This window comes from Periplaneta americana, chromosome 17, assembly GCF_040183065.1.
Source record: "Periplaneta americana isolate PAMFEO1 chromosome 17, P.americana_PAMFEO1_priV1, whole genome shotgun sequence".
NCBI lineage: Eukaryota > Metazoa > Arthropoda > Insecta > Blattodea > Blattidae > Periplaneta > Periplaneta americana.
This window is the reverse complement of record NC_091133.1, coordinates 105,252,337-105,360,781: the sequence shown is the minus strand read 5'-3', so window position 1 is coordinate 105,360,781 and position 108,445 is coordinate 105,252,337. Positions and strand designations below refer to the sequence as shown.

The following is a 108,445-nucleotide window of genomic DNA, read 5'->3' as shown; positions in this document are numbered from 1 at the left end:
ACATTTTTGAAAAATAAAGAGACTGTGATCACCACTCAGGGACTCATTTCGACATTGGACGTCACGCTAGGAATACAATTTTGTGCGAGATTTGCTTGTTTTCCGCACAGAACCAATACACTGTAAGTGTGAAATACCATATTCAGTATTCCCAACGTAACACACATAACAATTTCCCTCTTCTTACCGCTTAAGCGCGACATTCATTTTACTGCTTTAGGCTTTTAACATATTATTTTTAGAGACGTTTAACATAGTAATAATTATAAATTGGAAACTTACCACTGCAATTTCACCTAAATTGCACTGTTAATTATTGTTTTTAAATATTTGCAAAAATTAAGTAAAGTCTACTACTCCACGAAACTTATTGCAAGTAACATTAAGGAAGCTGTGAAAAAATCAAGAAGATTCCAGATGCCGATGTTATTCCTGCAATATGTTATATAAATAATATTGTTAAAATATTAAAATGAAAAATAAATCATTACATAACCTTACCCTTTATAATTCGCATATATAGACTGGGGGAAAAAAAAGACAGGCTTATATCACAGCCTGCTGGAGTATAGTAAACACAGAAAACATTTTATAGCAACAATGTTGAAGAAAGATATTTTGGTTTTCCGAAGTTGCCGTCATTAAACAGAAACCAACATGGAGATTTCATTACAACTAATTATAAATTCGTCTTTCAAGTATGTAATAAACGATCTTCGCACAAAATAATGTAAGATACACGAGCGGTATGTTTGTTTTCATGTTCTCGGAAATTAAAAAAGCTCAACTACGTTTCGCTTTTTCAATCTTTTCCTCGACCATGAAAACGTCAACATACCGCTCTTGTAACGTATATTACTATTGCGGTGGGTGGCTTCATTTCGTACCACAGGTTCAATATTAAAGAAGGAATCACCTGGACGAACACAGAGCGCATGTACACCTGCAAATGTGGAGACAGACAGTAGGTTGTCCGGCCACCTCAACGATCAGCCCGCAAACATGCTGTTGCACTAAAATTGTCCGAGGTTGCGGTAAGATCTCGCGCCCTGCGAGTTCTTTCTTTGGGACCATTTGAAGGCGTAAGTAACCACATATACTGGACGAACTGAAGACGGCGATTCATGAAGAAATCGCGGCAATCCCACTAACTATGACTGTGAAAGCAACGGCGAACTTCAGAAAACGCCTCGATGCCTGTATCAAAAGCCAAGGACATCATATGGATGATGTTGTATACCATAAATAAACTGCATGTATTGGTGAATATGTTGATAACAATAAATTTTTGATTTGATGAATCCTTACAATTTTCTTGCCCTGTGAAATCCATCCGTTCTTTCTGACGCACCCTATTAGGTGATAATAACAGTTAAGTCTACATTCATAGTTTTAAACACAATTTTTAAAATGATTCAGGAGCAAACGACTTACATCTTCTAATAAGCTAATTATTCACTAAGTAATAACACATCTGTATTTCAAAATATAATAAGTCAATTACATTTATCCGTAACAAATGCAGCAAAGCTCAAGTGTATGGCTAGTACATAAAAATAAACAGTGAAGTGGAAATACGAGAAAAGGCGGACATACAATCAGTATTGGAATGTAAGAAACAAACTTTGACATTCAAAAATATTTATTTGTTATATTGTAGTATAGATAAATTTTAAAAGTTGTACAGGTGATTGTAGATGTGCAGGTGGACAGAGGGCACTTTGTGCAGCACACACAATTAAGTACACATAGTTGATCACGTCAATACTAAGTACCCGGAATGTATTAAGTATAAACTTCATCTTGCGCTGGGATTCACACCCAACAACTTAACCTACGAGGCCCTTGAATTACAATACATAACCGACATTTTCAATTATTCAGCCTTTTAGAACTCCAAAAGGGAGCTATGCAAAATACACTTCCCAGATCCATCTGTTAATGAGTTTACAGATAAAGGCTTTGTTTTAAGTCTCAACCTTTCTTTTCACTCAAACTGTCGAAGTCATGGGATCGTATTTTGCAGATATCCCTTACAAACAGTTCCTTTCTTTCACTTAAGGATATAAATGAGAGGTGATCAGAAACCTCACATACATGAATTTGATATATTACTCGAGACATCACGAGAAGTTCTACATCTTGTTCTATCTGAAAATTATTCCCTGCTGAAGACAAGATTTTGTAAAAATAAGTACAGCACAACCGTAATAAGCATCACATGTACCTGAAAAAGAAATCTAAACACACCCATAATCCTCTCCAGTTCATGTTAAAGTAATGTTCTGCCTGCAGGAAGAGTAAAACCTTGTTAATCCGGACCCCAATATGGCAGATTTCGCTTAATCCGGACAGGCAAAAAAAAAAAAGTTTGAAAAAATTAAAGAATCTTGTTTTAAAACTTATTTTGATATACTAAAACTATGGAATTACATTAATTACAATATTACACCTATAGTATTAAAAATAGAGAAAATCCATCAAGTTTACATTAAAGTAATTAAAATAAACAAACAAAAGCACTATGCCCTTTAAATACACCATAATAAACATGTTTTATTGCTATAAACAGAGTTTTAATGCACTTTCTTCTGTTCTTTTAGGTTATTTCAGTTAATCCGGACTTTTTTTAAACGGGCAAACTTATCCCAATTAGTCCGGATTAACGAGGTTTTACTGTATCACTAAACCCGTGTTCACGATCCTTTACCTGTGCAGAGAGGTTTAAAGAACGAAAAAGTTCAGAGAGACGCCAGTTCAAGTTTAATTTATAATCCATTATTTCAGTTATTTATTTTTTTTTTAATTTAATAGAATATTCTATTTATTACATGAGACAAGCAGTGACGAAACATTGACTAACAGCAGATTCCACTTTATGTTGGATCATCCTGTATCTTCTGAAAGAAAAAATGAAAAACGTCAACTAAAATTTACACATCACAGGGATTTGAATATTCTACAAGAATCACTAGGAAGCAAATGTTATTTAAAAGAAAATCCCAATCTGCCATTAGCAAGGGAGGAAGAGGAAGGAATTAATAGCCATACTGATTCTGTCTGATGTGGCAGTAGTTAATCATGAACTGAAGAGGATTATAATTGTTACTCATCCTAAGCAGTAACAAACGCTACGAAAGAATTGGCAATTAAACTTTCAGGTACGAGTTGTCATTCTAAAATGATCCAGAAAACTTTCATGTCTTTGTGCACTGTTTTTATGAGAGTCGAGTGAAAAGTAATGACAACTTTTGTAATACAAATAAAGTTTTATTTTGACATGAAATTAGTATTACTGTCCCTCAATATATCCGCCAGACAAATGAATAACTTTTCGTAAAATCTGTTGGAGATAGCAGATGCAGTCAATGAATCTGTTTGCATTTAAAGATGTTATGGTGCTCTATGGTGTTGAGTACCTCCGTTAGACCAAGAAACTGTTCTGCTTCTCACATTTTAGGAAACAAATCATAGTCACAAGGAGTTATGTCTGGGTTGTAAGGTGGATGTTCCAGGTTTTTCCAATTTCACATCGCCAAAAGTTCAGTGCAGGTTCAGCTCTGTACTTTTGTATAATTTTCTAACAATAAATAATTTTTTCATTTTTAGGTGACAGATTTGCTGTTATAGTACATGGTCTCTCCGTCACTGGCAGTACATGGCGCATAGATATAATAGCTTTCAAGGAATCTACAAGATCTGGATTCATAATTGATCCAACTGTGCGTTTCGAAACAATTGAGGAACAGCCAGCAGAAGCGGATAAGGAAAAAAACAATATCTACAATCCTACCATTCCCTATTACCTACAAAAATACCAGTTAAAAGAGCTTGAAGTAATCGGACTTCTGGTTGGAGCAAGAGGTACCGCTACTCTCTTCACGAAAGATGTATTTAAGAGGCTTGGAATACCTACATCTATTATTCCGATTGTAACTTTAGCGGCATTGAAAGGATCAATTGCTCTCCTGAAGAATCACCTATATTCGAAATCAAACTAAGTTCAGTAGCATTCTTTACTTTTTTGTAACACTTACCTCTCTAAAAATAGGTATATTTCCACTAATCTCAAAAAAAATTATTTGGAGCTATGTACTTGTAGGAATTTTATTGTCAAAACAAAATCAATGGTTCAATGAACTTGTCAAAATTTCTGTGGTTAAGTACTCTTTGACCCTTGTGGCAGCTCACGAATGGTGAGCATAGCAGTAATAGCTATTCTAGAATCACTGTATATAACCTTTTGGAATTGTGCTCTCGTAAAAACAGTGTTACCATTACTTTTCACTCAGGTCTTGTAGTCATAGTTAAAACACAAAATAGTAAATGCAAAATAGTTGTACAAATGCTGCTGGCTCACTGAATGAACTCTTTTCATTAAAATATATACAATATAAAACAAAATTAATATACTCACAAAAATAACTCGAAAACTCGAAAAAATCCAGTCCAATTCGACTGGTATTTTCTTCAAAAGAAATATGAACAAATTACTCTTTGAATAACTTGGTGTCTGTCATGGCACACCAACATGGCTCTTAGGAAAATTGTCCGCAATGAGGACAACTGTATGAAAGACAAAATATAGAGAACAGAAATCAGATCTGTGCTAGTTAAGTTATGTCTCATCTTAGTGCACGGACACGTTAACACTAAGGTTAGTAATGCATTCTTACATAAATATTACACAGAAGAGACTCATTCACTCAAGACTCATTTTAAAATGCAAATTGTACCCCGTCAATAGCGTTAATGACAATGAGGTATCGATTGATTCATGAAAATAAGAGAATTCGAAAACAACCAATTAATATGTACTATTCCTTATCTGAACGAGAATTTAAGCAGCACATTTATCAAGACTAAAGTAAGATTGTAATAGAATAATGAATACATAGCCTATACAACTTGAGATTCTTTATACAAACAATAAAAATAAAGATAAAAACATTGAACTGGTACAATTAAGTGCATGTACATATTAAGAGTGCATAAAAATTCACAAGATCTTTTTTGTTATTTTCGTATGAAATTTTTTTGATTATAGTACTTCACAAGAGTGAATAATATTTAATGAAAATTCATAAATCAAAGGATGTCAAAGCAGCAACGTCAACTAACTCGCTCTTTTTTTTTTTATCACAATAATGAGGAATCCCGATTACCCTACACAGCACCGATTATGTCTAAAAGTAGCATTAACAGTATAATAAACTTTACAAAACAAAATGAACAAAAGGTCACACAGCCAAAACAACAACATTATGACAGAGCCGAAAGGCTCAACTAAATCTTTAAATACTGTTGGATTGTTGGAGATGTAAGCTTCCCAGAGACAGTTTGAGAAAATCATGAATCTAGGCCTTAACAGGGACTTCAACCTTACACAGCAGCAGTAACCACTTTTATGAGTGAATATAATAGCAGTAAATCTGAGCGAAATTATGTGGCGTTATATTTCCTGAAATTTCACACTGACATACAACAATAAAGTAATAAAATAAATTATATTTACAAGTTAAAAATAAATAAGAGTAGAATTAATACATTTTCGTTATTTCATTTTTGTATCATTTTATTCGGCGAGGCATTCTTTTACATATTCCAACCTCTCATCTTTTCTTTGAGGGTCCAGTGGTAATATTACATACCAAGGCCACTTTATTTAGCTGAAAAATAACATTTTGTTGTCCTGCACCATAGTGGTGTGACCTAAGGCATTATGTCTGAACTCGGGTTATGGAATGAGTACTAGTTTGAATCCTTATGGGGGAACAAATTTTCTCATGAAATTTCAGCTGGTGTATGATACTAGTGCCCACACAGCATCGTGATAAATTTGGAGAGCTATAACTTTGCATACTTTCACTCTGTAATGAGTTTTGGAATAATATTCTGGGGAAATTCCACAGATAGTAACAGTATATTCCTAATACAAAAAGAGCAGTTAGAATAATAGTAGGTGCCAAATTTAGGGAATCTTGTAGGACTATTTTCAAAAAACTACAAATAATGCCCATGGCTTGTCAGTATATCTTTCCATTAATAATCTTCCTCTTATGTAATCGTGAAAACTTTGTAACTAATTCAACAGTTCACAGCATAAATATACGTCAAAAAATGACTTTCATACTCCATTGGCAAGTCTATTATGCTATCAAAAAGGAGTGCCTTATATGGCAGTAAAAATTTTTAATAGCCCCCCTATCGATATAAAAAATGAAACTCAAAACATAAGATTATTTAGGGGCAAATTAAAGAAGTACCTAATTTCTCACGCCTTCTATTCTGTAGGTGAATTCATGACATTCAATAACGCTTCATGAAATTGATACTAAAACTTTGTATTGTACTAGTAGACTATATTGTAAATCTCTTCTGTATATATTTCATCTAGACTGACTTTATAATAGTATTAAGTTTTTTGACTTGTTCCATATTCTAGCTGTGAAGCAATGTATGAATACCATGGAATGTTAATAAATACAATACAATACAGCTATAACCCATAGGGAAGGATTATCGTTCACCTCTGCTGAGGCATGTGGACTTGAGGCCAGCAGTTGGCTGGTCAGTCTTGGTCCTCTAACACCCAGAATTATTTATTCGTTCCCCATGCCATCATTTCACAAATTTATCAAGAAAAAATTTGTTTCTTGTCTGATTACCAATGTCGAAACATAGGTATATTCTTGAACTCTATTAGTTTAGTAGTCAGTAAAGCAGAATGCCGACTTTTATTTTTAAGATGGAGTCTCAGGAAAGTGAAAATTATTATTCTGGTAAAAGGATGAACTGAAATTCGATGTGTGCCAGAAATTTACAACACGAAACTTGTGTTCTACATCCCTTTCGAAGGAAGTCATGTAAGAATTTTTACAGTCCTTAATCCATCGGCCTCGACTGGGTATGGACTCGGCAACTTTTGACTACTCCAACTATTTTGATCAGTGAAGTAGAAGAAAATTAGAGCTTACAAAATAAGTTGGTGAGCTGAAGTGCATAAAAAAACGTATAAATCTCAAATATACGATCTTATACAACAATTTTAAGAAGTTAATAGAGGTATGAAGGAAACAATTCAAACAAAGCTGCCTATTGTTGTCTTGTTAAGTCATATGGTTGCTTTGTCTGCTGTTCAAATGGTAACAATACTGTACAGATCTTTTATTTTGTCTCTGTCTCTGTGAAACATCACAGTTTGTGGTGACGGAGAAGAAAGATGACAAAAGATGTAATGCTTTTTAATACTCTGATGCCTACGACTAAGATAAGCCATGTAAGGATTATTAATTTTTTGGTTCTACAGAATTATTTGTTATGATTAATATTTGAGGGGTTCACAACCAGAGTGGACCAACTTCTTCTGGAATAATTTTGAGAAATAGAGTCTTAAAGTTCCTGGCTCATGCTTAGCAACCTTCATCTTCCATAGGAAATGCTGCTCTCTATGGAGTAACAAATGAGTTATGGACTTGGTTTGTTATGTAAATGAATAAATCTAAGTTCTCTTCATCCGAAATTGCATTAATCCACAAATTGACCACTGGTGGACTTGGTCCACTCTGGTTGTGAGCCCCTCATTTGTTAATTGTTAATTATGGAGAAAATTTCGCTCTGGCACCGAGGATCGAACTTGAAACTTTGAAGTCCCGGCTACACAAGTCACTCATATGAGTGCGCTCTTTGTATGATGACATAATATATGTCGAACATGGAATAAGATCACGAAGGAAAAAACCAAAGGAAAGAGATTTGATCCGATGCTGTGGATTAAGCTTCGGCATAGCTCAGTGGTAGAGCATCTAATGCATAGAAGTGGGGGTCCCGGTTTCGATCCTCTGTGCCAGAGCGAATTTTTCTCCGTCATTAACAAATATTAAGCATAATAGATAAGATAAGCCACTTGAAATTTAACGGTCAATGATCGGCAGAGATATAATGAAACATCTGTACTATCTAAGCCTTGTTCATTTTAACTACAGTAAATAAACAAGCCATGAAATGGGTAAATTCAAAGATAAGAAGAGAATCTCCTGAGAGTGTGACGTAAGTACAAGAGAGACATGAGAGAGAAAGAATTATTATGGCAATACTTGAACACATTTGTAAATTTCCAAATGTCTGTTGAGCTTTCAACTTTCTGCATTCAAGTTTACTGGCATTCAAGTTTACTGGCATCCAAGTGCGTAACATATAAAGGGCCGGATTTAGGCCTAGTGCCGGCCTTAGGCAGTACTAAAATTTGCCATCCCCCAACTCTACAAACAGTCTTATGAGCTGTTATTGGGGAGGTCATGTTTAGTTTAAATTAATTTTAAATGAAATGTTACAATTAAAAAACAATAAATTACAGGACTCAAAATACATGCATCTTATTTGTGAATTATAAAGATTTTCTTCACACTTTATTCACAGAGAAAGCATTGATGATGTCATCGAAGTCGATCTGATGAAGCACATAGACTTGATGCAAAGAAATATATTCAAACTTATTCATTGTTGAAACAAAATTGATTTGTGAAAGGCAAGCTTTGGTTTATTTTTAAGCATTGATTTTGTTGGTAGTATAATTATTACGAGTATTTCTTACTTCGATAGGAAGTATAAAGTAAATTGAAAAATAAACTCCAACTCTTTGCAGAATAAACCTTTCATATCGAATTATATAGTTCACATGCTGGAAAGCGATTAAATAGTATTGTTGACAATATTTTATATTGGAAATGTAACTGAGAGTTGTGTTTACTATTCATAACGATAATATAATAAACACACATCCAATTTGATTTTCAACAATGCATTCTTGTTTATACAAGCAGTTAAATTTAAGCACTTTCATAGTATAATAACGTGATACCAGCATTATAATGTAACTATGCAGCTGTACACTTTCCTTTTACTCTCGCCACGACCACGACAATGTGATACCAAAACAATATTCGACTTCCACAAGGTGTTCAAGGATAAACTTCAGAAAAGATTTACCAAGTGTTTTAAAAACAAATTTGACTGTAAAATGAAAATGAAAAAAAAAATAAAATAAAATAAAATAGAATAAAATAAAGAGGAAGAGAAAGAGAGAGAGAGAAAATTCCGCCTCCCTGGAAATTGCCGCCCTACGCAACTGCCTCAGTTGCCTGGGCCTAAATCCGGCACTGAACATATAGTGATCTGCACTTGATGCAATTACTTTCTCTGTGTAGACAGAAGTCAGCTATTAAGTTTACTTCATGACAAGCACTTGATGCCAATAAATTAGACCAGGCTTAAGACTTTAGGACAGAAGTGTGTTACTGCTACTGGTTCCTGGATTTCTACTATGATACATCACGACAGCACCATAAAAATGACAATAGAACTCGTGGCTCAGACAATCGACCAGGTTCTGAAGTGACACTAAACTGAATGGGTCATCACACAAAATACAGTGAAAGATTATATGTACAAACTCAAGAGGAACTAAAAATACAATTAAGACCAATGGGATGTTATCATTATTTTAAATAATTCTAATTTAATGCATCTTAAAATGCAACACTCATTCTCAAATCTCTGCAAAACTTCAATCCACCAGATGAGACAAAAAAACTTCCGCTTAAAAATCACTAACCTATTTCTATTTTTTTAAAATAGTATATCTCTTGAAAAGGTAAATTCAAAATGTATTTTCTTCCTTCACTTCTTCTTTGTTAAATGCTTCCAGCCTCATGAAGTGCTGATTACACAATGTCTTCGAAAATATAATTTTAAAGGAAATAATTTTAATTTCAAATATTTATATCCCCTGCATAGGTACATGCATATTGTCAGTTTACAAGCAAAACACATTAAGTCAAAATTATTTCTTCTGACAAAACTGAATCCTCAAAATATTATTTTTTAGCAAATTGTTTCTCTTTATGTGTATTTAATTTTCCAATTCTAAGTTTATACACATATATTATGTACATTATATATGCCTTTTTCTCAGAAGTATTATTCTTTACTTAATGTGTTTTGCTTGTAAACCGATAATATTTTATATAATATGTTTCTGTTAACATTAGACAAATAATGAGTGAACAATTAAGTGTTTTAACGAAATACAGCAATTATTCAAGAGTGTTTTAGCACAAACAGCTATGTTAACATCAAGGTCATCAAGCTGGAATCCTGTTCAATTTGTTATTCCTTGTGTGTTGTATTATTATTCTACTGTACTTACAAAAGACAAAATGAACAGTTGAGGTATTCCATCTGCTTTCAGCTACCATATGACAGTTCTAAGAAGATTTAAAGAAAAATTCTCTACTAACACAACTACCAGTATTCATGAAATGGTGAATACAGTACATTTCGTAACATATGGAGACTTTAAAACGAAACCCAGATGTCAGCACTGAGTTATCATCACAGAATGTTTGGGTAATATTACTTATCACCTAGATATTTTCACAAGATAATTTTATTTTTTTGGCGAGTTTTTCAGCAAACTGAAATTCTTATGGTTTTTACTCGAAGCTGCAAATTGATTAAAAACGCAAAATTGCCAAGGCCTATTGGGTGTCGATTTTATAAGCGTTCTAAGATGCATGACGGAGAAATTGACACTTATGTTATCGTTTTCAGATGAGATTTGGTTTCAACAATGTGGTTATTACGTTGTTTAAAAAGGTGCCAAAATATTTTTGGTGGTAGTTTCAGTATCTCCTTGGATTAATAATTTTTTTAATGCTTAGTGTCAGTAAATCAGTACGTGAAATTTTTGGTGTTTTGTTTGCGTTAGACACAACTGCAGCATGATAGCGGACAAAACAAAATCTGGCTAATGGCAAATCACTCAGCTGTTCACTCCGTACAATAATTGAGAATGAGTTGTCTAATTTCAGACAATTCGCAATGAAGTTATTTTTGCTCTTACATTTTCAATATTTTTCGAAGAGGTTCTTTGGTTATTAAGAAACAGGTGTTTAGTGAAGTACCGGTATTCCTGATCCATTTCTTCATTCAGTTCATATAAGCAGCATATTAGTGACTAGAAAACTCCAATTCTCTGCAGATGCTTTGCCATATAATCATGATCTACACGGTGAGCATAAATGATTGCCCTAGTTTGGGGATTTTTTTATAGAAAAACCGTGAATGATACAACAATGGTACTGATATTACCAAATAAGGTATCTGTCAAAGTTTTATTTGAATTTATCCGAGTGGCGTAATTCCACTTCTTACCAGTAGAGGACCTGAGTTTACAGAAATGGCGACTGGTGTTGAGCGTGCATTTGTAGCGTTGGAATTTCATTCCACAAGATCAGTCATAACAGTGCAGCGAAATTTTCGAACAAGATTCCATAAAGATCCACCAGACCCCAAGACCATTAGACGATGGTACAATCAATTAGTGACCATAGGATGTCTGTGTAAAGGAAAATCTCCTGGTCGGCCACGCATCCCACAAGAAACAGTTGAACGAGTGCGGGCATGCTTCCAGCGTAGTCCACAGAAATTTTCGAACAAGATTCCATAAAGATCCACCAGACCCCAAGACCATTAGACGATGGTACAATCAATTAGTGACCATAGGATGTCTGTGTAAAGGAAAATCTCCTGGTCGGCCATGTATAAGAAACAGTTGAACGAGTGCGGGCATGCTTCCAGCGTAGTCCACAGAAATCTCTACGAAGTCCGGCAATTCCTGAACAACAGATTGCCCAACAGATGGATTGGTCGTGCGAGCAGAGACGATATGCAGCTATTGTCCTGGCCTCCACGTTCCCCTGACATAACACCCTGTGATTTTTACCTGTGGGGATATGTTAAAGGCTCTGTTTTTGTACCTCCATTACCGGCAAATCTGCCAGAGTTACGCGACCACATCATCAACGCCATCGCTGCAATCGACATGGATACACTTCATCGTGTATGGGACGAATTGGACTACCGGCTTGATGTCTGCAGGGTCACAAGGGCAGCACACATCGAGCATCTATAAGGTATATTAAAAAAACTTGGAGAGTTTCTCTATCTACTTCTATATCTAAATATTTTCTATGTTAAATCGTTAGTCCACAAATAATTTTCGTAACTAGGGCAATCATTTATGCTCACCATGTATAATTAACCTTAAAATTGCCACAGTTAACTTCATTGGTAAGACAGGGACTATATTTGAAATATTGCACATATGTTCCTATTTCTTTTTTAGGATGGCTTGAAATATACAATGGGGTGTTGCCATTTTCTTACTGATTGAAATAAAATAATTAATTTAAGACAATTTACTTCCATTTCTTTTACCAAAAGAAGTTTTTTTAGATCTGTAAGACTCTTAACTTGTGCATATTTTGTCGTATTGTACTATAAAGCAAGCAAACCCAGCCTGCAACTTAGTTTAAGAAGTGCTACACATTTTGTTCGGATGTAACACTAAAGGAAATATATGCTAAGATTGTGGATGTCCTAGCAGCCATAGTGTCACTCCAGGACGAAAGAATATGTACAACTGCAACACTCAAGCTAAGACACACTAACTGAATACACAAGAGAAACAAATGAGATGCGCACACACTTAACCCTATGCGAGCTGCCAGAAGGGCACAATTTCAACTGATGTTTGGAGTTAGCAATCAAGGTATTTAATAATAATAATTTTGAAGATCAGAAGAATTTTTAACAGGCTCTAGTTTTGAAACGGAAAGAGAATGCTTACTTTAAAATCATTGTTATTTATTTTCGGTGCCGGGTGGCTCAGTTGATAGAGCAGCTGGCTATGGACTGGAAGGTCCAGGGTTCGATCCCGAGTGGTGACGGGATTTTTCTCGTTGCCAAACTTTCAGAACGGCCCCGAGGTTCACTCAGCCTCCTATACAATTGAGTACCGGGTCTTTCCCGGGGGTAAAAGGCAGTCAGAGCGTGGTGCCGACCACACCATCTTATTCTAGTGCCGAGGTCATGGAAAGCATTGGGCTTTACCTCCATGCCCCCCAAGTATCTTCATGGAGTGTGACGGGGATACCTTTTATTTACTTTCAATGCAGAGTACTTGGCAAGTTCTCCAATTAGTCTCAGCTTAAGTGACACTTATTTTCAATTTGTATATTGACTAGTATTTTTACAAATCGAAGGCTGGGACAAGCGAGATTTCGAATCGACATGTTCTCACTATTTTTCTACAGATGCTTTTGTTATCGAGAATTGAAAATGGTAGGTATGAACATAGAATTTTTCCTATATTTATTTTTACTCGTAAATAAAGGAACTTTTATGGATGCAGTAGAACTAGTTAATGGGGTTAAAAGCTTCCATATCCCACGGAAGTCTCGTTCAAAATTTTTTCCATATACATTGTGATCTAAAGCATCATGTCTGGATTTGTGTTATGGACTGAGCGGTAGTTTCAGTTGTCATGAGAGAAGAAATTTTCTCATGAAATTTCAGTCAGGAATGGGGCTGGTGCCCACACAGCATCGTGATGAATATGGGGAGCTACAATCCGGTTTCGAAAACCAGATATAACAATTGGAGGATCATCGTGCTGATCAGAAGTTATCCTCGTATTGATTGGATGATCGTTCACCTCTGCTGAGGCATGTGAACATGAGGCCAGCAGTCGGCCTTGGCCCTTCATGGGCTATTGTGCCACAGATAATAAATCATGAACCTGCGATACTAAAATTTTGCCCTTATTTTTTTACTCAAAGACACAAATAAAAAGCTTACTTATCCCATGGAAGTTTTATTCAGAATTTTTCCCCATCTAAAAACTCACGAGTCCCATACTGTAACATCGTGGTCTAAGGCGTCATGCCTGGACTTGTGTTACGGACTGAGTGCTGGTTCTATCCTCATGAGGGAAGAAATTTTCTCACGAAATTTCAGACAGTGTATGAGACTGTGCCCACCCAGCATCGTGATGAATTTTGGGAACTATAATAGATAGCGAAATCCGGTTTCGAAAACCAGTTATAATAGTTTGAGGATCATCACTCATTGCACCCCTACTGATTGGATGATCGTTCACCTCTGCTAAGGCCAGCAACAGGCTGGTTGGCCTTGGCCTTTCATAGACTGTTGTACCATGAATAGCAAGATCAAGAATCTGAGATATTAGAGTGCAGAAGCAAGCATCGAAGTCACCAAGGATGACTCCTTTATTCTGGTGTCACAGCAAACATGGTCGTCTTCCAGTACCCAGCTGCCATGACAGCCTCTTTTTCCAATCTCCTTGTCCAAGATTCCTTTGGGCCATAATCTTCATGGTTTCTTACTTCACAACTCCTTTATAAAAGTTTTAAAAACGGAAAAATATAAATCAGGTTGGTTGCTAGAAGTGTGTCTCGCAAGAGTCATCAATGTAGGGACAAGTACTGCTACAGTCCTAGATCATATATATACTCAGATAGGTCGGCCTTATAGGCACTGAGGTTAACAACTACTGTCAGGTTTACAACGCTGCCATCTAGTTGTTACATAAGAAGTCACGTCATAATTCCCATTTGAATTGCATTAGCGACTGTACTGCCATCTCGTGTTCGTTTATGGCAGACAGGTGGCGATCCTGGCGGTTGTTCTCTTCAAAGTGCTGCCGATTTTAACATAGTGATGAGTTATCTGTTACATATATGATCTAGGCTACAGATAAATTTTTCTGAAGACATTAAACCCATGGGGAAAGTGTGTGTGCATCTCTGAGGTTTCCATGTCAGGGAAGACGGAAGAGTTGGGGCACAGACGCGAGACTCTGAGCCCCAGCCCGAAGCTTGTGCTGGTTCGTCAGTTACAGGATGGCTGCAACAAGAGGGGCGAAGTCTGTGTGATGGAAACCATCCTGTGGCGCGATCACAATTCACAGCGAGCTGGCATCCTCTGGAATGTTGTTCAGGTGGCTGGACCAGTTGTAGAACGGGGATCCCTCAGTGAAGCAGTACTTCTTCTGCAGGGGCGAATCCCTCTCCACATAGTACATCAGGTAGAAGTTACACATCTCGTCATCATTAGTAGGCCTGTGGTAAATCAAAACTCCCTATAAGATTTATTTGGAGATTTTACAACCACGCACGCACGCACGCACGCACGCACGCGCACGCACGCACACACACACACACTCATATGAATAGAGCCCGGATGTTTGGCAAAATGCCTTTTTTTACTGGGTGGAAGTAAATCATTATTTGCATAGATATAAATATTGTTTGGAGTAAATCAAAATGATAGGGCCAATTTTTATTTTGCCTATTTTTCCTTTTAAGGTGTTTCTTACGAATAAATGCCTTTTTTGTCATATTAAAGGAATATTTCTTGTTGATTTGCAATTTTCTAATTAATCGTAATATAATGTGTATGAAATTTAAATATTTGAAACAATGGCTAACTTAATTCGAAATTTTTTCGGGCTTCCAGCCAGGTCATGAGTTGGTGATCCACCGACGTTTCGAGGATGTTCATCTTCCTCATCTTCAGGGTTAAATGATATCTAGGGGTACCCAGCTCCTTAATTTATAGTGCCAGAGGGAGGGGGCAGCCGAGGAGCTGTGCGCTGATTGGCTCTTATTGGTGCGGACCGCCCATCAGTGCACAGCTCCTCGGCTGCCCCCTCCCTCTGGCACTATAAATTAAGGAGTTGGGTACCCCTAGATAGGTATGTGGTACCTAAGAGATTACATCCATTTTCGGTTTTCCCCTTCAAAATTTTCTAGAGCTCCTTCAGTGGAGCAGCGTAACCCGGAGTGAGACTAGTGGCCAACAGGCTTGGAGCTCACATATTTAATTTCTTACAGCCCCCAACCCCTTGCAAGGACGCGTTTTGCGTACCTTTTAAATTTGTCCTCCCAATTCTCCTCTCTTTTTCGCTTTTTTTTTTCGCCCCTAGATATCATTTAACCCTGAAGATGAGGAAGATGAACATCCTCGAAACGTCGGTGGATCACCAACTCATGACCTGGCTGGAAGCCCGAGAAAATTTCGAATTATCACGTCGCCAGGAAAGCTTCAGTAGTTATTTCAAATGGCTAACTTTACTAACAATAGTAAACAAAAGTAATATATTTCGGTGCTTAACCTGCTAATAATCGTGCTTTAATACTATTGGTGTAATACGAATAATGATCGACAATCCACAGTTACAAATATAATATTGTCATGTCTTCACGGTACCAACAATCAGCTTTATAATTTTAAATATTAAGCTCGTTCTCACAGAAGTTGTCACGTAACATTTCCAATTGTTTGTTTTCATATTTTCAAATCTTACTGTTACAATTTTGTGCTACAGGTGTTTATTATTGTAGGAGAAAGAAATTTGAGTGAGGAATAGTCAGTTATTGTCGGGTGACAGTAGGTATAAGATCGGTTAGCTAGAATGCCTAAATTAAGTAAACCATTGAAAAGTAAACTTCATGCTTACGTTAGTGAATTTGGTGCCCATGTGTTTTCACTGATGGAACAGTTTTGTTATGCAAGGTTTGTGAAAAGACAGTTAATCACGAAAAAAAGTAATTTATAAGTCAACATGTGCCACCTACGAAGTAAATATGTGAGTTATGTTGATCTAATTTAAATTTATTGCTAAAATATATTATGCCTTTTCAAAATTTATAATACCTTTTTCAAAGATTATTGTGCCTTATTTTTACGTTTTATTGCCTTTTTTTTTTGCCTGCCCATTTTAATTGTTATAAATGCCTGAACATTCGGGCTCTACATATGAATAATATGGAACATTGTCAATTAATAGTACCGTAAATACTTGGAAGCAATTTTTTGGTACAAATTTTGTATATGTTTTCATATGGTAATCTGCGTCGCTGAGTGGAATCCTGATATCATAGGCAGAATATTTTGAATTAAAGTTTTACATTTCCTGTATAAATCAGGTGAAACGAGCGTTGAGCGGATTCCGCCGATTTTGGAATAGACACCGACGTACTTGAACTGCCAACATAGAAAGCAAAAAATCACACTCAATCGCTTTCACCTTCATCTTGCCGGGATAATAAAAGCCTAAACTAACCTAACCTAACCTAAGTGCGTCGGTGTATATTCCAAAATCGGTGGAATCCGCTCAACGCTCGTTTAACCTAAATTGGAGCCTATATTATACATTTCTTGTAATTTTATTAATTGGTAACACACAATCCTATAGCACAAATAACAAAGTCCTATGTTTTAGGAAACAGCCCACTTTAATATTATTATGTTCCAAACACTTTTATATGCGAGGTTCTGTTACAAGTATGGATGTATTTGCAATGGAGAACTTCTTTTAATTCAAGTTTGCTCCTTCTCCTTCCATCATCATCATCATCATCATCATCACTGCTGCTGCTACTGGAGAAAATCAGACAAAAAAACGAGACTACTTTTACTTGGTCTTTCACTTTCAGGGATCTGAACCTTAAACATCTAACATTGGGTGACCAACCTTCCCTTACTTGAGGTAATATTTTTTATCCTCCCGGCTTCTGTATTGGTTTCCTAATCCTCCTGTATTTTTCTTTATCAATCATGATGCCAATTTTTTAATGCAATCTAATAATATTAATCGCCAAATACATCTAGATAAAAAATATATTTATCGATAGTTTAGCAGGTACCAATCACTATAATTCAGTTCCAGTGATCTTCTTATCTTTGGTATTACTGTATGTACATAGTTATGATTGTAAGGAGTTTTTTTTTCCAATTTGCATATCAGGATAAAAAAAAATAAATGTTCTGCATCATCTTTCTGACAAATATAAGTAGGCCTATGTTAAAACTGGGAAACACTGTATTTTTAAATATTATTGTACTCAATATTGTGACCTAAACCGTATGTGTTTTAGTTAAATTGATAGTCTTATATTAAAAATATAAATCATTTCATCAATGAATTCAGGCTTCACACCCCAAAAAATTGCGCTAAAATTTGTCGTGACCAAGTCTCCCGTATTTTTGTGATCAGAAGTTGGTCACCCTAGTTTAACATGAAAAGTAAACTCCAACCAAGAAGGATAGCCCTTTTGACTCCAACGAGTTAGTTAATCTCTCTCTTCTAACTCTCTGATAAACTCCCTATGTGCTTAGCTAAGGGTACAGCATATGTGATTAAACTGAAATAACAACAACAACAACAACAACAACAACAACAACAACAACAACAACAACAACAACAACAACAACAATAATAATAATAATAATAATAATAATAATAATAATAATAATAATACCTATCACCTTTACTTTTTAACTTCGCTCTAGAATATGCCATTAGGAAAGTTCAGGATAACAGGCAGGGTTTGGAATTGAACAGGTTACATCAGCTTCTTGTCTATGCGGATGACGTGAATATGTTAGGAGAAAATACACAAATGATTAGGGAAAACACGGAAATTTTACTTGAAGCAAGCAAAGCGATCGGTTTGGAAGTAAATCCCGAAAAGACAAAGTATATGATTATGTCTCGTGACCAGAATATTGTACGAAATGGAAATATAAAAATTGGAGATTTATCCTTCGAAGAGGTGGAAAAATTCAAATATCTTGGAGCAACAGTAACAAATATAAATGACACTCGGGAGGAAATTAAACGCAGAATAAATATGGGAAATGCGTGTTATTATTCGGTTGAGACGCTCTTATCATCCAGTCTGCTGTCCAAAAATCTGAAAGTTAGAATTTATAAAACAGTTATATTACCGGTTCTTCTATATGGCTGTGAAACTTTGACTCTCACTTTGAGAGAGGAACATAGGTTAAGGGTGTTTGAAAATAAGGTGCTTAGGAAATTATTTGGGGCTAAGCGGGATGAAGTTACAGGAGAATGGAGAAAGTTACACAACACAGAACTGCACGCATTGTATTCTTCACCTGACATAATTAGGAACATTAAATCCAGACGTTTGAGATGGGCAGGGCATGTAGCACGTATGGGCGAATCCAGAAATGCATATAGAGTGTTAATTGGGAGACCGGAGGGAAAAAGACCTTTAGGGAGGCCGAGACGTAGATGGGAGGATAATATTAAAAGGATTTGAGGGAGGTGGGGTATGATGATAGAGACTGGATTAATCTTGCACAGGATAGGGACCGATGGCGGGCTTATGTGAGGGCGGCAATGGACCTTCGGGTTCCTTAAAAGCAATTTGTAAGTAAGTAAGTAAGTAATAATAATACATGTCCATCTCCTTTCCTCGTCGTCATCATCATAATCATACATTATGAGCTATGAAAATTCTAGATGGTTGAGTTCATAATTTTGTTCTAAGTAAATTTGTCTTCATAAATTCTTTTCCAATCATGAATTCTGCAGCTACGTATTTCCTAAATTCTTGCTACATCTCAGCATGACTTTCTTCAGCAGATTCTTCAAATTTTTCTCTTTCTTCCACCATCCTGGCAACAAGATCAAGCAGACTGCACTTGCTTTAATTCTGGCAGCTACCTATATTAGCTTCCCGATATATGTCCCTTCATTGCCTAGTTTTATCCATTGTATTAAGGAAAACAAAATAAGTTTAAGACATTAAGAGAGTATGGCGTCTTCTGTTGAAAACAGTTCCATTTTTACAAAATAGTGTGCATGTATGAAGTACTATAACATGAAATCTAAGTATTTTCCATTACGAATCTGATGTTTCTTTATTGCGAATTTAATGTTCAATTGAAAAACCCACACTCTACACGTTGAGTTACGTTCATTCTGTACGACAGGTGGAGAAAGAAGGTGGACTCACCCAATCTGAGTTGTGCGATTCCGGTTACTCTGCATGGTGCAGCGTGCCGCCTGCAACACAACACAAAGGATATAGAAATTACAAAAACATATTTTTTTACAACATTTGAAATACATGATGAATTAAATACTATTATAGTCACAATCATGCTATGGTATGAAAGAAAAATTCCACAACCTCGAGCGGGAATCGAACCTGTGACTTCCTGGTCTCCGGTCAGGCGTTCTACCACTGAGCTATCAACGGACGTATATACGTCACCCAAACATCGTAAGATGAAGATTACATTTGAAATACAGTTTTGCATAAATGAAATCTGCTGAGAGTAATGAACTTTTTATTATCCAAGAAGAAGTGTAGGTCTAAATGCGGTACCAAGAATCCTAAGACATGATAAATATACTACAAAACAGATGTAATGGTTGCAATAATATAAATTTAATAAAAAGAAAAAAAGTCAGTTAACAACATCTGGTTTATTTTGTTTAGTTAATACAGTAAAACCTCGATAAGACGCTCCCGCTTATTATGCTATCCCGTGTAATACACTTTTTTTGTCCGGTCCCTGCACATTTCATATGTAACGCCTTTATAAAATACCCCATTTGTTGTGCTCAAGTCCCGCATAATACGCTGTTTTTGTGAAATATTTTCGATGTAATTTTCAGCAATGTACTGTAACAGCATTGAAACATCTTGGTCATTGAGCTCACTGGTGCCATTAACCTGAAAAGTATTGGTATTCGACCCTTTACCTGCACATTTAAACCTTCATACTTCACATACTTCATACCTTAGTATACCCCACCCTCTTGTTATGCTCTCTTATTCGACTCCTTACCTGCGTGGTTAAAGCCTACATACAGTTACAATACCCCACCCTCTTGCTAACCCTCTCTCTCAAACAACATTCCTCACTCGGCCATAATAAAATTCTGGAAATTTCTGCTGGGCAGTTTGTTGTCCTATAGTGTATTGAAGTGGTTGTGAATGTGATTACAATGAGTGTTTAACGAAAAGCCCTTTCTGTGTCGGAAAAATTGAAAATCTTATGAAACTACGATGAGATCAGTACTCTTACTCAGAAACAACTCTCTGATGCATTAGGAATCCCATCATCGACATTAAGAACGGTAATAAAAAATCGCGACTCAATCACTACAGCTGCGACGTCAGGAGGATGTAAGCGCAGAAAGTGAAGTGTGGTAAACATGAGGACTTGGAGTACACACACACGGCAAACAACTATAAATGTTTTTTTTTTTCGAAAGAATTAAGTACAGTATATAATGTAAATGTCTTTGACGTAGAGTAACTTACAGTAATTACATAATGGAGTAATACTGTATTACCTTTCATGAACTATGTATTTCAACAAAGAAAAATGCTAATAGATACTAGGCTATATATAAGTCAAAATTAGTATACCCACCTAATATGCGGTCCCGGTTAATACGCATTTTACACCCGGTCCCTTGAACAGCGTCTTATCAGGGTTTTACTGTACTTCTTATAAGTATTCAGATAGACGAAGTTTATTAATTAACTAGCCGTACCCGTGCGCTCCGCTGCACCCGTTAGAAATAAATATAAAGTAATTACATAATTAAAATAGGACATTTGATCCAGGGAACATTCGTGTTTGATAGAAGGATAAATCGTTTAATATGTTACTTAATTTAAATTGCATCCAAATAATTAAAATGCGATCATTTTGGTCCAGAGACCACTCATTGGTGCAATGACAATTCCTTTAGCACGTTTCTAGTTTTTATTACATGCAACCATAGTTTAATGAACATTGACATCATTTAGATTTAATGTGTATACTTTATTTTACTTGTTATAGGTTTCCATTGAATTATGGTAATAATTGTTTTCTACGTATTCAGTAAATGGCGTTTGGCCCACTATGGTTTGAACCCTTCAAATAACTTAAATTATATTATATTATATTACATTACATATATTATATTATATTATATTATATTACATTACATTATATTATATCAGAAGTTACTGTAATAACATTATAGCATTATGTCCATCTAGAGGAACTACACTTTCCAATGGTGAAATAATAATTAATTATACAAATCGGTTAATTTAGCTTCCGATATTACTTCATACAAACATAGAAACATTCTCTGTAGGCTATCTTTCATAGCTTTCGATTGTTGCTGTCCAAGGCCCCTTATAGACGAAGTCATTTGTTTTTTATTTCATTATATGGCCTTAGATGGCAGTTATTTTAATTTCAAAACTCATTTATCTCATTAAATATCAGTCCTATCAAAATTTTTCAAGGAATAAATCTTATCGCAAATTATTTTTAAAGAAACTTTTGTTATGTAACATTTTTCAAAAAAATCAATAATAAGAGAGATATTTCGATTTATTTAATTCAGGCCCCCTTATAACCCCCCTTTTAAATGTATTTTGAATGCCATACAGCCTAAAATCTAAGTTACAACGAACATAATTTATATTCCAATTTTCATCGAAATCCGTTCATCCATTATCGCGTGAAAAGGTAACAAACATACAGACAGACAGACATACATACATACAAACAAAAATTTCAAAAAAGCGATTTTCGGTTTCAGGGTGGTTAATTATATATGTTAGGACCAATTATTTTTGGAAAATCGAAAATTACCAGAAAAATTTCGGCTACAGATTTATTATTAGTATAGATAAGGCTTTAATGGGATTTATACCTAGAATCACTATGGCGATTCTTATTAACAATTTATACTGTTACTCACCAAAGTGTCCCCTTGCGTAATGGGTTGCTGGTTCACCACCGGGTAGAACATCTGAGGGGTGAGAGGGTCACGCTTGCCAAGCAGTACCCATTGGTCTGCTCCAGTGCGGTCCCTGGTCACCTTGTAACCAGACACAACTCTGCCTGCAACACACAGCCAACATACGAGTATTTAGCTCACATCTCACTTCAAGAGCAACAGAAAGTATTGGCACTGGCATCAACCAAGTGGGACACAAACGTCCATATGTAGGCCCTACTATATATAGTCCAAGTAGGCCTTTTGTGTACCCATTATGCAATGAGTTGCGTGCCAATTGTAATGCTTGCCTAAGCCAACTCCACCATTAGCCATACCATGCATTCCACTCCAGCTCACAAGTCCTAATGGTATACTTCTGGTGACGGTCTGCTATACCTCAAGAGATCCACCTGAGTCGTCAAGTTACCTCCAGGGAAGAATATTGTGCCCTGGTCTGCGGTGGTGAAGCTCTTAAGAGAAGTCTGTACTTCCATATCTTACAATTTTGGGTAAGTTTTTCTTAGCAGTTATAAAAGATACAAATGTAGAAAAAAATTAGGGCATATGTAACATACCTTTATGTACGGGTATACAACCGGTTAAATAAATTTAAAATTCCACGGAGCGGTTGGCAAAAAAAAAAATTCATTTATAACATTTTTTGCATTAAAAATGACTGCAAATTATTTTTTATTTTTGCTAAAGATAGCAATTAACTTAATTTTTTTAACCTACAGTGTAAAACGCCATCACATTGATATTGTATATCAATGTCAGCCTTTTGGGTACAATACTTTCTGAGAAAGTGCAGAAAAATGGTGTCAAAGTTTTTCCTTACCTTGCAATGTTAAATTCCTCAATTTTGGGTGCAGTTTTCTCAGAAGTGATAAAAGATACAAATGTAGAAAAAAATAGGTCATATGTAACATACTTTTATGTATACAACCGGCTAAATAAATTAAAAATTCCACTGAGCGGTTGGGAAGAAAAATTTTTTCATTGATAACATTTTTTGCATTAAGAATTACTATAACATTTTTGCTGAAGATAGAGCTAAAAGCTGACAATTAGAAGAAATAAAATCATATTATCATTTTACACATATTAAACTACCGAAAAAAGATAAAAACCAAAATTTCAATTTTTTGTCAAAATTCAGTGTACAAACTCCCCATAAATCTCAGAAACTTATACCACTATTGCACGCAAATGTCTAACTCTTAACCAGGGGTTCGTATACCTGCATAATCGGGTAAATTCGTGTTGGGTTCATTAGCCGAGCGGTTTAAGGCGCACAAGGTATGTCCGGGCAACATATCGTGCCTAAGATCGCAGGTTCGCATCCCGGCCACTGCAGTCAATTGAGCCTGTGGTAAAGGATGGGGAGGGCCCATGTAAAGCAAATTATAGATAAATGGATAATGGTACTTAAATGATTTTAGATATAAATCGATGGTTGGATATATGAACGGATGGATGGATGGATGGATTAAAGAAAAAGTCAATCTAATTATCAAATAAATAAAATAAAATAAATAAATAAAATTAAAATAAATAAATAAATAAAATAAGTTAAATAAATAAAATAAATAAATAAATAAAATAAAATAAATAAATAAATGAAATAAATAAATAAAATAAATAATAAAATAAAATAAATAAATTAATTAATTAAATAAATAAAATAAATAAATAAAATAAATAATAAATAAAATAAATAAATAAAATAAATAAAATGAATAAATAAAATAGATAAATAAATAAGTAAATAAGTGAGTAAATAAATGAGTGAATGAATGAATGAATGAATATGTAAATAAATAAATACACATTTATTTCCCTTTAATATTGAATCTTAATATCACTCAGCAATTCCTTACCCAAGCTGTGTGTGTGCGTCCGATATGCAAAAGGATGCATCACTTTCTTCTCATGTATTGTACAAGATGTTTCCATCTTCTCCACAGTCATGGGCCGAATAAAGCCTCCTGTACCCAACAGGATCACACCAGCCTCCTTTTCGAGCCTGCCAAGAAACAACTCATCTCAGTGTGTCTAAGCTTGTGCAATACAGTAATATTAATAGCAGTACAATGAAACTCTGAGAGTAAACAGAAAAATGGTCCACATGCGTCAGTAGCATAAACAATATGTCTACATAAAGATACACAAGAATTCTACGCAAAACAAAAATAAATTGTATTATAGATACACTCGCACTAGAATACGTTACCCAAGTTCGGGAATGAAACTACAGTTGTATTGAATATTTTATTTTTGTTCCTGTTTACAAATGGAGAGTATGGTCTATGATAAGAGAATCAATGAAGGGTATTCAGTAAATTTTCTCTCTATTTTTTTTAATTGATTATTTAACGACGCTGTATCAACTGCGGGATTATTTAGCGTCAATGTAATTGGTGATAGCGAGATGATATTCGACGAGATGAGGTCGAGGATTCGCTATAATTTACCTGATATTTGCTTTGCGGTTGGAGATAACCTCGGAAAAACCCAACCAGGTAATCAACCAAGCGAGAATCGAACTCGCGCCTGAGCACAACTCTGAATCGGCAGATAAGTGCCTTAGCCAACTGAACTACGCCGGTGGCTATTTTTTTTTTTCTGTTCATATGAAGCGACATTCTGAAATCAGTGTCAGCTTACAAGAAAAATAAAGAAGATAAATTTGCGAATTTTAAACGAGGTAGTAGAGCAAGTGGACAGCTTCAAATACTTGGGGTGTACTATAAGCAGTAACATGAGCTGCTGCTAGGAAGTCAAGAGGAGGATAGCAATGGGAAAGGAAGCTTTTAATAGAAAAAGGGGCATCTTCTGCGGACCTCTGGAAAAAGAATTAAGGAAGAGACAAGTGAAGTGCTTTGTATGGAATGTGGCATTGCATGAGGCAGAACTATGGACATTACGACGAAGTGAAGAAAAGCGAATAGAAGCATTTGAAATGTGGATATGAAGAAGAATGGAACATGTGAAGTGGACAGACAGAATAAGAAATGAAGCTGTATTGGAAAGAGTCGGTGAAGAAAGAATGATGCTGAAACTGATCAGGAAGAAAAAAAGGAATAGGTTGGATCACTGACTGAGAAAAAACTGCCTACTGAAGGATGCACTGGAAGGAATGGTGAACGGGAGAAGAGCTCGAAGATATCAAATGATATACGACATTAAGATATAGGGATCATATGAGGAGACAAAGAGGAAGGCAAAAAATAGGAAAGATTGGAGAATGCTGGGTTTGCAGTGAAAGACCTGTCCTTGGGCAGAACACTGAATGAATGATCAATGAACGTCTGCAGGATCTAACAACAGTAATCTCATTGAGAGTCGCAAAAGAAGGAAACAAAACTTCAAGAGTTCTTGTCACACATTTTAAAAGAAAAATAATTTATTTTATATCATTTTTCTAGTCATTTCAGTACGAGACCTTGGACATCTTATTCCATGATAATGAGATTTGTTCCGTAAATTTACATCTCTGCAGTCCGGTTTATCGTCATTTAAGGTATGACTATACAAAAGGTAATTGTACTAAAATATAGAAACGCATTAGGACAGGGATGTCAATCAGAGCGTATATGTGCTACAGAGAACGCTTGCACCACTGGAGCACGTAGAACGCGCAGCTACGAATGCGTGTTTCAGTGAGGGTTGTGCAATGTACAGTTGGCATTAATCATGCACCCAGCGAACTAAACTAGAACTTTTCTATCGATATCTTGCTGCAAACATAGAAACTGTACCACTAGAATTTCAGCTAGAAATAATTATTGATATTGAGAATACAACGTTATTAAAACATCCATATAATGATCAGAACTCCTTACCTTTTACAAATGTTTGAGCCCTGAACTGTATCCTATGGTCCGTAAGTTTGCAACTCAAATTATGACAATTTTCGGTAGCACATAATGTATGTGAACAATTTCTTTCATTGATGAACCTAACAAAGCCATGACTAAGGGCCAAATTATCTGATAATATGCGTGCTACGCTTCGATTTGCTACTTCAAATAACATAGTATCAAACATTACAAGGCTGGTATCGAACAGAAATCGTAGGAACGATTCTGGTGAAACTTCACTTTGAAATGTTAATTTTCCCTATTTTCGCCATTACAAAAGATAGTTATTCTAATAACCGAAAATATTCAGAAATCATTATATATGTTAAGTTATTAGTAAAGCAGTATTCGGCTATAACAGTCTACAAAACTAACCTTGGCTGACTATCCTGGTTAAACTTCATTTTCCAATGTTCATTCCCTATGTTCGCTATTACTGAAGACAGTAATATTGTAAAAACCAAGAATATTCAGAAATCATTCTATCTGTTATGATATTTTAAGTTACTAAAGCAGTATTAGGCTATAATATTCTACAAAACTAAACTTGGCTGACTATTGCAAAGCATATATAAATTATTCAGCTATCAGATAATTGAATTTAATAAAAATGTATAAACAAATGTGTAACGAATTATTATATCTCGACTCCAGATCATTTTAAAATTGTCCGCCCCTATGTCTTGCTCGTTTCTGTGGTTACGGCAGCCGTGGCGAAAATGTGATCGTGCGCCGAGCCACTGTGTAACCTGCAACGTGCATAGCACCTATGGAGGGAGGCGGACACCCAAAGGGGAAGTGAAGCAACTGTCTGACTTAATAACGCATTTTCCATTTTCCTTATGTCAAACACTTAAATATAATTTTATACAGTACAAGGTTACAAACTAATGTTTAGTACGTGTAACGAAGAAAGAAATGAACAAGAAAACATAGGACACATTATCACAACCTAAAATTAACTGTCTTCAGAATATCTCTGCGACAAAGTTTCAAAATCAGGAATTATGTCACTTACTGCCAGTCGTAGTTGATCACGAAGGTATTTGTCTGTCAGTCGTGATCTAAATTTGGTTTTTACTATTTTCATTGTTGAAAATAATTCTTCACAAAAATAAGTTGTAGCGAACATGGTTTCAACAGAGCAAGCGAAAGAACGAAGCTTCGGATATTTATTTTTTGGCAACGATTTGAAAAGTTCAACATTTGTCAAGTCCTTACATCTAGCTTTCATTTAACATCACATTGTAAATCTGCGCGTTTAAATTGAAGGTCTAACCGCATTATTCGTACATCTCCTGAAAAAGGATCGACGTACAGAGATAATAATAATAATAATAATAATAATAATAATAATAATAATAATAATAATAATAATAATAATAATAATAATAACAACACAACCTTTTAATGTTTCATGAGTGACATGTATATAATGTCGTTTTATGTTATACAACCGTTTTCCTCGTCATACTGAGTGAACAAATCATACATTTAATATTCTCATCATATTGGCAGCAAAAAAAAAAAATGCGTCCTCCCATCCTACTTGGAACTTTCGTTTTTGTAGAGGTACATGGTTTCGAGAGAGACATTGCGACGATACGCCACTCGCAGGTCAGAGACAAATACAAATGGAACGGAGTTTGACTCCAGTGAGTGAGAGGGTGGGAGTTGGGGGAGGTAGGAAGCAAACATAGCTATCATTGCGAGCCACAATGTGCTCGTGAGTCATATTTTCGCCACGGCTGGTTTACGGAATTCCACTCCAGCACGCTAAGGAATCGAACGTCGTTCATGCGCTTATTCTTTGACATCACTGCACTAGGGGCTTGGTTCTAAAGGATAAAGAATGAACATCACAAAGTTTGGTGTCAATCTGTGTAGTACTCACGGTCGCTCAGTGTAATGAAGGTGTATTCCCGAGTCGTCGGTCTTTCCACCTTCGAAGGGCTTTATCGTGGCATAATGCACCTGCAGCACGAGGTACTGTATAGGGGACTTGCCCCCTACTTTGAAGCCTACTCCTTCTGGCAGTTCCAGCTTGGGAGCGTCTCGAGCCCAAGCATAGATCACCTGCAAAATTGACCCTCAGTAACAATCCGCAACAAGATTTCAAGTGTATACAGCTTTTATGCCATTATGGCAATTTAATTATTCATAAAACAACTTTAATTTTAATTAGGCATAAATACAGTTATTATTAACAAATATTTTCATTCTATAAGACATGTATAACATCATTTTAGATCCATGTTGAATCTTTCGTACACCACTTTTAACACTTAAATATAAATAATTGACTAAATGGCAATCTTACTCGTGTTAATTATGTAAGCATGTGCGGCTTACAGCTGTTTCGGTGCTACTTCACACCATCCTCAGAGCCTTCTGTGTTTCGGCGTCCTACACATACAACCCAAAATCCAAAAACTCAACACACTAGAACAATATGAAATATACAGACACAATAAAACACACCCTAATCAAATACTCAACACACAGATCAATTTCAGAACACACACACTATTTGACACAACTCTTCATCACACGAACGCACCCACACAACAGGCAGCGAAGTTGAGACGACGCCCAGACACAGAAGGCTCTGAGGATGGTGTGAAGTAGCACCGAAACAGCTGTAAGCCACACATGCTTACATAATTAACACGAGTAAGATCGCCATTTAATCAATTATTTATCATTTTAGAATGCTAGATAACAGTAACATACCTGGGATCCCATTCCGCACGGACTGGCCATTTCTATTGTTTCGTCTTTGGCAGCCATTTCCCCACAGTTCCTAAAATACAATTAAAAGTAAAATATATTTTCTATTCATGTGACAGTTTCGACGTGGTGTCCGTCATTCTCCTAAATTTATTAACGTAATAGCAATAAATTTAGAAGAATCTGATGATAAGCTCAGTGATGAACCGCATATTGGCAGTGGCAATGACGGTAATGACAATAGCGAAGCCAAAAACGAGCCACAAGATTAAAATATCAGCTAATTAACACACTTTACTTAACATTATGATTAGGGTAACTTAGTAAATTATTTTTGTAACACGAACGTGTTACCACAGTCTAGTATATACAGTCGCGAAGCTCAATACGTAGTAAATATGCAAACATTTGATAGTTGCTCACCACTAGGATCGCTAATATTGCCTCATTACAGGCAATGCAAAATAGTACCGTCACAGTCTATTGTTTCTAGCACCCTCAAAACTCAAGCTTCGTGACTGTATATAGTAGACTGTGGTGTTACTGTGTTTGTCATCGATGCGAACGTGAGTACACGTAGCGTCAGCGCTGTGCAAGTATTTTGTGTTTCATTAGTTGTTACGGAAATCAGTTTGCATGTGAAAAGGAATGTATTTATATAATGTAATATCTGTGTGCACGCTCATGAAATATGGCAGGAAATGGAATACTCTGGAAAAAAAAAACAATTACTGGTACACTATTTTTGTTCCTACACTTTTCACTTTCAGGCACTGAAATATGAATCTGAATCCATCTTGAATCTTGCGTACACTAACACTTAAATATAAATGGTTGATTAAATGGCAAACTTACTAGTGTTAATTATATAAGCACGTGCTTGTAATTAACACTAGTAAGTTTGCCATTGAATCAATCATTTTGAATCTGAATCTCTATCGTGGAAAATCCACACCCTAAACGTTTGCATAACGGTACACCGTAAGTAAAAATAATTGTATTGAACAATTTCCTACCACTTTATTTAACAACTGGGATTTTCAATAAATAAAAATATATTACTCAGATCGACATGATTAAATAAGCCTTTAGAACTGCATCTGTTTATATTCTGCATTCTCAAAGATAACTGGAGCGTGTAGAATATAGCAATAAATCTTATGCAGTGAGGATATGATACAAGAAAGGTTCAGAATCGTACGTGACCTTGAACTAGGAAGCAAGTGGTCCATTCAGACACATACAAGCTTCGTTTCTTTAATGAACTTTTTATTTACTTCATTTGCTTGTTTATGACCCTGCAAAGACTATCACAAGGCGTAAATTAATGCGTACAAACATTCTCTCTTTTACAGAAATTATAAACAAGTTGAGGAGAATCACATCAAGTAGACTAGGCTACTTGAAGAGGGCAGATTTGAACATTACTTCCATCTAACGGTAATGTATTTTTCAGCTGAATTTCATCACATGCTTTAATTTATAAGATGATGAATGACATGTGTATGTGAGCATACTTCTTTCCTGAGAACTTGAGGACTGTAAGTGATGAGCAGGGGCAGGGGCGGATGCAAGGGGGGGGATTAAGGGGATATAGCCCCTCCCGAAATTTTGAGAAAAATACGAAACCAGAAACAAAAATAATATTAATTTTAATTCGTGAATGTACATAGGAATTAGAGAGTTTTCCACGTAAATTCTCTTTGCTAAAATGTTAAATTCCAAGAACTGCAGGAAGACAAACACAGCGTTCTTACTTCAAGACAGAGAGTCATGAAGAGTATTTTAGGCTTTTAATTTTACTTCTCTTCTTAGACTATTTCATTAGTCAGCTCAAGGACAGATTTTTAAATCATAAGGGAATCCTAAAGTCCATACAAACTTTTCTGCCTAAAAACATAGTGCGAGCATCACATGAAGATTTAGAAACTGCTGTTCAGGCTATAGTAAATCAGTGGCCCAATGATGTTGATGCATCACCAGTCTTTCTTCAATGAATTGAAGATGTAGAGAAGAAATTTCCTTGATCAGAAAAATCTTCACCTATTACCTACTGATTTTATATCATCTTTGAACAGGTGCAATGAAATTATTTTTCCCTGCACTCGCAAGACACTGAAACTTTTCTGCACGTTGCCTGTAACTACAGCAACACCAGAACAGTCGTTCTCAACATTGCGGTATTTGAAGACTTACTTGAGCAGTCAGATTAAATGCACTGGCCTTAATGTATATACATAAAAATGTAGAAGTAAAAGCTCATGAAGTACTGGATGAAATGTCTAAGAAGCCTCATCGCCTTCTTCTGTAAATGTCATTGTTTTTGTATTGCAGTCATTGTAAATGTTAAAATAAAAAAATTATGGTTTATTTAACAACGCTCGCAATTGCCGAGGTTATATCAGCGTCGCCGGTGTGCCAGAATTTTTTCCCTCATGCCAATAAATCAACTGATACGAGGCCTGTCGCATTTAAACACACTTAAGGGGAGACTCCACTGAAAATCATGAAAAATTTCCAAAATATTTTTATTGACTCTTTCACTTCTTTAGAATGTATATTTTTATACCCCAAATGGTTTTATTTCAATTCTGATTACAAATACGTTCAACATTGTTTTTAATTAAAGCTGTGGGGGGACGTGGCATTTAAAGAGCTGTCAAAAACAAATTTCTGATTACAAATGTAGTAACTTTTTGTTCTAAAGTTGGCTCCCTGGAGTTACTACATGAATGTAGCGGAGGAAATTTTAATAGGTATGTGTTATTTAAATATTCATTTTACTTTCAAATACATTTTTCCGTAAGTTTATTTTTCTTGATTCAATACCAACTCTTTTACGCCAAATATTACTCAATCTGGATGAAATTTTTACTGCAAGTATTTATGAGGTAGCTGCATGTTTCTATGCATTTAGTTCGTAAGAAATGCTGCTTGTTTACTTTATTAATATATTGTTTTCATTAATTATAGAAAAAATAACATTTTCAAAACCTCAAAACAATTTTTGAAAATGAATAAATGAGATATTTCATAAAATAAATGCATATAAATGTTTTTGTATGTCTTGTAAATGTAACCAAAGGAAATAAAGCTTAAAAATTGAGATCTTCTATTAAAAACTTGGGTTTGAAAAATACTTATAAAGATATTTAAACAATCAAAAGCCAAAAACATTTGTGAGTTCAAAATTTACATTTTGTCAGTCCTTTACCTAGTAAATATGCTCTCAAAATTTGTTTGAAAAAAAAAATTGTTCTTAAAAAACTTGTCACTTTCAGTGGAGTGTCCCCTTAAATGCCATCGAGCTGGGTTGGGGTAGAACCCGCAACTTCGAGCACAGAAGGCTATACCGACTACGCTACTCAGGCCAACTTGTAAATGTTTGTGACTCGGAAACAAATTGTGAGTATATAAACTTATTTCTCATTACTCCATTTTTACTATCTCCTAAAATCCCTCCCCGAAAAAAAATCCTGCGTCCGCCCCTGAGGGAGAGCGATTTCACCAAGACGTTAAAATCATTTTCTTTGTTGCATCGGAATACTTTCTGAGGACGTAGAAACCTTGTTATACCATGGCACAAGACTTATGAGGCAGTGACTCACCAGACAGCGCTCCTGCTCCCTGGCTTACTGCATCCATACAGCAGCATGTGGTGTGCAGTCTGCATAGTTGCGTTTGGCTCGAACCCAACTGCAAACAAGTAAGTAACCTCTTCAGTCCCAAGATAAATTTAAAGTAAAAAAAAAAAAAAAAAATTAAAATATTATTTATTGGGTAATTGGCGATACAAAGACAAACACTAACCAATCAAAATTTTTATCATGACCTCAATTCTCGTTTTAAGCTAGGTATCATATTATGTGATACCTTGGGTTTCTATGGGGACTTAATTTGGTATCAATTCAGTTTTATTTATTTTACAAAAATGCATACAATTGCTTATAAATAATGAAATGAAAGTATATGTATTCCAGCAGCAACACTACGCGTAGAAATCATGGCAAATATAATACCACAGTCTACTATATACAGTCACGAAGCTTGAGTTTTGAAGGTGCTAGAAACAATAGACTGTGACGGTACTATTTTGCATTGCCTGTAATGAGGCGATATTAGCGATCCTAGTGGTGAGCAACTATCTAATGTTTGCATATTTACTACGTATTGAGCTTCCGACTGTATATACTAGAATGTGATAATACTCTCGTTAGATATATACATTATATAGAAAATATATTTCCTTCGTGGAAAAAAAAAAAGATGTTCTGTACCAGGAACTACACTACCGGTAAAAAAAGAAAAAAAATCTGAAGTATAATAACAACAGAATAACAGCAACAACGTTGCAAAATGTTCCCTGTGGCTATACAGACGAACCCCGTCCTAAACCAACACCTATACCGTTTCAAGCTACCTAACACACACTTCTCATTCCAGCCATTGACTTATATGAATTGGTTCTGCCCACAATTTTTTACTAAACTGTCCATCTATTGGAGTATTATACAATACACGGGTATAGTGATCAAATCTGATTGGCAGTTTCACACAGTCTCTATTAAAAGCATTGACTTAGTATACGAATTGTTTCTGCCCACAATTTTTTAATAAACTGTCCATCTATTGGAGTATTATACAATACACGGGTATAGTGATCAAATCTGATTGGCAGTTTCACACAGTCTCTATTAAAAGCATTGACTTAGTATACGAATTGTTTCTGCCCACAATTTTTTAATAAACTGTCCATCTATTGGAGTATTATACAATACACGGGTATAGTGATCAAATCTGATTGGCAGTTTCACACAGTCTCTATTAAAAGCATTGACTTAGTATACGAATTGTTTCTGCCCACAATTTTTTACTAAACTGTCCATCTATTGGAGTATTATACAATACACGGGTATAGTGATCACATCTGATTGGCAGTTTCACACAGTCTCTATTAAAAGCATTGACTTAGTATACGAATTGTTTCTGCCCACAATGTTTTACTAATCTGTCCATCTATTGGAGTATTATGCAATACACGGGCACAATATCATTTTATTGACCAGCACTTACAGTCTTCTACTAGTTCCACAACGAATTCAGTCGATGACATAAAAATGGACGTATTGTCAAACTAGTTTAGTACAGCTAGTTTGTCGTCATTTCTCACCACTTTCTCGTAACTACCTCTATCTTTATTCTTCATATCAGTGTCACTTTTTAGTGAAGCGTATTATATTGTAAAGATTATTTTGATTATATGAAAATGATGCGAGCATGAAATAACAGCTATCAGGTTTATACAGTATCATGTATTCTACTTATTACACAAAACTATAGTAATGTGATTTATGAAAAGTCATGCTTGAGACCAAAGGTATCGCCAATGATACCTCTTAAAAAGTAGTGTATGAGAACCCAATTTCTGTTATTATTAGGCCTACGTGAATAGGTAATGTGTAAGAATGCATCAAAGTTAATATTATTTCATTTAACATGACAAATCGGCAATTATATTTGCTTTTCTAGACGGAAGGACAAATTTAATCAACTGGAGGCATCTAGTGACAAGTAATTAGAAAAAATTGGAATGATAACCAGAAAGCGCAAATGTTATAGAATAAGATACCTCAGCCCACGGACCTATATAAGCGCATAATAAATGTCATGAATAAATTTCTAAGCTCTCATATATGATACCGAATGACAGAGAGGTTAATATACATCTTTTTGAACCTTAACATTTTTGTCTAATTACTTACCAAGGAAGGGCATCACTCTTTACATAATTATTAATCTATTTATCAAAATGCAAATTTGTATTTGTTGAACTACAAATAGTTGCATTTATTATGTTCTAAACAGATTTGTTTTATGTTTTGGCCAGTCTATAATATTTTTCAACATTTGTTGAACTATAAATAATTGCAAAATTGTTCTGAACAGGAACGCTTAACATTTATTTGAACTATAAATAATTGCAATTCTTATATTCTAAACTGGTTTGTTTTATATTTCGGTGCATCTATAATTAATCAATATGCAAATGTTTATTTGTTGAACTACAAATCATTGGAATTATTATGTTCTAAATTGATTTGTTTTATATTTCGGCGAGTCTATAATTAATCAATATGCAAATGTTTATTTGTTGAACTACAAATCGTTGGAATTATGTTCTAAATTGATTTGTTTTATATTTTGGCGAGTCTATAATTAATCAACATGCAAATGTTCATTTGTTGAACTACAAATCATTGGAATTATTATGTTCTAAATTCATTTGTTTTATATTTCGGCGAGTCTATAATTAATCAAGATGCAAATTTTTATTTGTTGAACTACAAATAATTGGAATTATTACATTCTAAATTGATTTGTTTTATATTTTGGCGAGTCTATAATTAATCAACATGCAAATGTTCATTTGTTGAACTACAAATCATTGGAATTATTATGTTCTAAATTGATTTGTTTTATATTTCGGCGAGTCTATAATTAATCAATATGCAAATGTTTATTTGTTGAACTACAAATCATTGGAATTATTATGTTCTAAATTGATTTGTTTTATATTTCGGCGAGTCTATAATTAATCAATATGCAAATGTTTATTTGTTGAACTACAAATCATTGGAATTATTATGTTCTAAATTGATTTGTTTTATATTTCGGCGAGTCTATAATTAATCAACATGCAAATGTTTATTTGTTGAACTACAAATCATTGGAATTATTATGTTGTAAATTGATTTGTTTTATATTTCGGCGAGTCTATAATTAATCAACATGCAAATGTTCATTTGTTGAACTACAAATCATTGGAATTATTATGTTGTAAATTGATTTGTTTTATATTTCGGCGAGTCTATAATTAATCAACATGCAAATGTTCATTTGTTGAACTACAAATCATTGGAATTATTATGTTGTAAATTGATTTGTTTTATATTTCGGCGAGTCTATAATTAATCAACATGCAAATGTTCATTTGTTGAACTACAAATCATTGGAATTATTATGTTCTAAATTGATTTGTTTTATATTTCGGCGAGTCTATAATTAATCAACATGCAAATGTTTATTTGTTGAACTACAAATTATTGGAATTATTATGTTGTAAATTGATTTGTTTTATATTTCGGCGAGTCTATAATTAATCAACATGCAAATGTTTATTTGTTGAATTACAAATTATTGGAATTATTATATTCTAAATCGATTTGTTTTATATTTCGGTGAGTCTATAATTAATCAACATGCAAATGTTTATTTGTTGAACTACAAATAATTGGAATTATTACATTCTAAATTTATTTGTTTTTTATTTCGGCGAGTCTATAAATTAATCAGCATGCAAATGTTTATTTGTTGAACTACAAATAATTGGAATTATTATGTTTTGGCGAGTCTGTTATTTATCAACATTAAATGTTTCATTGTTGAACTACAAATAGTTGTAATAATTACGTTCCAAGTAGGTACATTTATTTTATATGTTGGTGAGCCTTTATCAACATGCGTATGTTTACTTGTTGATCTACAAATAATTGTAATTATTATAATTGTTCTAAAGAGATCTGTCATATTTGTTTTATATTTTTGTGAGTCTATATACTATAGTTTACTAACATGCGAGTTGCAATTGAAGTGTCCTCTGAAATATCAACTTGACATATTAACGTCGCTTTCCGTTTCCAGCATATATTGAAACCTATTAACACATCTCGTTCAACACAGCGCACTCTAGAAACATTTGATATTTCTGCACAAAGCTGTTATTCCATGTAAAATGTTTGATGCTCTGCATCTCAAATGCAAGATTCTGCAGTTAAGTTCTTGTTCGAGAGAAAGTCTCAATTATTATATTATCAACACGACAATGTTTATTTGTTGAACTATAAATAATTGCAATAATTATTATGTTCTCAAAGCTTTATTTTATATTTTATCGAGTCTCTTAATTTATCAACAGGCAAATGTTTATTTATCGAACTACAATAAATAGAAATTCCTCAAAATTTAGTCACATTTAAATCCGAAGTATTTTATAACGCTGATGCAGCATTAGACATCGTGGGCCGTATTCATAGACATTTTTAGCGCGGGTTTCCGGTGGATCATCAGCGTTTTTCGTATTCATAAACCAGCGTTAGCAATAGGATATGATTTGAATTCTGTACAAGTAACCAGTGGATAGCCGGGACTAGCTTAGTACGCTCGTAGCGCGTGCTGCGAAATGTCTATGAATAGCACCCCGTAAGACTTAGAGTCAAATATTGAAGCCGAAACAGACATAATTCTTGAAACTGATCATCGTCAGTACAAGTACTAAATTTTTAATTGTACTGAAGTCAGGAAGATATGTATTTAGAGAAATCTGACCCAAAGTTATTCTGACCACACATCACAGTATCTAACAGGGATCGAACCTATATTCTTCTGGTGAGAAGCCTTAAAATGACAGCTACAGCTGCAGAATTAATGCCGGAAGCAATATTTGAAAGCTTTGCGGATTCTATAAGCTACGATCAGCAGGAGCCGTGTGAGAAAATTGCTCTGTGGAAGTCCATTACGTGCTATGACGTATTTCCAAGTTAATCCATGGATTTTCAACTTTGACACATTTATCTTAAGTGTGTGATTAGAACTGAACTATCCGGTATGACTGTGCGTTCTTTCACAACGGAAGCCCATATCAAGTAGTGTGGTGAAAGATAAAATGGACACGTAGGAGCAATTAGTCGATATCTGAATTACACCATATGGAGATTCCTGATTGTTCACAAACAAAATAATAATTATTAAACGCCTCCAGTATTTGGAAGATGCAAACAGAAAACTCATATAGGCAGACTAGTCCACTCACTTATATAGTAGCTCTTGCTGTAGTCCACCTTCACAGGCGTGCACAGGTACAATTCCGGCTGAAACAAAAGAATAATATTTCTCGTCATTTTCACAAACTCAGATATTCAAGCATCAATACGTAAAATTAAAACAAAAATTTTGCACAATAGAAAAATGAATATGATAAAGATGACGCATATACTCGCTTCTCATTATACGTTTTTACTTGTGAAATAATTCAATTCCAGTGGTGTAGCATGAAATTTTGAGCAGGGGAATCTAACTCAAGTTGTCTTTCATGCAATATAAGAAAACGTATTACAAAAATACAGTCTTAAAATAAATAGTAGCCAATTTCAAGTCAGCAGTCGAAGATTGGTTGGAACATCGTAAGTAACACCAATAAGGCATGACCTCAAATGATACGTAGTAAAATATGATTTCACGGTTTACACATATCTCTAACAAATAGACACGTATATGTATAACATTAGCTCAATCCCTGTCATACTTAGAGAAATCACAGTATTAGTATCATTACGTAAGTATGCGTCTGTCTTTTGGTTGTGTCCTTCATGGACAGCAAGGGAGTCGGTCATTTGTTTTTTAAATCACACTTTTGTTCGTAAGTCAGTATTGATAATACAATTGTCCTAAAAAAATTCAAGTAAATTAGTGTCAGGAACTGTTATTTCGCTCATTATTTATTATATCAGCCACAATGCACACTAACACTCCAACTGAACACAACTGACGAAAAGGGATAACTCGGAAACTACTTATTTTCAATGTCAAAGCTAGCTTCTTGCGAGCCTTGCGACTAGGGTAGTTTAGTTAGAAAGGGATGGAAAATCTGCGGGGTGGATTACACAGAAGAAACCAGTCTGCTTGAAAGCTGGTGTGTGCAGGCTTCTTGTTTACTGCTGCATCACAAATCATCCTGAGCTGCCGCATCACAATATTTAACGCGTAAATATAAATTCTATTAAAATTAATAAATAATTTTCTCCATAAACTGCAGGTCTATTATGAAATTATTATTATTAACTGGGGAAGCTAAGCTTTTTAGCTGACATTGACGCTACGCCACTGTTCAATTCCTTTCTCATGTTATGAATTATTGTTCATAGTCAATTTCTTGGAACTACTATTCAAAATATTTCAATATTAATCACTTAATCTACATTAAAATTAGAAGATGACCTTCCTCTGTATTAAACACAAACTACATTCCCTATATATAAAAATTAAAATTTTTGCCGTCATATGTAAATTGCACGGTTTAAGTAGATATATAATTATATACCGGTAATTAATTTTTAACAAATTTACAGGATTTATATATTTACCAAAATCAGTATTTGAAGATACAGATTTAAAATCTAGCTGGTCTCTAACTTCGCATCAGGAAGTGAAGCCAGAAGCCGTCAATTTCAAAGAGGACAAGAATCTCTGTTATGTCTACAGATTTATGTTATAATTTTATGCCTTATAGAATTGCAGTATACCTACATATCGGGTGTGACTATCACTAAAATGCCGATGTCATGTACCGCTTTTGAATGCACAAAGTACTGATTTGAAACCTATCGAAATCTCTAACTTTGAATCAGAAAGTGAGATCAAAAGCCTCCATTTTTAAAGCGGGCAAGAACCTGTTTTTGCTACACAGATTTCTATTATATGCTACACAAATGTGTAATATAGGCCTACGTACTGAATGTGACGTTATCACAAAATATCGATATTATGTGTCGCTTTACGGTGCACAAACCATTGATTTCAAACCTACCAAGATCTCTAACTTCGCATCGGGAAGTATAGTCCGGATCAGCTTACTTAATACCCTAGGGGTGAAACCTAATAATTTCTCCCCCCATTCCTACATATGCTAGTGGATTATGGTGATTTTATAGCTTGCAGGTTGAATTTTCTTTTGCCAACTTCGTTTCGAATTTCGGTAGAGAGAAATACTGATTTTCTAACTGTTATGTGGACAACAGTGACAGCAATTGTTGGTAGTGAAAATTCTGAAAATTCAAATTGTTCTAGATTTCTGAGCCGATTACTGAAAGCTAGTAAAATTTGAACATACTAATAATTAATTAATATCAGTATTAATATATATTTTTAGTAGGTTATTTTACGACGCTTTATCAAAATCTTAAGTTATTTAGAGTCTGAGTGAGATGAAGGTGATAATGCCGGCGAAATGAGTCCGGGGTCCAGCACCGAAAGTTACCCAGCATTTGCTCATATTGGGTTGAAGAAAAACCCCGGAAAAAACGTCAACTAGGTAACTTTCCCCAACCGGGAATCGAACCCGGGCCATCTGGTTTCGCGGCCAGACGCGCTAACCGTTACTCCACAGGAGTGGACTATATTAATATTAGCCTAAATACATAATAGTTATTTTATGTGTTTCGTTGTGGTTACAATTCAAGATTATAGTCGGGTAATTGTAAATAAATATATCATACTCGGTGTGATACATGCCTTTGGGTAATCGATAGAAGTACCAGTACCATTTCACATTTTAATGAATTTCTTTCGTGTTTAGACTTCTATTACAATAATGTCAAAGAGAGAAAATAGCATGGCAGTGACTCCTCCAAGAAAGAAAGCGTGTGCCATTCAGAGTACGCGAGTCGGCCTGGATAGCGCAGTCGGTATAGCGCTGGCCTTCTGTACTCGAGGTTGCGGGTTCGATCCCGGCCCAGGTCGATGAAATTTAAGTGCGCTTAAATGCGACAGGCTCATGTCAGTAGATTTACTGGCAAGTAAAATAACTCCTGCGGAACAAAATTCCTGCACACCGACGAAGCTAATATAACCTCGGCAGTTGCGAGCGTCGTTAAATAAACCATTAGGAGGAGAATCTGTTAAATAATTGAATTGAATTTAACGGAGGGGTGCACTATGGCCCAGCACTGCGACCTTCTAAGGTCTGTTGCGCTAACCCTCTGGTGACGCATTCCCAAACCTACACCGGCTGACCACGCTAGGGTTCTCTGTGTGCCCAGGTTTCGAGCAGGCAACCCCGCTCGTTCCTAGGCCAGCACCCTCCATGCGTCCCCAGCCGGGTTTCGAGGAATGCTACAGAATGATAACGAAATGGAGAAATGGTAACTGAATGATGTAAATGCCTAATTTGGGGAAAAACCGCAACTGCGATCTTGTCCGTCACAAGTGTCACTATGGATTTTTTCAATGAATCAATGACCGGGAATCGAACCCGAGCCGCCTGCGTGACAGTCTGAAGGTCTGTCCATTCAGCCACCGCAGAGGGTGTCTGTTAAATAAACTTATACAGTTATATATATAGACTTGAAAAGGATAAATTAAAACGTGAATAAAAGAAGTTAAAATCTTAAGTAAAGGACTTAGGATACTTTTGAGTCCACCTCTTCAATTCACAAAGGAATGAAGGCAGATGGTAAAACTTCGGAGGGGACTTCTGTTGTATTATGTGAAACACACGCATTTCACATCAGTGGTTTGAAACGAATCCGTGTTATGCTTTCCATATTTTGTAACTAATTTATCAGGTTCGGTTCTATAGGAATAACTGTGCATTTTCTTTCATTTACGAGGCGCGTCCATAAAGTAACTTTCCCACTCGTCCCACAGCTAGCAAACCATATGTTGCGCGAAGCGACTGCGTGTACGCGATAGAGTAAGGTCCCGGCATGGCGCATGCGCCAGCGGAACTTCCCGAGTGCTCTCAGTAGCTTCGTTGCATCGGTTGAAGATGGGCGTTCCTATTCCAGCTCCCGCCGCTTGAAGTGCGGTCAGTGATAAAGTTTTTGAATGCACAGGGCATAGCGCCGATTGAAATTGATCGTCAGCTGTGCCAGGTCTATGGGCAAGCAGATGGTGCGTTGCTGCTGTAGACAATTTTCAGCAGGACGCCAAAATGTGCATGACGAGGAGTGCAGTGGGAGGCCAACCATCATCACAGACGACCTTGTGGAGCAACGCACCATCTGCTTGCTCATGACGTTAGGCCCAGCTGACAGCTGACGATCAATTTCAATCGGCGCTATGCCCTGTGCATTCAAAAACTTTATCACTGACCGCACTTCACGCGGCGGGAGCTGGAATAGGAACGTCCATTTTCAACCAATGCAACGAAGCTACTGAGAGCACTCGGGAAGTTCCGCTAGAGCATGCGCCATGCCAGGACATTACCCTAGATCATATATACCCAGATAGGTCGGCCTTATAGGCTCTGAGGTTAACAACTTTTGTCAGGTTGTTATATAAGGAGTCACGTCATAATTCCTATTTGAATTGTATTAACAATTGTACTGCCATCTCGTGTTCGTTTACGGCGGACGGGCGGCGATCCTGGCGGTTTTTCTCTTCAGAGTGCTGCCGATTTTAACATAGCGATGAGTTATCTGTTACATATATGATCTAGGACATTACTCTATCACGTACACGCAGTTGCTTCGCGCAACAAATGGTTTGCTAGCTTTGGGACGAGTGGGAAAGTTACTTTATAGACGCGCCTCGTACTTAATTATAACCTTTTGATTTATGCTTATTTCCTGCATTTGATCATTCACAAAATTTCTAATGAATTTCACAAATTCTGTTACAGGCCTACAAGCTGACATGATCAACACATCTTAATAGAGTGAAGTGTGGTGGTGGCGAATGTGTTTCGTAAGCAATTTGCGCAGATGGCATTTCTCTCGCAACAGGAACCAGGGAACTCACACAACATTTGTGCGTCATCGCAGATACTAACAAAGTTCTTAGCATGTATATTTGCACAACTGTGTATTCATACTGATTCACGTCACATTAAACACCATTTCTGGGCCAAACATATCATATAAAAGAATTTTTCTGTAGAGAAAATATAAATTTCAAAGAGAATCCTAAATGGCAGGACGTGATCTGAAACAATATTTATCTTGTACGTCTACATTGCAAGAATTAATTTACGTCGGTGTCAGAATCTATAATATTTCTTCATAAAAATCCTGAATAACAGAAACATAACATCATACGCGATTAAACAGCACTAAGAAAGTCTATTCCACGGACCATAGCACGGAATAGAGGAGGTCGAATTTTCAATAGTACGTTTCGACTTATTATAAAAATTGGAAATATATCCTTTGAAAAGGTGGAAAAATTCAAGTACCTTGAAGCAACAGTAACAAATATAAATAACACTCGACGGGAAATTAAACGCAGAACAAATATAGAAAATACCTGTTATTTTTCGGTTGAAAAGCTTTCGACATCCAGTCTTACTTAGTCCCTACTTATGGTTCTTAGAGAACCCGGAAGTTCATTGCCGCCTTGACATAAGCTCGTCATCGGTCCCTATCCTGAGCAAGATTAATCCAATCTCTACCATCATATCCCACCTCCTTCAAATCCATTTTAATATCATCCTCCCATCTACGTCTCGGCCTCCCTAAAGGTCCCTTTTCCTCCGGCCTCCCAATTAACACTCTATATGCATTTCTGGATCTCACCCATACGTGCTACATGCCCTGCCCATCTCAAACGTCTGGATTTAATGTTCCTAATTATGTCAGGTGAAGCAACAGTAACAAATATAAATGATACTCTGTAGGAAATTAAACACAGAATAAATATGGGAAATGCCTGTTATTATTCGGTTGCGAAGCTTCTATCATCCAGTCTCCTGTCAAAAAATCTGAAAATTAGAATTTATAAAACAGTTATATTACCGGTTGTTCTTTATGGTTGTGAAACTTGGACTCTCACTTTGAGAGAGGAACATAGGTTAAGAGTGTTTGAGAATAAGGTGCTTAGGAAAATATTTGGGGCTAAGAGGGATGAAGTTACAGGAGAATGGAGAAAATTACACAACACAGAACTGCACGCACTGTATTCTTCACCTGACATAATTAGGAACATTAAATCCAGACGTTTGAGATGGGCAGGGCATGTAGCACGTATGGACCAATCCAGAAATGCATATAGAGTGTTAGTTGGGAGGCCGGAGGGAAAAAGACCTTTAGGGAGGCCGAGACGTAGATGGGAAGATAATATTAAAATAGATTTGAGGGAAGTGGGATATGATGGTAGAAACTGGATTAATCTTGCTCACGATAGGGACCAATGGCGGGCTTATGTGAGGGCGGCAATGAACCTCCGGGTTCTTTAAAAGCCAGTAAGTAAGTAATTATGTCAGGTGAAGAATACAATGCGTGCAGTTCTGCGTTGTGTAACTTTCTCCATTCTACTGTAAATTCATGTCTCTTAGTCCAAAATATTTTCCTAAACACCTTATTCTCAAATACATTTAACCTCTGTTCCTCTCTCAAAGTGAGAGTCCAAGTTTCACAACGAAAACAGAACAAAATTATCCGCCATAAATTCCAGTTCGAGTCCCTTGTATTTGAACTCGTGGAAAGCAGTCAACAAAGATAAAGAAGGCCGGGATATCACTGTAGGAGACGGTTTGAAGGTTATTGTATTGTGATAACATTTCAAGTCAATTTATCGAAAGCACAAATATGGTTATCACATCGCTGACCTTTTGTGCATGTAAATTTTAACATTGTATTACCCAATGCATAAGAATAAGAAAGAACAATAGTCGTGTTCAACTTAACAATTACAATTTTAATTTCCTACTAAACATGCACTCGTAGTAATGAATTTCTCGCATGGATCATGTAGGTCTACTCGTAGATGTCAACAAAATTCCAAATGAAATGCAGTATGACAAGCAGTGGCGTAGCGTCAATGTAAGCTAAAAAGCTTAGCTTCCCCAGTTAATAATAATTTCATAATAAACCTGCAGTTTATGGACAAAATTATTTATTAATTTTAATAGAATTTATATTTACGCGTTAAATATTGTGATGCGGCAGCTCAGGATGATTTGTAATGCAGCAGTAAACAAGAAGCCTGCACACACCAGCTTCCAAGCAGACTGGTTTCTTCTGTGTAATCCACCCCGCAGATTTTCCATCCCTTTCTAACTAAACTACCCTAGTCGCAAGGCTTGCAAGAAGCTAGCTTTAACATTTAAAATAAGTAGTTTCCGAGTTATCCCTTTTCGTCAGTTGTGTTCAGTTGAAGTGTCAGTGTGCATTGTGGCTGATATAATAAATAATGAGCGAAATAACAGTTCCTGACACTAATTTACTTGAATTTTTTTTAGGACAATTGTATTATCAAGACTGACTTACGAACAAAAGTGTGATTTAAAAAACAAATGACCGACTCCCTTGCTGTCAATGAAGGACATACTCAAAATATAGACGCATACTTACGTAATGATAGTAATACTGTATCTATTGATCGTTAATATTGTGATTTCTCTAAGTGTGACAGGGAGTGAGCTAATGTTATACGTATACGTGTCTATTTGTTAGAGATATGTGTAAACCGTGAAATCATATTTTACTACGTATCATTTGAGGTCATGCCTTATTGGTGTTACTTACGATGTTCCAACCAATCTTCGACTGCTGACTTGACATTGACTACTATTTATTTTAAGACTGTATTTTTGTAATACGTTTTCTCATATTGCATGAAAGACAACTTGAGTTCGCTTCCCCTGCTCAAAATTTCATGCTCAGCCACTGATGACAAGGTAACAGGATAGTGCTAAATGAATCGGAGACCACAGTGCTTGCCACGGAAGCAAATTATGGATCAAATTCGGATGAGAAAGATGGATTTTTAGACGTATATAAAGTAGTAAAGTTGCAGTAGATTACAATGGAATACGAAATGGCAGTGTACAATAAGGTAGTTTTCGCAGCATTCGTAGAATACATAGCAACTTTAGATACATCAAGGTTTTGCTAGTTGCATAAACAACAGGCGATATTATCTATCAATGCTATTGTATTCGGTATTCGTCTCTCGTGAAGCTAGTGCGGCGAATTAAAATTTAGGACATTAATGCTCCTCAAAATATGGACTACCTAGAAGCTGTATTCGTGTCGCGTGACTTTAGTGCGGGGAATCAAAATTAAGGCCAATAATAATAATAATAATAATAATAATAATAATAATAATAATAATAATAATAATAATAATAATAATTCTTTATTTATACGGCAGAGTTAAAACCTTTGAGCCTTCTCTTACACGCTACCATGTCATAAAGTATACAAGCAGTGAAAATTTAACAAAAAGTTATAGAACAGAATCTTAACATATTACAAAAAATAATAATAATAGCATAATAAAATCGACACTAAGCAACATGAAAATAATACCATAATAGAAAAAAGAAAGTAAAATACATTGGAATATAGTAAAAGCAACTCCTTTAGTACAAATAGTTAATATGGAGAACGTAAGGAAGAATATAACAAAATTAAATGTAATGAAATAATAATAAAAAAGAAAAAAAATACGAAAATTGAATAATGCTCCTCAAAATATACCTAGTAGCTTTATTCGTCTCTCGTGATGCTAATGCGGCGAATTAAAATTTAAGACAATGATGCTCCCCAAAATACACTTTGCAGCTGTATTAGTCTCTCGTGATGCTGGTGCAGCTAATTAAATTTAGGCCATTAATGCTCCTCAAAATATGTACTTAGCAGCTGTATTAGTCTCTCGTGATGCTGGTGCAGCTAATTAAATTTAGGCCATTAATGCTCAAAATATGTACCTAGTAGCTGTTTTTATCTCTCGTGATGCTGGTGCGGCGAATTAAAATTTAGGCCATTAATGCTACTCAAAATATGTACCTAGCAGCTGTTTTTATCTCTCGTGATGCTGGTGCGGCGAATTAAAATTTAGGCCATTAATGCTCCTCAAAATGTACCTAGTAGCTGTTTTTATCTCTCGTGATGCTGGTGCGGCGAATTAAAATTTAGGCCATTAATGCTCCTCAAAATGTACCTAGTAGCTGTTTTTATCTCTCGTGATGCTGGTGCGGCGAATTAAAATTTAGGCCATTAATGCTCCTCATAATGTACCTAGTAGCTGTTTTCATCTCTCGTGATGCTGGTGCGGCGAATTAAAATTTAGGCCATTAATGCTCCTCAAAATGTACCTAGTAGCTGTTTTTATCTCTCGTGATGCTGGTGCGGCGAATTAAAATTTAGGCCATTAATGCTCCTCAAAATATGTACCTATCAGCTGTTTTTATCTCTCGTGATGCTGGTGCGGCGAATTAAAATTTAGGCCATTAATGCTCCTCAAAATGTACCTAGTAGCTGTTTTTATCTCTCGTGATGCTGGTGCGGCGAATTAAAATTTAGGCCATTAGTGCTCCTCAAAATGTACCTAGTAGCTGTTTTTATCTCTCGTGATGCTGGTGCGGCGAATTAAAATTTAGGCCATTAGTGCTCCTCAAAATGTACCTAGTAGCTGTTTTTATCTCTCGTGATGCTGGTGCGGCGAATTAAAATTTAGGCCATTAATGCTCCTCAAAATATGTACCTAGTAGCTGTTTTTATCTCGCGTGATGCTGGTGCGGCGAATTAAAATTTAGGCCATTAATGCTCCTCAAAATGTACCTAGTAGCTGTTTTTATCTCTCGTGATGCTGGTGCGGCGAATTAAAATTTAGGCCATTAATGCTCCTCAAAATGTACCTAGTAGCTGTTTTTATCTCTCGTGATGCTGGTGCGGCGAATTAAAATTTAGGCCATTAATGCTCCTCAAAATGTACCTAGTAGCTGTTTTTATCTCTCGTGATGCTGGTGCGGCGAATTAAAATTTAGGCCATTAATGCTCCTCAAAATGTACCTAGTAGCTGTTTTTATCTCTCGTGATGCTGGTGCGGCGAATTAAAATTTAGGCCATTAGTCCTCCTCGAAATGTACCTAGTAGCTGTTTTTATCTCTCGTGATGCTGGTGCGGCGAATTAAAATTTAGGCCATTAATGCTCCTCAAAATGTATCTAGTAGCTATTTTTATCTCTCGTGATGCTGGTGCAGCGAATTAAAATTTAGGCCATTAATGCTCCTCAAAATGTACCTAGTAGCTATTTTTATCTCTCGTGATGCTGGTGCGGCGAATTAAAATTTAGGCCATTAATGCTCCTCAAAATGTACCTAGTAGCTGTTTTTATCTCTCGTGATGCTGGTGCGGCGAATTAAAATTTAGGCCATTAATGCTCCTCAAAATGTACCTAGTAGCTGTTTTTATCTCTCGTGATGCTGGTGCGGCGAATTAAAATTTAGGCCATTAATGCTCCTCAAAATGTACCTAGTAGCTGTTTTTATCTCTCGTGATGCTGGTGCGGCGAATTAAAATTTAGGCCATTAATGCTCCTCAAAATGTACCTAGTAGCTGTATTTATCTCTCGTGATGCTGGTGCGGCGAATTAAAATTTAGGCCATTAATGCTCCTCAAAATGTACCTAGTAGCTGTTTTTATCTCTCGTGATGCTGGTGCGGCGAATTAAAACTTAGGCCATTAATGCTCCTCAAAATGTACCTAGTAGCTGTTTTTATCTCTCGTGATGCTGGTGCGGCGAATTAAAATTTTGGCCATTAATGCTCCTCAAAATGTACCTAGTAGCTGTTTTTATCTCTCGTGATGCTGGTGCGGCGAATTAAAATTTAGGCCATTAATGCTCCTCAAAATATGTACCTAGCAGCTGTTTTTATCTCTCGTGATGCTGGTGCGGCGAATTAAAATTTAGGCCATTAATGCTCCTCAAAATGTACCTAGTAGCTGTTTTTATCTCTCGTGATGCTGGTGCGGCGAATTAAAATTTTGGCCATTAATGCTCCTCAAAATATGTACCTAGCAGCTGTATTCGTATCTCCTAATGCTAGTGCGACGATTAAAATTTAACCCATTAATGCTCCTCAATATATAGCTAGCAACTCTATTATCCTTCGTTATAAACAAAAGAGAAAGTGGGTTACCAGGGAAAGAGTATGTTGTTTGATAAATAGTTACTCCATGTTGGTGATAAAAAAGTTTAGTCGATTCTATACTGCGAATTTTAAGGTAATTATGTGTGCTAAAAAAATTCAATTTTCATAAAATTGAGTACAGTACGGTGAAAAAAAAATGCCTGTTCTAAATGGGTTATCTTGACCGGAAAGATTTATGCGGACATGGTGGATACACAGAGTGTAGAGATGAATAACGATCGTGAAAGCAAGACTAACAGCGTCCGCAAAGCCAAAAACCCGCACGACGATGTTGTATACGTCGCGTCGTTGACGTAAAGACTGCTTGTGAGTGTTTCGAGACGTCGCGATTAATCACGAGTGAACCACGCGTTAAAACTTTGATTTTGACTAGGACAAAAATTGTCAAAGTTCTGGCTCAAACGGTTAAGAAAATTTAAATTTCAAGGACCTAAATAAATTTCTAAATTATAGACATCAGCTCAAAGAATTTTGAGTGACCACAAGGGTCCTGAATATAATAAACATGTACAATAATGGGATGTGATACATTAAAGAAAAAGAAAGTTAATTGTTGAAGGCAAATATAAGTTGATTAATTGAAATAGAGATGATGATGTAATATTTGAAGAGAATCCTTGATAATATTTATAAGAATAGACATTACATAATCAAAAGGAATGTGAAGGTCCTTAAGATAATTCCACGTGAATTTTGTGATTGAACCTCTACAGCCAAACAGCAAACCAATGACGGACCATTGTTTAAGAGGGACGTTGTACTTTTGAGAAAGATACGGCAGACAAGGTTCATATATGGACTTCTTCTCAATATCAACCTCGGTGGCCTGATTTAGGTTTCTTTCGAAACGGATAGTAGGGTCAAGAACAAGAGCCCGTTTTAAGCGTCCGTTGATAGAAATAATGTCTGCCCGTCTAAAAGAACCATCTGATGATACACAATGTACTTCCTCATGAATCTCCCAATTTAAAGTTTTTAACGATGTCGCCAAAGCATGTCGTACACGATGATGTCTAGCATTGATCAGCAGCTCGCCTTTGGGGCATTGTCCAAGCACATGTCCAAGTGTTTCAAGCTCGCTACAGTCTGGATGACGGCAGCGGGTTGTGCTTAGAGTTCTGCCCGGTATTGCGCCTTTTGCAAACTCCATCTTTTTCGTGAACTTTTGGTAAAATGTTTAGTCACGAAACAAAAAAGTATTTTGTGCTTTATTTCTCATGTTGTGAGAAAATTCGAACGTTTTATGTCATTCCCCTTTCATACGTTTCTCTTCGATAGCAGTTGGCTATATGAAAACCAAGTTTGTTTCAAGTAATTTATATGGCATAAAGAAGCAATATTAATGATTTATAGTTCACAATAGCACAGTATTATGTAGATTGTGTTAACTACCAACTGCCTATTATTGTCAGTAAATTAAATTTTTTTGAGCACAGGTGCAGAACGTTTCAACTTCATTAAACTGAAGGTCACACAAGTACCTAATTAACCATCACTGATAATGTATGCTTCAGTTATCCCTCTCTATAGAAGAGGACCTGATTAGTGATGTTATACCGTGTTTAAAAATGTGGCAACACTTTTATTATGATTATTATTAAGTCCCAGAAATTTAGGAAAATTGTGAAAAAACTGATTTACCGGTTACTAAATCTCTAAAATAATCCGAAACCATAATTATTATAACCAATAAAAACTTTCTCGTAGCTAACTTATTTTTAATATCCGTTTCTACTACTCGAGAGAATTTAAATCAGTTCTAGACTTAGGATCTTTCTCTCAGTTTTCAGTAAACAGAATTTTTACTGAAATTAACAAGTGAAAGTACATGACTCTGTGCAATAAACGTCTGAAAAGAAATAGAAACGGCCGCAGGATGGTTTACATCACAAGCTTCTAAGTAATAACAGTGTTCAATCTGAAATGTCAAATTAAAAAACGAAGAGAAATGCCCCAAATCCCTAGACATAGAATCTATCTCTCTGGAGAAAAAAAAGACGGCATCATGTTCACACCACCATTAATGTTAGCAGGATATAAACCTTTTCAATGTGAAAAAGTGTCTATCGAGAATGTCCATTTTTCCGGTGACAATTCATTTTCATATTTTTGTGGATTTAGGCTCTTTTTCTTTGGGACGATTCAATTACTGAAAGATGTATGATAGAGAAGGACACGTCGAGTCAAACAACCGGCTAATAAGAATTTTTTTTTTATTATTCACTGTTGCTTTACAAATTGTTCCGAAAGGAACGTTCAGTTTATTGTGTTACAAGATAAGACAAGAAAATCTAAGAGTTGTTAGACAACTCTATATTGTTCACAAAACGAAATATCAAGTCAAGGTTGCGACGGCGCTTCAGGCGATACATTGGTTCGCTATTGTCCAGTAAAAGTTGATGGCCAGAGCATTTGGACGTGGGTCGCTGTGTAAGAAGTAATTTCTTCTTTGATGGTGAGGATTCCCAGATCACGTTGTACGAGTAATTTAATACTGGACACGGACCATGGTGCATTTGCCTATACAACGAAGATATTTAGACTCAACTATTCTTAAAATATCTCTGTTAGAAATGATTGCTGGCAGAACCCAAATAATTGTATTCCGTAAGTGGTTAATAGGGAATGAAAATGTTTTTAAGAATATGACAACCCTACTAAGCACAAAATCATCATTAACATGCGTTTGTCTTGTTTTTTTCTCTCTTTGAACGAACGATGTCACCCCAATCTATTTGGTTTCTCGTTTTCAAAATTTACCCGCATATCATCAGCTAAGTACCAAGTCTGATCACATAAATTTACTCATTATACATTATCACAAGACATCTTTATATTCTTCATCCTACACAGTTTCAGTTGCTAGAAAATGGAACTCGCTTACGAGTGATGTAAGGGGTTGTTGGACAATAACTTCATTTAGGTCAAAATTACATAAATTATTACTTAACAGATTAATTACTGATTAATATTTGTTACTTATATTGAAAATAACATCTGTCCATTCTTATTATTACCACTAGCCGTACCCGTGCGCTCCGCTGCACCCCGTTAGAAATAAATATAAAGTAATTACATAACTGGAATAGGATATTTGATCCAAGGAACATTCGTGTTTGATAGAAGGATAAATCGTTTAATATGTTACTTAATTTAAATTATATTTAAATAATTAAAATGCGATCATTTTGGTCCAGAGAGCACTAATTTGGTGCAATGACAATTCCTTTAACATGTTTCTTAATTTTTATTACATGCAACCATAGTTTAATGAACATTGACATCATTTAGATTTAATGTGTATACCTACTTTATTTTACTTGCTACTGTATATGTTTCCATTGAATTATGATAATAACTTAATTTTAACCCTTATTTTCTACGTATTCAGTAAATGGCGCTTGGCCCACTATGGTTCTGAACCCTTGAAATAACTTAAATAACTTAAATTATATTGTATTATATTATATTATATTATATTATATTATATTATATTATATTATATTATATTATATTATATTATATTATATTATATTATATTATATTATATTATATTATATATTATATTATATTATATAAAAAGTGTGTTGATAATGGATGTACTCCGATAAGTAAGTTTTAATTTGTTATGGGGGCTCTTGAATCTCGGGAGGAACAACTTTTACAACAGCGCAACATAATCTGCTTGGCTCATTACCCAATTTTTTTGCATTGCATTTAATGCATATGTATTTTATGTATTTTAACACGATTCAATTGAGCATAGTTAAAATTTGGATTATAAAATAATGGAATACTAAGCTAACATACTATTACTGCGTACTAAATCAATATACTCTCGTTAATTCTCTGAGATTAGAATGAATGTGTACATGAACATTATTTTAAGAAATACAGGAAACGAATATATAGAATAGCCTATCAAGTTTTCTGTGCGTAAGAAGCTATTTTAATCTTAACTGTCCTCAATTCACTCAGAAGGTACTGTAATAACATTATAGCATTATGTCCATCTAGAGAAACTACACTTTCCAATGGTGAAATAATAATTAATTATACAAATCGGTTAATTTAGCTTCCAATATTACTTCATACAAACACAGAAACATTCTCTGTAGGCTACCTTTCATAGCTTTCGATTGTTGTTGTCCAAGGCCCCTTAAAGACGAAGTCATTTTTTTATTTCATTACACGGCCTTAGATGGCAGTTATTTTAATTTTAAAACTCATTTATTTCATTAAATATCAGCCCTATCAAAATTTTTCAAAGAATAAAACTTAAAAAACATTTGTTATGTAACATTTTTCACAAAAATCAATAATAAGCGAGCTATATCGATTTATTTAATTCAAGCCCCCTTATAACCCCGCTTTTAAATAATGTATTTTGAATGCCATATAGCCTAAAATCTAAGTTACAACGAACTTAATTTATATTCCAATTTTCATCGAAATCCCTTCAGTCATTATCGCGTGAAAAGGTAACAAACATCTAGACAGACAGACAGACATACATACACACAAAAATTTCAAAAAAGCGATTTTCGGTTTCAGGGTGGTTAATTATATATGTTAGGACCAATTATTTTTGGAAAATCGAAAATTACCAGAAAAATTTCGGCTACAGATTTATTATTAGTATAGATTAATTTCTCTAAATAGAATACAAAACTTCTAATGGCAAAATTTCATTACATTAATATTCTCATTATATCAATATATTTTAAATTCATATTTTTTTCTCCCTATAACATAGTTCTAGTAAATTTATATTAAATTAATTCTCATCATTTTAATCAACTAGCTATCTCAAATTAATTATAATATTACATATTGCATATAGACTGGATTAAATTTAATTAGCTCATAAATTAAGTTAATACTTTATCTTATAGCTAGGTTTATCTCAATTTAAATAAATATGTACTAGTCGTTAAAATGTAACTGAAGCATATTGCTGGAGAATCTTGTAAGTGTAGTGTAAATATTCGTAATTTAAATATGTATGTAACTTGTATTGATTAAGGCTGGTTGTAGGGAAGAGAAGGCCTTATGGCCTTAACTCTGCCAGCGAAAATAAAACATTCTATTCTTTGTTAACTGCTGTCACAAAATAAGAATGAAGCAAAAAGCTGAACATCGGGCTTTGCGTGAAAACGGGTGAACGCGCATCCGAGACGTTGATATTGATTCAACAATGCTTTTCAGGTGCACACATTTTGGTTTGCTTGTTTCAAGGATGATGGAGATGATCAGGAAAATGGTTCAAGACCAGGTCACTCGATTTCAGACCGAATTAGAGTGAGTAAAGTGGTAAAAATTGAACGTGTTTTCTAGCTTTGAGAATGTTGGCAGAGGATTTCGGTGTGGTTAAGGAACCCATACACATGAATCCAGTTCAAGGCGTTTGCACGGTACATCACAGCTCCACGGAAGTTCAATGACACGACGGTACAGAGGACGACAAAAACAAATCCGTTCGTGATAGCGGGTCAAGGTCTACTGCTGGCCTCACGAGCACACACCTCAGGAGAGGTAAACGATCATCCAACCAGTATGGCGTAACTTATGGTTAACACGATGATTCCCCCAGCCTTCATGAAATTCTAAATCGGATTTTGTTACTCGCGATAGCAACCCAAATTGAAAGCATTCGTGGAATGATGAAGAAAAACGGCAGTATCCCGCGAAAACTCCTCTGCAACGTCTGCTTTGTCTACCACGAATTACATCACGACCGGAATATTAGGGAATGAGATAGCTCACCGTCTTGCCAAACAAGCCACCATAGAAGATGAAGGGGAAATAGCTTATCATAAAATACAGAGAGATATATTAACAGAAGAGAGAGAAAAGACCTTACGAAAATGGCAAGAGCAGTGGACTGTATCAAATAAAGGCGCAATAACGAAATCATTCTTCCCATCAATTAAAGACAGATTGAAGATAAATTTACCTGTCGGGGCTGAATCTACTTCTATTGTGACAGGTCATGGCTTCACAAGATCGTACCTTCACAGATTCAAGATTATTCCAACTCCAACGTGCCCTTGCAGACTAAAAGAAGAACAGACAGTCAACCATATAATATTTAGATGTGCCACACTGATAAAAGAAAGAAGAATCCTACGAGCTAATATAATACGCACAGGTCAAACCTGGCTTCCACCTTTTGATCAGTTCACAACAACGTACCTCAAAAGCTTCAGAAAATTTATAAAATCCATAGAATTTGGCAAAATGTAATTTACCTGTCGGGGCTGAATCTACTTCTATTGTGACAGGTCATGGCTTCACAAGATCGTACCTTCACAGATTCAAGATTATTCCAACTCCAACGTGCCCTTGCAGACTAAAAGAAGAACAGACAGTCAACCATATAATATTAAGATGTGCCACACTGATAAAAGAAAGAAGAATCCTACGAGCTAATATAATACGCACAGGTCAAACCTGGCTTCCACCTTTTGATCAGTTCACAACAACATACCTCAAAAGCTTCAGAAAATTTATAAAATCCATAGAATTTGGCAAAATGTAATTTACCTGTCGGGGCTGAATCTACTTCTATTGTGACAGGTCATGGCTTCACAAGATCGTACCTTCACAGATTCAAGATTATTCCAACTCCAACGTGCCCTTGCAGACTAAAAGAAGAACAGACAGTCCACCATATAATATTAAGATGTGCCACACTGATAAAAGAAAGAAGAATCCTACGAGCTAGTATAATACGCACAGGTCAAACCTGGCTTCCACCTTTTGATCAGTTCACAACAACGTACCTCAAAAGCTTCAGAAAATTTATAAAATCCATAGAATTTGGCAAAATGTAATTTACCTGTCGGGGCTGAATCTACTTCTATTGTGACAGGTCACGGCTTCACAAGATCGTACCTTCACAGATTCAAGATTATTCCAACTCCAACGTGCCCTTGCAGACTAAAAGAAGAACAGACAGTCAACCATATAATATTAAGATGTGCCACACTGATAAAAGAAAGAAGAATCCTACGAGCTAATATAATACGCACAGGTCAAACCTGGCTTCCACCTTTTGATCAGTTCACAACAACGTACCTCAAAAGCTTCAGAAAATTTATAAAATCCATAGAATTTGGCAAAATGTAACAGTAATTGAAATTAGAAATAATATTAACAATGATGGTAACCTAAAATAGAAGAAGTACAATTAGGCAACACTTTTATCTATAAGAATTTCAAGATCTCAATCAAAATGGTAAATATCTTGTTCTCATGTCATAAATTATGTAACTAATTATTGTAATATTTTATGTAAAGCATGTAGTATTACTCCAATGTACTGGAGCATGCTGATATAAAAAAAAAAATCACGACCTGGTCGGGATCGAACCCTCAACCTCGAGCATTAGATTAGGATGGGTAGAAAATTAAGTACTGATGCCGGTATAAACATAATTGTATCTAGGGATAATCTTTACAACGAAAACGTACCATTCGACATTAGAAATATTTATGCGTCCAAAAAACATATACGGTACTCTTAATTATTTATCTAACCCAAACATTGCCGGCAGGGATATAATAACAGTGGCAGTCATATATTTGTAGCAAACACTCAACAGCTGATAAAGCACTATGAAAGGTGGAGTTGCGTGTAAAGAAGTTCCGTAACATAAATATGAGCCATTGAGAGCAGAAGTGGTGTAAGTAAAAAAATGGGTAATGCGGGTTAAAACAAACATTCTGTAAAATACAGCGCAAAGTAGCAAGTAATATTCAATTTATTTGAACTATTAGTAGTCAGTGGATAGCACGAAGAAGATATTAATCGCCACCATAAAGTGAGAAGCTCCATCGCAACCACTCTTCGAGAGGCAAAGTGGGAGGTTTACGAAGAAGTGCACTGCTTGGCTGAGAATGGGTCAACGAGAAGAGCAGACATTATAGCCATCGAAAGTCTGAATCAAAGAAGCCTCATTCTTGATCCCACTGTCAGTCTTGAGAAGGATGATCAACAAGCCAATAACGTTAATGATGAAAAGAAGTCTATTTACAACCCATGTATTCCTCACTTCAGTGAGAGATACAAAATGAATATTAATACATGGCAAGTGAAAGGACTTCTGTTTGGCGCTAGGGGAACTTCATTTAAGTTAACCAAAACCATTCTTCTTTCTCTTAAATTTTCTAATGAGGACATTAATAAAACTTGTCTAATGGTATTGAGAGATTCATTATCCATTTTACACAATCACTTGTATAATACTGTGTAATATTTTTTTTTTACTTCATTTCATTACTCTTCAGTGTACTTTTATCTCATGTTTCTCCGAAATAAAATTGTACTTTATTTTTAATTTTATCATTGTTCCGTATTCTCTCCGCAATCATATTGTATTTTTAATTTAACCTCTGCTTTGTATTCTGGATCCTAGTGGTCAGCCGTAGATGTCGGCCAGATGTCCCAAATTGTGGAATTTGTGTGTGTGTGTGTGTGTGTGTGTGTGTGTGTGCGCGCGCGCGCTGTATTTTACAGAATTTTTACTTTAAACCTCATTACCCAATTTTGACTTATACTACTTCTGCTCTGAACGGCTCCTATAAATGATATATTGTATGTAATAGTAATATGCGTTACAAGAGCGGTATGTTGATGTTTTCATGTTCGAGGAAAAGATTGAAAAAGCGAAACGTAGTTGAGCTTTTTTAATTTCCGAGAACATGAAAACAAACATACCGCTCGTGTATCGTACATTATTTTGTGCGAAGATCGTTTATTACATACCTGAAAGACGAATTTCTAATTAGTTGCAATGAAATCTCCATCTTGGTTTCTGTTCAATGACGGCAACTTTTAAAAACAAAAATATCTATCTTCAAATTGTTGCTTTAAAATGTTTGCTGTGTTTACTATATTCCAGCAGGCCGTGATATACGTCTGTCATTTTTTTTCCCCCAGTCTATAAATGCGAACTTAAAACAAACGGTAAGGTTATGTAATGATTTATTTTTCATTTTAATATTTTAACAATATTATTTATATAACATATTGCAGTAATAACATCGGCATCTGGAATCTTGTTGATTTTTTCACGGCTTCCTTAATGTTACTTGCATTACAAATGCAGTAACTTTTGTGGTGTTGTAGAGTTTACTTAATTTTTGCAAATATTTAAAAACAATAATTAACAGTGCAATTTAGGTGAAATTGCAGTGGTAAGTTTCCAATTTATAATTGTTACTATGTTAAACGTCTCTAAAAATAATATGTTAAAAGCCTAAAGCAGTAAAATTAATGTCGCGCTTAAGCGGTAAGAAGAGGGAAATTGTTATGTGTGTTACGTTGGGAATACTGAATGTGGTATTTCACACTTACCGCGTATTGGTTTTGTGCGGAAAGCAAGCAAATACGCACGATCTCGCACAAACGTTAAATGCAACTTTTTGTACTCGTGCAACTTTTAAGTTGCGCAACTCTAATTCCGTGCTATTATTGACTTGAGTTGCGCAATTAAAAATTGCAATATACTCTTAATTTAAATTGCATCGTGGAAAAGTACCTTTTATTTTTTAGACAGCCTTGTTCGTGTAGCGATATCCGCCTACTATATCCACGAGAGACAGATTAGAAATAGTTACCAATTAATTCGGGGTCAGCTGAGAAAAACCAATTACCGCGTCAAGTGCCCAGTATTGGGAACCAACCAACCGCATTATTAGAATAGCTCCCACATTCAACAGAAAATCTTGTCATCGTTATTTCGGACTCGCTATTTGCTCAGCACAGCCAAGGCTGCTGAATCATTATCACCATACGGCGAATTCACGTCAAGAATATAATAGAAACGCTCAAGTACTTCCGTTAACATTTCCAATTATCGCGACAGTGTTGGCTTTTTACCTCTTTTCCTGCCATATGTCCATCAAGACACAATGCATCACATCTGCCAGTGCCGGTCATTATTACAACTTTTGTTTGTTTATTGTAGCCATATCAGAGCGCCATGGCTACAAGTGTGACGTCATAGGAGCCACGCGTGGGCGAGTACGTGGAAAATCGATCACAGTCGAGTGCCAAGCATCTGAGTTTGCGTACCAGCCCATTTCATTCAGATGGTCCAAGATTTGTTAAGACTACATAATCTTCGTCGAGCTGGGTCCCGTATGTCGGAGATATCTTACGATGGGGCATCAACGTTCATATTTATAGATTACATGAGGAATGGGCCCGTTTTCTTCACAGCGTTTGCTTCATTTATCAAGTAGTAGTGATTGAAGCGCTCCATTTCTCCTTACGATCCCATATTTTTAAAGTAGGTCAATATAGTAAGGTACTGTCATTCATGATTTTCTGCCCAAGAGTAGGGCTATCACTGCAAGCCCAGTGTTATCCAAACTTCCCTTTTTTTTCGTCTTCCTCTTAGTTTCCGCCTATGATCCATGTTAAGATACTGTTTGTATAGATTTTTAATACTCGACGGGGCATGCAAAATAACACCCTAATGAACCATAGACGCAGCGACTGCTTTGAAATATTGGACGAGGGCACGAAAGTAGGAGAAAATTTTAATTGCTGTTTCTCAAAAAAAAATCCTTTCATATTTTACAGAGAAAATAATAGTTCGATTTTTCAGTAAAAAAAAAAAAAAAAAAAAAAAAAAAAAAAAAAAAAAAAAAAAAAACACGGAAATTGCTTAACCCAAGATGCTTGAAACCCACGGCGCTGATGCACTATCTTTTCCCTTTCACTGCTTTGTTCACCTTAAGGGGTTTGGTACACCTTACTTACTTACTTACTTACTTACTGGCTTTTAAGGAACCCGGAGGTTCATTGCCGCCCTCACATAAGCCCGCCATAGGTCCCTATCCTGACCAAGATTAATCCATTCTCTATCATCATATCCCACTTCTCTCAAATCCCATCTACGTCTCGGCCTCCCTAGAGGTCTTTTTCCCTCCAGTCTCCCAACTAACACTCTATATGCATTTCTGGATTCGCCCATACGTGCTACCTGCCCTGCCCATCTCAAACGTCTGGATTTAATGTTCCTAATTATGTCAGGTGAAGAATACAATGCGTGCAGTTCTGCGTTGTGTAACTTTCTCCATTCTCCTGTAACTTCATCCCGCTTAGCCCCAAATATTTTCCTAAGCACCTTATTCTCAAACACCCTTAACCTATGTTCCTCTCTCAGAGTGAGAGTCCAAGTTTCGCAAGCCCCAAGTATTTTCCTGAGAACCTTATTCTCAAACACCCTTAACCTATGTTCCTCTCTCAACGTGAGAGTCCCAAGTTTCACAACCATAAAGAACAACCGGTAATATAATTGTTTTATAAATTCTAACTTTCAGATTTTTTGACAGCAGACTGGATGATAAAAGCTCCTCAACCTGGTACACCTTACAGAGAGAGAGAGAGAGAGAAAAAAAAAAGGAAATAATCAACATATTTTTCCTCCATTACTGTATCTTGTACAATAATGAAAATTAATCCTTCTGCTATATGAACAAAATATTTTTACGATTTAAAAAAAATTATTTACATTTTTGTTTTCAAAATTCAGTTCACTGTGCAGTGATGAAGCGTTTCCCACGTAACACAGAAAGTATCCTACATTCTGTGATGAAATATTTTGTGTGTATTTATGCATGTCATATCTACAATATAATGCAAGATCACTTCTCTACCTTTGATAGATTGTCTGATAAAAATAAATTCATTTAAAAAAATGTTCAAATATCAGTACTTTTTTTACACAAAAAAAACTATTATTTATTAAAGAATGTAGTTGAAAGAGCATGATATTGTAAACATGAGCTTCAGCAATAAATTAAAAGGGAGATAACATGATAAAGTTAACAAGTTTACGAGTTGTGAGGGAAAAGCTTCATCACTGCACAGTAAACTGTCACCATTTTGAATTTTGAAAAAAAAAAATGTAATTTTTTTTATCGTAAAAAATATATATATTTTTTTTCATATAGCAGAAGGATAGTGTTTTACACAAACCAATTTTCATTATTGTACAAGATTTTTTATTTATTTATTTATTTATTTATTCTGGTGAAGTTAAGGCCATCAGGCCTTCTCTTCCACAACACCAGGAATACAAATACAATAACAGAAATAAAAAGGAAAAAAAAACACTATAAACGAAGTAAAGTCACACAAAAATATACACAGGTTGCAGTCACACAAACTTTAAATGAGTGATTAAGTATAATTAATTGTATCCTAATTAACTAACATAAACAAGAAACTTTTAATCTGGAGTAAAAAAAAACACAAATCAACACTTCTAGCAATATCTAAAAAGCATTAAACAAGACAAAATTTTCCAATTTAATTTTGAATTGTGATAAAGTCCGGCAGTCCCTGACATCATTAGGTAGCGCATTCCAGAGACGAGGTATTTCTACAGTGTAGGAGGATGAGTATAGAGACGTTCTATGATGAGGGATAGAAAGAAGTGCTTGATGTCGGTTTCGAAGAGTTGTAAGAAATTGAAAGCGCGATAACAGATAATTCGGAGTAGAAGTATGCATGATTCTAAATAGAAGAGACAGTGAATGTATTGTTCTTCGTTCCTTCAGACGCACCCATGAAAGTAACTGGAGGGAAGGTGTTATATGGTCAAATTTACGAGTATTGCAGATGAATCGTATGCACACATTATGAACACGTTGTAGTCTCTCAGCTAAGAGTGAACTTACTGTACATTAGTTAGTAAGGAATCGCAATAATCAAAATGAGGCATTACAAGCGTCTGAATAAGATTCTTTTAGACTAAGTGGTAGAAATTCTTTCATATGAAACAAAGAGTGAAGTTGAGAAAATATTTTTTTGCAAGTATGTGTTACTTGGGTGTTCCAATTTAGATCGCTATCCATAAAAATGCCAAGATTTTTAACTGTTTCACTGTATTTAACAATAATCCTATTCAATGTTATATGTGGTATAGTACCACTATCAAGAGTACTTCGTAGACGATTATGTCCCATTACGATTGCTTTTGATTTCTTTGGATTTAACCTTAATCCAAATTTGTGTGACCACAGTGAAATCGAATTTAAGTCTTCGTTTATTTTATTTACTGCGTCAATAGTCTCATCAGGGTGGAAATGCAAATAAATTTGCAAGTCGTCAGCATACATATGGTATTTGCAGTGTTTTATCATTTTAGTCACGTCATTAATATAAATCATGAAGAGTAAAGGTCCGAGAACTGATCCTTGTTGAATTCCAGATTTCACGACACACCATCTTGAAGAATAATCGCATGCAATGACACATTGTTGACGTTCGCGAAGGTAGGATTCAAACCAAGTAACAGAACTTTCAGAAAGATTCAGAAGTCTTAATTTACATAATAGAAGGTCCGTGTCAACTGTATCAAATGCCTTACTGAAGTCAAGTAATGTCAGTAATGTTAATTTACGTTCATCTGTGGCTTCACGTATATCCTCATTCACTTTTAGTAGTGCTGTAGTCGTACTATGTCCATTTCTGAACCCGGATTGGTATTCGTCCAGTAAGGCATGTTCGGTTAGATAGTTCATTAGTTGTTTGTGAACAATACGTTCCAGAGCTTTTGATAGGGCAGGTAGGATACTAATTGGACGGAAATCATTTGCACATAATGGGGTTTTAATTTTAGGGATCGGACGGATAAAGGCTTTCTTCCAGAGGTTCGGGTAAGTAGAAGTTATGAGTGAAGCGTTGAATGGAGTAATGGAGGAAAAAATGTTGAATATTTCCAAACATTTTACTGCTGTAAGCTGTACCTAACCCCTTAATTGATCCTTGCGGCGATGATGAATATGAGGAATTATTTAGTTTCACTGCCACTTCTACAACTCAATTTATCATTCTGTTCCCATTCATTGGGGCTAAAGGCTGGTTCACAACAAACCGAGTACGGAAATGGAAACGAGAACGGAAATGTTTTTAAAATAAATGTATTTGAATTAGAATATTTTCAGTTTATGTACAGAAATAATTGTCAGTTGTATGCTAAAATAACAATGAGTAATACATGGGTTGAAGTGTTTTGAAATATATTTTAAATTCACTGTCAATATCAGCGTTGAGTGCGAGTTAAATCTGAATGAGCAGTAGCCCACGGACGCCTCTTTGTTGGCGTTGGCTCCGTCGTTCTTTCTATTCGTATGAGAAGCAACAACGCCATACGCTTCAATCAGGATACTGGTCAAGAAAGCGTGACTCCTTGCAGGATCTTGCAATAGACACAATTGCGAGAGAATGAGAAAATTCAGCATTGAAGTGTACCGACATCACAAAAATGTACAACTAAAAATCTCATTTTTGACTTCCTTTGTCGAGAAATCCCTTACTAAGCCTTTCAAAACATCCATTCGTAGGAGGGAAGAAAATTCTATACCAAATTTCAATAACCGTTCTTGATTCGAAACTTCGTGACACTGTTTACAAATTGAGGACCTAACATTCTAAATGTGGTAAGTGCCAAAAACAACTTTCTGAGATATTTATGAAAAACACACTGCGAAATGCATGTTGAGATACTTATAATACCGTCTTTTGGTGCAGGAACGAGTTACTTACAGCTGAGCTACGACAAAGATAATTTTGTATGATATTCTCATATGGATATTCTTCCCTTAGATTGAATAAAATGAAATTTGAAGAACTGGCACTTAGCACATTTAGAATGCTAAGTCTTCAATTGCGCGTTCTTGGCTTCATAAAAAGAGACCCGTTAATGATATGTAATAATAAACTATATGCTCATTTAAACTTACTTACATACTTATGACTTTTAAGGAATCCGAAGGCTCATTACCGCCCTCACATAAGCCCCCCTTCGGTCCCTATCCTATGCAAGATTAATCCAGTCTCTATTACAATATCCCACCTCCCTCAAATCCATTTTAATATTATCCTCCCATCTACGTTTCGGCCTCTCCGAAGGTCTTTTTTCCCTCTGGTCTCCCAACCAACACACTATATGCATTTCTGGGTTCGCCCATACGTGCTACATGCCCTGCCCATCTCAAACGTCTGGATTTAATGTTCCTAATTATGTTAGGTGAAGAATACAATGCGTGCAGTTCTGCGTTGTGTAACTTTCTCCATTCTCCTGTGACTTCATCCCTCTTAGCCCCAAATATTTTCCTACGAACCTTATTCTCAAACACCCTTAATCTCTGTTCCTCTCTCAAAGTGAGAATCCAAATTTCACAACCATAGGCCTACAGAACCACCGGTAATATAACTGTTTTATAAATCCTAACTTTCAGATTTTTTGACAGTAGACTAGATGACAAAAGCTTCCCAACCGAATAATAGAATTTATTCTGCGTTTAATTTCTTCTCGAGTGTCATTTATATTTGTTACCATTGCTCCAAAATATTTTAATTTTTCCATCTCTTCGAAGGATAATTTTCTAATGTTTATATTTCCATGTCGTACAATACACTGGTCGCGAGAAATAATCATATACTTTGTTTTTAGGAATTTACTTCCACACTGCATTATTATACCAGCCACAAGGTCACAGAGATGTGGGACGTCCTAGAAGACGATGGGAAGACGAATTCTGAGAGCGGAACGGGCCGATGGCCTACCATGAAGATGAAGAAGAAGAAGAAGAAGAAGAAGACCTATCTCTTTACTTGCTTCAAGTAAAATTTCCGTGTTTTCCCTAATCGTTTGTGAATTTTCTCCTAACATATTTGCGTCATCCGTATAGACAAGAAGCTGATGTAACATGTTCAATTCCAAGCCCTCTCTGTTATCCTGAACTTTCCTAATGGCATATTCTAAATAGAGCGAAGTTAAAAAGTAAAGGTGATAGTGCATCTCCTTGCTTTAGCCCGCAGTGAATTCGAAAAAAATCCGACAGAAACTGGCCTATACGGACTCTGCTGTACGTTTCACTGAGACACATTTTAATTAATGGAACTAGTTTCTTCGGAATAACAACTTCTATAAGAATATTATACAAAACTTTCCTCTTAACCGAGTCATATGCCTTTTTGAAATCTATGAATAACTGATGCACTGTACCCTTATACTCTCATTGTTTCTCCATTATCTCTCGAATACAAAAAATCTGATCAATAGTCGATCTACTACGCCTAAAACCACATCGATGATCCCCAAGAATTTCATCTATATACGGGGTTAATCTTCTCAAAATATTGAGCAAAATTCTGTACGTCAACAGAAGTGATATTCTTCGGAAGTTCACTTGTACAATAAACAATAAGTTACCGATACTACGTATGTTTAGTAGACTAACGGTTAGAAGTTAAGGGTATTCTTTCCTTATAAAGACGTTGATTAAACGTTGCGAAGTGCTGCAATAAACACATCAATTTGAACAAAGGCAAAATGTTACCAACTTGAAGGCCGCAGCTGTATTTACTGTACTTATTGTGTAAAGAGACACGACTAGAGAGACAGCCGAACTTGGTTGCTATGCCAGTTCACATCTGTCGACGGAGAGAAGGAACTGGTCTGACCTTCCGATTTCAGGATTTTGTATATCATGTTATAATTATAATGTGCCCAAGAGTGTAGTGTCCTTGACTACCCAACTGCCACTTTGTACAACACAATTTAAAAAAAAAAAAATATATATATATATAGTTAAAACTTGCATCAGAACACTTCCAATCTAATTCACTCATTATTGTAATTTCTGTACAGCAAATGCCCTATAATCTAGGATCAGGTTCTAAAGGAAACAGGGGTAAACGAAAAAAAGGAAAGGTTTAATCGGAAACAGGTAATTTTAACGGAAATCGAAACTTTACACATCTTTCTACAATTTGAAAAGTTGTATTTTCTGTAATTTCTCCGTTCTTCTGTTAGAATAACGTCAATCGCAACCAGGTTTGCCATACGTATTGAAAAAAAATCGAAAATGTCCCTATTTTTTAGCTCTGGAAAGTGTCGCGCCCGAAATAAAAGGCATACGTAGTCAAAAATCACAAATTTGAGGCAATGAACAAAACTTGAATTCTTTGGTCGGCGGGAAAAGGCACATAAGTAAAAAAATAATAATTTTTCAGGAGAGACTTTCTTTTTAATTTACTCTTAACTGAGCATAAGTATAATAATGAAATTCATGTATGTTAAAGTAAGACCTTTTCAATTTAAAATACAACAAAATTTATTATTTAAAAAATTAGAAAAAATATTAGATTCATGTGATTAGGTACAACAGAAAATATCGACTTTTTTTACTTATGTGCCTTTTTCCGCCGACCAAAGAATTTTTATAAGGGGAAATATATTTCAGTTTTCTTCACGAAATAAACAATATAATACTCGTATAATATTATGGATATTTGGATATTTATTAATAATGGTTCACAAAAAGTACATAAACTTAATAAATTACAATTAGCATATAGGTAACAATTATACGCAATAAATATACATTTAATACCTCATTTTCCATCCTATATCTATTTCAATTTATGTTGGCTTTAACTTGCACTTAAACTCGTATTATATAACACATATTACGTAAAATACGATTTATTCCCCCTGTACTTTTTAATATACTCGTATTAATTTTAAATTACAGCACAGTAACGACTTAATTTATTAATGTGAAGAATATTATCGTAGACAGATTTTATGATTATATTTTAAAAAATGAAGCTCAGTTTTATCTTTCCTACTATCACATAATTTTGTGTCGGTAGTAAAAGGACTAACAAATGGACGGAGTTTCGCAAGAAGAGACCAAGCGTCAAAAACCTGTTTCGAGATATTGGCCATTGAAATCTGTTTTTTATAAAACATTTTATGCAAGAAGTATTATAACATTCACACTATTACAAAAAGTGGCACAAGTAATACCGCTAACCGTTTTTTAATAAGAGATCAGCAATTAAATTAATATTTCAAAACAAAATAAATAAATGAATTTGATGCAATAAACGAATTTTTGCTTATATGTAATGAAACAAAATTCAGATATCGCATTCTTGATTTTTTCCGAGTTAAATTAGCCTGCCATCAGCAGATTTGTGCAAATACCTCTTTTTTTTTTTTTTTTTTTTTTTTTTTTTTTCAAATTGTCGGTTGGTCTATTATTGCGTAACTCCGTCCAAATAGCTCTGTGAATATCAGAAACAAAATTTGGGACACCTAATTTTACTAAGTTCCATACACAACACATCGGACGTATGTAGTAAACAAGAGCGCCTAAATGTATGCTACTTGTGGACAGTCTTGCGAAGCTTGTTGCCTACATAGGGGAGGACTGCTACCAAGGCTCGGCCCATATCCGTATCTGTACAAAGAAAAATTCGTTGTGCGACAGCCCGTGAAGGTCCAACGCATGCAGCTGGCTACTGCTTCATATCCATATGCCTCACCAGATGTGATCAATCATCCAAGCACTACGAGAATAACGTGTGGTTAGCATAATGGTCAACCCAGTAGTTATAGCTGGCTTACGAAACCGGATTTCGCTACTCACTGTAGCTCCCCAAATTCATTACGATGCTAGGTGGGCACCGGTTTAGGATTATCACCCGTCCAGCTTTCGGCGAAATTGTCCCGAATTTAAAAAAAAAGTCCCGGATCCCAGGCAAATGCACTCTTATCAAGACTATGCCGAATTTATTTAAGAAGAGCAAAGAACAATATTCTAAATACATTGAAACACAATGTGAGTGAGCATGTACAGATATTTTCTTAGAGCTCATTTTTTTAACTAGATAGGCCTCATTCATTCATTCATAGTTTTCTGCTCAAGGGCAGGTCCTTTACTGCAAACCCAGCATTCTCTAATCTTCCCTCTTTTCAACTCTCATATTCGTCTCCGCATATGATACATATAAATATGTTATCTAATATATTTTTCTGCCCCAAACTTTTTCCCCCTTCATCATTCCTTCCAGTGCATCCTTCACTTGGCAGTTTCCCTTTAGCTATTTGATCTAGCCAATTTCTTTCTCCTCTTCCTGATCAGTTCCAGCATTAGTCTTTCTAAACCCACTCTTTGTGCCCCATACAATGCCACACTTCACACAAAACACTTAACTATTCTCTTCCTTAGTTCTTTTTCCAGAAGCCCGCAGAAGATGCTCCTTTTTTCTATTAAAAGCATCCTTTGCCATTGTTATCCTCCTTTTGACTTTCTGGCAGCAGCTCATATTACTGCTTATAGTAGGCTGCACCTCAAGTATTTGGAACTATCCACTTGTATTACTGCCTTGCTCATCTTGTTTGCATTTATCTTCATACCATAGTGCTCATCTAGTTCCAATAACATATTCCTTAGTATCATCTCTTCTTTTCATCAACAGCAAATTTTATGCACTTTATTCTTCTTCCTCCTACTATTACCCGTCCCGTGCTCCGAAAACAGTTCACTAAGGCCCGATTGTATAAACCATTTAATCTTAGATCAGAGGTTAAATTGATCCTTGTTTCAGCTGAACTTGGAATTTTGTGTTGTATAAAGTCTAATCTGAGATTAATTTGTTTCAAACTAAAGTCAACTTTGACTGAAGAAATTTCTCCGATTAAGTTAGATGACCCAAGTTCAGTTATTTCTTTTCTGTTTGAAATATACGAGTGACAGATTGTGCAAGTAAAATATCCATTATTATTAATATTAATAGATATGATAGGTACATTTATATATATATATATATATATATATATATATATATATATATATATATTTCTTTCAATTCCTTGCCTTAATACACAAACAATGTTATATTTTATAAGGCTCTATCGTCTTCAGCAGTATCAAATAACATAACCTATAATTATATTATGTTTATAACAATCATTAATTATTAATGGATATGATAGGTACATTCATAAATGTTCAATTAACTGTATTACTAAACGAAAATTGTCGTTTTATAAAGCTTTATTATGTTTAGCAGTATCAAACACCATAATATGATAACAACTCGGAGAACAGTCAACCTTCTTCTTATTGTCCGCCATTATTTACATTGCACAAAAAACCAGTGTCTCCAACAGAGTGTACGGAAAGTCGCCAAAAAGTAGTTGTAAAGTCGCTAGATTTCTCATTATCAACAAAGAAAGATTAAATTTTGTCACTATGGGGTGCTAAAAAGGTCACTAAATCCCTATTTAAGCAATATAAAAGTTAAAAGAAATTGTTGTTGAAAAAGAGTTAAAGTCGCTAGATTGGCAACACTGAACAAACCTGTCCGCGCATCATGTATTTCACCTGTTTATGCGATGTTGCCAAATCCTTTTCACGTGAACTTAGATTGCATTTGAACCAAGGTAATTTGATCGCAGAAAAGTTTTATACAATAGAAGAAGTGTCTGAACTCGGTTCACTTTTCGATCTTCGATCAAAGTTGATCTTTAGTCAGGGAGTTTTATACAATTGGGCCTTAATCCTCCAAGTAGATGTTCAAGACGGCAGGTGATAAAGGGCATTCTTTATTCTTAAATTATTAATATTCAAATTTTATTTTTAAATTAATTTCATGTTTAGATGGGAAATATTGAATTTTGTATTAACTTCACTTGTGAGATGATATATAATTAACAAAAATCGGTTTGTCCCTCTGTCCTCGTGGATCCCCTCATTCCTTGAAAGGTGGCAACCCTACACCGGTTCCATACTCTGGTCGAAATCTCTTGAAAAAAATTTCTACATTACAAGGTATGTACAGTAGTGGCAAAAAAAAAAAAAAAAACCGGACCGACCCTTGTAGCTGATTTCAGAGCCTTGTTCACTCTGAGCACGATAGACTGGTAATTAAGACTTTCGTGGTTCGAATCCTGCCTGGGAAGGAAACATTTTTTTGTTCCTTATTCAAATTTATTCCCAATACTTTTGGATTGCTGGTAAAATTCATGTTCTGGGAATAATAAGTTAATTAAGTAGTAAAATATCGATGCAATCGAAAAGTATTGGGAATAAATTTGAACAAGGGACAAAAAAAAGTTTCCTTCCCAGGCAGGATTCGAACCACGAAAGTCTTAGTTACCAGTCTATCGTGCTCTGGAGTAAACAAGGCTCTGAAATCAGCTACAAGGGTCGGTCCGGTTTTTTTTGCCACTTACTGTACATGATAGGGTTGCCAACTAACATTAAATTAGACTCTATTTCTCTTCAAATACTGACACGAATAATGATACAACGTTAAAGTTAGTACTATCGACTGAGCATATTTCTGGTTACATGTTACTGCTTTTAAAAAAAGTATCGTGAAGGTCAAACTCAATTGGACGTAGGTTGGACGACTTTCGATTGCGATTTGCTCTGATATCGTTGCTCGTTCGTTAATAGACCTGAGCGGAATGAAGTACAGTCTGATAAGAAAATCTAACACAAAAGCAAGCCAGAAAAATATACTAGCGGTGCCAGGCTTTTTGTTTTTATTTTGGGACTGGGAAAAACGAGCATTGAGGTAGTTCTGGTGATTTTGGAAGTGAAAATGGTTGAATTTGTAAGGGATTTCTTGAGGAGATGGATTTCAAAAGTTAATAATTTTACAGCGAAATATTTGAAGAAAAGGAAATTGTTCGGAAATGTAGTAAATTACGTGTGAAATAAGAGGTGCATTGTAATGGAAGCGCAAACGTTGTGATTTCTAGTGAAGAAAAGGAACGTAAGGACATGGAACACACGATAAGTTGTAACGTGAGAAATTAAAAACTTTTATTGACCCAATAACCAATGGAATACAGTGAAGCACAACAAATAGGCGTAATGAAATAAACACAAAATTTCTACATTGTGACTTCGTTTCCACGTCGACCATTACACTGATAACTTTTTTAGTTGGTTATTTAACTACGCTGTATCAACTACGAGGTTATTTAGCGTCGATGAGAGATGGTATTTGACGAGATGAGGCCGAGAATTCACCATAGATTACCTGGGATTCACCTTACGGTTGGGGAAAACCTCGGAAAAAAACCAACCAGGTAATCAGCCCAAGCGGGGATCGCACCTGCACCCGAGCGCAACTTCAGACCGGCAGGCAAGCGCCTTAACCGACTGAGCCACACCGGTGGCTTACATTGATAACATCACTAAACACAAATTACCAGGTTTTGAAAAATCCTGCAGAGATTCGTATATGCAAGGCATAATAAAGGCCTAAACTAACCTAACCTGTCACAGATTCGTATGTGTCAGGTGTAGCCTGGGTGTACTGTAGCGAGAAACTTTCGTAATGTCACCAATACAGTGCCGGAAAAATTTGTATAGGTCATGGATGAGCAACTCGTGCTCTCAAAGAGTCAACACAACCTCAGCGCAGGTAGAACGGACTCAGTACTAGCTGTAGTGTCTGTATGCGGTTCTTGCAAGACACAAGTATGATCGCGTCTGCAGTAAGTGGCGGCTCGTTTTAGGTGAAAAACAATATAATTCTCAGGTCATTTCCCTTTGGAAAGTGATAAGAAAATCTTCTTATCAAATATAAGTTCCTACTTCAAGACTACAGCAGAATTCAGTGGTAAGTTTGGAGGAACAGTGACAATTGACAAGGAATCGAGATTTTTCAGAAATCCTTTTGGCTTACAGCCGATAGAGGATTCTGAAAGTTTGTAGCTTGAATTGATAAATCTAGAGAACAGCACGCCACTTAGATTCCAGCGAAATCAGGAATCGAACTGTTTGTAATGCTGCCTAAGTCAGAATTTCTAAATATATTCTTTGCTTCCATTTATATATATATATATATATATATATATATATATATATATATTTATTGTATGTGCTTGAGTCAAAGTTTAATATAAGAAAGAAATGTAAAAGCTCTCAATGTACAGAAAGAGCTCAGAATTAAGTTTATTTCATTTGCCGTGACATGTACAAAATTACTTTAATTTGTGATTGTTTGCGAATACAGATTGTTACCTTTGTGAGAGCAGAGGGATACTCTTTAATGTATAAAGACTTGTAAATTCTCGTGTTATATGTTTCAAATAAGTCATATAATAAGATATATTAACAGTGTAATAATAAATAAGTGTTGCAGCTATGTTTGTTGTATCTTGAAAAGGTTGCATTCAGTTTGTGTTTCCAGTACTAAACTAATTTACAAAGCTAGGAAATAATATAAGTTAATTTTATTGTGTGTATTTAGGTACAGCCTGTCTAAAATTACTATAATTATTGTACCATGCGTCATTCTGAAATTCAAATCATGGAGTAGATATCGCGACCACCTGCATGAGCCGCCAGAGCGCACCGTGGCAGTGAACTGCTTTTGCAGCGAAACTACAAACAACTTGTAACTGCTGCGGCTGGCTCCGTCTGTATTTCTCTCTTTCTAGGTTTTTTAACACTTTGTGAGCACGAGTTACCCATCCATGGTATTGGCATTACAGAGGAAATAACTGAAGGTGTGGAAGCGAAGTGGGAAGGGAACTACCTCAGCGCTCGTTTAACTCAGGGCTGTTTTGAGACACTGATCTTAATCAAGATGAATATATTTTTATATCTCTCCTCACACATCATAGACATTGTTTTGGGAGTGCATTATTAATGGTCAATACATCAGTGCCTTTAATGTTAAACAGTGGTATTTATTTTCGTAAGATTAATTTTCCATTTGCACATCACTTAAGGTCCCTGAGCCAAATAACGCCATGTATACCTTTAACGCCACCCTATTAAAATTTGTTAACGACACAAGTTTTCGGTAGTGCACTACTGTAGCCTGCATTCGCTTGCAATCTAGTGATGAAATGAGTTACTAGCTGTCCGCTGACATTTAGAGTGACATTATTTTCCATCATATTCCTGTTGTGTGTTGATAGTGAACGGCTGTTCTTATATCAAGGTAAGAGGCAATATTTTATTTTGTGTGTTAAGCAAATAATAACTATATTAAACTATATATTTTCGCGATCCTTAAACATTATTCTATGTATAAAAAGTATTTGTTATCTATAAAATTTGAAAATGTTAGAGAAACAGGCATGTCATGTTATCAAGTACTCAGTGGCGCTTTAACGCCATGTGGCGTTAAAGGTATATAGACAAAATTTTAGGTTATGTTAGTACTAAGACTGACAGTACAGCATCAGTGTGAAAACATCAGGAAAATCACTAAGCTTTCAACTTACAGATGTTCAGAATGTGCAGTGATGATATTGGTTCAATTGCTTATCGAACTCTTATTTTTTTTTTTTATTTTACATAACTTAATTTTTTTTGTTTTACTTATTGGAAAACGTTCATATTAAACTAAGGTAAATGCTTTTGTGTTTAATAACTTTCTACTGTGTCACATTGTCTCTTTTTTTTTTAAGTAAGGAGTCACTGGAAAACATATTTTCCTAATCCATCTGGTGTTTCGGTTTCAGATCAAGAATCTTTCATTAGTATTGAGTGATTTTGTATCTTTTATTAACAAAAACTCAAATTTAGTCGCTTAGTTCAATTTGTGGCGCTTAGGAAAAATAATTCATTAACAATTATAAGTGTATAGGTTACTAGAAAATAGGTGGCGTTAATTGGACAACCTGTTCCTAATAACGCCAGTTTACAAAGTTTTCCTATTTGAGTTCTAATTCTTGTTCGGTATATAATATATCCATTTTCATTGTGCTATTTTGTAAACATAAGATTGCAGTTTCTATTTCATAATTTTCGTGTTTGTACATAACTTATTTCCAGAGCAAAAGTGACTGAAGTGTTAAGGTGGCGTTATTTGGTACGTGTACCTTAGGTGTTAAAAAATTAGTGCCACGAATGAGTCACACATTTCATCGTATATTTTGTTTAGTAACAATTATTCATTTCTGCAACATGCTATCAGTGTTATCTTCTTTGAAATAAATGGGAGAAGTAAAACTTGTCGACGCCCAGGTTGTGGATTGACACGTAAAAAATTCTGTCCTGATAGTGTTCCAAGCAAAATTAATTAGACAAGTCCAAGGATTCGCGTTGGAATTACATGGCATTCACCTTAGAGTCGAGAAAACCTCCGGGAAATTCCATCCAGGCAATCAGCCCCAGCGAGACTCCAACTCACGTCCGAGCGCAGATTCGAATCCCTAGCCTATATATATTTTTTTTCTCCCTGTAACATAGCTCTAGTAAGCTTATATTAAATTAATTTTCATCATTTTACTATCTATCTCAAACCTCAAATTAATTTTAAATTGGTTGAATTAAATTAGCTCATAAATTAAGTTACTACTTTACCTTACAGGTTTATCTAAATTTAAATATATATGTAGTCTACTAGTCGTTAACTTAACTGAAGAATATTGCTGGAGAACCTTTTAAGTGTAACGTAAATGTTCTTAATTTAAATATGTATTGTATTGATTAATGCTGGTTGAGTGGAAGAGAAGGCCTTATAGCCTTAACTCTGCCAGCAAAAATAAAACATTATTATTATTATTATTATTATTATTATTATTAGTAGTAGTAGTAGTAGTAGTAGTAGTAGTAGTAGTAGTAGTAGTAGTCTCGTTCAGGGTGCAAACACAGTCTAGTATATACAGTCACGAAGCTCAATACGTAGTAAATATGCATCCATAGATAGTTGCTAACCACTAGGATCGCTAATATCGCCTCATTACAGACGATGCGAAATAGTACCGGCACAGTCAATTGTTCCTAGCACCCTCACAACTCAAGCTTCGTGACTGTATATACTAAACCCCATTTCAGTTTGGGTGATAGGCTTTCCCCTCTACTCACACTCTCTACCATCAGTGAAGGGGAAGCTGCTACTGTCCATCTTACTAACGTTCGACTAATTGACTTTCAACACAGTGACAAAATTTTATTATTGAAAATGTTTACCGGTAATCTATATTTCGAAAGCCTATACTAAGCGTTAATATTTCATTTTATTGCTATTTATATCAACTGGGACATTAAAAAGCTACTGAGAGCAGAAGATAAATGTTTTCTTCACCGCTGGTTGCTACTCTACAGCATACACAACGGGACAATCTGCACTGTGTCGCTCCCCCCTGACTTCATAATACAAACTAACATCCCTTAATTTAATTATTAGTTGGGAATATTGTAAGAACGACGCTAAAATATACACAAACATGTAATTGTCAAACTTGTGTCACTGTATTTTATATTCACTTATGTACTTTATTTAATATTTTATTTTCTTGTGTGTACAACTTGGAGGGGTGCAGGTATAAGATGTAACAGCTACCGTTCTGTTACTGACGGACTCTGGGCAAGTAGAAGGGGAAAGAAATGCCTTCGCATCCTCTCAACTTGTATGAAATGTCGCTTAGACTGTGGTGCTGCCCTAATACTACGCTGTTGATCATATTATGTGGGGAGGAAAGAGAAGCTTCCACGGTCCTGTAGTATAAAAACTTACAAACTAATAATATTAATAAATGTGCTTGTGACTTGTAATTTGTAGAATATTTCTGTTGCATAATGCTAAGAATAGAATTACAAATTACAAGTAAAAATGCTACTATTATTAGTGAATTTTACAAGTTTTTGTTTGCATAATTGAAACTAATATTATTAGTAGAGTCCTGCGTTTGATTACTTTGGACACAAGTTAGGTGTACGTCGATAATATAGCTTTGCTTGGTACGGAGAGAAAGTTGCGAGTCAACAGTTCACGCTGTACCAATACTGTGTGTTTTATTCGTATACCTGTATGTATAAATATGTCGGTGAACAACAGGAATTGTACTCGTGCCTAAAGTAACGCTTGGGTTTAATAAAAATATTAACAAAGTATTTATTTAAAGGCAACTTATATGCAATAAAAGATCATTTTTACCAGGGATCACAAAACTAAAAAAAAAAAAAAAAGTCAGGTTGGGAATGAGTGCTCCAATAGAAAAATATGGTAGCGAGTACTTTATCAGGAAAGAAGAAAACGTATTTTATCAGAAAGAAGGAGATTTTTTCTTTCGAAACACTTAAAATGTTTACTGTCACTCCTTGTAATGTATAGAGACTCGTAAATCAACTCGTTAGTGTAATTCATTTTGTTTTTTTATTGTGATTTATGTATGGTTGTAATTTCCACCATTTATTTATGTATGTATTTATAGATGTATAGGCTGTGTCTAGTTACAAGGTTCACGTGTAAAACAAGTAGGCCTAATTTGTGTAATCTGGCATGTGTTGTATTTGCTCTGCAATTTGCCAATTGTAGCTACGCCTACATTTTTCATTTTTGGCTCTGATGTCTGTACTTGGCTCTTTTTGATTTATTTTTTATTTGGTGTTTTTCATTTATATCTGTATCTTCTTTTTTATTTAGGTGGTAATTACACTTGTATCTGTTTTACCTCTTTTTTCGTGTTGTATGCATTGTTTTTTTTATCTGTACTGTCTATTGTAATTGGGGCTTTGCCCTGTTATGGACATAAATAGATAAATAAATAAATGTATGTCTCTTGTAATACATGGAGACAAAAACAACCTACAAACAGAAGTTGAAACACCAGAGCCGAAATATATTATATATTTCAATATTAACTCATTTTTAATTGTGAATATTCAGATTTCAACCATTTCAATGAATTATATTATTTACTTCTAAAGTAATTTCGCTTTGATAAAATATATATAATCTCTTTATTTAAAAAGTGCAATTGTAAATTTAAATTTATATATTATAATTGCATAGTAGACATAAGACAAATTGTATTGTATACTTATTAATTTCAATTCAGGAATCCGCCCTTGAGCACGAGTTCTCCTCTTTCAGGGGCGAGCTAAAGTTTTTTCTATATATAATATATGTTATGTTATAATTACTAGCAAAATAATAAATAAATAAATAAAAATAAATAAATAAATAAATTTTGCAAACTCTGTAAATAGGCGAAAAATAATGAGCATTTGCTTTTACTTTTTGGATGAAAAATATACTGTGAAAGAAAACAGTATACCTATCAAGAATCTAGATGAGTTTTTCTTATTGTAAGAATAATCTTCTGTTGTCCATAAGATGGCTTTTAATAAATATTCTGTTTGTTGTTAAATACACATGACATAATTTGTACGTGAGTAGCATTCCCATTGTTCAGTGCCGCTATTGCCCTATACGAATAAGCAGATGTAACACACGGAACGGAGCGGGCAGACTAGTCAGAGCTCTACTCTTTACAAGAGATGCTAGTATGATCCATGTGCATCTAACTTGTACTCAAAGTAACCAAACGTAAGACTCTACTGGGTGTTCATTTCAAAGTGTGTCATAACGTCACTGTTGTGAGTCAGCGATTTGTTGCGAGTTTCAGCTTTTATGTCAGAGAAGTTGCCTATTAATCAAGGCGTTCGATCTGAACTTAAGAACTTGTACGTGTAGGTATACTTGAACGTCGTAGAGAAACAGATGGCGGTCTGTAAAGTCTGTGTGCTACCATAACTTCTTTCGAGCTGTGTTTTGCGCGGGCAAGTCGTACGCAGGGTATTTGTCATCGGTTGCGTACGGCAGCTTTTCCACAACAAAAAAACAAATGCTCCGTGTCCATGTTGACCGTCGAAGTTAATGTCAGCAAATATATAAGTAATCGTCTTAACCCTCTCCCCATATCCCGACAGTAAGAAAAGAATTCACCTCAGTACATGTTTCCAAACAATTCACATTCCTGCCACTACCGACGTTACCGTACGTATCGGTACGTACTCTTCAGAATGAACGCCGTACTTGCTAGGCAACTTCTCTGGCACACAGGTAATACGCCTCTGCGGGAGTGTAGGAAGATTGAATTCTCTAGGCTCATCGACTAGCCACATGACGGCTATACGGCGAGCCATGACACTTTGAACTGAACACGCAGTAGTCATTACAGAGGAAATAAACAGGAATATAAAATAATAATTTGTTTCTGGGTAAAGAATTTACATAATCTTTATAGATTCTATTATAAACCATTTTATTGAATAGAACTTATTTAACCGTTAAAATATTTAAATTTTGTATGAACTTATGTCTCATCATTATACATTTATTTAAAGATTCTCAATCATATGGTTTATCATTTGTTGCAAATTAATATTTGCTAATACATCTTATTAAAGAAAATATATGAACGTTTTCGCCTATGCAGCATCATCAGATATTCAAATATTATAACGATATCTAAAACGTAAGTCCAATATAGTTCACTGTGATAAACATAACAATAAATTAAAAATAATTAAAATCATGAGTTATATGTAATGAGAGTCTAATATCGTTGTTAAGAAATGTGTTCAATTTGACTGATTTGTTGACCTATATGGTTTTTGCCGACTTGCCGAAAATGTAATATGTAAAAAAATATAAATATAAAATACACACAACTAATGTTACATATATTTGTGTTTGTTGAATAGCACTATCAATATATAAAATTTATAAAAATAACATTTGAATATCTGATGATGCCGTATAGGCGAAAACGTTCAAATATTTTCTTTAGTAAGATGTATTGGTAAATATTAATTTGCAACAAATGATAAATCATATGATTGACAACTTTAAATAAATGTATAATGTTGAACTAATTTATCTGAAAAATCAAAATGAATTGTAAAATCTGCAGTGCTTGGGAAAAGTGGCATAAGTCAGTTTCCACAAACATTTTTTATTAATTTATTGGCAACTTACGGAACATCTGCTCGCTTGGGAAAAGAGACATAAGTATTTCTCCCCATTACAATAATTCATACAGAAGAAAATCAAATCGACATAAACCAATGTGAAGACAGTTTTTTTCCTTCTCCTGTAAAATTAACATTTTCCCGAGCACTACAAAAATTATGTCATCTGTTAAAATTAATATTATCCTTCATTACGTCATTTAATGGATCTGGAATATCTTCAGTGAATCTGATTTTAGGGAGATCCATATTAATTCATATTTGCCTTGCTTCCAATCTGTTTTTGCATATTTGGATTGTAAGAAGTTACAGTTGAAGTTTGTTGTTTTTCTTATTGTTTACGATATTGACACTCATTGTCATCGCGATTATTATAGTCGCTATCGAGATTATCGAGGCACTGATGTATCACAGTTTAGTATAGTCATGAAGCTCGAGTTGATGAGGGCACTAGGAACAATAGACTGTGCAGGTACTATTTCGCATTGTCTGTATGAGGCGATAGTAGCGATCCTAGTGGTTAGCAAGTATCTATGGATGCATATTTACTACGCATTGAGCTTCGTGACTGTATATACTAGACTGTGGTAGTACAGTTATAGCCTAAAGAGGCTGTGACATGCCTATAGTTCTCTGACAAGCTTGTAAATTATAAAATTTTCTAGCGAAAGTCACTAATAATATTGGTAAACTGATGGGTATTATGCAGCCGTTGCGAAAATGTAGTTATGCGCTGAGCCACTGTGCAACCTGCAACGTGCATAACACCTATGGAGGGAGGCGGACACCCGAAGGGGAAGTGAAGCAACTGTCTCACTTATTAACGAATTTTCATTTTCCTTACGTCAACCGCTTAAATATAATTTTATACAGTACAAGGCTACAGAGTAATGTTTAGTACATGTAACGAAGAAAGAAATGAACAATATCACAACCTAAAATTAACTGTCTTCAGAATGTCTCTGCAACAGAGTTTCAAAATCAGGAATTATGTCACTTACTGCCAGTCGCAGTTGATCACGAAGGTACTTGTCTGTCAGTCGTGATCTAAATTTGGTTTTTACTATTTTCATTGTTGAAAATAATTTTTCACAAACGTAAGTTGTAGCGAACATGGCTTCAACAGAGCAAGCGAAAGAACGAAGCTTCGGATATTTATTTTTTTGGCAAAGATTTGAAAGTTCAACATTTGTCAAGTCCTTACATCTAGCTTTCATTTGACATCACATAAGTAAAATCAGGGAGTTCAAATTGAAGGGCTAACCGCATTATTCGTACATCTGCTGAAAAAGGTTCGACGTACAGAGATGATGATGATGATGATGATGATGATATATTATTATTGTTATTATTATTATTAACACCTAACTTTAATGTTTCATGAGTAACATGTAGTATAATGCCGTTTTATGTTGTACAACTGTTTTCCTCGTAATAGCCTACTCGTGAACAAATCATACATTTAATATTCTCACCATATTGAAAGCAAAAATATGCGTCCTCCCATCCTATTTGAAACTTTCGTTTTTGTGGAGGTACATGGTTTCGAGAGAGGACATATGCCACTCGCAGTGGCAGAGACACAAATACAAATGGAACGGAGTTTGACTCCAGTAAGTGAGAGGGTGGGGGTTGGTGGAGTTTTAGAAGCAAAATAAATGCATAGCTCTCACTGCGAGCCACAATGTCTCGCGAGTCGCATTCTCGCTACGGCTGGTATTATGCAACAGAACTTATTAGTATTAGTAATTTGTAAAATTATACTAATAATATTGGTAAAATCATGCAACATGGCCCCAGGTAATGTGTTCAGGACTATTAAACCTGCAGCAGCCTCAACTCTGCAATCGTATATATTTCCATCAAAAACAACAGAATTTAGTTCTGTGGCACAATGGTAATAACTCTAATCTTAGCATAAGTAGAAAGTAACAGTTGAGGAATCCTGCCCGTTCCAGACGATGAGCGAGACTTTTCATAGTCTCAGACGCTAACTCTCACTGTACGGATGCGTTATTTTCACACGTCATGATAGGACTAGTTTCGAGATCTTAACAAAATCTGCCACCGTATTTCATCAAGAGGTTTTCTTATGAAGTTCACACGCCTATCGTAAATGTAGACTTAGGTTGTCTATGTTCGAGAAGCACAGGTGAGTTACAGTTGAATGTGTTATAAAGTAGTTAAAAGAAACTATGTCACAATAAACGAGTTTGTCGCTCTAAATCAAAATCCAAATAAGAAATACTTTCACAGCATTACGTATTTTGTTGCACTATCTGTAACTTACTTACTTACTGGTTTTTAATGAACCCGGAGGTTCATTGCCGCCCTCACATAAGCTCGCCATTGGTCCCTATTCCCGAGCAAAATTAATCCATTCTCTATCATCATATCCCACCTACCTCAAATCCATTTTAATATTATCTTCCTCATCTACGTCTCGGCCTCCCTAAAGGTCTCTTTTTCCCTCCGGCCTCTCCAACTAACACTCTATATGCATTTCTGGATTCGCCCATACGTGCTACATGCCACTGCCCAATCTCAAACATCTGGATTTAATGTTCCTAATTATGTCAGGTGAAGAATATAATGCTTGAAGTTCTGTGTTGTGTAACTTTCCCCATTCTCCTGTTAACTTCATCCTTCTTAGCCCCCAAATATTTTCCCTAAGCACCTTATTCTCAAAACACCCTTAACCTATGTTCCTCTCTCAAAAGTGAGAGTCCAAGTTTCACAACCATAAAGAACAACCGGTAATATAACTGTTTTATAAATCCTAACTTTCAGATTTTTTGACAGCAGACTGGATGATAAAAGCTTCTCAACCGAATAATAACAGGCATTTCCCATATTTATTCTGTGTTTAATTTCCTCCCGAGTATCATTTATATTTGTTACTGTTGCTCCAAGATATTTGAAGTTCTCCACCTCTTTAAAAAATAAATTTCCAATTTTTATTATTTCCACTTCGTACAATATTCTCGTCACGAAACATAATCATATACTTTGTCTTTTCGGGATTTACTTCCAAACCTATCTCTTTACTTGCTTCCAGTAAAATTCCCGTGTTTTCCCTAATCGTTTGTGGATTTTCTCCTAACAAATTCACGTCATCCGCAAAGACAAGCAGCTGATGTAACCCGTTCAATTCCAAACCCCCTCTGTTATCCTGGACTTTCCTAATAGCATACTCTAGAGCAAAGTTGAAAAGTAAATGTGATAGCGCATCTCCTTGCTTTAGCCCACAGTGAATTGGAAACGCATCTGACAGAAACTGACCTATACGAACTCTGCTGTACGTTTCACTCAGACTGTACTATTATTATTATTATTATTATTATTATTATTATTATTATTATTATTATTATTATCTGTACTATTATTTAATTTGTAATTTTACATGGGCCTGGCTTTCGGTCCGTGGTTCGGTTCCCGGCGTCGGCGGAGATTTATCTCTATTCTACGGTTTTGGTTTTTTATCTCTTTTATTGTACTTGTCTTGTGACGCCGATGACCCTACTCGCACTGACTACAATGTCAAAGAGGCTCGCAATATGAGAGTTTTAGTATTGGACAAAAATAAATACACTTTTCTCTACACCACATGAACTTCAAATCGGTACAAAACGAATTTTAGTACGACATAAAAGGGAAAGAAAAAAATACATGACCCAGATACCCCCCCCCCCCAAAATCCAGAATGTGGGAGTAAAAGGCGGTTTAAATTACCTTGCAAATGACATTCAAGGGTAAATCTTGTTTATAAACGATTTTCTTTCCCTAAAATAACGCACAATACGCTAGCAGATGTGTCGCTAGGCAACGAGTGACGTCAAAGTGGGCATAGACTTTAGCGAAGCGAAATGCAATGTCGCTAGGCTAATGTTTCAAATGGAGCATGTTGAGAATAGTATTGCTGTTACAGAGTACTTACAGAAAAAAGCCGAACATTAAGCTCTACCCGCATTATCTGGGCGTTACAATCGCATTTTATGGCAAATTTTAAGGTGAGGAGAGTGTTACGACTGCAATACAATGGCAGTTCCACATGTTTTAATGATTATGTGTGTTCTTGATGCATTTGAAGTTACCCTGGCTTTCGTTTGTTTCTTATATCCATGGACCAGTTCAAAAGGAAAACAAGTGTGAAGTTTTGAGAAATCTGCTGATAATATCGTTGGATTTTTCACAGCAACATGAAGTTTTAAAAAGCAGTAGTGTATTCCGCGAAAAATTCCAAATCGATGTTTGACAGCATCACAATACTTTATCTTGTACTTCGTACAATGAGGAAGTAAAAAACAATAGTAATATGCGTTACAAGAGCGGTACGTTGAAGTTTTCATGTTCGAGGAAAAGTTTGAAAAAGCGAAACGTAGTTGAGCTTTTTTAATTTCCGAGAATTGAAAGAAAACTTACCGCTCGTGTATCGTACATTATTTTGTGCGAAGATCGTTTATTACATACCTGAAAGACGAATTTCTAATTAGTTGCAATGAAATCTCCATCTTGGTTTCTGTTCAATGACGGAAAATTTGCAAAACAAAAATATCTATCTTCAACATTGTTGCTTTAAAATGTTTTCTGTGTTTACTATACTCCAGCAGGCCGTGATATACGTCTGTCTTTTTTTTCCCCTAGTCTATAAATGTGAACTTAAAACAAACGGTAAGGTTATGTAATGATTTATTTTTCATTTTAATATTTTAACAATATTATTTATATAACATATTGCAGTAATAACATCGGCATCTGGAATCTTGTTGATTTTTTCACGGCTTCCTTAATGTTACTTGCATCACGAATGCAGTAACTTTAGTGGAGTTGTAGAGTTTACTTAATTTTTGCAAATATTTAAAAACAATAATTAACAGTGCAATTTAGGTGAAATTGCAGTGGTAAGTTTCCAATTTATAATTATTACTATATTGAACGTCTCTAAAAATAATATGTTAAAAGCCTAAAGCAGTAAAATCAATATGTCACTTAAGCGGTAAGAAGAGGGAAATTGTTATGTGTGTTAGGTTGGGAATACTGAATGTGGAATTTTAGACTTTCCGCGGATTGTTTTTCTGCGGAAACCAAGCAAATACGCACGATCTCGCACAAACATATTTACAGTAATTTAATTCTTACCATAATAAAAAAAAAAATGTAATTGTTCGAAACGCCTAACGTACAGGCTGATGAGAAAGTATGTGTTAGCTTCGTAATGCTAATGTGTTTAATAAGCATCCTGTAAGTGAGCAACTAACTTCATCATACGTCAGAGGGTTCATTCCGAACTTCTGATTTCCCTCGGCCCAAAGTTTCCAGATTGATGTCCTACATCTAGTCAGGCAGAGTTCTACACAGTAGTGTCTGTCGTGGATCGAAGGCTTCCGAGGAAAGTTGCTATATATCTATATCGGGTCCCACATACCGCAGTTCACTTCCTCTTGTAACCCCAAAACTACAGAAAAACACAACCACTTCTCGTTAACATCGATAGGAATATCAACTAACGCAACGTGTCTAGACAAAACTGTTGAGAGATTATGATTTTTAATGTCATTTTCTAACAGAGTAATTATTAACTCATAGCCTTAACTTTTATTATTAGAAAATATTAATAATAATTGAGGGGTTACGTGGACTAACAGCTTAAGTGCAAGATCATACTTTTGAGTAAACTGAAGTTGAAAATTACGATATTACTTTTTGTGTGTTCCTATGATATTCCATCAAACTTTTAAAATATACATTATCAATATAGCATTCCTTAATCACAAAAATGTAACCAAGTAATGGCTATTATTGAACTACAATATTTTTAAAAATGTTAATAGCGACTTCCTTTTAAGTTGTTAGTCCACAGAACACCAATAAATGGTTTCTATTGGAGAATATTAAGTAACATAAGAATACAAACACTTCTATTAACTTTCTACTTCACTGCACAATAACACAAATGCATAAATAAACTCCATTCTTTCGTACTATACTCTGAAAATAATATATACAAGATTAATTAATGATTTCATTATATAAGTTAAATTAAAGACATATTAATATTTGAACTATGTTTACCTTTGTTCATACATCTTTATGATATTAAATAAAAAGTTTTGGGTTTTTAAACCTGAAATTTAATGTACAAAACAAACATGATTTTCATTCATCTTCATCGGTGACTTCAGAGCCATCATTGCTTATAGAACTGCGCCATTACATTAAGGGAACCAGGTAGTGATTAGAGGTCAAAAATTCGATTTTTTTATTTTGTGTTAAAAAAAAAAGAGTACAAAACTTCCTCTTTAAAATAATATAAATTTGTGGGGGGTATTTCTTCAGATATGCCCTTTAAATGATCTCTTTAAATTTGGCGGTGCATCTAATTCATACTTCATTCCTTTTTAAATGCAATTTTCCATAAGTTGACATTTTTCAAACAAGTGCATTTTTCTCTAAAACTACTGAATCAATTTACATGAGATTTTTACAGTGTTTTCTGCAGGCTGTGTTCTACACAGTAGACCTACGGGTTTAAGAAAGTGACACACATAACACGAGAAAAAAATATATACGCATTGAAAAAAATTGCAAAAATTGTTAAACAAAGTTCAATATTTTTTCTGTTTCACTAGGGGTGAAGTATTTAACTAAATTTTGCTTTAGAATTTACAATATACATTACTTGATAACTTAACAAAATATAAAGTATATTAATCAAGATTGTAGCAAGTAATGTGCACCTGAAGAATGAGGTACACTTAGCAAAGTGGAAAAAGAGGTTATCGGTTAGGGCCTTTATTTTGCACTCGAATACGGAACTATTTAGTTGTCTTTTATACCACTGAATTCAGAATGATTGGTTGTATAAGCATGGAAATTTTTATTCCACTCTGAGCACTAAAACCCTAGAAATATTGAACTAAACTTTTGTATCGGACTGTTTCAATCGCAGTCATCACTACCCACTCCCCTTAAGCCTCGGAATAGCCAAATTTTGACTAAAATCAAATTCTAGTACAAGAGTATCAACATCTTCATTCGCAAAATTCTTCACTTTTTCAAGATATTCCTCTTTAAGACTGTTGTACTTCTGAACATTTCTAAGATGAATCCCATAGTCGATCATTGGGATTCACGTTTAATATAAGTTCATTTTCCCTACAGTAGTCACAAATACCGGATATTGGTTTTCTGAAACTCTAACAGCTGTTTTCTCTGAAGAACTGATGATAAGTTTGATATTTCATTGACAAATGTTTTCCTTTTTGTTCAAAGTAATATTACTGGAAGGACTTACACAAAGTGACAACATTTAAAGTGGGATCATCAAAGTACCGTCTAGCAGAACTGCGTCTTGCATAATGCGACGTCTTAGAAGGGAATAAACTCCAGTGTACGTTTACCATATCCCACATTTCTTGATGAGTCTTCCTTGGTCGATTTGTGTGTTTTCCACGATTTTCAGTTGTAGCAACAGTCCCCACTTTCAAAGCTTGCTGACGTGTTTACATACGGGCTTCTGTATTTGCAACACTTTTAGTAATATTCCTTTACATGCAGTGACATTAGTGCCCTCTAATTTCACTTTGTATACAAATGAATACCGACTATTTCTTCCAGATGTAGGTTTCTTTGTGTTACGGAAAGGTTTTTTTTTTTTGTTTCAATGTAACCTAACAACATTGTGGGCTGCAGTTGTTTTTCTCCAATACTCCAAAATCCACTGAAAAGTCTCTGCTGATCAAGATGATTGAATTCACCTGCATAATTCAATTTACAACATGTTTTCGCAACAGCAAATTGTCTAGCCTGTATTGTTTTACCAGTCCTTGAAAGGTAACTTCTGCCGGAATTAGCCTACGTTTCTTCTTTGCACTTTCTTTTTTCCAACTAAGTTACTTTTCCTTATTTTTCTTTTCACACCTCTCGTGGATATAGTACTTCCATACGCAGCACCACTTTCATTGTCAGAATCGGACTCCATTTATGTTTACACTGAACAGACACAACGCAGTCGGGCCGCTAGAACTCAGTAAGAAAAAGCTTCTGCTTCTGCTTCTGCTGCCCTCTACGATTAAGGTAGAGAAACAATATTTTGTTACAATATAAAGCACACAAGAGGCTGTCGAAAAATGTGATCTGTGAAATAACGACTTAAAGTCACTTAGGTTGTTAGTCCACATAACCCCTCAATTAATATGTACAGAATGAAACCTAATGTAGAGTTTGGTGATGAAATTATTCAAGTCTAAATAATTTTATTATATAAATACTGAGGTGTTATGAATATTCCACAAAATAATAAAAAAAAAAAACAAAATACAGTACTAATAATAATTATGTTTGTGAATACTGCAATAGTTTAAAACAATACAGAACTTTCGTCTTTTTCAAATTATCTAGATCAGGCCTGCAGAACTCGTAAGGAGGGGAAATATGACGTCAGCCTCACTCCACTTCTATTGGGGATGATCGACTTCCGCGTAGGGTTATTTACCTTCTCTTGTCGTCAAAGGTCCATCAGTGGCGGCATGTAATTTTCAAAAAGGATTGTAATAAATTAATTGTTTTTATAATGCGTTACCTCGTTTCAAGGTTTACTATTATGCTAGATTTCCTGTCGGTAGTTTCTTTGAGATTTCTTTGCACCTAACCTGTTTTAGATTTTCGAAAACTTTCCTCCTATCATCACCGACGGAAACATAAGTTTATAGCATTTAAGTAATGAACCTTGAAAGTCATTATTAATTTCAATTCAAAATGAACACAACGAGTGTCGTTCTTAATTTTACAGTATATAAATAAATAATCAATATACAGTTCGTAATAATGAACTTACCCGAAAGTTTGTGCATTCCATAATTCTTAATATGGACTTTGTTGAAATGTTTAATATTGAAATGACGAGTGGAAATAAATTGGATGGGACACAGTAAACAAGCAATTCTTTCGTCTTCAAGAACAAAATAATCATATTCCCATTTCCTTTGGAAGTAGTATTCCTTCACAGGTTTAGATTTTGCCTTGTTCCAGGTTTCTTTAAACTGCAGTACACGTATTATTTGTTTGTTTACTTATTTACTTAAGTACTTTTTACTTATTTATTTATTTACTTTCTTACTTACTTATTTACTTATGTATTTATTTATTTGGCTGGAGTGCGTTACAATGTTGAATGACAGCATTGACATCCGGTCACATAGCTATCACTCACTTATCAACGTACAATTTATTTATCGTCCTATTACTAGTAAAACCAGTTAAGACCAGTAATACAAGTTTTGTAAAAACAGGAATTAAAACTTTATTAATGCACGAAAAATCATAATAAATTCTTCAAATAAAGTAATTGGTTTCTTACCTGCAAGCAACATTTCGGATTTATTTCATTTTAGTAAAATACAGAGGACGGAAAGACATGTCGGGGACTGTACTTAACTTATTTTACATAAAAAGTGGATTTAATCGGCTTTACTAGTAATAGGACGATATATACATAGGGAGACCTTTTTACATTATATGCACACATACATTTTAAAATTTATTTTACATGTCTTTTAATTTATTTATTTCCCTCATTCCTTTTTCTCTTATTTTCTAAAGGTTTGTTCCTAAAAATTTTATTATCCGTTCATTTGTAATTCTTGATAGTGTATTGTATACCTGCCGCCGCGAATGAATGTTAATGCAGCCAAGCGTAACTAGAACGTCATGACCGCACCGGTAGAAAAGGTGGGTGGAGTAAGAAAGGGGAGTATAGCAGTCCCTCTCAAGAGCTACAGTTCTGCAGGCCTGATCCAGATTGAAACGATCTCGTTTTTCTCCCCCTACTCGTATCTTGTTTACATCACCCTACCTGCATAATTCAGACTGTTGCATCAAGATTACTACTCTTGTGCGGGTTATATCACGTTCTTACGCAACCATTTTACTCCATAGACGTGATTTGTAAATATTTATTTAACGCAGCTTTAAGATAATATGAGAAACTCCAGGCTTATGATAAGAAACAAAGTTCAAGTATTCAACGGAACCCCGGCGCCGCATGGCAGCTTGGCACCGCTGATTTACGACTACCGCGGTTCCGAGTTCAAATCTCATCGATGAGAGAAATAAAAATATAAAGTCCATCGCTGTGGAGTGACGGTTAGCATGTCTGACCGTGAAACGAGAGGGCCCGGGTTCAAATCCTGGTTGAAACAAGTTACCTGGTTGAGGTTTTTCCGGAGTTTTCCCTCAACCCATTAAGAGCAAATGCTGGGCAACTTTCGGCGCTGGACCCTGGACTCATCTCGCTGGCATTATCATCATCTTCACCTCACTCAGATGCTAGATAATCATAGCAGTTGATAAAGTGTCGTAAAATAACGAATTAAAAATAAAAATAAATAAAAAATGAAAATAGAGACTGATTTCATGCGTTTTCCGCTCCTGTAAGACCTCTCCTGGTCGGATAACACTGAATAGAAAAAAGAAATCACGGTGTGTTTGCATTCGTATTGAAGTAGCAACTGAGGTACGGTCTACGTGCGTTCCCTCACGCTTCTTCCCAGCAGCTATTGGCACTCAATAAAATACATTTCGTACTTGCTTAGTTATTTTACAACTATAAAAACACAATTTCAAGTGCTCTAAAGAACAACAGCAGCAGCAGCAGCAGTAACAGTAGTAGTAGTAGTAGTAGTAGTAGTAGTAGCAGTAGTAGCAGTAGCAGTAGCAGTAGCAGCAGCAGCAGTAGTAGCAGCAGCATCAGTAGTAGTAGTAGTAGTAGTAGTAGCAGTAGCAGAAGCAGTAGCAGCAGCAGCAGCAGCAGCGGTAGTAGCAGCAGTAGTAGTAGTAGCAGTAGTAGCAGCAGAAGCAGCAGTAGCAGTAGTAGTAGTAGTAGCAGTAGTAGTAGTAGCAGTAGCAGCAGCAGCAGTAGTAGCAGCAGCAGTAGTAGCAGCAGCAGCAGCAGCAGTAGTAGTAGTAGTAGTAGCAGAAGCAGTAGCAGCAGCAGCGGTAGTAGTAGCAGTAGCAGCAGTAGTAGTAGTAGCAGTAGTAGCAGCAGCAGTAGTAGTAGTAGCAGTAGTAGTAGTAGTAGTAGTAGCAGCAGAAGCAGCAGTAGCAGTAGCAGTAGTAGTAGTAGCAGTAGCAGTAGCAGTAGTAACAACCTTACACATACGATAACAATATGAAATGGCTAAAACTGTAAGGTGTTTGATAAATAAAATCTTATTCAAGGCACCATATCAATTAGTGCAAAATTAGTCTTCCACCGAAGTTGATATTGAGAAGAAGTCTATATATGAACCGTGTCTGCCGTATCTTTCTCAAAAGTACAACGTCCCTCTTAAACAATGGTCTGTAATTGGCTTACAAAATTCACATGGAATTATCTTGAGGAACTTCACATTCCTTTTGATTATGTAATGTCTGTTCTTATATATATTATCAAGGATTCTCTTCAAATATTACATCATCATCTCTATTTCAATTAATCCACTTATATTTGCCTTCAACAATTAACTTTCTTTTTTTCTTTAATGTATCACATCACATTATTTTGTACATGTTTATTGTATTCAGGACCCTTGTGGTCACTCAAATTCTTTGAGCTGATGCGTATAATTTAGAAATATATATATATATATATATATATATATATATATATATATATATATATATATATATATATATATATATATATAATTATGTAATACGAATGAATAGAACAAAATAAATATATCGAAGTACTTGACAAACCTTAACACTTAATAATTTCGAGGGAAAAATTGTTTCGGGGCCAGGTATCGAACCCGAGACCTTTGGTCAAACGTACCAACGCTCTACCAACTGAGCTACCCAGGAACTCTATCAGACACCGATCCAATTTTTCTCTCTATATCCACAGACTTCAAAGTGGACTGACAATCGTCAAGTAACCAACATTGAGTGCACACAAACTCTGAGTGACTTGAATTGAACCCTAACACTGGCTACCTTCATCGAATTGGATACTTCATTGCAGTGACCTGTTGAGTATGTTAAATATCCGAAGTAAAAGTCACTTTGCTCACTAAAATTTTTACATAGGATATGTCGAGATTCGAACCCTGAGACATCGTTTCATAGTGAGAGTTGTGAAAATATTCAAAACGTTAAATAGGCTACATTAGAAAACCAGTTGTAATTGGCTGCAACGAGAGAGCATCTCGCATAATGAACGAATATATTCTTAAATTTCAAAACGAGCAGTAAATTAGAATAGTCAAATGCGCCTAGATTCTTCCCGCATTAGGTCTACCTAATAATGAAAGTGAATCTAAACTTGTTTTTCTAAATAAAAAAAAGTAGCAGTTTATGAACGTAGAACTAGGGTTAACAATTTGAGAAGCTAAAATAAGGACACATTAGTAACTTATGTAATAACAATTCGTGTTTGACACCGCCTGGATATTAAATGGACGCTCGGGCTATAATTACTACGCGTTCAACGTTACATGACCGCTGATATCGCCAATGTCGTTGTATATAAGACATCGTAGGCGATTACGAGCGCGGGGCATTGAGAGGATCAAAGCATTCGTGATGCACTCTGCTAGTTCGTGGAATCAACACCGGTCAATTTACAACGGACAGTTAGTAGGTATCTCCATGACAGCACAAGACAAAAATATGACAGAATAACCCATTAATACATCAAAACGCCCTCTATAGGCTACAAGGAACATCAAAACAAACACACCAATCTCAGTCGCTCCCTGTTAACTATACCGTACACTGAGCTCTACCCAAGAATACATACATTAAAGTCGTAAAACGTAAATACTAACTAGATAAAATGAACATTATTGATTTCCGCTCAATTTTAATAGTTTTTTTTTCACTTATTCCAAAGTCAAATCATGAAATATGAATCAATTTTGTCGAGAAACGCACTGCCAGCTAAAGTAAATAATTACCATATTCTTGCATGATAATTACTGATGGAGGCAAAACTGGTATTTAATAATGACTTGCAACGCAGGATTTATATAGCTGTGCACATATGACTAAGAACTATTATACCATCTGGGATGACACACAAGAGTCGTGTGTTATCAGGTTAGGTTCTCCGATTCGTATTGCGAGGAAGATGACGGGTTCATTAAATTTTCTAAGAAGAATATTCACCATAATCACTGTTTCCATCATACAGTAAGGATGTACTGTATTTGGCTCCATCAGCTCACGTAACAGAATTTCTGGGGGGGGGGGGGCAAAGCAAAACCATAGAATCCCCATATAACGGGATTATGTTGTTGTTGTTTTCTAATGCCAGGCATTTGATAATAAAGTCATTTGACCTCTTGCACTCCAATATTTTTCAAAGATATTATCATGACCATCCAATGAAGCACAGATTTTCAGGTGTTCCGAATCCATTTCTTGGTTTGAGTTGCACAATGGGCAGTTAGGGGACTGATATATTCCAATTCTATGCAGGTGTTTGGCCAAACACTCATGGCCTGTTGCCAATCTAAATGCAGCTACAGACGATTTTCGTGGTAAATCGGGAATTAACTGTGGATTTTGACGCAGAGAGTTCCATTTTTTCCCTTGGATTGAGTTATCAAATTTTGTTTGTTGAAGTCTAAGTATGTAGATTTAATAAATCTCTTCACAGAGTAATACGTAGATTTAGTAACAGGTCTGTAAGTAGCAGATTATTGGAGGACATCATTTACCTTCTATAGGTAAATAGCTTGACCGTGATACAGTATATCGAAATATGATAATTTACTAAAGGTATTTTCGGGTGGCATGTTTCTTTGTGTTACATCCATATCCACGATGTTTCGGACCGAGTTGTATAGGGCTCGAACTGTAGGTCTACTACAAATTATAATAGGGCATAACTTCAAACAATGTCCCTCTTTTTCTCTCTCATGCAGAAATACATGTACAGTGAATGCAAAAAGTGTTCGTACCGTTAGAAAACTCAGATTATAATACACTTTAAGGAGAATCGGAGGATCTGAGAATACAATAATTCACTAATTATGAATAGTGAGTTCTGACGCTCACAGATATGCTAATTGTAAAAACAACAAAAGTAATACAATATTTAGAAAATTAAATAAAACTCCATAATGATACATAAGTCGGCACAACAAATTATCGTACACCTGAAGTACTCATACTAAAAAGAAAGAGTTGGAGGGGTGGTGTTGCCAGTACTCGTTATGTGCCTCTGTGTGTGTAGTAGTGGCAGGGAGAGTACTCCGTCATCAGTGAATGAAAAGCTGAAACGTCAAAATGGGCAGCAACCGTAAAGCAACAAGTGAGGAGACAAGAAAAGTTATTATTAAACTGCATAACCAGACCAAATCATTACGTAAAATATCAGAACTTGTTGAGAGATCTCGGTCTACCATCCAGTCAATTTATGATAGATTCTCCGCATCAAAGACTGTGAAAAACAAGCCAAGAGCTGGGCGACCTAAAGTTCTAACCGAACATGATGAGCGCGTGATTATTAGGGAAATTAAACAAGATCCAAAGATTAGTGCAGTAAAGGTTGTCGCAGATCTGGAAAGACGAAGTGTGAAAGTTTCAGCCAGCACAGCCATGGTTATCATGGTCGCATAGCCCGGAAAAAGTGTTGAGTGAGTAAGAAAAATCGCATAAATGATCTAATTTCGCGAAAGAATACCGAGATAAAGGAATGGAGTATTGGAAAAAAGTAATTATTTCGGACGAAAGCAAATTTGATGTTTTTGGTTCGGATGGGAGACGTATGGTGTGGCGACAAAAGAATACAGAGATGGATCCTCAACACCTTGTGCCTACAGTAAAACATAGAAGCGGGTCAGTGCTAGTTTGGGGGTGTATGGGTGCCTCGGGCGTGGGTAGACTGCATTTTGTCGATAGTGTGATGAACCGCAAAAGGTATGTGAACATTTTAAAGCAGAATCTCCATGCTAGTGCTGAAAAGTTGGATCTTCAAAGTACTTTCGTTTTCCAGCAAGGTAATGACTCCAAACATACTGCGGGAAACACTCGATTGTGGCAGCTCTACAATACTCCAATACAACTTCACACACCCCCTCAGCCACCTGACACTAACGTCATCGAGCATGTTTGCGCTATTCCAAAGAAAAACATAAGAAAGCATCATTTCTCAAATAAAGAAAGTCTTAAGCAGGCTCTTCAAAAAGAATGGGTCTTAATTAATTCATGAATTACAGAAAAAATAGTAGAATCAATGCCACAAAGACTGGAGGCAATAATCGCGGCAAAGGGCAATCCTACAAGGTACTGAAATGCGGTAGAGGTTTCTAAAGATTTCCTGATAGCAGATGTACGATAACTTCTTGTGTGTGTGAAAATAGGAGTGATTTAATTTTGTGAAATATATTATAGAAATTATTAGATTTTTTTTACTTTTTTGCTACACTCAATAAAATATGTAGAGTTTTCAGTCACAATATTGTTATTTGTAAACATTTCAGACGTCCCATTTGTCCTCAGAAACTATTTTTACTCACGTTTTGTAGATGTACGAACACTTTGTGCAGTCACTGTATGCATCAATAGAACCACGTAACAGTGCTAACAGAATCTTTTTTATATGAAGCTTACCTTCCTGAAGATATCGTATGAAATTTAAACTGTTGTTGTTTTCTAATGTCAGGCGTTTGACAATGGAGTCATTTGACCTCTCGTACTCCAATATTTTTCAAAGATATATGAAATGTAAACTAATTATTTTATTATAATCTCGTCTTTAAGTTTGACAATGGAGTCATTTGACCTCTAGTACTCCAATATTTTTCAAAGATATATGAAATGTAAACTAATTATTTTATTATAATCTCGTCTTTAAGTTTACACATTACACAGGGATAACTTTTTTTTTTTGCATTATTGTGCAGTGTTATTCATACATCTCCAAGTGGCGGCCTGAACATCTGCAGACTTCTAACATAAGAGTACACATGATCTGAAGACATTAACTTAATCACAAACAAAAGCAAAAAAGATCTTTTGAATTCAATATTTTCTAACGTTAATAGAAAAGAAAAGAGTTCAGACAAGTTTGGGGGGGGGGGGGACAGCGTCCCCTCTATAACTTCGCCTACGTGTTTAATAGAATGTTACGTCAGATTAAACGCATAGAAATAATGATTCGAGTGTAAGCAGTAAACTGAAAGAAATTATGATGAAAAAAGAAAAACCCTCTTCCCCCATTTTCCTGACAATTTTTTTCTTTTTTTCTTTTTTGGTTGAGAAGTTGCAGTCATTGCGGGCAGACAGAATCCCATTAAAATGAATTAAAAGGATTAATTCACGAAGATAACACATACTTTCTTCTTACAGTATTTACACATTCCGCCACAATTCAATTTCTTTATCACATTCTAAATGATATTCCCGTTTAGTTTATTTTCGTCTCCTTCGTCATGTTTAACCTTATTTTCATAGAGATTTACAATCCAATGTGGTGTAGGGGAGGGTATAATCTTGCGACAAACACAATGCGGGTCTTCTTGATCGCATGGTCAGCATTGTACAGGACCACAGCTGAGACAATACATGATAAGGGACAAACAGTTCCGTGGACGAAGACGCCGGAAATCGAACCACGGATCGCTTGGGTAGGATCGCATATTACGTGTTCACAAAGCCAAAGCGGCGGACCAATTTATTTTCTTTAACTATTAATCAAAACATATATATCTAAATTAAATAATTTAATGTAGGTCTCACCTCACTTCATCCCAGTTTGCCACCAGACTAGCCAGCCCGGGTTCGATTCCGGGCGGAGTCAGAGATTTTCATGTAAAATTTCTACCACGGGACTAGGAGATGTGGCGGTGCATAGCTTCTAATCACTAGATTGTACACCAATCTGCCTGGGTTAAATCCCAAATCTCTCCGCAGTGCATATGAAGAGAAGGCATATGTCACTGTTGATAGTGATTCGTCCGTCGGCCGGGGTCGTTAAGCCTGGCGGCCCCCTTGGTGCTATGCGACAGGAGTAGGCTACGTGCCGGCACCGAGTTTCCCCTTCTCCCTTCATCTTCACCAACACCACTTATTCCAGACACTATACTTACACATACACTCACCTTAGTACACGACATAACTGTTACAGGCACATCATGTACAGTGTGGCCCGCCGAAGTGGTGTACAACAACAGTCCTGCCAACCAGCCGCAATATGCGGAACCCGAAACACAAAGTGAAGTGGGTAGGCATTGAATATATAAATGAAATGAAAAGATAGGCTAAAGTTTGTTTTTCTGGTTTAACGCAAAAGAAACACCTTCCAATCTCAAATATGTTTGACTTTACAGACATTACGGATTAAATAGACATAGGCAATTAATTTTCCACAAAGGTACAGTACGATAGCTATCGATTTTACTGCAATAACAATAATAACCGAAAGTGATGGTGATGTTCTTATGTTATTTTATTTAATCCGGATATATTAACACCTGTAGAATGCATTAAAAATGGACATTAATACTATGAGAATTAAACAAGAATCTTCAGCTGTTTTTCAGCATTGGTAAATACCATTTTATCTAAGTATCCACCGAATCTTATTTCAATAAAAATGAAGTATTAAACAAAATAACATCACCATTTTCTGTTATTACTTTCATTGTATCAAACCTACATGCATTTCACTTGAAAGATAAAAGTCTAATAGCGATATTTTGCTAATTATTTGCATTAGAAATAGTTAGGAAACTCCATTATTATTCTAATTTTATTTATTTTAATTTCAGATATTCTTATGCCTATTGTTCCATTAAGAAATAAAACTACATGATGTGAAAATATTCTTGTTTCTTATTAATTCTCTAGACTAGATTTGTGAGCTCTTTTGTGTTCTTATATCTAGCGAAAACAGTTCGTCGATATTAAGGAAATATTTCAGATATAGCTAATATGTAATAGTTTTAAGTCTCATATTATACTGTAGATGTGGTTCAGTCCTTCTACGCAACCATGTTAGGCTACCTACATGTATATTACTCTTCGAAATGAAGATTATAATATGCTACCTACATTCTAAAATAATAACTGTTTACAATTCACGGAGTGAAAATACAATACACACTATACTGGCATGACCGTGACAACTATACACTTTACATGCCCGCAGCATATGGTTGCAGTAGGCCTACCGTTAAAACATCCGGTCAAGCGTTAAGCTATCGACATAAATAGTAGTATTTTACAACACGTATTCCCTCGGATTTGTTGTAGATAATCCAATTAACAGGAGAGAAACTCCTCGTCAATTTGACAAATGTCAGTTATATCGACCTAGTGAAAGTGTAACTTGAACTGCAACCTGTCACTTTTAAGATTTCAGATAAGCTAATTTTGTTAAATTAAGAGTGGATTTTTCTTCACTTACCCTGTAAGGTGTGACGTTAGGCATCAGCAGTGAGAATCGGTTTACCTCGAAAGCTGAGCAAAAGCCACATAACGTCAAAAGTAGAGCTGTTGCTACCATATGGCTGCTATAACCCGCCATCTTGATGCGAACGCTACGGAGTCCGGCGCTCGACTAACTGACCGCGACCGGCAGGGAGAAGGGAGAACGCAATGGTTGCCCCATCTGCCGTAACATCGAACGTGTATCAACTTCTTTTTTTAGGTGTTCAAGTTATACAGCATGTTCAATCCATCTTTATCCCTAAAAATTACTATATGCATTCTGTGTTACGAGATCATAATGAGAACTGTAATCAACGTTAATGATTAGTTTTCTGTCTGTATAAAGACTAATAAAATAATACATACAGAGTGATTCACGAGGATTTACCGTCCCTTATGGAGCTTATTTCCGAAGACATGCATTCATATAAACATTTGTCTTAATCTCAATATTTTTAGAGTTACATTAATTTTGAAATTGTTTGTATCAACATCTAGGTTATCTAGCGTCTGAATGATATGAAGCTGATAATGCCGGTAAAACGAGTCCGGGGTCCAGCACCGAAAGTTACCCAAGCATTTGCTCGTATTGGGTTGAGGGAAAACCCCGGAAAAAACCTCAACCAGGTAACTTGCCCCGACCGGGATTCGAACCCGGGCCACCTGGTTTCGCAGCCAGACGCGCTGACCGTTACTCCACAGGTGTGGACTACTTAATTGTAATCTAATACTAATATGTATACTAATGTGTTTATTTTTATTTTTACTGCGTATATTTTTTATTGAATTATCGGCTTCTGTTTTTATGTGATTCGTATTTGATTCTAACAACATTAATATATATTCCACTATGTTTATTTTTATTTTATGAGGTAAATTTTTATGTAACTACCTCTTTTGATCTCATTATGTACCTAAATTGTATCAGTATGTAATTACTTAATTCCGATCCAGTTTTATGTTCAACTATATAAGCAAGTTTTAATCCTGGCTGAGTGTAAGAGAAGGCCTTACGGCCTCAACTCTGCCAGGTTAAATAAAGCCATTATTATTATTATTATTATTATTATTATTATTATTATTATTATTATTATTATTATTATTATTATTATTACTTACTTACTTACTTACTTACTTACTTACTTACTTACTTACTGGCTTTTAAGGAACCCGGAGGGTCATTGCCGCCCTCACATAAGCCCGCCATTGGTCCCTATCCTGAGCAAGATTAATCCAGTCTCTACCATCATATCCCACCTCCCTAAAATCCATTTTAATATTATCTTCCCATCTACGTCTCGGCCTCCTCAAAGGTCTTTTTCCTCCGGCCGCCCAACTAACACTCTATATGCATTTCTGGATTCGCCCATACGTGCTACATGTCCTGCCCATCTCAAACGTCTGGATTTTATGTTCCTAATTATGTCAGGTGAAGTATACAATGCGTGCAGCTCTGCGTTGTGTAACTTTCTCCATTCTCCTGTAACTTCATCCCTCTTAGCCGCAAATATTTTTCTAAGAACCTTATTCTCAAACATCCTTAATCTCTGTTCCTCTCTCAAAGTGAGAGTCCAAGTTTCACAACCATACAGAACAACCGGTAATATAACTGTTTTATTATTATTATTATTATTATTATTATTATTATTATTATTATTATTATTATTATTATTATTATTATTATTATTATTATTATTGAGTTTCAAGGGTAAAAGAATATTACAGATTAATTTTTTATTTTTTTATTTTATTGGGTTATTTTACGACGCTGTATCAACATTAGGTTATTTAGCGTCTGAATGAAATGAAGGTGATAATGCCGGTGAAATGAGTCCGGGGTCCAGTACCGAAAGTTACCCAGCATTTGCTCGTATTGGGTTGAGGGAAAACCGCGGAAAAAACCTCAAGCAGGTAACTTACCCCCACCGGGATTCGAACACGGGGCACCTGGTTTCGCGGCCAAATATTACAGATAAAGAATCAACTATTCAGGAGTATCATTCTTTTAATTAGCTAATATTCTGAAGCTAAAAATGTGTTGTGGATTCCATAGTTGCTTCGTACAGATTTTTTTTAACTACAAAATTACATTTTCTTACGCATTATCACAAGAGTAACTGTTTAATTTTTATAAAGCAATAGTGTTTATATACTTTATTTTTTTGTACTACTGTGTAAAACTCCGTAAGTGGAATCATATTGCATTCTTGTGCTGCATATAACTGTACGAATCGACGTAAGAAGAATAATTCGGGAATATCTTTTCACAAGTAAGTTGGTTACATACACTGTATCAGAATATTGTAAAATGACTGAAAACCATTTGTACATTTTTATTGCGATAATGAAAGGGAGTGTTTTGTAGGAATAAGCGCAAACTTAATTTTTATGCAGTATTTCTATTGCAAAATCCTGAGCTTCTCAGTAAATGGTTATCTACTAACTTATTAAACGCGAATTGGCCTACTCAAGACTCGCTAAATTATATCCGCTCCTCAACAAAAATCATCTCTAAAGCTACAAAATTGCATGCTACTTTACACATCTCTATTACGACCTCTACTGCTTTATGCCTGTCCTGTCTGGGGAGGAGCTGCAATAAGTGAAATTAAACACATCCAGTCATTTCAAAATAAAGTCCTACGAATTGCACTCAATTCTCCTTGGTTTGTCCGTAACAGCCAACTACACAGAGAAACTGGTATTGACACAATCAGTTTATTCATTCACAAGCTAAGAAGTTCTATAACAACCTAGAAAAAGTTCCAGGCGCTATCCATTACTCTCTCGGAAGGAAGTCCACATTTCCCACCAGAATCAAGAGCAGACTTCCAATGGACCTCATATTATAATCAAAATTTATCATCACACCAACCTATGTAAATAATTATTTATTAAAATTATTTTTGTTCATTGAGGAGCCCAATCTAGGCTGCCCTCAATTCTGTGTCATATATTGTATTTATATTTTTTTAGAAATGATCTGTATAGCGCTAAATGCGCTGATCGATCAATAAATTGTTAAAAAAAACGCGAAAAAGTTATACTATAGGGTTTGCTCAGTTCATATCATTCTTCTTCTTCCCAGTATACCACTATCGTGGTGTTAGGGGATTTCCTCGGATCCATCTACTATATTGTACTCTATCTTCTGTCAGTTTATTTAACTGGCTCCATGTCTTTCCTCTCCTAGATGCTATTCGTTTTATTTCTTCTTCCCATGTTGTCCTTGGTCTTCCTACTGGATTTCTTCCTATGGGTCTTGCTTCCATCAACTGCCATCCTTTTAATGTGTCCAAACCATGACAGCTGTTTATCTTCTATTATCTTTTAGATTGATTGTATCCTTAAATCTTCTCTTATCCCTTCATTTCTTACTCTCTCTCTCTCTCTCTCTCTCTCTCTCTTCGTGTTTTCTTTACAATTCTTCTCAAACTTTTCATTTGCATTGCATTTATCATACTTTTATCACTATTAGCCATCGTCCAACTTTCACTGCCATACGTAAGGATTGGTTCTATTACAGTTTTGTACATTCTTGTTTTAGTTTTATTTTCTACTTCTTATTTTCCTAATACTCATCTACTTAATGAATAATAAGCTTTTGTAGTTTTCTGAATTCTCTTGAGTATTTCTTCTTGTAGTTTCTGCAATTCTAATTGTAAAAAGTTACTGAAAATCTGACGCAGTTTCATCAGTTCTTAATTTTCCAGCCCATCTCATAAAGGTAATCATAAAACATGATCTAAAAAATCATACTCTAGTTAGAATTTCAACACTTTATGTTTATTTATTCACATATATATATATATATATATATATATATATATATATATATATATCTGAAGTACGGTATTAAAAGTTATTTATAACAGATATATTTTGAAATTCGTCATAACTAAAATGTTCATAAGTTAATGTTTTTGTACGTGATGAAATATATATCCAAAATCAGCATTCTTACCACTTCTAATAGTATAGCCTATTAATATGGTACAAGATTGGAAAGTGCTTTTTATAAAATCGAGGAATAGTTTAAGAACAAACAGAGAAAGTTTTTCAATTTCAGAGATTTTGTAATGCACTTCACGAAAGTGTATTGCACAACATTTTTTGCACGATCATATTTTTAAAATTGCAAATACAATGGACAATGTTCAAAAAGATATTGAGCAATAGATGTTCGGAAATTGATTTCAAAGAGTTGATGCAATTCATGTAAGTTAAGTGAACAATTTCTTCTAATTGATTTATATAATTCCATCGCATACTGTAAATTGTGAGCGAGGATTAGTTGCATGAATCTTGTAAAAACTTGAATCAGAAACCGCCTTTCAGTAAAGAGAGTCAGCACTCTGTTAACAATAAATAAATAATAAATCTTGAAGGGCCTACTAGTAAAGAATTTCAATGTTTAGAGTGCCCATAAAATAACCTATTTTAATGTGATGTAAATTCAGCAGTAATTGATTGTAAACATATCTAGGTTCGTATAATGATTTACTTACATAAGAATATATATAAAGTGTGATAAGATGGATTGAAAGTAATGAAACTCCAAGAAACAAATTACATAACTTTTCGTTTCTGCATACTTTATTAATTTTATCTTTCTGCACAATTATTAATAATATTGCACAATCATTTCGCAATTTGCACAAATATAATTTTTCATTTGTGCATTTTTGCGACAATATTTATTTTATAGTTTAAATCCTCCTATAAATACAACAAAAAACACGATCGTGCAAAAAAAATATTGTTTCAAATTGAACAACCACTCCGCAGAGTATTAAAGAGATCTTTGGAATCAGACAATCATGATACAAACCAAAAAAAAATAACAGTTGTACTATATTAATAAATACTATATATCCTTAGTCCTAATTGAGGGGTCTGCCGGAAGAAAGGCGGATAGACCTCTACGCCCTCCTTCGGGAAAACGCTTTAAAATGTAGTGAATAATTCGCTAATTATAGTAGCGAAATTTTGTTTTGATTGTACTGTACATACCTGCAGGACAGGGCTGCGTGCGTGCGTGCGTGCGCGATTTAGTTAGTCAGTCTACAAGTAGAGCTAGTGCTGCGCGTTACGCATACTGTACTGTGTGTGTTTTCTCTTGGTAGAGACTAAGCAAATATATATAGTTCAATTCAGTCAGTCCAGTTGTTTCCTTTGACTACTTTTTATGTTCATTATTGTCCTTGCTTTAAGAGTAAACAAACTTATGAAACTCATAGATTCAGACGGAAATATTTTATGTTCTATAAAGAGATTTGTTACAATATTCAGATTTTTGGGCTTATTGTTATCAGGGTTATACAAAGAATAAATTTTATTTATTTATGTTCACACAAAATGGAGATTTTCTTTTTCTGTTATATTCAGAGATTTTGCTTTGCGTACTTAATGTCTACTCAGTATATCTGAAATAATGTAAATTACTTTAGAAGTAGATAATAAATGTCATAAAATGTATCTTTGTTTCAATTCCGTGTGAAATTTAAATCTGAAATCTACATTAAATCCCCTAAGCAAATCATTATATGGATAAAGGGCGTATAGACCGAAGTTTTATATGGTACAAATATAAGGAAATTTAATAATATAAATTGCCTAAATGTTACAAAACATTTATACTCGCTAAGATTTTTAATTTAATGTATAATTTTGTTCACTATCTCTATAACATTTTATTCAGGCGCGTTTTAAAATCTTAGATTGCCTGTATCTCAGTTCACCATATTGACGTATACGCCCTTTTTCCGGCAAATCCCTCAATTCGCAAAGATGTCGAGGATTACTGACAATTTCAGCATTACATCTTTAATTATTTGCGATATACTATAGGAATGCAGGTGATTACGTTTTACTATTTGTATTTGTTTTTATCCTTGATAATCTTATAGCTCATGTTTGGTTGTTTTTATGATTTATAGTCAGGGAACGAACTAAGATTTCTGATGAGCGGGGAGGGAGATAGAATCCTAGATAGAGAATACCACACATAAAATAATAATAATAATAATAATAATAATAATAATAATAATAATAATAATAATAATAATAATAATAATTATTATTATTATTATTATTGCTGTTGTTGACATTACTTACTTACTTACTGGCTTTTAAGGAACCCGGAGGTTCATTGCCGCCCTCACATAAGCCCGCCATTGGTCCCTATCCTGAGCAAGATTAATCCATTCTCTATCATCACATCCCACCTCCCTCAAATCCATTATAATATTATCTTCCCATCTACGTCTCGGCCTCCCTAAAGGTCTTTTTCCCTCCAGCCTCCCAACTAACCGAGGCTTATTTGAAGGATTCGTAACAAGCTGTTTTTTTTTTACGGTGATGGGTTGTTAGCCCTTCGCCCAATCCCCAAGCTGGAGGACCACCCCTCATCGGCTGTCCGCGACTGCTTATTCAATATATTCACAGCTACCCTCCATATCTGGAGACCGTCTCCTCGATCCGCAACCTGAGGACGCGCCATGCCGTGATGATAGGGACCCACAATACATGGGTTGTTGACATTATTGTGATGAAACATAAGAAGTAACAATAAAAATAGTAACGATAATTATATTTTGTGGGGGGGATGAAAGTTATCTCTGTCAGGGATGTTAATATGAATTTATGAGAGAGGGATAACTTTCCAATAGGGGAAATCCCCCCCGTTAATTCGGACCCTGTTTATAGTAATAAATTCTAGTGTGTTTTGGGGATGCGTTCTATCATCATTGCTTTTCGTCCGCTATTATCACGATCACAAGATGCACACATTGTGCAATATTAAGTTAAAGTTCTCACTCGGCTATTGAAATATTTCAGGAAGCCCATTTTACGGATGATGAATTATGCAAATACGGCATGAATAGGCCTAATTCACAAAGTTGATGAGGATTGCTGACTGACAGTTTCAGCATAACATCTTTAATTGTTTGCAGAAATGTTGGTGATTACGTTTGTTACCTATTTACAGGTCTATTTGTTTTTCTCGTCATTCTTTAGCTTATGTTTGGTTGTTTTTATGATGTATAGTAATAAATCCCGGTCTGTTTTACGATTGCGTTGTATCGGGATTGCTTTTCGTCCGTTATCGTTATGACCTTAAAATGGAGGAGAGCGATCGCTTCTATCTGGGTCCAATCATATCTTCTGCGCAGCTGACACTGTGGGGGCTTGATTGCATCCGTCACTCTGTTGACACATCAACGAGAATTAAATTTCTGCCTTGAACATGCGTACTAGAGTCATTTCTCCGCTTTGTCACATACAGTAGCCTATTAAAAGCATGTGAAATATCTTCCAATCTAGATTAAATCCAACAATACGATAGGAACGAAAATCAGCTCTAAAAGTCTAATATGCCATGAAATCGGGACATTTTGATGCGTGTGCAAATTATTTCGGGACGCGGGACGCAATGTCAAAATCGGCACTGTCCCGGGAAATACGGGACGGTTGGCGAGCCTCGTCATGTCATTAATTTGATACAAATCGACATAAAATAGTAATCACTTACTTGCATTTTGTAATATTATTTCTACAGAGTGATTTATATAGAACTGACACATTTCTTTCTTTAATTATTCCGTTGGAAATTCATTTAATGACCCAATTTTAGCACCAAATTAAGCAGAATGTTCTGGAGTTTTGATTCCTTGTCACTAGATGCGCAGATGTTTATGTTTTATTCCTACTGTTGGCAGCACTGACCCAATTTTAGCACCAAATTAAGCAGAATGTTCTGGAGTTTCGATTCCTTGTCACTAGATGCGCAGATGTTTATGTTTTATTCCTATTGTTGGCAGCACTAGATGCGCAGATGTTTATGTTTTATTCCTATTGTTGGCAGCTGTTTTCGACATTTTGTGTCAACGTCAAAATGCAGTACACATTAAATCAACGACTCTTCCTTGTGAAGCAATACTGGATTACGAATTCAATTACAGCTACTCAAAGGGCATACCAGAGAGAATTTGGTGTTCGCAATCCTCCCAAAAGAAACACAATACTGGGACTGGTAAACAAATTGGAAACAACTGGATCTCTGGTGAGTGAAAAGGGCAAGCATCGTTCATCTAGGCTTCCCACGGTTGTTGTTGACGTAAGAGCAAGTTTCTTTGACGACCGAATAATTTCCATGAATCTGTGGCCACCGAGATCTCCGGATTTGACAACGCCGGACTTCTTTCTATGGGGTTACTTAAAAGACAGGGTTTACGCCACACGTCCCCAGATATTGAACGATCTGAAGCACAACATCACACAGGAGATTCAAGCTATTGACAACAGAGTCCTCCAACGAGTGGCCAGTAACATGGAACGACGTGTTGAGTTGTGCCTTATGCAGGATGGAGGACATTTTCAACATTTGCTATAGAGGTAAATAATCTCCCAAAATTCCTCTACATTTTAAGTAAAATAAGTTGTCGCTAGCACAATTCGTTTTGAAACAATTAATGAAAGAAATGTGTCAGTTCTATATAAATCACTCTGTATATTACTTTCTTATTGATGAAAATAGGCATTTCAAAGCTATAATTACAGCTGCCACAGTGGTCTAGTTCAGATAAACTAAATGCCACCACAGTCTAGTATATACAGTCACGAAGCTCAATATGTAGTAAATATGCATACATAGATAGTTGCTAACCACTAGGATCGCTAATATCGCCTCATTACAGACAATGTGAAATAGTACTGGCACAGTCAATTGTTCCTAGCACCGTCACAACTCAAGCTTCGTGACTGTATATACTAGACTGTGATGCCACCATAAACTACACAGAGCACAGTACCAGACGTAGAGCAGACGAAAATTCAATCGAACCTGCGTTCAGTGTTCTGTGACCGATCACATTGCCGTGTGCGAATGTAAGACCAGGGAAATTTCTTGTGCACGATTAGCTACAGCCCAGATCACATACAGATTGTTCATTCCTATGTTAAAATCGGTTGCACTTTGAAGAGAACCGCCAGGATCGTCACCTGTCCGCCGTAAACGAACACGAGATGGCAGTACAGTCGCTAATGCAATTCAGATGGGAGATATGACGTCATTCCTTATGTAACAATTAGATGGTAGCATAGTAAACCTGGCAAACGTTATCGTCAAAGCCTATAACGCCGAGTAATCTGTGTATATATGATCTAGGGCTACAGTATTTAGCGACAAGCTTATGGTCTCGAACTTAAGTTTCATTAGGACATACATTTTTTGCTGTTGTTAAAATGCAGTCCTTAATGAATTGTCCGCCTGAATAAGTTCCATGTCTTGCGACAATCATGCGCGCTAGTTCATAACTTGCTCTCACAGCATCAACACTAATGTACTACCGAAACTTCTGTGGCTTTGACCTACAAAATCGAGCGCTAGTGCAGTACTTACCACCTACTAACTGGGGCGTGGGAGTGCGAGTGCCAAGCTACTTGGAACTGGAGTGTGATTCTCATGATTGCGTCAGTTAATGTACTGCCACGTCTGATAAAATCATCACTAAATGGTGAAAACTATGTTACGTCGACCAGTAATCGAGAGTAGGTGACAACACTGGAGACACCGGAAAGAAATTCTTGAAAGGTCGGTCACATAATGTCAGTCGATTTGCAGTAGAGGTTCGCATATTTTCCGCGTCGTCAGAAGTTTTGGCGCATCAGTATACACCTCCATATTTTACACAAAAAAAAAACCGACAGGTTATTATCTTGTTTTCACAGAATCCCATGAAGCTTTCACTCATTCACAAAGTTAGTATCAATGCATAAGGTGCACCATGCTTTTCTGATCTATTTTAAAAGAAAAAAGTGCGTCTTATGCCCCAGCAAATACGGTACATAGCGGGGAATGTATAATAAACATTAACAGAATACATAATTATAATAAAAGTTGTGTACCTTATGGAATAATTAATGTTTATTTATATCACTACCACAGTGCATAATTAATTTCATCTGTCAGTTTATTCTGTGCAGTAAATAATCACAAAGATAACAGCATTTGCAGTAAATCGTCATTGTGTATTGCTAATTCCAAACACATCTATTTATTATTTTAATGTCCATAATTCCCGAATAGTTACTGACTCATAGATATTAGCTTATATATATAATAACAAAATCCGTCCAATATTGTTTCTGAGAACAACAATAATATTGAAATATTACCGGAAGAAAACTCTAATAAAAACAGTAGACCTACATAAAATTAAAATAACGGAAAAGATCTGTTTATAATATTGATAATTTTACATTTTATAAGGTACAGGGTCAATACTGTGGCACCACTTCTAGGAACACAGGACAGAGGTGAGGATTAAAAATGCTTCTTGATAGCTGAGATTGCACTCCATCCGCCCCAAATTGTTTTCCTTAAATACCTGAAAATAAAATGGAAACAATAAAAAAAAGTCCGACGAATAGAAATGGATAACTGACGGAGTACATAGGCCTAAGGACTCGAGCTCAAAGGGATGGAAGTTTGGGTTTTGGATTACCCCACAAGCACAAGTCCTGATAAAGTTGTTGCTTTATTAATTATTCAGTATGGAGTGTTGTGTACTACGCATGCACGTACGGACACACACACACACACACACACACATATATATACACACACACACGAGGCGCGTCCGGAAAGTAAGTTTTCATGGGGCCATATACAGAGAGAAAAGATATAGTAATTGTTGAGCTATCTTTCAACATATTTCTCACAGGAATTGATACATTTGTCATACCGTGGGATCAACAGAGAGATGGCTGTTACACACTGGTCCCGCGTCCAGACAGCAGACTTCTGCGACACAGGAAAACAAAAGTTGATCCCATGTATGACAAATGTCTCAATTTCTGTGAAAAATAAGTTAAAAAATAGCTTAACAATTGTTGTATCTGTTCCATTAAATATTTATATGAAATTGTGTTTTCTTTCTGTAAACGGCCTCAGGGAAACTTATTTTATGGACGGCCCTCGTGTGTGTTTCTATACATATTGTCGAATGACGTGTAACTGACTGTTTCTGAAGATCTTCGACATTATTTTTAAATGCATTTCACACAGTTTACAAAATGTACCATCCCAAGTACGATTGAAATACAGCCAATTATACTAGTTTCCATCGTTTTTTATAGTTTATTTCGCGTCCAAACATTTTATTCGTTGACTCACCACTAAAAGCAATAGATGAAGGTAATACAGATTGAATTACGATTCACAGATTTCACTTTCATTTAAAGTTAATTATTGAAAATTTTCTTCATATTAAATGTAACAGATGCACTTTCAATTGACGCCTCAATAAGTCTTTTGTTTAAAAAAAAAGTGAGCAATGTCTGTTCTTTTTGTTAAGTTTATTTATACACGCTTTAACATCTGTAGTCAACTCGCCTGTAAGAATTTTTCGATATATCAGTAGGCCATTGTTGAGTTTCCGTTTCTATTGTCGTGTGTTACAGATAGCTTGTGTTCATGTAAGTTAACTGTTTTTTTAGACTTTGATTAATGTTTATGATACTGGTGACTGAGACGGTGATGAATCATGGTATGCAAATCTCCAATCCGGCACTGTCTTTATGAATGAGGGAAACCATGAAAAACCCCAGTCAGATTGGTCACCCACAGGGTTTGAACACGGGACCTCCCGAATGCGAGTCTCAAACGTTACC

The 108,445-nt window shown here is 35.4% G+C and overlaps 1 protein-coding gene across 1 annotated transcript; it reads right to left on the bottom strand.

Annotated features, from left to right (window-relative positions):
* Positions 1-14,593: 14,593 nt before the first annotated feature.
* Positions 14,594-96,912, bottom strand: Phm (Peptidylglycine-alpha-hydroxylating monooxygenase). Its single transcript, XM_069815689.1, has 9 exons — positions 96,747-96,912; positions 37,946-38,003; positions 32,685-32,772; positions 29,080-29,149; positions 28,241-28,422; positions 24,364-24,509; positions 22,463-22,605; positions 19,695-19,744; positions 14,594-14,984 (listed from the first exon to the last, which is right to left on the bottom strand). The coding sequence occupies exons 1-9, from the start codon at positions 96,864-96,866 to the stop codon at positions 14,828-14,830; spliced, it is 1,014 nt and encodes a 337-aa protein (XP_069671790.1). The 5' UTR covers positions 96,867-96,912; the 3' UTR covers positions 14,594-14,827.
* Positions 96,913-108,445: the final 11,533 nt, after the last annotated feature.

Coding starts and splice junctions, on each gene's coding strand:
- Phm (XM_069815689.1), bottom strand. CDS start 96,866: ATGGCGGGTTATAGCAGCCATATGGTAGCAACAGCTCTACTTTTGACG. Junction 38,004..96,746: donor CTAACGTCACACCTTACAGG/GTAAGTGAAGAA, acceptor CTTTTGTTTCAG/CCGGAATTGTACCTGTGCAC. Junction 32,773..37,945: donor CAGCAAGAGCTACTATATAA/GTGAGTGGACTA, acceptor ACTTGTTTGCAG/TTGGGTTCGAGCCAAACGCA.